The sequence below is a fragment of the Hermetia illucens genome, chromosome 1, assembly GCF_905115235.1.
Source record: "Hermetia illucens chromosome 1, iHerIll2.2.curated.20191125, whole genome shotgun sequence".
In the NCBI taxonomy this organism is placed as follows: Eukaryota; Metazoa; Arthropoda; class Insecta; order Diptera; family Stratiomyidae; genus Hermetia; species Hermetia illucens.
Genome location: NC_051849.1, coordinates 62,032,118 through 62,176,296, shown reverse-complemented (window position 1 = coordinate 62,176,296; position 144,179 = coordinate 62,032,118). Strand labels below are relative to the sequence as shown.

General features: G+C 40.3%; 2 protein-coding genes across 5 annotated transcripts; both read right to left on the bottom strand.

The window, feature by feature from the left end:
- Positions 1-24,253: 24,253 nt before the first annotated feature.
- LOC119646919 (serine proteinase stubble) lies at positions 24,254-88,685 on the bottom strand. 4 transcript variants are annotated; one of them, XM_038047594.1, is made up of 6 exons: positions 87,913-88,685; positions 41,226-41,405; positions 36,257-36,658; positions 35,862-36,039; positions 25,208-25,505; positions 24,254-25,111 (listed from the first exon to the last, which is right to left on the bottom strand). In XM_038047594.1, exons 1-6 carry the CDS (start codon positions 88,094-88,096, stop codon positions 24,818-24,820), a joined length of 1,536 nt encoding a protein of 511 aa, XP_037903522.1. In that variant the 5' UTR covers positions 88,097-88,685; the 3' UTR covers positions 24,254-24,817. The 4 variants fall into 4 exon arrangements, with proteins under 4 accessions (XP_037903522.1, XP_037903521.1, XP_037903524.1 ...); XM_038047593.1 differs by lacking the exon at positions 87,913-88,685 and adding an exon at positions 52,493-52,903 and having other exon boundaries at positions 24,261-25,111; XM_038047596.1 differs by lacking the exon at positions 36,257-36,658 and having other exon boundaries at positions 24,261-25,111; positions 87,913-88,677.
- A 13,515-nt stretch (positions 88,686-102,200) lies between these two features.
- On the bottom strand, positions 102,201-138,106 carry LOC119647031 (serine proteinase stubble). Its single transcript, XM_038047772.1, has 7 exons — positions 137,436-138,106; positions 123,637-123,828; positions 123,322-123,578; positions 122,649-123,025; positions 122,121-122,266; positions 121,943-122,050; positions 102,201-102,595 (listed from the first exon to the last, which is right to left on the bottom strand). Exons 2-7 carry the CDS (start codon positions 123,710-123,712, stop codon positions 102,435-102,437), a joined length of 1,125 nt encoding a protein of 374 aa, XP_037903700.1. The 5' UTR covers positions 123,713-123,828; positions 137,436-138,106; the 3' UTR covers positions 102,201-102,434.
- Between the last annotated feature and the right edge of the window lie 6,073 nt (positions 138,107-144,179).

Below are 144,179 nucleotides of genomic sequence, written 5' to 3'. Positions count from 1 at the left end.
TCCCCACCGACATCTTGGAGAATGAGGGTCGACACCTCATCATATGCAAATGGCAATTAGTACGAAGTGAATATATTTTGGAGTGGCGCTAAACTTAAAGGATTATTCCAGATTTCTCAAAACGGATTTAATGAAGGCACGGCGAGGATAGTTATGACCTAATTCAATTCCTAAGCGGACACGCATGGTACCGTGTATACCTTTACCCCTTTGGGAGTGACGATACGTGATGATGCAGACCATGTTGTTTTTAACCGCCGAAGGTTCGCCACGCCGGGCACGGTTGTCACCTAAGAATATCGTGAAGCACATGCTAAGCTCTTAAATATCTTGGAGGACGGTGGAAAAATTAATGAAGGCAATCCACAATCAGCTGAGGAAAGAAGAACTTCAAAGGGAAGTAGTAAATAACGACACGAGCCTGAGTTCGTAACTGACCCTGTCCCGCGACGTAATACCGAAATGGCCGTCCCGCGGGGCAAGCGAAGAAGCAGGAGGTTGTTTTAGTAAGTAAGTTTCACATAATCGTATGGCAGCAGCCATACCAGCCTTTCCAACTTCTAACGCAAAAAAAGGCAGACGGACAGACAGACAAACAGTAAACCGATTTGAATAAAGTTTTGTTTTACACAGAAGAATGAAAGAAGTTTTGTGTCTTGTGATTTTGCTTTAGGTGCAAGTTTTTCGGGGAGGATCTTCAGTCAGTTATATGATCACTTATGTAAGACTAGGGCCTCATGTATTACTTGTAATACTGCAGGCACACTGTGCGCCACGTTTCGCCAACGGAACTCTATATTTTTTTTATTATAACCTTGGGAGAGCTCTACTTTATACGCTCCTTTAAAAATTCAAAGGGGAACTTGGGTATTGTCACATGTGAATGTAAACAAATAGCTGCCATATTTGATAATTTCTAATTGCTGAAAAATGCACTGGCCAAGAAAACTATACACAGCAGGTTATAGTTGTTAAAAAAAGCAGGACAAAAAATGACTCATCTGGTTTGAGGCCGAGTCAAGTTCTGCGTAAATGTTAATGTATTGTGTGTCGTGTTTCTGTAGCACTTCTGTGGGTGCGAATCCATATAACTAAGCAACCAGCTATAAACAACCAATACATACATACATAAATACAATAGAAAATAGATAAAGTGTCATTGCAATATTATGCCGCCTTCTTCGATTGTTTTTGACACCAGGCAGAAAATTTCTATATCAAAAGCGGCCAGATGCACTAACACCATCCCACCAATAGGAATCAATACCAATGATGATGCGCAGAACGCAACTGCGTTCCTAACTGGACAGCCCCACCCATCGGCCACTATCTTTTTTGTCCCGCAAAACTTCAAGGCTTGCCTAGCAGTTTCACCTCCTAATCTTCTTGGCACTTGCGCATGCACCATAAACTACTTATAATCGGAGCTCTAATGTTGGCATACCCAATGACAGTTCACAATCAAAAAGCTTTTGACCGCTGTCTATCTGAAACTCATTCTTGTGTAGTGTGTTAGCATTCCTTATTGAAAATGATCAAGGCTCTAAGGAACTTTACTAGCTGTGTCTCCAGTGTGAAAACAATGTGAAAAATTATGTATTGATTTGTGATTGAGCGCACCGACTGTTAACGGTATTTATAATCTCGAGAATGTCATGTGAGTCAATCGGAGTAAAATTGACGAAGTTATGAGTATTTGGATGTGCCTTGCTCTAGGCCGAGTCCTTTAGTGTGCAAAACTGAAAATGGTTTTTTTGAAACTTCCTCTTTTTCAACTCAAAATCTACTGTCGTTCATGTAATTCTCCTGGTATTCATGGGAGTTTTTTTGTTTTTTTTTAATATTTAATAGTCTTAAATTTGTTTAAATTGGTTCAATTTTTGGCGATAACCAAGTTTTTGACTTCGAAGTACTGTGAAGAATTGAAAAATCGACCAAAAAAACGAGTGCATTTTGATTTTTGTGTTTCTGGTAATTCTATTGTGAGACATCGTGTACACAACAACTATTTCCCAAATGCCTGCGGATATTCACTCTCAATCGTTCAATTATAAAGACAGAAATTCCGGGAAAGGTTGTTTGACTATTTTATTATTATACGGAAATTGACTAAATAAATTCCGCGAAAAATCTTAAAAACAGCCTATTTTATTTTTTTGACAGAATTTCATTTTTTTCATGTACTCTTTGAGATTTTTTTTTAAGGGGAAGAATTGTTCGGAATTCAATCAAATTTGGACATTTCTGAACAACTTTTGAAAAGTTTAGATAGATAGATAGATAGAAGAGATAGTTAAACTCAAAAATTTTACAGATGTTCAAAGAAAATATTTCAATTTTTGCACTTTTTCAGTAATGCAAAAAAGCACTCTTTAAAATATGATATCATTCCCAATATTGGTTCATATTCCCCGTAATTTTGCAAAGAGTAATACCTCCAAATTTCATAATGATCGATTCATTCATTTTAAGCGCGACGTGAAAAACGTCATTTTGAAAAAAAACTGATTGTAAAATCCCCTTTTGGATATGAATACATTCATTACTCTTAATTACGAACAAAATACAGTTACAAGAAATACAAATGCATTCAAACAAGGGACTGACGCCATGTATTTATAAATACGATATTTGGATAACACTATCAGATTTCGCAAGGACATATTTTTTTTTTTTGGAGTAGGGTAGGTCAATGCGTCTACCCACAGAGTGTTGGACGCTGTCAGACTGCCAATTAAACACCTCCCTCTCATCAGAGAACTAGCCTGGAACCGTTTGACACATTACTTCGGGCTAGCCCTCCCGCTTTTCCAACTTTGGGAGCCTTCAAGTTAGGGAATTCCTTCCACCAAAGGAAGGGAGTTGTTGTTCAGGGAACCCCTTACTATCCCATCCCTCCGCCGGTCGAGTTCAGCGTACTTTGCAATAAGAAGAGCTCGAACATAATGTGCAACACGATTCCAGCTGCACAGCGCTCTTCAGCGTCTCTCTGGCAATGCTGTCTGGAGAGAGCTTCCCTGTGTCCGCATAAAGCTGCTGATGAAAGCCGTCTCACCTCTCGTAAGAGAGAAAGGTGTGTTCAGCATTGTCCGCCATTCCATTGCAGAACACATAATCAGGAGATTGCCCCTTCCCAATCCTGTGCAGGTAAGACTGAAAACCTCCATGCCCACTTAGAAGTTGGGTAAGTAATCAATCTCACCGTGCGTTCGGTTCAACCGCGAATCTAAATTGTCGATGAGCCGCGCAGTCCATCTGCCCTTTGGTTCATTTTGCCAAGATAGTTGCCACTCAGTAAGGGTGCGTTGACGTTTTTCACGGGCAACCACCTCTCTAAAGTTCTCGCCCTTACGGCGGTAAAAAGCTTTGCGCTCCTTGGCAAGGAGGGCAACGTGAATCACTCCCGAGATCACCATCACGGCCGGTTCAAAGGCAGTGCGGTAAACAGATGTCACTCGCAAAGCTCCCCGCCTCTGCACTTGAGCAAGGCGCTTACGATGCACCTCCTTGTCAAGCCCATACCTCCGCGCCGCAGAGCCGACGACATTTTTACCATAAGGAGACGCCTACTAGTAGATATAGAGCCCCAACATTCGCGACTCAAGCTGCTGTTTTGATTTGTTCAAAGAAGCTCTTCTTCAAGTCGAGCATTAAACCAAGGTATTTAACCGCTGGTTTTGACTCTATAGTTAACTCGCCGATCAATATGGGACGCAGGGTCGTGATTCTCCTTGTGGTCAAGATGACTACTTCGGTTTTTCCAGTGCAAGGCCAAGTGTACTTTGCGCCTGTTCAACAGTGCGTCCGGCAACAAGTGCCGCAACCTCGTCTGTCTGCATAACCGACCAGGCACGACTCTTCGCGTATATTGAGTCTGAGCAGACTATCATGGTAAGCGTTCCAGAGGTCCGGCCCTAGAATGGATCCCTGTGATACCCTCGAAGTGATTTCTCCTCTGGCCCTCTAGCCTCTCATTAGGTATGACTTAATATCCGCAAGAGATAGCTTGGCACGTGGAGTGAGTTTTCTAATGTGCTTAGCATAACTGTGCATCTTAGGGAATTAGGGATTTCTGACATCAAGGGTGATGAGAAGCACTATTCTTCGGGATCGGCGGGTGTACCTCGGCTCGATAAACCGCATCTACAACCTCTATAATAGCATCCACTGTGAATCTCCCTGTTCTGAACCCGAAATGCCTTGGAGAAAAGCCCCCGGCAGCGCTGATCGCTTCAGCGAATCTGCTCCCCCCCCCCTTTCCCGACCGTGTCAAGCATACACAGCGGTCGGTATGCAGACAGGAGCTCTGGGTATCCTTTACCCTTGCTGATCAGCGCGAGTTTGGCCACTTTCCAGCGACAAAGAAAAAATGCCTCAAGCAGCAATTCTGGTCGTGGCCGGAACACCAGTTTGTGAACTTCCGCTGGGATGCCATTAGGACCTGGCGCCTTTTTGTTTTTCATAGCGAGAACCGGTTTTCCGAGCTCTCTCACTGTGAAAAGGGGGCAATCCTCGACACTTTCCGCACTATTGACATCAACCCATCCATCCATCTGGTCGGTACTTAGTATGCAGGGCCTCCGCAGAACACCGATTTTCCTCGTGACAAGCTTATTACCAAGTTCCCATGGGTGCCCATTCAACTCATTGACAAGGTTCTGCCAGGCGCGAACTTTGCTTTTATTTATAGCGCTGCGGAGTCTCCTGTTTGCTTATCTACACCCTGCCTTTATGGCGCCTGCCTCCTAGTTGGCGTGCAAACCTTGCGCCAACCGGCGGAGTTTATGACACTCCATCCGTAGGTTGACAATTTCTGCCGTCCACCAGTACATAGAAGGCCTATCGCGGCTGGGACCTCTCCGGGGCATGGAAGCCTCACACGCCGCTGTTATCAGGTTCATCACTGAATTTACCATGGTGTCAGCTGCGACAGCACCCCGCGGAGCGCCGTAAAGAATAATACCTCCAAATTACATAATGATCGATTCATTCATTTTAAATCCGAATGTGAAACACGTCATTCGTAAATAAAAGTCCATCCAACCCTTTCAAGTTAATTGATTTCCACGTTAGTACATCTAACGTATAACCACGACACAATTTTTAAAGTGGTGCATTTCGAAAGCCCTCATTATCAATCAGGCAGTCTTGGCATTCCAAGATTTCCTGGAAAAGTTTCCTCTCTGCTATCTTACGGGAAGAATTTGTTATATTCTGGGTAAATAATTCTTACACAAGAGCCAAAGTATATCTATGGATTGCATAATCAACATAATCAATAATTTTTTAAGATGCTTGTCTCAGAATAATGTACATATTCCATTTGATACCAATCTGTGCACGCAAATATGTGTGAATGTACATATCATACATATATGCCCATGGAAATGTAGGTGCACTAAACTACTCAGTAACTGATAGGAATCCACTTTCTTACCCAGTTATCTTTGTAATTACTCCGATTGGAATGCTGGTACAAATTACAATAGTCAAAGGACGGAAGCTGCGTCAAAGTCACACGCAGTCAAGCCGTAGCACATCCCATGTGTGCGGCTAAGGTGTCATCAACTTCCCGTAAGAATTTCGGTCAATGGACCCATTAAGTGACTTAACTACGCCTCAATTAGTTCTTTTCAAAGGTGAAAACAGGTGAATTACATGACCTTCTCTCATTACACCTCTATTATGCCCAAGGAGATAAAATTACATTAGCGCTGCCTCGGTGTCCGCTCATGTACCAAATGCGCGTGAATTTTTTCTCAAAAAAGAAATGTGGAATTTCTCAAAACCAGAATTTACACTTAAACCCCCAACTCGTCTGCGCGGAGCACTCTTCGCCTCTTCTGCATTTTCCTCATTGTGTTACTTATTCTTTCGTCACACACGAAAGTAGACAATCGATACACCTTGCAGCGGGCCCGTATCAACTGTACAAATACGAGCGTGGCGGGAATGTAGTTTGGTTAAGTATAGTAATCAAGAATACGCGAATTGTATTGCTAATTCAAGACGTCGAATAACTGTTAAACATTTTCTCCTTCTCATCGTTTCGCTCTTTATCACCTTCTAACAGTTCGACTTCGTCAATATAAGTAAAATGAAAACAAATATTCCATGAGCAGTGAAGCATTCAAGATAAAATCGCGTAGGAAAGATTGCCAGATTGAATTTGTATCTTAGTTTTCTGGTTTGGACTTTATACGGAATCCACCTAATTTGGAAGGTTTTAGATGTTGACATAGTTACGAATTAGTTTTTTTTGCAGCTCCCTATTTGATCGGTTTTGAAAATAAAAGATTGAAATCGAACATAATTTGCTTCTTTCTGTATTTATCGATATTTTGGGAACCGGACATTCTCTTCTTCGGATTGTAAAATACAGTGACGGGCATCTGGTTCGATAGAATAAAACAAGTCGGCCTAGGAAGCTCGGCCCTTCAGGCATGGTTGGTTGGTTGTAACAATGTATGTAAAAAGCCCCACTTACAATGTATTGGGTTGGGGAATAAGTAATGTCGTATTGCAAATTCCGATATTTCGGGAACCACTTATTAACACTGATGAAGGGAACAAGTAGTTCCCGAAATATTGGTATTTGCAAGAATAAATATTCACACCAACGAAAAAGAAACAACAAGTTTTTATTATTTCAAATAATTAATCGTTGGAAACACCGCATAATTTCACTCAGAGCCCCCTCCTTATTTGCAAAAAACTCAGACAGCCAGTTTTCGCAAGCGTCTTTTGAGGCGAACTTTGTAGCACCAAGAGCGTTTTGCATGGACCGGAAGAGATGGTTATCACTTGGTGCCAGGTCCGGACTATACGGTGGGTGCGATAGGACATCCCATCCGAGCTCCCGTAGCTTCAAAAATGTGGGTCATCAAAAATGTGTAAGGCCGAGCGTTGTCCTGGTGGAACAGAACACCATTCCTATCGACCAATCCTAGCCGCTTCTGGGCAATCGCCTGTTTCAAACGGCCGAGTTGCTCACAGTAGAGGACCGAATTGAGGGTCTGGCCATAGTTGAGCAGCTCATAGTGGATGACTCCCTTCCAATCCGACGAAACACACAACAAAACCTTCCTGGCCGTCATTCCAGGCATGGCGATGGTTTGGGCCGGCTCGCCGCGCTTTGATGATCCACTTTTCATCACCAGTCACCATCCGCTTCAAAAATGGGTCGAATTCGTTCGGTTTCAGCAGTGCATCGCAGGCGTTGATTCGGTCCAAGTGATTTTTTTGCGTCAACTCGTGTGGCCTCCAAACATCCAGCTTTTTTGGAATCCAATCTTTTGCAAATGGTTCCAAACGGTTTTATGGTCCTTATGCAGTTCCTGGCCAATCGAGCGAATGCTCACATGCCGGTCTACTTGGGTGATTTCGACGATTTTATCGGTTTCTACGATGATTGGCCTACCAGTACGGGGTGTATCTTTGACATCCAATACACCAGAACGAAATCAACCGAACCAACGCTGTGTATCGGACCCATAAACTTCACAATTTTTTTCGTCCGCCTTCGTTGCATTTTTACCTCTCAGGTAGTAAAAATGTAAAATATGACGAATTTCTTCCTTGGTGGTCTCCATCTTTGACGCGCTATAACTTGTGATTGAAACATACGATCATAAAACTGTCAAAGAGACACCTGTAGCCCAGATTCGTCTTCAAATCGCCGTATAGTATGACCCGACGCGATGAGTACAACACAAGATATGTTTAAGTGTCGTCATCTATTGACAAAATACGACATTGCTTTTTCCCCAACCTAATATATAGCTAGTAGTGTACATATGTTGAGTACACGCTATATTCAATTTGACGGGGTACTGACATTTTATCTTTTTGCGAATAGTTGTTTGATGCGAAAGGAGCAACTTTGACCTACCTTTGACCTTTCTTAATAATAGTAGGATTTCCAGAAAACGTTCCTATTAAAATCTACCTTATTGCATTTCGGATCTATGGTGAACTTAAGGGGATTCTTGGTAAATTTTCAAAATATACTAATATAATATTATTATCTTTTATATCTTTATTTGAGCCGATATCGTAACGAAGAGAATTTTCAGGCCTAGATACCATATGCACGAACCACTATATTTTTCAAATTTTTCGGTTGGGTTGTTTCAGAGAACGGGTCCTTGAAATAATTGATCCTTTCAAACACCCACACTTCCCCTTTCCAAGTAATGCCAAAAATAATATCTGCTCGAAAAGAATTTCACATTTCACTAAATACCACGTGACTATATTCGGTGAAAAAAAATTGCATTTCTCTTTTAGGGGATACCTAAATTCAACGTGGAACAATATAATTCACTGCATGCATGGTTCACAACTCCCACCTTCCCACCAACCGCTACAATCGTTTCTGAAAAAAGTGCGTATGACAGACAGTGAACCGTTTTTAATTAGGTTTTGTTTTCAATAAAACCCCCAAAAATGATTGCGCCTGGCCAGAGATGGGAATGTATAATGAAAACGAATTCCATTGAGAACCAATAACTTTCTGTACACAAAATGTTTCGCACCTTCTATATGGCATTCCATCTTGGTGTGAAAATGAAATTTCTTTATTTGGAATTTGGGACGATTTTTAATGAAACATTATCCCACTAAAGGCAGTAGTGCAGTGTGGTAAGTTGAAAAAAATGACTTTTTTGTTCATATAATTCGAAAGTAAAACTTATTGAAAATGTACAGTCAAAATCTCAAATTCAAACTCTAAATATTTCTAAAGTCTTAACGCAAAGAATGGAGCAGCCACAGTAGCTATAAGATACTCTCGATGTAATATTATAATGGTCAACTGACTTAAGTCTACGCGTTATGTAAAAAAAGGAATTTGACACAGGAGTGGACAAATTTTGGAACACTTCATTTATAATTGTTGTGAAAACTCTGTTGTTAAAACTTTAAACGCCTTTTACCTCCAAACCACATTACCAAAGCTTTGGGGAAGCACTCACAAAAAACTATTTAACCAATCTTGTTGAAATTTGAATCCGTTATTATACACATTTATGATGAAATGCGGAAGGCTTCTACTATGGTACCACAATCAAATGGAGCCCCTCCACCGGCAATTTCTACTATATCTTCAACTGTTTCTACTTCTCCTTCTGCTAAGGATGACTTAGCCAAGCCCACCGATTCTGCACAATCACTGAATTCCCTGCAAAACGTGAGTCGCGACACTGGTGCAGGGCAAAAGTGTAACGATCTACTCAGTTGTCGCTATCTACGTGTTCCCGCGGCTTAGGAATTCGTTCGACGAGACTTTGGCTTTTCAACATCTTCTTAGGATTCTGTGCACCAAGCCTCTCAATCTGAGTTGATTTCAACTGGAATGCCTTCTTACATCAGGGTTGCTTCAACTGGCTCTGCGTCCCTGATTTAGCGGCCCCTATGGGATGAGTTACGATCCATCAAGCCTCCGATCCTGTCTCGCTCCATCGTGCCTTCAACGGGACAATATCCGCAGTCTCCTCAGCAGGTGACGAATCGGAACACAGCCGCTCCACTTTTTGACATCGTTCCCGTCGTCAACGAAGCTCCATTTCCGTCCATCAGGAGCTTAAGAACCAAGCTAGGGGGTTTCAATTCATCCATCTGCATCTCCAAAAGCTGGCTGCACAATGCCGTATTACACCCCGAGCTCCCCAAAAGGTACTCCATTTTCCACTGTGACAGGGACCCGGATGTATCTCGTAAGTCCACCGGCGATGGAGTCCTAATTGTAATGAAAGATACACTCCCCGCCGAAATCGTCTATTCCTCCTCTGGCTTTTCTTTTGAATGTGTTGTTCTTCGTGTCTCCCCACTTAACTCGCTCCTGTTCATTGTATCTTGTATATACGTCCCATGTGCTTGCCCTTTTCTCCTGTATAAAGAATTGCTTGGCAATTTGGATGAACTCCTTACGGTTAGATTCCCTTCCCTCCATTTCGTCCTTTGCAATGATTTTAACCTCTCCATGCTCCACTGGCCTAATTATCTAAGCCTTTCAATTCTTTCCAACAACCTCTCTCATTCTTCCCCTCTACTTTCTTCCTTTATGAACATTTGCTCTGCCTTGAATTTCAATACCAGCAAAAACTCCTTGGGCCGCACTCTAGACCTCTTCCATTCCAACCTCTCGAGCGCCACCTCTCTTAGTTTCCTTTCACACCCCCGTCAAAACTGACGCTGACCACCCTCTACTTCAATTTGAAGCGGAGCTCTCTCGTTCAAACTCCAAAACTGCCGGTAAATCTACTAAGTTCGACTTCCGCAAAGCCAACTTTGACGATCTCAACTCAGTTTTAGTGTCTATCAACTGGGTTTACATATTAAGCAACTCAATATGTGATCAAGCTTTTAGCTTTTACAATATCCTGCCCGATCTCTTCTCCTGTTATGTTCCTTCTTTTCCTGTTTGCCTGAGTTTGTACCCAACTTGGTTGACAACAAAGACCCTTAATAACATTCCTCTGATACATGCGTTGCGGAAGTTTTGGGATGGGGTTTGGGGCCGACCTTGCTCTGTTTAAGGCTATGCGCTCCACTGTGAAGTCGATGACTAAAAAAGTGCATAAAGGTATTTGTTGAGCCTCGAAGTCGCCCTTGCCCGCGGTAACTTGAAACCCTTTTGTTCCCACAATCGCAATTCTCGTAATCCCACTCAATCTCGCCCTTCTTCTATCAGTTTTACTGACACCACTGCCAAATCCCCACAACAATATTGTTCAGTGTTTTTTTCCTCGAGCCCTCCACCTCCACACCTCTCATAACTGCAGATTGCTCCGAATCTCTGGCCATTCTTCTCCTTACGCCTTCCTTGGTTGAGTTCCTCATTGGTAATCTTAACCCCAATGTCAGACCTGGCCCCGATGGGCTTCCTAACATCTTCCTCGTTAACTGTAGAAGATACAGTTCCCTCCCCCTGTGTATAATCTGCAACAAACAAAGTCTAGAAGGATGCTACTTCCCCCATCTCTGGAAAGAGGCCCTTATCATCCTTCTCCTCAAGAGCGTAGACCCTTCTGTCACTGTGAACTACCGCCCCATCTCTCTTCTCTCCACTTGCTCCAAAATCCTGGAAAGATACGTCAACGACTGGTTAACAGCCCACTTTGGTCACCTCATTGTCAAAGAGCATGGTTTCATGAAACATTGATCTACGGATTCAAACCTTCTGGTCTTTGCCAACTTCGTTGTACATGCTATTCATACTGATTTCACGAAGGCCTTTGATACTATTGACCTTAATATTTTCCTCTCTAAACTCTCATTGCTCCACTTCGCTGGGTCCCTGAGTCATTTCCTGGCTTTCCTTCTATCTCTTGTATCGCTTCTGCAAAGTTTCTTTTCAATGGTTACTCTTCTCGTTCCTTCTCTTCTTCCTCTGGCGTTCCCCAAGGCTGTGTACTTCGCACGCCACTCTTCCTGTTTTTTATCAATGACCTCGCTTCCATCCTCACCTGCCCATGTTTGCTTTACGCAGACGGCCTTAAATTATTTGCCTTTGTTCCGTCTTCGCTTGAGTGTGCTCTCTTGCAGCTCAACTTTGATAATCTGGTCCGTTAACAAGCTGGCACTAAATGTCAGCAAATGCCACTGGATGTGCTATTTGCTTAAACTCTGCTCAACATCTTTTTCCTATTCTTTTAGTGGACAACCCCTTTCATTACTGACTTCCTTGCAAGACCTTGATGACAAACTTTATTTCAATCCCCACTTCGTTGACACCATCAATTGAGCTTCCAACATGTCTGGTTTTATCCTACGTTCCTCTTCCGACTTCACCTCAGTTCAGCTTTCCTTAACACTCTTCAACTCCTTGTCAGAAATATCCTTAAATATTTCATCCGTGACTGTCGCGCTCTTGAAGCTGTACAACGCAAATTCACCCGGTGCTTCTTTTACAAAAAGCACCTGCTACGGGTTGACTTTCCGTCACGACTAATTTTATAATAACAAACAAAATTAAGAGCTGTCCAATAATTAGTTTATGTGATAGTGCATTTTGAGTGTAGCAACTTTTGTTAGTTTGAAAAAAAATGAATAAAAAGGAATTTCGTATGTTAATAAAAGCATGGCTCTTTGGCGAAAAAATACTGATTGATGAATCAACCAAAGCCAAACATTATCAACAACAAGAATTACAACGCTATCTGCGAAAGATGATTTTAAATATATCAGCCGATTATCCTATTTAGGAAGCCACCAAACGATTAGGGGGCCTGAATCGAATCAAATTAGGGTCCGAAATGACCGCAGAAAGTGGAAGAAGTGGCACTTGCGCAGCCACTCCAACAATATTCCAATATTATCACAATCAAAAATCTTTTTTACTTAAAATCGAACCACTTTGACCTCATAAGAAGTATAGAACAATCGAGCAGATTGACAGAATCATTTTAAGGTGAGAAGCGAATCGGAAACTATTGTTCAGCGGAAACGTTGGGCAAGGCTTCAAGGTATCAGGTCTTCAAAATAAGGAAACTGTATATATGTACGATATTCTAGAATTACTTTACTCGGAAGGCACAAATTAAGGCTGAAATATACAAGCTTTACGACAGCCACATAGCGGTTCTTCAAGGTAGCATCCATTCTCAACAACTCTGTCTTATTTACATTTACTAACTGAATCAAACTTAACAATTGCAACGTTTGCAAGGGCTTCCATCCGCAGCTTGCATCGAACAATTTGGAAAGCCATCTAGGAATATTTAGATATCGGATTTCAGAGAACCCGCATAAACAAACCCGAGTGTAATAATCTTACTTTCACGTTTAAGCAAAAAACTGCAGTATCGTTTCCTGTGAACGGAATAATCATCCCTGCACCGACCGCGGTGAAATATCTTAATATATTTAACGTGTATGCATTTCACCAGATGATGCGATCGTTGCGTTGGTTCAGTGTCATTCTCTAGCTCGCATTACCTCGGGATTGAATCCCGATCGATAAGGACGTTCGTCTTTATTCGGTTTAGTTACTGTAGGCTTATCACCTGTACATCATTAAATGTGAGGATAAAGAGACTGAAGCACAGTCTCATTGAAAATGAAGTCCGGGAAAGGGAAACATTGAGGAAAAGATTGGTTGAGTGCCTTATACTTCAAAGGATACAACAGTAAGTGAAGCTATAGGGAAAGCGTATGTTTTAGCTTTAAAATGAAAATTTCAAGCTACTTTGTTTATAACGCCACCATAATGTCAATTTGCACATACCAGGATGCTTTACATGCCATATATAAATGCTAAGAATATCTTCAAATATATATATTTGCCTTTCGACTCCCCCCGCGACTTCCCGAGACACTGGCAATACTCCTCTACTGTTCTGCGCCCAGTGCCCTTGGCCATCTCGGGAGAGTGGATTCTATTACATGGCATAGCCAGCAGTACAATTTTCGACCCTCCTTAATGAGTGCTTATCGACTGCCACTTTTGCCTCCCGATCACAGTGCATATGACCGCGTCCGTCGTTTGAGATAGTGTTAGGCCTGCGCACTCCGATCATACGATGGAAACAAGTGTTGACGAAGGTTTAGAGCTTTTGGTTAACAATAAAGTTGACTTTCCATGTATTACTCCCATGTAGCAACACAAAAAGAACACTACCACAGTCCACACAGGCCACGTTTCCAAGATATGTAAATTGATTAACGCCTTCGATGCTCTGTCTATTGGTTCATTTAGAGAGAGTGTAATAACCTGTCAGACTGATAACCTCGGTTACTTCCAGCCTAATTCTGCTTGCCTCTTTCCAAATGCAGATCAATTTGGCCAGGGTCCATGACCCTGTGAGATAGCAAACAGATGTCATCAGCGTAGTCGTGGTGTTTGAGGAAAGATGTCATAATCCATTGAATTCCTCCGCGTCCTTCGGACAAGACAGCATTAAAAACGTCACCGATAATAAGAAGAGATTATATCAGTGACGAAATGCAACCCTGGCAGACCTCGTTTTGGACCTTAAAATCCGCCGACATCTTACCTCAGTGTAGCGTATGTCATTTTACACTATCATATGTCGCCCTGATAATAGCTATTAGTTTCTTTGGAATGCCGAAAAGCATTTCAGATACACTCCCTGTTCTCACTATATAAAGCTTTCTCGAAATCGAAGAAGAGAAAATGCAGCGAAGATCTAAATTCCGCGCACTGTTACAAAATGATTCATCGATCAAGCTTTCATGATTTTCTTTGATGCGAGCATCATTTTAGCCATTATCTTTGCGATGGGAGCACGCAGGTACCCCTCGAATTGTCACTCTCATAACGGGTGCTCTTCTAGAATCTTAACGATCATTCCTTTCGTCCAATCCCTGGGAAAAGTCTCGAATCCGCGATAAATAAATCCATGGGGAGACCGTCAAGTCCAGCGGCTTTACTCCACGTGAGTGCATTGATGGCCGAAAGGATTTCTCTTTTGCTTGGAGGAACAATCTGTATTTCCATGCTAAGGTGACTTGCCGTTTTATCCACAAAGGATAATATTATATCAAAGGATGTGATACGGTTAAGAGCAGCGGTGAAATATTCTCTCCACCTTTTCAGTTGCACTTCATCGTGGGTGAGAAGTCGTAACGTCCTTCAAAAGGCCATCGAAAGGTTCGCGACTCTATTCGAACTTTTTCGTTATGCGCCATACACGTGGATACGCTGCCGCTTCCCTGACTTGCACAATAGGAATTTTTTTTTTATCACAGTGTGCTAAACTTCTTGGGATTTCGCTCGGTATCGGAGTTGGAGCACGTCAGCCCCACCATCACTCGCAGCGGTCAACAGAGCTTTCAAACCCTTCCATTCATGGATCCTCTTCCACGATTCCGCAGTCAGTTGGAGCTTATGACGGCCTTTTGGGACGACGATGACCTGTGTAGCATCAGAGAAAAGTGAATTTTTGATGGCGGCTTAATACTCATCAATGTTCTCTGGCTGATTACTCAGGACATGACTCCGAGCAAGGTGCCGTTAGATCCCACCTTGGCATTCGAATCGCCCATCTAAATCACAATATCACCTTTAAAAAGCGTCCCCCTAACTGCCTGTAACTGCTGGTAGACCCGTCAGATTCACATCTAATTTTGAACAATTACCAAAGCCTAGCAGCATATGCTGAGTCCGCGGAAAACCCCTACTTTGCTTTTCTTTAGGAGCAAGATGTATTCCAGAAATGAACATTGGCGGTGGGGTAGCAGTAAAGCATATACCCAACAGTTTTACAATGTCTCAAAATTTTATAATATCAAATTAGTAGCGTCTATCAGATAATTATGCTTAACTTTTCTTCCACCTATTCCTCCCGGGAAGGTTCTTGACGTTGCGGCAAATTTCGTGACTATTTGAAGTTTGATGAGAGCCTGTATTCATATTTTCATTACCTTTAGAGGATTAGTTGAGAATTTTTCCTGAAGCGTTACCATACTATAGTGGGGAGAGGAATAGTCACCAACCTCTATTTCTAGACCAGAATTAACTGTAACTGGAAGCGAGATTTGCTTAAATTATTGTGAAAAATAAAATTTATTTAAAACCATGGGTAAAAGCAAGGACAGTGCATTCATAACCTAACATATAGGCGTACAGTATATCAAGCAAATGCACGATTGTGTGTTGTTATGTATAAGTCATCACTTTAAACAATTCAGGTAAACCTATTTTACTGATGCATCAGTAAACGTTCAGTTTACTCGCCTGGTGCCTTCAATCCATTGCGTTACCACATTAGAAAGTATGCCAGGAAGTCATAAATATTTTTCCGTTTCTGGGAAATTATTCACAAATGGGCCTCCTACCAATTACCTTTAATAGAAAAACTATTGTCAATGAACATACGTACATATGTGGTAATGCTAAGTTATGATATATATGTAAATCTATAAAGATACTGTTTCCACTCAACAGTATCGCGGAAATCGAGGGCGGTTTTCCGAAAAGAGAAACTCTGGTAATAATTAAATATTTACAGTTCAAAGCACTAATCTTGTTCAATCAAAAATCTATGTAAATACTTAGCGGCATTTTTCTTTTCACTCAGCTCATCTTGTTTTTCAAATCGCGAAATCTTTGATCTCAACTCAGTTTTTTTCCTGGTCTTCCACTTTGGTCTGCTCTCGGTTACTCCAGATCAAGGTGATTAGCGATTTAATGAAGATAGAGCAAGAAATGAGTTTGCAAGTGCTGCGATGCATGCACTGATCTCGTTACACGAGCGAGCCAAGAAGCATTGAAACAAAGCAAAATGAAATTGAAAAAATATAACAAGCAAAAGTGAAAAAAGTTAAGCTGCAATGAGGGCCATGTGAAGAATGGTAAGCTAACCGATCACGCCGATTGAGAATATTGAGAAAAGAAGAAATGCGATTCAATGTCGATAGTGAACCAGATGCGCAACAATTTGTTCAACAGGTTGAGCAGCAAGAGAGCCACAGATAATCATATATCCAAGCAGTGCCCACCAACACTATGAAACTGGAATACTCTTCTCCACTCTCTAGTCCAGTTCAGTTGAATGACCTCGATCTTGGTGTTGTTTTCTTTCGTTTAACATGTGTCAACTCTTTCTTGAATGTTATCTTTGATAGCCACTTCAAACTACATGCATCTCCCCACACACGATTATTTTACTTTGATTGCAGTTATGATAATCTTACTCAACTAGGCAAGCTGAGATAAATTTTAACTTGGATATTTAAGAGAGTACTGAAGAGAGCACTTACCTGAAATATGGCCTTTATGCGACGACCGTTCAACACCTTTCAATGAATGACAATGAATGAATGAATTCGTTTCGTATACGCATACCCAGGAAAACGCCTTGAAGAATACTTGAATGGAATAAGGTTTTTCGTTTTTAACGTAGAAGAATCTTTCAAAACCCGTTGGTTTCACAATGAATTCGTCTGTGACTAAATGGATTAGATGGCATCAAAGCTTTAGTTTTACGCATGCTGGTAACCCTTTTTTATGTTAACTGCCTCCGTATATGCTTTTTTCAATTATTTAAATTCAGGGTATGTTTACAATATTAAGTTTGCTTTAACCTAGTGATGAATCTCCATAAAAATAGGAATAAACCTACCTACCTTTGTCAACATAGAAAACGAAAGACTTAAGCCAGAAACCCGAATAATAATGAAATTTTATAATTTCTACAATGTCTTCAATTACAATTGCACACAATTGCAGTTACAATGCCTCTGTGTGAACAACGTAATTCGCTTTTGTAGGTATTTATATTCATTACTCTTATGAAGCTATCAATTTTAGAATTGGCTGAGTTACATGCAAGCAACATGTTTAGTGAGTATCAACAGTGAACAATTGCACCTTAAGAAACGAATAGTGCCTCCTCAATAAAATGTGAAAGATGATTCATTCACAGCTGTTTTACTTTGCTAGGCTGACTCAACTCACCCCTGGCAATGTCAGCAGACGGGTGAAGAATAAAGTGCAGAACGTTTACAGGAACTATGTCATCCCCAGAGAGACACCCGTAATCGAAATTCTGGACACACTCAAGCAAAAACCTTCTGTCGTATGCAGTCGGTAACGATAGTATGGCGAAAGTCGCTCCAGACGTGTCCAAAATGCAACGTGCGCGAGAAACCAGCGGATCACTCAACGAATCCCAACAGATCATCCAGGCAGTACAGTTTTCAGTGACGGAAGCGAAAGAATATTGGAGTGGATTTTGGGGGTTAATCACTTAGCACGCTGAGCGGATTGCCCCCGAAGGCACCCGTCATGCCACTATGCCGGGCGTGAGGAAGTTCCACAAGCTATAAACAGGTCGAAGAACTGATGGGGCCCAGGTCTGGATCGGGTGCAAAATACCTGGTATAAGAAGTATATACACAATCGGTTGGCACACAGTATAAATAAGGTCATTAATCGGCCGGAGGAGGAGGATTACCTTCTTTATCCCTAAGAAGGACACCATGCAGAACCCCACAAACACAAGACCGACTGCTTGCTTACCAACCCTCTACAAATTCATAGCAGGTACAAGTATTGTACTTAAATCCCTCGCGGCTTCCCTGGATGTCCTGGAACTCGAACACAGTCTGATTCAAACCATTCAGAAGTACACCATTCTACATACGATATTATGGGGAGTTCTCGAAGGATTTTCTCACTAATCCACCACCGGCCACTAACACCAGCGCCCATTTAGTTTTTAAGTAGGTAGGATCATCCGAGCCTAAATGCTTGGCACTTAGTGCTAGTATAAGGTAAAATTTGGGATCTGTCGAGATTGTGACAACTCGATAAAAATAAAAATAATCGAAGCTATGATCGAGACAGACTTCTACAAGTACCTAGGAATTCTGTACGGAACCCATGCTCGAGTTGGTGATCTGAAGTATCCTCTGGTGTCCGAATTCCTGCGACCTGTAAAGCTGGTATAGAAATCACATTTCCCGGGGAAGAATAAGATAAGGGCATTGAATGTATTCGCTATCCCTTCACTGGCTTCTGCATTCGGAATATTGCCGTGGACGAAGATTGATCTGGAAAATGACCAGTGGCGGTTACGGACTACTATGTCCAAATTCCGAATGCACCATCCAAACTCTGCCCTGGAGCGGATGATCTTGCTTCGTGACATCGGATGTAGTCAGCTCGCTGCGCGCTTATTTTTACAGCATGCGGTTGTCTGTATGGCAGACTGCGGGTTGACTCCACTTAACTTGAAAGATCGATCTTTCAATCCTCTGATCTAACTAACATGGGGTGAAGTCGGACGGAAGTTGAAGGTAATGCACAGTAAAAACGTGAATAGTTTTTCGCAGCCAATTGCCGATTTGCATTTGTCGAACAAATGGCGGTGTGCCACCCACTGCAACCTATTAAACCGGATTTTATCCACAACCAGACAGTCGTGATATCGTCCCTAACCAACGCATTTCCTGCAATGCTGTTACATCAGTCCTATATTGGGATAGGGTATCGGCTAGCTGCTTGGAAGCTCTATGCTCTGTACAGGGAACGCACGTTCCATGAGGAAATGCGCATATCGTTATTCTGTTTTCGTTGCCGGGTTCGTCGTTATGTTATAAGTCCATTCCGAGGCTGCTGTTCGTAACAAGTAGTTTTCCATGTACGGGTATCAGTCCTACCCAACCCCCAAGCTGGAGGGTCAGTTGGTACAATTTGTCCCGTTTTTAGGCCCGGGAGACTCTCTTTACTTCTTTAAGAGAGCTTCAGCGGCCACCACGTGGAGGTGGAGATAGGGTTTGGTAGCAGTTGGTAGTTGGTGTTGGTTCAGCAGGCGTTTCCCAGGTTTTATGCTTCATCGTGGGTATCAATCCACATTTCGGCTTAGGAGCTATACTACCCTCTGACCACCGGACATAAAGTGCCGGAATTAATTTGTTAGTTGCTATGCTACGAAAATATGAAACGCGGTAGAATTTTTAAAGGAGTTCTTTCTTCACTAAAGTGTTAATCACGAACTTGCAATTAGGTCATTCCTGGGTTTGGTTACTAGTGGAACAACACCCTAAATCCACTGGGATCCCCCTATTGTGAGGATGGAATGCATTCGTCAAATCATTATGTCATTTACAAGAATTTTGATTTTGATAAACAAATGCAAGAATCGGAAATTTGAAAGACAAAGAATCTACTTTAAACGTAAGCAATTGAATAAATTCCACGATAAACTGCGAAATCTTGAAATGCCGCTATTTCTATTTTTTTATCCAAAATTCATTCGAGTTTCTTTTAAAAATAGTAATTAAATTGAAATATTTATATAATACGATATTTTGTGACACAACTTCTATTTATTTGAAAAAATATGCTTAAATCACTACAAATTTTTTCGAGCCACTAGTCCTCGGAAGACTCCTGCCATCCACCGCCTCGCTCGCGAAGTTCACCATTCACCGGCCGTTAATCAGCTATTCCCCACAAACACTTCCGGATGCTACTACAATCGCCTTGAACTTCGAGAGTTAATGTTGCCAGCAAAATATGTATGCACATGATCAATTCGCCTGAGTGCATTCAATAATGTGCAATATGCGGCGAAATTTAAGGTAATTGCACACTATAGAATGCATTATTTGAGCAAAACCACGGCTACTACACCCTACAGAGGGGGCTGTATAGTTGGAGGAGGATACCTTCTGCCAGGCAGAAGAGCGGGCCTTCGATACCAGTCCCAAGCATGATATCAAAATCATACTTGCAGATTTTAGTAACCAAATAGGGACGGAGCCTATATACAGGCGATACGTCTACTCCCACAGCTTACATAAAACTACCATGCAACGGACTGCGGATTATCCAACTAGCGGTATCACACGAAATGCTTGTTGGAAGCCTCTTCTTTCTGCGCAATCCGGTTTACAAACTAACGTGCCCCCCCCCCCCCCCCCCTTACGAGACCACTTTCAACTAAATTGACCACGTGTTGATTGAAGCCGCCATCTCTCACACTTGATGAATGTCAGAACATGTTGGGAGGCATTATAAACTCGAATCACTAACTCGTTGGCATGGTGCTTTGAGCTTGAATAACAACACCACGCAGAATCCCCTCTGACAATCAGGTGAGAGTTAACACTGAAGCCATCCGCAGCACATCCCTCCGTAACACCTACAAGGAGGAAATGGATGCCGCAATAACCGCAGTCAACAGAGATCCTGGAGATGAAGTATCACCAAATGATCTTCACAATCACCTTAAGAACGTTGTCATTTATACGGTCACAAACATACTTGGCCCCAGTCGTTGAAAAAGTTGACGATGACTGTGAGCTGGCAACGGAACGGTAAAGTGCGGCATGCCCCGTAATGTCAGCAGGATGAACCCTTGTACACCTCGATGCTCATCCTGCTGAAATGAATAGAAATTTGGTTCTCGTCAGAATGGGCATATTGGAACTATGGGTCGAATACTCTGATGAACAGCTCGAAAACCAAAATTTCGGCGAGTTGGAGGTCCGCCAACTGAAGACAACGGACAAAGAAAAAGTCCGTGCAATTCATCGGCTTAAAAATCATAAGTCGCTAGAAGCCGATGGAATTACAGTCGAATTGGTTAAATATAAAGGCAACTAACTGCGTCAAGCGGTTCATCAAAGTGTGGGACAGTGAATTAATATCTGACGACTGGCAAAGAGGCATTATCTGTCCCAATTACAGAGGTACCACGTGGCTAAGTGCCATCTATAAGATTTTCCCGGCTACCTTGATAGGTCGTATTGCCCTATACCGCCAAAACATTATCGGCCCATACCAAAGAGACCTCACACCATGCCTGGTGACAACGGATCAAATTTTCTTTCTACCACAAGCCATGGGAAAACAGTTGGAATATGGCATTCAGCTGCACCATTTTTTGATTGACTTCAAGGCCATCTATGACAGCATAGTCAGGGTAAAATTGTACATGGCCATGAGAGAATTCTATGTCCCAGCGACACGGATAAAACTGACTACACTAGCTCTGATCAATGTGCGAGGCCAGACAAAAGCGGCAGGATCACTCTCGAGACCATTCAATATCAACAATGGTTGAGAAGGGAATGACCGATTGTGCACCCTTTTTAGCCTGGCCCTGGAAAAAGTGATTCGTGATGCTGACATAAATGCGACAGGCACCATGCTCTATAAATTCATCCACCATTGCTATGTTGACAATATTGATACTAGGGAAAGGACAACGCGGGATGTTTAATCTACATCCATCCATATCGAGCGGACGGCAATAGTTGGACGGCAATGGAGTTGCACATCAATGTCTATAAAGGTAATATCTATGGGAGAAAAAGAGGACGTAGCAAACCCTACCTCAGATGCAGCGATGGCGTAGATTAGGACACCAGACAACTTTTAAGGATATCGAATTGGTGAACCTCGGCGCAAAACCGTTATTATTATATGCCGAGAAAGATCACCTGGTAGTCCATCTGGGTGAAGTGATTACTCACTCGCCAGATCATCACTCTCGCCAGCCTCTGAGGTAGTCTGACCGATGATTGAACCTAGTCCCCTTCCTCGAAAAGTGTGAAGCTTTTAAGGAGAATTTTGCTCATGGTGTTCGTCACTTGGCTTCCCCAATCTAAGGCCCTTGCATGGAAATCGCCTGTAATAATTTTGGAATTGTGGTCTAAAGTATTCAGCATAAATCTATCTAGCATCTTCTCATGTTGCGCTAATGTTTCACTCGAAGGAGCCCAACAGCGGTAGATATGCACGTCGTTGACGTTTCTAAACGAGTCTTTCATACAACCATTTATTTCTAGCTGCATAGATAATAGATTGGATTTTTATGTACGATAACGATCCAAAGCATGCAGCTAAATTAGTGAAAACATGTTTAACTCCTGAAAAAATTGAAGTTTTCCACTGGCCAGCCCAAAGTCCCCATCTTAATCTTATCGAAAATCTTTGGAAGGACCGGTTAAGGACCGCATCGGACAGAACAAATACCAAAACAGAAACGAAGTTTGGGCAGGTATTCAAGAAGCGTGATCCTCCATACCCATAGGCTGGTGCCAAAAATTGATGGAGAGCATTTGACGCCGATGTCAAGCAGTCATTGAAAATCGTGGCTAGCAAATACTAATATGGTATGTAATTTTAAGATGCGAGTTAGTAATAATTTCTAAAAATTTTATTCTTTCCTAACAGATATTTTCAGGTGTGTTATTTCTACACGCAACAACAATCGCACCAATATGCGCTAAAATCACCACAAGCAAATGTCATGGGGAATACCTATTTATGAATTGTTAACCTTTGAAGACAAAATGTGCGTTTTAATTTACAAAATAAAATATTTTCAAAAAAAATGTGAAATAAAGTTTTGTGTTATACTTAAAACTATAGACAGAGCTATAGTTGTATGTGTCCATTCCAGGAAATAATAATTATTTCCGTGCGAATTTAATTTTTCTCCTTTGACCGCTTTTTGATCCCCAGCTTTGCACATTGCTGGGTTTTACAAATTGCAGATACTTTCTCCTTTGTAAAAGTTTAAGCCATAATCGAAGGACTACCAACTTTCATTGAAACTTTTGCTGGCTCAGCAAAAAAGAATTGTGACGAGCATTTTTTTCTTCTTGGCCACTAGTTGGATACAGAGTGATTCTCTAATTCCGTCTCTCCTCCGTTTCCCCACGTTTAACTTGTCTTATGGTGAGGAGACGTCACCTGCCTTTGTCACGTGACTTTGGCACATGACGCTTGGGGGTTTTTCTCCTTCACGGTTCTAATATATGTAGAACAAGTTAATGGGCCGTATCAAAACTCTAATATATGGATATCCCGCCCGTTTTTAATAAAGTCATAAAGTTCATTTATGGGTTCTCCCAGTGAAAGATACGCTGCCTCCTAAGCTTATTTTTTGCAATAGCAGCATTCATGTCAATCCATATTTCTTTCCGAGTCCCGCGACGAGTCTCGTCTGCGAGTGGTAGCCTTGTAGTACCTTCCAAGCTTCGAGCTCTTACGGAAAGGATCCGGTGTGGACCTCACTTCCATTCCACGATTACTATTATTACTATTATTAGGCATGCCCATGCGCGCAAATATCGTGATGTGTTAATTAACACGCCCATAGCGCATCTACCGAGGGAAGAGGTTTGCATGGGGTCCTCAATCATGTGAACTCACTTTATTGTGGTGTTGATGTGTGGACGTATGCTGATGACGTCATACATAACTTAGAATGTAAAAATTTCCCATAAAATACAAAATTTCCACCTTCTAAAACGTCTCCTTCAAAGTTTCCAGAGTTATACCTTATATTTTGTATTATTCGGATAAAAGTAAGGTGGGTTTACGAGTAAATTTCTGAAATATGGTAACATACCGTAGCTTCACCTAAGCCATATTGGGACAGGATGTATTTTGGGGACTGGATTTTGAATAGACGTGCCAATCTGATTTGTTTGAAGATTTTTCGGCTGGAGACGTTCTGAAGGCAAGGTGTGTTTCACTTTTTGGGGGTACTTTTTGCGCCCTCACTCCCTATATTCCAACCAATGTCAGCAAATAGGTTAGTTTCAAAAAGTACTAAGTTCATTGCGCTCTTTCATTTGATACCCAACATGACCATATTCTCTGAAAAAAAATTGTTCCCAACCCTTTCGCCTATATGGGAAGTCTCGTTCCCTGTAGAAGATTTCACAGACCACATAAAATACCTTATAACGGCGAAAGAACTTTTAGTTTTAGTTTTATTATGGCAAGCCGCAGACGTGGTGGAAATGGTGGAAAATGTTTTATTTAATACCTGGCGTACATATGGTTTAAACTTTATTGGAGAATATATTTATTTTGCCTCCGAATTGTACTAATTGGGACTGTAGCAACGGAAGTAAGAGAATAAAATATAATGCTTATTATCTACTTGGAAAAAGTATAGGATATTGTATAATGTTACATAATTTATTTACATAAAAGACATATCTTAAGTATTTAAATTCGCAATAATATGCGCCTACTTATTCATTACCATTCGAAAATGATACATTCCTTAGGCTTCCAGGGTAAATCTTCACATTCAGTTTAGTTATGTTCGTATTGGATAGATATTTAGATAATCAATATCATTATATGTATTTTACAAAATAATATATTTAAATTCACTTTCGACCTTGCACTGTCAACTCAGATGAAAATTCTGTTTGGCCCAAATATTGACGTCATGGGGAACTTGAATGTGTAACTCGTTTTTATGAATGCTTAATGATAGGTCATACACTCATGAAATATAATAAAATAAATTAATAAACACTAGTTGTCAATACATGGTTTACATAGAAATTACTTTTAATATTATTTCTAGCGTTATGATTCCTTTCCTATTACTTTATCTATCCATGGTACAAACTTCTGAATGTTGGTGTAAACTCCTGGTAAATGTTCGCGCCCGCATCCAATGCCCCACGAAACTAAACCTATGAGGGTTTTGCGTCCATCTAATGTCAGTGTCAGTGGTCCACCTGAATCACCCTGGCATGAGTCCCGACCTCCCTCCTTATAACCCGCGCATAGAAAAACATCATGAATGACTTCGTGACGTCCTGCAGCGTGGAACCATCTCTGACAGCGATCGTTCGATATTACTTCGACGTCGACTTCCTGCAATAAAAGGGAAAGTCAATAATTTCATATTCATATGTCTATTCCATACAAAAGTAATAACTTTTGGCATGTTGAATAAAAGTAAAAAATTACCTGTAATACAGACGGTACTGTACTTTGTCCGTGGCGTGTCCTACCCCATCCGGCAACTGTTGCCTTTTTACCGACGAGTTTCGAAGACTTTGGTGGTAGACAGACGGGAAGAATGTGCTGTTTATATTTTACTGGGCGATCTAACTTGACGAGGGCTAAATCATTTTGGAAATCTGAAGGTGAATAATTGGGGTGGACCTCCTTTCTTTCAATATTATACTCTTCATGAGCAAGCCGTTCATCATGTCCTCTAACATCCCATTCACCAAGACGTATTTTCATGTTTGAATTTGGTGTGCTAAAAGAAAGAAAAAATATTCCAAGAATTAGTCATCACATTAGTCAGCATCTATGTAGAAGATAAAGGGCTGCTAATAATCAAATGCATATGATTATTGAGATAATTCATCCATAAAGCCTGTCTTAATAAGAAGCCTTAAAAAGTTGTCATAATACCTATTAGTGATCCTGCGGTTGTTTTTCATGGACTCTGGTGGAAATTAACTTCTTGATGGGTAAATCATATGCAAGATCACGAACCCGAGCACCAATAATGGAGCATTTGCAAATTTAAATTCAAAGATTTTTTTTAAAATCACATATGTATGCATAAAAGTTGATTAAGTAAATTAGCCCGTTAACATTTGATATTTCGGTCGCTTATGGTGCAGAGGGATGCCCCCCACCTGAAAACCGGGCAGGTAAGTGGTAAATCAAATAACACTCGCGGATCAAGCCTGGATACGCAAAAAGATGATAACGCTCCACCAGTATCATTCATCCAGAAGCTGGTAACGTCGTCGCGGATAGAAATGAAATGGAAAAAAACCTATGATTTTGAGCCTTCTATTATACGTATGGCGCGAATGAAATTTTTAGGTAGCAAAGTTAACCACACATGGCATACTACTTTCACCCATCAACTGCTGAAAATTTGAAGTGGGGTTTGTTGTCGAAGAACTGTTCAACTAGCTCGTCACATGATTTAAACCCATCGATGAAGGGTGGCGTGCAATTCAAGTTCAATTGAAGTCCTTTAATGTTTGGCTAATCAAGTGTCATGCCTTAGCAGAGGGGAAAGAAAATTGCCTCACAGACTTGTTCTACCCGCTCCTTAGAAAAACCTTCGATGACATACTATCTAATGACAACATTTCATTCGAAAACTTCGAAGTAAAAGATGAATATGAGGAGGATGCAATCTTAATGACAATTTTACCGACGCTTATCCACTTCGCCAACAATAAGAATCTAGTTGAAAGCTCAATCCATGAATTCACAAAATTATATGCGCATTTCCAGATGAAAAATTATTCCATCAAATTGGAAACGACCTTGCCGAGGGACACGCAGCATCAAGAATTATGGATGTCAGTCCCCATCGCCGCGCCAGTTGTCTTACTGGCGGGTATCATGGGCGAATTTGGCTACATTAAAAGGAGCTGGACACCTAAGTTTACTGTAGGAAATTGATAGTACAATGAGAAAAAAATACATATCCATCTTGAAACAAAAGTAAAATCAAAAGAAGCCTCCACACTAAAGCAAAAGCGTGACAGAAGGCTTCCCCTGAATGAATGTAACATGAAACCTCATCAGGGATACCACTGAAGAAGTCTGACGGCATTAATAATGGAGAAAACGAAATGAAACGAAATGAAAAATGAATATTACAAACTTTTCATTACTTAAGCTCCACGAACGATACGCTGTAGTCCACCAGGACTACATCGGAACCTACGGTAAAAGACCTGTAAGTCAAAACAATCTAAATTCAATAATGAACTTGATGAGGATTTGTGACAAAGATAGCAATAATATTAGGGACAATAAAAACGTAAAACAAGGGCAGGCACAATATTTCCAAAACCTTCTACACTTGGACTCAGAGTCGAAGCCCACAAATACACTCACAGTTATATAGTATAGCCCTTAAGTCTGTCAGTCAAAGGAATCTTTATTTCTCACAAAGTAATAAATCAAACGAATGGAAAAGTACACCATTAGAAAGGGAAAACATAGAGCTTTCAAATGAAAAAAAAAGCCGCTAGCAGCTATACAGGCCCGAATTCTGTGAGGCCACGCATCGATCGCTTCACGCACGATATGAAGCGGCATTTCTCGAGCTGCACGTAGGTTGCTGGCCTTCAAACTCTCCGAATCGGTGTAAGTTCGATCGCTGGCAGTCTCCTCTAACTTATCCTAAAGGCTGTAGTCCAGAGGATTCAAATCTGGGCTACTGAGGCCCATACATCCACGGTCATGAAGTCGGAAACATGCGCGACTAACCCCTGCTGAATTATCTTGGCTTTGTGAGCGTGTGTGAGCACCACGGTTTTCCAGTGAATAGAGATTGGTTGAATGGCTCGACTATATCCTGTAGCATCTTTTCGTACACACTCGCATCAGTTACTCGGTGATATGAGACGTTCCACTATACCATGACAGAAGTTGGATGGTGACGACTTTGGACTCGCGGAGCATTTTCTTTGGCTTCATAAAAATTGTGAGCATATACTCGATCATTTTGTCGGTTGATATTTTCCTCGATAGTTAACATTTTTTCATCAGCAAATAGAATTTTGCGATATTTTTTACCGGGAAATCGTTGCGGAAGAGCAGCAGACGGAATTCGCCGTATTTCCTTCAGTTTTGACATTAATATATGGCTAACACACCGTCGCGCCGGTACGCACCGAGACCGAGATCTTCTCGTAAAATACGACTCATACTTCGAGTTGAACGCCCATTTCCACATTGGTGCAACGCAATAATCGGGAATTTTTTTCGTAGTTATCGAACTTCATCGAGTTGTCGTTCCCGCGCTACTGACATTCGGAACCTGAAAGTCTGACGGAAGAGGGGTATGGTTAGGTATTCTTTGTGCACAGTTTGGGCCGCCTAATATTTCTCGCCATACGCATCGATTGACAGAACTTATGGCTATACTATGTATATGTAATTCGTGCCCCTGTTTGCTTACGATAACCGTGGTTTCTCAAGTGTTTTTTTTTTTTGCCAGTGGGGTATTCGTGCAATGCTGACCACATTGCCTCCTACAATGTACTGTAGTGTACCGTTACGGTCTTCAACAAAGTACTATAACACACTTCAAGGCAATGATTCAATACGGATTGTTACGCAACGATTATTATTCTATAATAAACGATTTTTTTTGCAAAACTTGGTTTTTTTTATTACCTCAAAGGTAGTTTTTAATGTACCGCGCATAAATTATCATCATCATCAACGGCGCAACAACCGGTATCCGGTCTAGGCCTGCCTTAATAAGGAACTCCAGACATCCCGGTTTTGCGCCGAGGTCCACCAATTCGATATCCCTAAAAGCTGTCTGGCGTCCTGACCTACGCCATCGCTCCATCTTAGGCAGGGTCTGCCTCGTCTTCTTTTTCTACCATACATATTGCCCTTATAGACTTTCCGGGCGGGATCATCCTCATCCATACGGATTAAGTGACCCGCCCACCGTAACCTATTGAACCGGATTTTATCCACAATCGGACGGTCATGGTATCGCTCATAAATTATGCTCTACATTTAAAAATTTCTGCAAATTGAAAGAAATAAAAGGCAGGTGGTCAATTGTGCCTATGAGTGTATAATCTCCTAATTACACGTGATATTAAATATTATCAAAGTAGAATCAGCCTTTTCTATATTGAAACTAAAAAATCCGTCTGACTTTCGCGGAATCGCTACCTTCATCAGGTAGGTGATTCAGACCTTTTCACCCGTACCTATAAAATAAAGCCTCCAGGGTCTAGACGGAAAGGAATCTTCACAAAAGGAGTATATTATTTACAACAAAAGGAAACAAATTCGGTTATGTTGCGTAATGATGAAGGAATATACACATTGTGTACGATCTGCAAGATCCGGAGAAGATCATTAAACGAAGGACGAAAGTGTACACTGAGTCAAGTTATTCAAGAACGTCAAGACAATTTTATAACTGGACGATCTACAATTGATGAGATATTTGCAATAAAGCAGATACAAGAAAAATTTTGGGAACAGTGCCAAGTTCATAGATTTCGTTGTTATATGGGTTACAGAATCGTCCATCCTATTGTAACCCGCTAGAAATTCTGCAGGAGATTCTACTCCCGAACGCAGCCAAAGGTTCGTAATTTTTTTTTGTTAAGAAACCAAGTGTCCAAGGAATACATGAGGACAAGCAAGATAATAGTCTTGTACAATAAGAGCTTTGATCCTACGGTGAGATGTTTCAAGCTGAACAGTGTGTGTTGTCATTTGCGACCCTAGACAGGAAAAATTACCAAAGCTGTAGTCTCCAATCTTGATTGTTCTTATTTGACCTTCACCGTCAAATGGCGCTACTAGACGTTGTTGCCTCTTTGGTTTGTGGTGCTGACGTTGCCACCATATATTTCTTCTTGGTTTCACCAAAGTAGAGTCATGTCGATTTCGTCAGCATAGGCCAGTCGTTGATATAATTTAAAGAGGATGGTGCCTCTCGCATTTATCTCTTCATCGCGGTGCACGATAGGGCGTTGTTGATGTCGAATAGTTTCGAGAGGGATTCTACTATAACAATTTATCTGACGTCGCACATTGTTTAGCGTTAGCCTAATGAATCTATCGATTTCGTCAGGATACCAAATTCTTCCATGGTCGTGTATAGTTTTACCCTGGCTATGCAGTCATGGGCGACTTTTAAGTTAATGATGGCCATATTCCAACAGTTTTTAAGGTTTTGTTTGCAGTTTTAAGTTTTAAGATGATGGCGGGGAGTGGGAGGGGTGGAAAGCAATGATTTCTTTAACGGACCCGTTCTCAGAAACTACCCAACCGAAAAATCTGAAAAAATTCATGAAGCTGTCTCTATATGGTGCCCAGGTCTCAAAATACTCTCCATATCGATATCTGTTTAAATTAAGTTAATAATAGTATATTACCATATTTTCGGCAAAATTCAGTAAAACCCCCTTAAGTTTATCTCAGAGGTATGAAGGTCGCAGACTTTAGTCCTACAGCACTAGAGCAGTCTTTAGGATTTCTGATATTGTTCCTGAATATTGTGCTTCCACGTTGGAGTCGAAATGTACTCCTAAGTACTTGACTTGACTTCCATACCCCATCGCTCCAATATGCCCATTCTGTCGGAAATGAGATTTCCCTCTTTGTCTCGGCAGGAGGGTCGGGGTATCGGCTATCTGCTTTATCTCTGTACAGAGAGCGCACGTTCCATGAGAAAATGTGCAAAACGCCGAGTTCGTTGTTGAGTAGTTAATTCACTTGGAGGCTCGTTTTGTGGCTTCGTAGCTTGTGTTTTCCGTGTAGGGTTGTCAGCCCTATCAAACGCCGTTGTTACGTTGCTTCTGCTGATGGTACCACAGAGCTCGGTTTATTAATGCCTGTTGGCTCCGCCTTTATTGTATTGTCTAAAATCTGAGAATGAAAATGCATCAACAGCAACATTAAGTTGAGTTTATTTTGCAACAGTGTTCTCTCTGTGAAACTATGTAATACTAATTGATGGTGCGAAAATCCAATTGCGTCCGGGTGTTGGAGCATTTTATTCATGGTCGTAAAGATAAACTACAAAAGAGCAATGTGGTAAACATTGCGCTCTCCTGTGGTTATTACCCTGACTTGACTCTGCTACTCATTCACAGCTGATCGAATGATATCCGACATCCAGTCATGATACAAATTACTTTGCCAACAATAAGATTTGAACCGCGACCGCTATGACAGACTAGCTTTATAACTTCTAAGCCATCCTAGCACTATACACATGGAAAGTTGCCGTCGCTAATTTTTGGTCTCATTAGGCTGGAACCAAGCCATTGATATTGTTTTTATTTATCTATTTTACTTTTCAATGCTAGCTGCAGCCATTTCGGTTCAGATTTCGACTACACAAAGTTGACCCCATTGTAAGTTCCTAATGTGATAGGTTTGAATTTCATGAAATGTTTTCCTTTTTACCCACTGCCCGTTTCTACAAAATATACACTGCGAACATTAATATTTTTTGCATTTTGTAGTAGCACCTAGTTCTCCACGTTCTTCGATTTGATGTTCTTATTCCGGCCTGTTGAGGGAACCATACAAGGCGAACTTACAAGAAATGGAAGGGTCGAGTGTACTCATAGACAGATATGAATCGATTTGAATAGAACAGAACAGAATTGTGTACACTTCACCAGGAAGAGCCTTAAGATCATAGTGGGAATACTCACCGGTCATTGCAAGTTAAATTACCACCTGGGAAAGCTACCGTTGATGCTACTCTATTTAAGAAATAATGAACTTAAATTCTGGGGAAGGTTACAGTGATCATTTGGATTGTCTATAGTCAACCACGGGAGCAAAGCTACTCGAAAACACAAAAGCGGTAAAAGTTTACGTAGGTTCAAACGACACTTAATTGCAGCTCTTTTCGGTGTCCTATATCCCATCGAAAGGAAATTCTAGTGCTAACCAGGCTCGGGAATCTAGATGGGTCCTTTTGGATACTTCAGCTTCCCGACATCATGTATAAAATTCACTTGTCTTCTGTGCGGTGTGTTGACATCGCACCCGGATCAGCAGTAATACATATATGGAAATAAAAACAAACTGAGCCGACCACGTGCTTGGGGGCGGAAAATTCGAGTCTCATGTGCTGTGCTCGAGATGAAAAGATACACAATAGATTGCATCCCCATCCGGTGCCTCTTATGCACTAGGTGTCGATGAAGTGCGGTCTATTAAACTCCCACACTACCTCAACATTTCCTACGACCTCGACATTTCCTATGACCAGGAAATGTCGAGGCATGGAAGCAAGGAAATGCCTCTTTAAAAAGATTAGTTGTAAGCCGTCAATTAGCCAAAATATGTGAATATTATATAAGGATAACAGAGCTCACATCACCACAACCCGTTACTGAAAGGGACAAAGACAAAAGAAAAAAAAATTATTAGAAATCGTTGGCGAAATAAGCTCTTGCTACCTTATTAATAAATCGATTTGAAAAATGCTCTGCGATGACAGTACCTAGGGTTCTCAGAATGATCGCTTTCTCTAACTTGAGCAGGAATTCCAGCGATATACGCTGGATATTCTGGGCCTAAGCGAAGTAAGATGGTGGAACTTTTCTCCCTATTGCTGCAATGTGTTTCTGGACTCTTGAAAGCCAAGTGGGTAGCAGACGTGAACCCGTCTTGATCTGGAAGCCGGTTTCTGACAGACTTCTAACTGCAAGATTCCGGTTCATGTTAAGGAGCGTCATAATTGCTACGTGCAATGCAGAGATTTCCGATATAGTGGAGAAGGATGATTTCTAAGGGCAATCAAACGCATTTCTGGAGAGGATTCCTAAAGATGACATTGTGATCGTAATGGGTGATCTGAATACCAAGGTGGAATTAGATAACACCTTGCTGTGATGGTGAAACACGGTCTTGACGCCCGTAACGGTAATGGTGGAGGATGGTGGGTTTCTGAAAGTTGCACCGCTTCGTCATTGGTGTCACCTTGTTCGAGCACAGAGTCCACCATAAAGTCAGCTGGGTATCAACTGACATCGGCCTCGAAAGGGATCACCATCTGATGGCCCCTTACATTCGTTTACCCCGTCCACCATAAAGTCAGTTGGGTATCAGCTGACATCGGCCTTGAAAGGGATCACTATCTGATGGCCCCTTACATTCGTCACCTCTCGCAGAGTTGCGACCTCCTAAGTTTACCATTGGCCGCCTGTACACCATTTTGCTGTTCAAATGGAAGATATACTGAGAAACGCGCCTTGATGAACATTCGGTCGTTATAAAAATTTCCCTTTTCCGGGTGCTATACAGGTCGCCGGCCACGATCCGAAGGACCGTCATAAGAACGGTTTAACTGCGCGATCGTGGAAGCGGATTGATGAACGGAAGGGGTTTGAGGCTCTATTGACCGCTGCGAGTGATAGCAGATGTAACTCGCTCAAACTCCGACACCGGCCGGAATCCAGAGAAGTTCAACGTAGTGTACACCGTGACAAAAGAGAATTTGTAATTGCGTTAGCGAAGGAAGCGGAAGATGCCGCAGATCGCAATGATTTAAAAAATGTACACCGCATCCCGAAAGAGCTTGCGATGCTTTCGATGGTTCTGTGAAGAATATTAAAGGCGGACCTCTCATTCACGATGACGAGAAACAGAAAAGTTGAAAAGAACACTTCACTACAGTTCTTAACCGTATTACATCTGGTGAGGTTTCTCCTCTTGCGATGAAATGGCTAGTTACCGTAGCATGCGGATGCGGACTTCCAAACAGAAGAGAAATTATTTTGGCCATCAAGGCATTGAAACGGAGTAAAGCCGGTAGGTTCGACCGTCTCCCCGCAGAGCTATTTATCGCTGCACCTGCACTTCTGCTACCGTTTGAGTGTGATAATTGTAGGGGTGTTTTCGTGATCCCTGTAGTTGTAAAAATAATTGGGAAAATAATTCTGGAACACATCAAAAAACATCTCGAAAGCTTGATCGACAGAGAGCTCCGGAGCCTCCTATATGAACCACATCAACACCCAACGGATCTTGTTGGACACTGTTTAGACTTTCGCTTCATCTGTTCGCCATCGATTTCGAGGAAATGTATCTGGAGGGCTCCCTTTCTCGAGAGAGTATGATTGCCAGAAAAAATCCCATCAAAGGTAAATGGCAACCATATATATACCATATTTGTACAAACGGCTAAAAACGCGGTGAAAAACGCCATCAAAGACTTTCTTGGGTTATTTGTTATATATAGGTAGGTATATATTTTTCCTCTTCACGCCTTTTTGTGGAGTCTCAAGTTTCAATGAGACTGTGCTTCAGTTTCATTGTATTCACATATGATGCTATGAAAGTGATAAGCTTACAACGGATTTAGTTACTTTGCTGCCAAAAACCCAACTTCTAAGCAAACAGGTAGAAGTTTGCAAAGTTCGGTCCATATGACACTTTATGCGCAAAAAAATCTGTTACATAACCCGAGATCAGATTGCGTAGGGAAATCCACAACAGATCGGATCCTCACACCACTGCGGCAGCCTAGTCCCCTAACAACTGGGCTCCTTTTTCAAAAGCCAGATAGCAAATCAAATCAAAACTAAGATAGGATAAAACATATAATCAAATGGTATCAAGAGGGAGTGGTACTGATAGTAGGTGTTAAGCCCTTTTAATTTCGTCTCAAATCTTATATACCACGTCTTACAATGTAAGAATTTCCACGGACTCCAATTTTAGACTCTTGGAACAAAATGCGTGGAAGTTTTGGATTTCATTTTGGCAACCTGCCACACATTTACGGATATATGTATATAAATTTTTTTAATTGCCACTGTTTCTCTATGTTAACAGCTCTTTATCAATATCTACTTCCTTGGGGACTGTCTGTATCTCCTAGTATATTGGAGACATTGCGAGAAAAAAATGAATGCAGTTAATCAGCTAGAGTGGGGGAGAAAGCTGCAAGGAGCCAGATCCCACTCGCCACAAACGTTTCTACATAGTTGTGCTCCGTAGATAATGTCACATTTACACTAGCTCGTTGCTAAAATTCCAGCATTAGGATGCCACCGAAATCTTATCCTTCAAATCGTTTGAATCCTAGATATTAATAGCGGTTAGGATGTTCGGAGAAAACTGTGGCAAATTACATATATAGCAGGGAAATAGAAAAGAACGAAATTTTCAGTGGTTTAGAAACTTATTTTTTTAAGACTATATATATATGAATATATCGTGAGTAAAGAACACTTCTTCATAAATTAGGATATACTATACGTTCCTAACGTACGAAACTAAATAGGGACGATTGATATAAAACAATTCAGGTTTACACAGAGAGGAATAAAAAAAAAGGGGGAAAATGGGGAGAAGGCAAGAAAGTGATCACTAGTGTAGAGGGAGCTCGCACTGACAGTGTATGGCAATACTCTGAAAGATGGGTATGATTTTTTAGAGATATGTGATCACGGTTAGACTGAAAGTATGGTGAGATTGATGAATAGAATATCTAGCCCATTTACCCAGTGAGTATTTAAGGAAACTCACATATTTACTACAGGAGCATCAGAGTGCGATTGTCAAGGTTTTTTTGTTAGTATTTCAGCACACTCTGGTATACAGTCAAGACTTTAGGTAGGAGGCAGCTGAATCCTTAAACCATAGCTTATGTACTCATAAACTGAATAGGGTCATCCCGATAAACTGTGTCAGAAGGTTCCAAGTATGCGGGTATTTTGTCTCATAACAGGAATTCAATATAATATACGTAAATAGTTTTCACATACTTACTCAAATAAAAACAAAATCAACCAGATTCAATCTATTAACAGGAGTAAAACTGGTCTTTGAAACAAAGATCGCTTCAATTTTGACATACAAAGCTCCTACAGTCTTAAGCCGCTATGTATACTGAATAAGTGAACTTTGACAGGAAACCACTCAAATTGTGGCACCTATGTGAACCGGGTATAAATAATGAAAGGCAATAATGGTGAGAATAGTCTTCAATAGTTTCCGTTGTTTTAGTCAATTGAAGTATATTATATGATATATGTACCTGTGCTATGTAGGGAGTATATACATATAATGTTAAGATGTCATATCAATAGAATTAATAACATAAACGTTAACTACATACGTGGCAACACAATGAGCAGCAGTAACCACCCATCGATCAGAAACCAATGCTCCCCCGCAACTCAACTTCCTCGTCAAGAATCCTGACTTGATAAGAGCCACTTGCCAAGGATGGGAAGCAAATCCTGTTGAATGTCCGCCAACGATTCGATTCGATCTGGTAAATACCTCTCCACAACCTGTAACAAAAGGAGGAATTCTCATTAGGACCTTTACAAATGCTTGATTGTATTGAAGAAGTATTTTACATGGTGAGAAATGGTACTACATCGGAAAGTTTCCTGTGAAAGGGTTAAAATTATTTATAAAGTATTAGGTGTCCTTGATTAATTGTTTGGTGCGTTTCTACTTTTAAACGTGGATTTAATTTGATCTGTGATTTTGAATAATCTGTACCGGGGACAGGACGATAAACGTCGCTTTCGTACGGTCTGTATGTTTCTTCGCTTGAGGATGACCCCATTGGAGGTAGAGGTGGGGGTGGTGGTCCGAAATGCGAAGGCGGTTCTGGTCTGGGACCGGTGTCGAAGAGTCCAAAATTGTTGTCAATATGATTAGTAACGCCATGTTGCGATGCTGTACTGATGCTATTCGTTTCATGCTCCCAAATCGGTCGTTGGTTCGGAGGCGAGTAGGAAAATGGCGGTCGATCGAGAGGTGGTAGAGCTGGCGTTTGGGGTAAACGATCAACACTGCTGTGTACATAAAAAGGATACTCTGTTGGTGGAGGATGATGATGATGATGCTGGTAGTACGGGGGAGTGTCTGGATAAATGTCATGCAAATGAATGATGTCGCCTGAAAACATGATTTTAAAGTAGGAATGCAAATATACTATACCTGATTCAACTTTCAATTATTTTTGGTGTTATATTCATGGTACCAAATATAATTCTTTAACTTTATTTGCTGCAATTACGGCTTGTACAATGTTATGATTATTTAAATTTAAATAGGAAGGATGTTGTCCTCAGTTTGTAGAAAAGAACTCAAGGGTTAACTGGAATATTATTTATTGATAATAACATCGAAAATTTCCAGAAGAGTCCTATTGCAGTTATACTGTAAGTAATCAATTCGGACATTCTTGGTCTTGCCCTTCAGAAAGTGGTTGAATTAACGTGCAAGAAAGTTTAGGAAATTCTTTCTAGCACAAAGCTTAATATTTCTCACTTAAACTATATTTTTCTGAACATTTTAAAGAAATTGCAGGGAAGTTTGTAGCTGATAATCCCCCTTCAATTCCTTAGAAGCACAATTAGCTTATTTGAAGGCACAGACTCATTGGCAAAGTGTTTTCCATTAAATGCTGAAAGTGGTCGATTATAATGTCCCCGCTCTGCTCTTCCTTGATTATAACATTGTGAATATTTTTTGAAGGAAAACAAATCACACCAAATAGCCACACGCTGGAATATACTAACGTGTTGTATATTCCAGCTTGTGGCTACCTCCTGCTCCACGTGGTGACCGCTGGGAGCTTTTTCTTAACGAAAAGCTCCAGACGGAGAATGAAGGCGCGCTAAAAACAGAATAAATTGTACGAATTGGCCCTCCAAGTTGGGGGTTGGGTAGGGCAGACAACCCAACACATAAAACCGAAGTTACGAAGTCACGGAAGGAGCCTCGGATTAGACTGATAATACAACGACTAACCTTGCAAAAACAACGAAATAACGATTTGCGTGTTTTCTCATGGAACGTGCGCTCCCTGTACAAAGATGAAGCAGCTAGCCGAAAGCCTGTCCCAATATAGGGCTGATGCAACAGCGTTGCAGGAAATGCGTTGGACAGGGACCGGTTTACTGGAGAAGAGCCACTACATCATATAATTTAGCGGCCATCTAGTAAACCATATGTTCGGAGCAGGTTTCTTAGTCCGCAAAAAAAATGAAACCTGCTGTTATTGGCTTTGAAAATGTAAGCGTAAGGGTAAGCATTCATTAATAAATATAGGCTTAATCAGCGTTCACGTCCCTACAGAGGAGATTCCAGAGTCGCAGAAGGATATCTTCTACGAGGCAGTTGAGCGGATCCTTGAAGCCTGTCCCAAGTATGATATCAAAATCATATTTGGAGATTTCAACAGTGAAGTAGGGATGGAGCCCATATTCAGGCGATACGTCGGCTCCCATAGCTTACATAAGGATACTAATGATAATGGACTGCGCATTATTCAGTACGCAATATCGAACGAAATGGTTATAGGAAGTGCTTGGTTTGCCCGGAAAGCAGTGAACGAACATACATGGGCATCTCCGGTTGGGACGACTTTCAATCAAACTGGCTACGTGTTGATCGAACGCTCACCTTTCGGCGTTAAGATGCCAGATGCCCTGGAGATGAAGCATCAACAAATGATCTTCACAACCACCTAAAGAGCGTTATCATTGATACGGCCTTGCGGCCGCAATGGTTGGTTTAACGATTAATGTAAGCTAGCAACGAAACGGAAGAATGCTGCACACCGAGGGAACTGCTCAATAACAAAATATCGGCGAGTTGGAGGTCCCGCTAACTGAAGACGACGGACAAATACTGCCACCACCAAGCCTAAAAGAAACAGTCCGTGCTATCCACTGGCCTAAAAACCAGAAGTCGCCAGGAGCCAATGGAATTACAGTCGAATTGGTTAAATATAGAGGCGACCAACTACACCAGGCTTCACTCCAAGTAAATCAGCAACAGATCATATTTTCTCTGTGCAGCAAGCGATGGAAAAACAGTTCGAATAAGACTGACTAGGCTGACCTCGACCAATGTGCGAGGCAGATAAAAGCAGCAGGATCACTTTCAAGATCATTCAACATTAACAATCGTCTAAGAGAAGGGGATGCCCTATCATACGTCCTCTTCAACCTGGCCCTCGAGAAAGTGAGTCGTAATGCCGACGTAAAAGCAAAGGACACCATCCTCTTTAAGTTTTGCTCCAAGCGTCTCACCATCGGGTCAAAGCTCTTACTGTACAAGACAATGATCTTGCCAGTCCTTATGTGTTCTTCGGAGACTTGGGTTCTTAGCAAAAAAACTGCGAACTCTTGGCCGCGTTCGAGAGAAGAATCCTCCAAAAAATGTTTGGCCCACTATTATTACATTATTTGCATATCAGTATCAATTACTCGAGGGAGACCTGCGTATGGATATACATATATCTGTAATAGAGCGTGTGGGTAGTAACCAATATAATAGACATGTATGCACCTGGTTTCCAGTGGATTTCGTTAACATATGTGCTTTTATGCAGTGGAAATGCGTTAGATCAATTTATCAATGCAATAATAGACAACCTTTTGTTTATTTAGGATGAATACATTATTCACATAAGGAGAACACAAAACCTTCATACCCAAAGCGTCAAGCTTAAATGGCTCTTTCAAAAATAAAGAGCAATTGAATTTTTGACACACGAAACCTTGTATACCTTTTTATACCAAGCTTCCTGTTTCCCGAGTTCTTTTGCATTATTTGAGAAAAAAGTAAGGAGAATTGAAATACCTTTTTTCAAAAGTTACACATTTTTTAATTTTTATTATTTTTGCACCTATTAAGATTCATATTATTAAAAAAATTAGTTAGCAATGTAAAATTAAAAGCGTTTTGTTTTACACTCTAATTATGACCGGACTAATGCCACGTAACTTTGTTGTTTGTGGCACAAATTATTGAAAAGAATTCTCAGAAGTGGTTTGAACTATGGCTAATATAATGCCTAAATTTGATTGAATTCCAATTAATTCTTCCCAATTAAAGAAATTCCTTTGGGATGTGAAACTATGACTTCTAATGGGGTTCCCCCTTGCCTATAGTAGAGGTAGTCTTTAACATGGGGCCCTCTGTTCTTTCATCTCTCAGGAGCACGTTTCAAAATGACTTTTAAAAAGATTTTATCGTGGAGTAGAAGCGCCAACGGCCCAAACCTAAGGGAACTCATACGAACCTACGGGTCATGGGGGTGTTCCTTTATTGGTCGCTTCAAAACGGTATGTTTTACATATACTGGCAAAACAAGGCACTTGATATTTCATATAATCTAAAGAAGCGCGAAGTGCCAGGAATCCCACGCATATTTCTAAACAGGTATCGCAGTGCAAGGAAGGGCTTTCGATAGGTTCTTTGCAGGGTCACACTTAAATGTGGCTCATCTTGCAGGCTTACTTTTTCTAATTTCTAAACGCGGAATGCAAATTTTCTCTTGCAATGACATACATTACTTTGCAGCAACAAATCACACTCCCATTTTAATAAAATGAATAATATTATGTCCTCATTGAGAATAAGGATTTCTTGTAAAGGATTTCTTCAATTTCATGCCGGAATACTTTTCGGGATTATTCCAATCTCAGTATCGGTTTTAAATTCAAATGTTGAAAGATGTTCATACATACGCATGCTCTCTTTTTATTTAGAAACTCTTTAAGATTTATGCAAAACGAAGAATTGACTTACATTTGTAGTTTGCGGAAAATAGCTAGGGGTAATGAGCATCAAAATATTGAATATTAAGTCAATTGAACTACGACATTCTAAACTATTTACCATCATTACCTTGATCTTCTCTGCCTGTTTCTCGAATAAATGATAATAAAAATTATAAACTTCCGTATCTATATAAACAATTTATGAATTGTCTGTGAGAACTGAAGGCAAAACTATAGAAAATTGCCATGGCGTTCCGTATGCAAATTGTCTGCATGCAATGTCGGTAAGTATGTTTTAGAGATTTCGCTCCGATTTTGATGATTTCGCGGAAAAGGCGGCTTTATGCCTGCCATATAAAAATATAAAATGAGTGTATACAACTCATGAATTTAAATAAAAAAACCTGAATGACCAGGTAGAAATGGCAATTCTAGTGCAAAAGTACAAAATGATTTCTGAAGTAATTTTTCAAAACAGCAAAAGTTTGCGTTTTGGGTTTTATGCAGACAAAAATTTGGTTAAATTCCCATGAAATTGCTTTGTTATTTTGAGTAGCTTTTCTTTACTGCGTCACCTCAAGTCGTTCGTTCACACTCAATTAATTGCTCACATGAAAGTGAAATTTTCATTGTATATCAGTAGAATAGTTTTTTTTTGGTAATTTCCGAAAGGTAACATCCGGCTGAGGGAGTGAAGGTATCACTCACACCCGCATATATTGGATATAGGAATTTTCCGAACGGAAAAAGTATTTTATCACAGCTTAAGCGCCAAGGGCATAAGACTATGGATTCATTACGCCAAGAGGCAACGAAGCATAGCCAAACTCTCAGAAAGTTGTCGTAAGTCAGTTAAAACAGTTCCGCAATGACAGATAATAGGCATATGTTGCCCAAGCGCTGCAGATTTGTTTTATGAGTGAAAGTCGAGTCACGTTTGTACTTACTTGCATTGTGCACAACACCAACGTTTGTATCGGCGTTTGTGGTTAACTCTTTTTCAACACAACATGACCAAATCATTCCTCCCGAACACAAATCCATGGGTTTACCTCCGCTAAGAACGCATGATATTGATAAGCCACACTCGTATTTCTGGCCCTTGTATCGACATGACTGCGGGATCACTGGAAGAATAGAAATATAATTAAAGATGTTATGTAATCAGAATAATAATTGATATGTTGTGAAAAATTATAAGCTGATTGTCTTGTAATAAATATTCTCCGTTGGATTTGGTCTATTATAGAGGAAGTTTTCGGGTATAAAAATCAACGATACGAATTTGGATGGTGCACGCCACTATCAAAGTGTGGCGTTTAGTAAAGAAATAGCTAAATATGTTCAGTTTTTGAAAAAAAAGCAGTAATATATTCTCTGGAGATTTCTAAACAACAAAGAGAGTTCACTATGGACTTCACATTTCATTAGCTTCAAAATCTTTAAATGTGATTTCCAAAAGTATTTTTTTATACGATGACCACGATTATATATTTCTAAATCTATATTAATAAATAACAAATTTCACTGTTTCTTTTCAAATGTTTGGCAGATCATCTATCGTTCAATCTTGTGTCTTTATTCGTTTCGTATTGTTTCGCTTGCGCAAGAGAGGTTTGAAGAAAATATGCAGTATGGGGGAGAACTCCCGGAGTATCTTTATAATTTTTAAGACCATTTTAAATAAAAATTTAAATTTTGAAGAACTGAACTGAATTATAGCTAGCATAACAACAATGAAGAAAATTTTACAGTTTTTCTTCCAGACAATCGTAAAATGAGGAATCGTCGTGGTCGTTTAATTTTCGTTGTTTGATGTGGTCAGAGTCATCCCCAGGTTAAGTCATGTTAAGAAATTCTCGTTACAAATTCAAGAATAGTTTGTTCAAAGAAAAAACAGAGCGAAAGACCCCTTTAAGAAAAAGCAACTGCCAATATGTAGATTACTGGTTTCGAGTCTGACTATAAAATGGAGTACAACATTTATATATTAAACAAACAAGCACAGATAGCATTTGCACAAAATGACGAAATAGCAAAGTACAGTATCCTCCCATTGAATTATCAACAATGAACTTTTTTAAAAAAAAATACTATACTCCTGGGTTTTTGATTGTGAAGGAAAATTAAAGTATGTTGTCTCCTTCATTTTTGTTTCCTAGAATGAGACGCCCTGGAATAAAATTTGAACCATTGTTTGTCAGTCACTCACATCGTTTTTTAAGCTGGCCTATGTTTCATATTCGATTTTTCAATATTTGTGTGCTTTTTGAATTTTTCCTCGGGAAAATCGGAAAGTTAAGCTTAGAATATTTCTTTGCGAGTCTTGTAGTATGTTTAGCGGTAAATGTGACCAGAAACATTGATTTTATTTTGCATAGATAAATCTGTTTTCCTATAACAGGAAATGGAGATATTAAGCTACAATAGAAGATGGAAGTTGTGCAACTTTTCAAAGAGGGACGGAGAAGCTTTGCAGCGATTACCTTAAATGTAGGTGTTTGTGATTCATTAGTGGCTCAAATAGCAAAAAAAAATTCAGTATTGTTCGAAAAAATTTCAAGGGAAAACGGAAGGCTACTCGAAGGGGGGCCGGCAATTTTTGCGAAAATTTCAAAAGGGTTGAACTGTATTTTGGATGACGTGAGAGACGTTGGCATATCCCATTTTACAATATGCATACGTCTGTATAAAAATGGGTTGAAATGCAGGGGGCCGGCTAAAAAGTCGAAATTGACAGAAACGATGCGGCGATCCCTCCCGCCATATATCCACAGCTAGCAAGAATTATCTAAATTCACTGAATCTGGATCTACTGCCTTGTCTGAGCAATTCTCCAGATTCTCGGAAGGGAATTCTTGGTCTTGTCTGAAACACAAGGTAGATCAACGCAGAAACACCACACTTGCAAATTGTATTGTATAAATTGTATTCGCAGTATACCTGATTGCATAAGAGATGCTATCAAAAATGGGGCGGGGTTACAAAGTACGGCGATGTTGGGCTTAAACAATATTACACATATATTTTACTCAAATAGTAAAGTTATGTTTTGTTAATCTAAAGTGAAACTTTGGTTTCTATTGCTGCTTGGAGTTGAAACTTTGCATCTTTTCCTAGCGCTTATAATTCAATGGGCAGGTATTGTATAACTAAGAACAAATACAAAAACTATTAATGATTTCTAACATATATATCGGAACTAGTACTGAAAACGAGAAACTTTAAAAGGAGAAACAAGCGAAAGTTCTACAAGGTGCGGCAGCATAACTTCCTTTTTTAAAATCGCGCCATTCAGTCGGTTGATGTTGTAGCGGGGTGATAGTGATCTCGTTTCAAGAGGCGGTACTATAAAGTTTTGTTTCAGTGGTCATCACGCATTGCAACAGTGGAGAGCGTGCTTTTTCCGTTGAGGACTCGATATTCTGTGATCGTACCCCAGCACCGTTGCTTCGTTAGCTCCGAATGTGGCGATCACCATGCCGTTCTGCGCGCAAACATGCGTTTCCTTTTGGGCTTTCCGATCATTCTGTGAGGAGAATTCTTCATAATGATCTTTAATTCCTTCCTTACAAAATGAGGATTGTGCAGGAACTTTTCGAACATGACTTCAATCCTCGGGCGGACGCTTGTGAGGTTCTTCTCGAAGTCCTTCTTGTTGGGCACTACTATTTTTATAGTGATAGAATCCGTTTTAATTTGTGAGCATCTACCAACAGACAAAACTTTCGCTACTGGGCTGGCACCAATACCCGAAAATTGCAACAAAGGCGACTACATTGCCCAAAGACCCAGTGTGCTGTGAAATATGTAGTAAATTCGGACCCCTATGTAAACATATTACAGGCATGTGTTCCTACAACTAGATAAGTTGGACTATGAGATATTTGATTGCAACTAGACCAGGTAACGGCACACAATTTAAGTGTATCGATGGATGGAATACTTCCCAGGGCGCCTCATTTCAATTAGGGGTGATTTGGAGTGGCTCGCCCGCTCTCCCGATTTGGTCCTTTGCGATTTTTTTCTATAGAGATTTTTGAAATCTCATGTTTGTGCGAACCGTCTAAGGACATTACAAGATTTGGGGACCAACATCCAGGAAAGAGACAAACGCCAGAATTTGGTTTACTGTATCGAAAATGGGAGATGTCACCCAGCTGAGTTGATCTTCAAAACTTTAGGCATGTGTCTATATTATAAAAAACAAATGAACATTTTCTGATCCATACAATGGGCTTTTAATAAGTTTTGAAAAAAGGACGTTACGGTGCAGAACCCCTGTATAATTATTTGGCGGATGGTTCTATTGAAGTAACATGAGAAACGCTACCCATATGGAATTACGACGAAGGCGAAGTGCATTTCACCACACTCGACAATACCTGTACACAGATGCGGGGAGAATACAGCGAAAATAGTACATTACCAATATTAAGCTAGTTAGGCAAAGAAATCGGCAATCAACCATGGAATGAATCTTGACCATCCCTTGCCCTGCCATTCTGCTTCTGGAGAAAGCAGGGTATAGACGGTAATGCACAAAAAAAAACAAGCTGGCTTCAAAAAAAGAAGGTTATGTCTACCATTCAAACACCCTCCGACAAATTTTAAAATGAAAATCACATATGACTTCCCCGGGGAAGGAACTAATTCAAGGACCCTACATAACGGCCTGGATGTATTACCCAATATCGACCAGATCAATCCCTTCCGACTAAACATGAGAGTTGAACTAATGTGCACGCTCTCGCTAATAATATGCAATATAAGGAAAACTAAATGCTTTTTGATTAATCCAGGAACAGTACTACAGTAGAAGAAAGATTTACCATAATTGATGGGATTGATATCAAACTAGACAAAAAGTTGATACGTTGTTAATAATTAAAAGTTCGGTTGTGCCCGTGGTTTCGGGGCATGCAGGTCATTTTGTTTGGACTTTGAGAGAAGATCCATTTGCTTGCTTGCGGCATTTTTTCTCTAATCTAGCATTCTTCAGCATGTCCATTATCCCCTTTTCAAATTCCAAAATTGCATCATTACCAAAGGATTAACTTATTTTAAATGATTATTTACAAATGATCATGTAAATTCCTCCTAGAAATTTTCATCTATTTGCCGAAACCTGTTAAAATGTTAAAGTAAATTGCTCTTTTACTTGATTTCCACTAACTTAGATAATCTTTTAGATATCATGAAATCTATTAAGCCATACTTCCTCGCAAGTAATAAAGAATACGGATAAGAGTAAAGGCAATCCTCCTTTACGATAGAGAAGTACGACTCACTAACATGATAAACAAGTTATATGTAAAAAATTGAGTTGAAACAGTTGAAAGTGAGGCACAATTACTGCGTGTATATCCTCGTGAGGATTCAGAACAAGTTCCGACAGAGGGGCATTATTGAGACCCCTCGCCCCAACTCGGACCGAAACAGAGAGAGCGTATTTCATTGTTCAATGTACGTAACTATAGATGAGAAATTTGTTTTCTCAATATACTACAAGTATCATATCTGACAGCCGTATTTTCTGAAAATATGTCGACATCTGTAAAATACTTTTGATGATATCGTTGGGAAGATAGATAACCCTGACCCGTAACACACTCCAAAGTTGTTAAAAATTAGATTGTGAGATCTTTGTAAAATTTTTATGTGATGTACATGTAAAACAATGTTCCAATTTTAGAATAAAATTAAAGAAGTAATTTAAAATTCATATGTCCCAGTGACAATCACCACTTACTTATAAGTGCGTGGTTACCACTTTCAAAGCACCATTCTTCGCACCCAGAAAATCGAACACTTCTGTTTCGTTAATAACAAGAACCCTACTTTGCCTCCTGATCGACCAGTTGTGATGAAGTAACAACTTTCAACCCAAGAATTTGTTTATCCATCGCTTTCAGAAGCACCGCCGACATTTGGAGCAATGTTACCAGCCAGCGCAACTATAATCGAGGAAGCAATAAAACGAATGAAATCCGGGAACGCAACAGGACCAGGCGCATCAACTTAATGCTCGACCGGACCAAATGGGAAGCAACTTACTCTCTCTTTTTTTGGTCCACGGACCCCTCGTTTAGGGGTTAGCACCGAAACTTTGAAAAAAAAAACTTCAGGCGATGATGGTTTTACGGTTTCTTACCAGAGTAGAGGCAAATCGTCAGACGGTGCCTCACCTCTGCCCTGGGAGTAGCGTGACCGAAGCGGCTCGCAGATGTTGAGTGCTCCTTTATATAATTCGCAGCACACAACATGACTACGGATTGCATTGAGCGCAAGTCCGCCTTATTGACAAGAGCTTGGCCATAGCTGAAAATATTTTTTTGAGAAGTGTGGGGTCCTAAGTCCTCATCAACTTAATGCTCCTCTTTGTTCTTGTTATGGACACTGGCACACGTCCAGCGCCCTATACACTGCTTAATGCGCATGATGTTTTCTTTGCGTCTCATAGCAAAACTGGAATGATTACCTCATACAACACGGTCTTAGATTGAGTCAGAATGAAACTGAATTTTTGACGACCGAGCCCCCTAAAACAGGCACTACCACTATCAAGGGCGGTGACATAACTAAAAGTGAGCGATCTAAATGTCTCTGATCAATGCTATCAGCTAATGGAGGACTTCGTTAAGAAATTGCTATTCGCATTATCGCAACCTGGATGAAGTGGCGTTCAACTACTGGCATTCTTTGAGAAATCCGTTGATGCTTTGAATATCAACGGATATCTCAAATCAACATTTTACCGCGGTGTCGGTCGCCCTCTCGCCCTTTATGTTTCTGCGTGTTGGCCAACTATAAAGGGCAATGAACGGCGATAATCAAAACTAGGATGATGTGTTGGACTAGTGGCGTAACACGCTATGATTCCATCTGTAAGGAGGATATCCGCGATCAATATGGGGTTGCACCTATGGTGAAAAAATTACGGGAGTCTTCTATAGTATGGTTTCATATTTCGCGCTAACGAAAATTCCCTTGCCAAGTTTAGGCTAGCTGGTGGTCTGATTCGCTGGATGGTGATTTGAAAGCCTTGGTATCGCATTCGGATTAGGCCTTTGGCAGCCCAAAATAGCCCAACCGATCACGACAAGCTGACCCGATTTCTGAACGGAACAAAGACTGCACAAGCAGGCAGGAAAAGGTTGACGCTCTCAAAGCATGGTATTCATTCTTATCAGTAACAACCTGGCAGAAATGTACTACTTTTAGTAGTTCGAATGTTTTTCACTGTGATCAGCGATTGGAGAACTAGAATAAAATTTTTTTCATATTTTTTAAAAAGATGCCATATTTGCAACAACATGTTTAAGTAGGTGCTATTCTATTCCAAAATACTTTTTTTCTTGACTTTTTTTAAGAGTTTTATCGACTCCAATGATCGAGTTAATTAAAAGTTATTTATGATGATTGATGGGATTTTTTTCAAAACCCTTGTTACTATGCAATAGGGCTCAATGTTAAAATTTATGGCACTGCATTACCTGTCTATTCAATTATTAGTGAACTTTCAACCTTATCTAGGATAATTTACACCCTAAATTTCCGTAAAAAGGAACCTTATACATAGGGTGAAGTATCGATTCCAGTGCAGCCATCTATGACTTAACCCAAAAAAGACTAAAAAGTAAGTGGTTGGATTTGGGGCAATGACTGGACCTAGGAAATATCTTGTTTTAATTGTTATTTCTACAATTATTTGACAAGATTTTTTTACGAGTAATAGTGCAAATGAATTCGGAAGTAAAACGCCACTAGGATGAAACGCCGCGGGTCCCTTCATCGGACCATGCTTAAAAAGGGGACTTATTGGCGAATAATAGTGGTTCGCGGCATGCGTGATGGTGGAAGAAAATTACAAATTGAAAAACAGAAGCCAAGGACATTAAGTATATAAGCTTTTGAGATGTAGAAATGGGACGTTTTTTGGGCGTAGATTACATATAAAGGCCTTTTTTGTTTTTTTTTTTTTTTCAAATTTTTGAGTTTTGTTGAGAATGAGAGTCTGTCAGGATTATTTCACTTTGAGTTAGCATTTTTCAACCTGGGATACTCTTGCTTCTAAGTAATGCCAAAAATCCAATCTGTTTTATGAATTACTGATTGGGGTTATGTTTGATCAAACTCCATATAAAATAGTGTCGTCCACCGTATAGTCCCACAAAAGTTTATTGATGAACAGGTGCAACCCTTACCGTAACTTGATTTTTTGAAATCATATTCAGCCCGCCACTAAACATTGTTTTCTGAATTAATTTCAGGCAATACGTGACATTGAAGAAAATAAATTGAGAAAAAATTGAGTGAACTATCGTGCTGCAAGGCTAAGCTAGGTTGATTTTTAACGTTTTTGGGAGAAAGAAAACCTTGTTAAAATCGGATTACTGATTGTCATGAAAACAGAAATACCCATTGGCATATGCGGACTATGAAATCGCACGCACACCGTGAATGACATAATTTCATGTGCAGTTCCCATACAAACGAACAGGACATTCTTCTTCTCTAATTGTCGCCATGCGGGATATCAAATGAAGGTTCTCGTTTGGTAGTTTACCTATTAATATCGATGACAAAGTAGAAGAGTGGATGGTCGAAAAGTACAAATTCGAAGTGGGGCAGTAACTATGCAACTGACAAATCTGGGAGAAATCCTGATGATGCTTCTATTTTATATATTTTAGCCGTCGAAATACCTTCGATATACATCTTTGTTTAAATATATTTAATAATAGGATATTATTATATTTATGCATTTTACTGAAAAGCAACCTCAACTTCATCCTAAAACTAAAAAGTATCCTTTTTACCATAATTCCTTCAGACCAGTTTGCCTGACACTTTTTTATACTCAAAACAATGGAGAAGGTCATAGACAACGATATTAGAACTTAAGCTCTAATGTGTAATACCCTACATCTATGTCAACGGCAAATAGGAGGACAACCTATATAATTAAATCCGAACAATTATTTGTACGTGATGCAGGAAGGCGAGGCAGCGCATCAATTCAGCCACTATTCACTAGGAAAATTAACAATGTGACAATCATTAGTTTACATGGTATTAAGGAAAAACGAGGAACTAAGGGGGAATTACACAAGACCAAAAACTAATCCGGAGGACAATGTCGCCGAAAAGTTACAAGGGCTCTGATGAGCGTAAGTATTGCCAGCATTTGGAACAATTCCACATGTCAGGGTGAATAAAGTCGGGGAGACAATAAAACGGATGAAATCTGAGGAAGCAACAGGGCCTGATTAAATTGCATCTGAGCTCTGGAAAATGCAGAACTGGGGCACAACACTATGGCTGAGTGAATTCTTCATTACAGCTATTCATGAAGTTAAAATACCATCTGACTGCCCAGAAAGCAAGACCGTTCCAATATGGGAAATGAATGGTAATCCAGCAAAGCGTCCAAGTTACCGTCCAACCGGCGGGATCGTTCAAATAACCGAGAATCAAGCGGGGTTTGTCAAGAACTGCGGAAATACTGACGCAATACACGCTGTGGGATTACTCATGGAGAAAGACCGTGAAAAGCATCCTTTTTACATTGCATTTCTGTAGTTAGAGAAGACGTCAGATAGTCGGCCACATGAACTAATCTGATATGCTCTGTGACAATACTTAGTTCCAGGAGAACTTGAGCACTGGGTTAAATTGCTCTACCACGATCCGAAAAATAAAGTCCGAAGTATGGCAGGTATATCAAAACCGTGTCTCTGTCGGTGTTCATCAAGGAAGCGCATCCTCACTATTTCTCCTTATTCTTGTTACGGACACTGTCATACGAAACATGCAACGTCCAGTCCCCTATACACTGTTTTGTGCCGATAATGATTTCCTAGCACCTCATAGCAAAGCCGATCTTGATCAACTTGTTTGAAAACGGAATGATCGCCTTATGCATCACGGTGTTATATAGAATCAAAATAAAACAGATTTTTTGCGACCCATCCCAGTGGTACGCGACAATCATTGTCAGTGAGTAATTTATGCCATCGGCGAGTGGAGGACTGCATTATGAGATTGCTTCACGCGTTTGTGCAGCCCGGATGAAGTGGCATTTCACAACTGGTGTTTTTTATGATCGACGTATCATCGAATATCTTAAATCCAAAATATGCCGTATCCGAACCGTGTCCCCTAGTATAAAAGCAAGATTGCAACTGCATTTTCAATTCAATCCGTATTAAATTCAGAACTAGCTAGCTAACTAAAGGTAATGAGGGCCAAGTACAAGAAACGTTTCCAAGGGGTATTTCTTATCAGCCATAAAGAGGGCCCAAAAATTATCGTAGCCCAGGTAGCTGTTCGCCTAAAAGTTTCGAAGGCATTTGTAGTGACATGGGTCAGAAGATTTAAAACTGATGGCAATGTCAATGCTCTACCTGGAACAGGCTCAACTTTGGGTATCACTAAAGCACAGAGCAAGGTCGTTATTAATTTGTTTACGAAGTTTCCAACATTCCATAATTGCCGGAAGGGAGCTTGGTTAAAAAAATGAGAAACAATTTTGCACTTTTCAATGGTGAAGCTAAATGGAATAAATATTCGGGGAAGCAAGTAGAACACTTTGAGGGTTCACTTTATTAGACACTTAACCTAGAAAAACGCAATCTAGGCGGATTCATAGGATCTCTCGTCGCCTAGTCGACCAAAGATTAAAACTTAGCCCGGAAAACAAGGTCTTTCGCTATAAAGCGTTAATCAAAGCGATTTGTATTTATCGCATTCAATTGTGGGATAGTGGCAAGATCTCGAACTTTTTATTGTACTTTTGGGAAGAGTGAAATCGAAGCTCCATTGAGTCTCAAACTTGCGGTTGCTGTTGGATAAAATACTCGGATCCAAAAAAAATATATTTAAAAAAAATAGAAAAATGTCGTCCTAACACATTAGAAACTAAACTGGTGGAAAAAAAATCGGTCGAAGACTGATAGCTTAGTGTTTCAGGTGTGAGAGGTTTTATATTTTTATATCTGAATCTATGGGGGACAGTCTATGCTTGACAACCAATTTTATTTATAAGTTTGAACGAGGTTCTTAGGTGATTACTAATTTACAGTAATAGTACAGTAATAGAATTGAAATATGCTATTATCAATTTTATTTGGGTATTTGCCTGGATGAAATGTAGTTTAAAAAGGAATTATTGGATCACAATGTGTTGTTCAATATTTACTCCTTTGTGGAATATAGGGCATCCCCACAGTTTGTTATTTTTCATCACATTTAATGGTGAAGTGGCACATGACAAACATCAATGATGAACTGGGGTTAGTATTGTGTGCCACGTCAACGAGCGAAAGCCGTGAAAGGTTCTATCAACGAAATGAAGAACATGAAGAAGAAATGGTGACAAATTCTAAGAGTTTCGCCTGGAAAAAGACTGAATAACTAATGGCAAAGTACTTACATATAACCTTACATGACAACCCTTTAATCAGATTTTGAGAAATTAAGGATATAGAACACTATACATTTACTCGCTTCTGTTAAGCTTGCGATAAGAACTGGCAATCTGAGTAGTGTCACTTAACTAATGGATGCGATTTTACCAAACCCAGATCTGCACACTGGACGATTAGCAGAAATAGGGCAAAAACAGGTTTCTAAAAGAAAGTCTCGTATGTCAGTCCAAAAGAAGTGAAGTAATCTGGGAGAATATTGAACTGCCCTAAGACCATGTCTCTTCATGAAATCGATAAATTGGCTTCGGAGCCCCTGAACCCTTCGGCCAGCATAGTATCGCTTCTGGAAAACTTTTCCTGATATGCATTCAATTATTCGTCCAAAACAGTGCATAGTGTACATTGATGCTTTTACCTCTATTATTATATTACTATTTGGTATATATCTAAATCGTGGGACCCTATTTTGAATATTTTGTCAGGATGAATTCTTCTAATTTTCAAGGAGTTTTGAACAGAAAAAGATAATGTCGAATGGCAAAAAAAATATTTATTAGAGCCGAAACTAGAATTGAGGAGCATACACAGAAAGGACTGCATACTAGATTCAAGGAAATATATTTTAGGTTTGTCAACGATTCTAAACTGCTAAATGATGATGAAAACCAAAGTAACTAATTGATAATTTCACAACATTCCAAGCTTATAATTTTTCAAAGCACATTAGTAATTTATGATTGGAAATGAAAAAACTGCTTTCAACAAGCTCGATTAAATAATACTTCGCCCTAGCATTTCCATAACAGTATCCTGAGATCCATGATAGCTGGCACTTTGGCGTCGCGATAAAGTTTCCAAAAGGAATAGGTCGTGCTCCTGTTGCTGGGTAGGAACACATAGAACACTAGTTCTATCCCATACAAACGCCGCGGATAGAAGGATACCCAATTGAACACGTTTCAAAATTTCCAACTTTCTCATTTTCTCACTTGCACTTTCAGATTTATTCACAAAGCACTTCTACGTCATGTCGGGAAAATCAATCGCAACACGATCCGTAGTCAAGAAAAAGGAAATTTTGTTTTTCGCGGTTCGGATCACACGACCTGCACGCCAGAAGCGAACTATAACATATAATCCAAAAACTGAACTAAAGTCTTCTGTGGAAGTTAGTAAGGTAACAAGTTAGTAAATGGCATTTCACTGCCTTTGCCTCTTTCACTACCCAAGACATTTTCTTTCTTTTGTCTACTTTTCTTTGACTTTATTAATATCAAAAAGGGGGGCTTAGGTCTCTAAGATCATCTGCGGATTGCTAGAGTAATGTATGCTTCGATGCATTCGAGCACATGTTGCGTTGAGTCAGTTCCCCAGAAATGCAACTCGCGGTCTGCTAGCGCTAGATTTTAATTGATCCCCCGTTTTGCTTATATTATAATTTACTGATTCTGGCGCCGACTCTCTATATGCAAGATTGGACTCGTATAACACTTTTCATTTAATGATGCATAGCTTCAAGGTTTTTTGAGCTGGAAAGATAGAAATTCATTGGGGGCAGTTTTTGGTATGTTTTCGTGGGCCTTTAGCAAAATAAATTAAGTCGCCCTTGCTGCATCCGGTGCATAATGTCTACGTACCTGACTGTTAGGAAGCACTGCATAAACCCATTTTTAGCTTAAAACTTGTCATTATGCGATCAAAATTGTACTAGGGAAATGTGAAATTTTCATTAGACAAGCTGAAGCGCCACAAACTTGCTTTGCGGATCACCATTTTTAATGAGCCACTTTTTTTTCTTTTGGAAATGTCTAACCTATCGATAAGGATCTACGGAGATTAGAGGCTATAATCTCATGACAAGTGAAATTATGGGACATTAAAAAGAAATTGAAAGTTTATCATCGTTCAAGATTCATGTGTAACGATTTTCCAAATTGAATTTCATCTGATAGTCAATCAGAGTAGTATAGTAATATATGCAGAAATTGCTGAAGATTCTGCTGGTTTGTCGTAATTAGTTCGCTGAAATAGAAGTATTAAAGGGAATCCCCGCATAATTTTGATTTAAGGCCGTTTTATCAATTTCTCTCATTATATTATTGTGATAAAAAACTACTTTAGAAAATTATATGCAAATCTAACAACAAAACAAAATTCGTGGTAATGAAAGTTAGGGATGATAAAAAATTATATAAAGGCAGGGAATATCTGGTCAGAATATTTTGTAACAGATGGTTGGAATGGCGGTAAGGAGTTCTACCATCAGGGTGGATTTCTGGCGAAGTATTCGTGAACCTTTCTGCAACACTCGGCGAGGTAAAAAAAGGACATGTCACCCGTTTTGACAGTCAATTCAGTGTGAACAAGGAAGTAATATGCGTTGGTTTTAAATAATATATAAATAATTTGTATAAAATAGTTTCTGTCAGGACGCTACGCATTCTAGTGATGTAGCCAAGTGTGTGCGATTACAAGAAAAGTTACGGAAGAACGGTTTTGCGTCAGTTTCGGAACTTTTGTGGTTACCGGCATCTACGTAAGATAGTTTTACGCAGATTCTTACCTGAAAACTGAAAACATCTTGAAATTAGAAGGAAGAGACATTCCTATAGAAAATTGATTCAATATATTATAATATTTACTTTATTTCAATTTGGTGCCAGCATATTTTTGAAACAAGTTCCTGGCGAAAATGTTAAATCGTGAAGATAATTTTTCTTTATATGTTGAAATAGGATCTCAGATTTTCTATCTAAATGTTTGGAAGAAATGCTCCTAATGCCCCTGCATATCTTCCTACTTTCGACAAGCTTTGTAGTATGTTGGTTTGATTCTGACGGGACAAATTTGATGTATCTAGCAGCATTCAGGCTCTGTCATTTGCGCTTATGTGAAAATTTCTTCCAGTTTTTGACAGTAGCGTTAGCCAACGCAATAGACAATCCGATGGCTAAAGTGCTAAAGTAATTGGTATTTCACTTCACTTTACACCATAATGACCAGGTACACAACGTGGCCCCTTCATATTGAATTTAGATATAGAATTTATACAATTCTTATAATTATGAATAATTTTTGAAATGATCAAACCACTGCTCAGTTCCCTCAGTGCAGCTTAGCTATCGCTGTAGATCGCTATCTCCCTGTCCTTCAAACGCTTGTAGATCACACAGTTTACAGCTCTTAGGATCCCACATATTTTAATCTCAAAGACCGTTACATATTAGTCCAATTAAAAAGGATATCCTGAAACGCTTTCTTCTGGTTTTCTACAGCCTTCTCTATGTTTGAGGACAACTTCATATCTTCTACTAAACAGATGGATGGGGATACGAGAATCAGAAGGCGTTGAGAAAACGGGATTTCATTCTCTCAATAACTCTACCAATGCTCTTAACTTCTCATGTCCGCTGTTTCCCTATAGACCTAAAAGAACAGTCTAGGCTCTCATTGTAGTCCTCCGAATGTAGTGTGGAAGTGCTGGAAATTGGGTAATGCATTGAGAGCTGTGCCAGACGTCGTGCTTATGGCACTGATAATAGCCAGACATGCAGCTCTCTCCAGCGAGAGTAGTTATACGATTCATAGGAGAACATCGACTTAATGATAGCAACATGCGTCTAAATTATCATATGAGACTTGAGCTTCTACATCGAGGCAAAGCTGTGTCTGCACCGCCCATAGGTTTAAGAGATTGCTTGCTTCCTATATAAAATAACTTACAGATGTTTCACTTCACCTGCAAGTTAAAGGGCTATTCCCTTCACCTTTGGAAAGCAAAGAATATTCAATTTCGACACTTGCATAAATAATATCAATTGACATAGTTGTAAGTAAAACAACATACCCCAGAACAGTGGCGACAATGCATCTCCATGTGAATAGCCTTTCGTTGTTTTTGGCATCAGCAGGAGATCAGTACTTGTTCCAGCTCGCAACAAGCGTTAGCATAAAATAAAAGCATAAAAGTATCACCCGTCAACACTATGCTCTAGTAGCATCGCAAAGTTCTTTGAAGGGCTCACACTCAACACCTCTTCAATGCCTACGAACACCCTTTTCGCGTACTCTCCTTTTAGAGTTATGTATTCCAACTTAAAACAAGTCGGAATACCGGAAGCTCGCGCTTCGGGTATAAAGGTTTTGTGTTCATCTTATGGAAGAAACTTCAACGCAAATTTTTCTGTCCGTATATAGCTACAAATCCAACATAATCCTTCATATTTTTCCAAACTACGAGACATACGTACATATTGCAGCCATAGATATCACGCTCACCCTAAACAAACAAACTGCCTATTATCGAATACTGTACACATATATGCACGTATATAAATTGATCGTACCCATATTTCCGATTTACTTCTTATATCTATCTGAATTAGGCACTACCCGCAAAGTTCATTAGCACGAATATACTGTATACCTACATACACACATGTCTCGTTGGTATATTTGATATTCACATACAAATGAATAAAAAACTAAAACAAAATAATCCTTTTCCACCCAATTCATAGGAACTTACTTTGTTGTGGTATTGACGAATTGATATGTGATGATGACGTCATGCAGGTTGTAGAGTGCACGAAATTCACAAAAAATTGTAAAGTTTTACCCTGTATAACTTTGTTAATAATAGTAGGATTTTCTTCAAACTTGACCGAATTGTGCACCATGCTCTTCATTACACCTGTGCTAATTTTTGTACTTCTGGGATGAACATAAGGGGGGTGCCGGGTAAATTTCTAAAATGTAGAAATATACTATTATTAACTTTATTTGTGCAGATATCGGAACCGGATATATTTTGAGGCCTAGATTTCGTAGAGATGCACCACTGTGATTTTTTTCAGATTTTTCGGTTGGATAGGTTCTGAGAACGAGACCTGTTACACTTTTTGTGGGTCATATTTTGAACCCTCACTCCCCTATGTTCTATCTAATATCAAATATTGAACCAGATTCGAAAAGTACTAATTGAGACCTTTCATTTGATACCCTACATGGCTACATTCTGTGAAAAAAAATTTGCACCCTCCATTCACATGTACGGGGAGCCCCCCCTTAAGCTTAACACAAGATGGCGCCACTTACTGCATGTAAAGGGATCACCAGATTACATTCTCTCACCAATTTTCGTGACAATCGGTCTAGCCGTTTCCGAATAAATCGAGTGTGACAGACAGACAGACAGACAGACAGACAGACAGACAGACAGACAGACAGACAGACGGACAGACGGACAGACAGACACCGTCTCGATTCTAATAAGGTTTTGTTTCACACAAAACCTTAAAAAGAAATGAAAAGCAGATTCGAAGGACTTTTCAAACACTTTAGCAAGAATGATATTGAGCTAATGTATCGCAAGTTCTTTGAGTTTGAATAATAGTCGTTCTCAGGCTTCGGCACGAGGACTATCTTAACATTATGCCCAAAGGTAGGCATTTAGCCTAGGGCAAGACATTTTAGAAAAATATCTCGTAGAAATGAGTTTTTTAGCTCCGTACCCGCCTTTGAATAGTTAGATAAATGCCATCCATGCCAGATGCTCTAAAATACTCAAGGCATGGTAAGCAGCTCTTATCTTTTCAGTAGTAATAGCCGCTCCTGTAGGGTTCCAGTTTCTTTTGCAAGACTTTGTGCTGGAAAGTTTGCAAAAACCACAAATTCTCTTCCTCCCACTTCATCTATTCTCTCGAACGGTGTACCATAAAAAAAGTCTGCACGGCCTTAACTCTGGAGTGTGAGAAAGTAATGTTCTATTTTCTAAGAAAGTTCAATTTGGCGTCTCATCCTGTTTAAAGACTGGGCACAGCCTTGAAATCTCCACTCCTTTTAGTTCTTCACAGTATATTCATTTAAAAAAGCAACTCCGAGTTCTATCGCCAAAGCAGTTGTTAGTCGCCTAGTGAGCAGCATTTTTCTACCAAAAAGTTGATTGAGTTTTGCATAATTTTTTTTTCGTAGAACTCCGTCTTTATATAATATTATCGTCTGTTCGCCTGCAACAACCAATACTCACCAATCTTCAATCAACTTTAATATTTTTTTAAGCACAAATTTTAATATCAATTTCTTCACTTTCCTTTTTCTCACCCCACGTTCGCAATCATGAGGCCAGCTGAAGCGATGAAACCAAATATAATAGTTTCTCTCCTATAGGATTGAATTTGCTAATTCGCTAAGAAATACATATGTTCTGCATTAGCATCATCACCTGTTGAGGGTTCGAGACAACTTGACTCTGCATATACTATACTATTAGATCCCGTAGTTCCTGATATATTGAGATGTCCGTAGCTAGGTTTTAAAAGCGGAATTTCCTCAAGAAGGGTGCTCCCAACAAAACTGATATCAGGGCACAGATTCTGGGTGTTATGGGTCTTTATTTGTTGAAAATCCTAACCCCCTTTATTGATCCAATACCAAAGACATTGTTAAGATACAAGAAAAGAGTATTTTTTAAAAATTTTCTTGAGAGTATCTTATTTATTAATGCTTTTTTAACTTGTGTAATCAGCATATTTGATTAATATCATTATTAATCAGCATATTGTGCAAAATGTTCGTAAAACAGTATTGAAAATTAAGCCCGCGGTAATAGTGGCATCCGAGCCACCTCGAAAAAAGTTTTTGTCTCATGGAACTCATGATTGTTTCATCCGAAATTAAAAAAAAACAAAAAGAGTTTTTCAGTACATAAGTTCATCTTGGATTTGAACGCAGGAATTAACAAAATGTTAATTTTTTAAAATTTGGCAGAAAAGACGCTTTTAATTAAAAAAGTTTAATTACAATTGGGAAAGACATACATTTTTCGTTAAGAGTTTTTACTATTTAAAATAAGTGCGCAAAATTTGAATGAAATCCGTCCAGAAGTTTGATCCATGGATCAATTTAAGAAACGATTTTTTTAATTACATTTGATGGTCGGTTCTCGTTCCCTAAAATAACTCGCCTGCAGCTAGCATGTTCCAAAGCATCCTTTTACTTCATCCTACAACGAATTCTTTCATTTTTGAGCGGCAGCCTGGGTTTTGGGTGCTGCTTTCCATATGCGATTTTCGGCCCTTTAATGACTGTGAAGGAGATTCATTTGAAAAGTTTAACTCCTAAGGACGTCAATTTTCTTACAATATTTCTTACAAGCCCCGGTATCAGAAAAAAAAAAAATTTTTCTCATTTACTAGCTTATAAGTACTTAATTATTATGAGGCGTAGATATCTGATTGTCACAGCATCTTCATTCTTCTAAAATTTTTAGGTTTGGGAGTGTTTGAGCCATTTGTGAACGATACAAATAATAATAATCGTTGGCGCAATAATCCATATTGAATCAGGGCCTTGAAGTGTGTTAGAGCACTTCTTTCAAGACCGTAACCGTATACTACAGTACACTGTAGGAGGCAATGTGGTCTGCATTGAGCTCGCCCGAGATTATTACCCCGATTTGACTCAGGTACTCATTCACAGCTGAGTCGACTGGTATCCGACGTCAAATCACAAATCCTACTGCCGCCACTGAGATTTGAATCGCGATCTTCCGCACGACAGCCTTATGCTCTAACCACTCAGCTATCCGCACACGATACAAATGCTAAAGCAAAAGAAAGAAGGACGTAGTCTTTGAGTAGTGGTCCAATGAAATGAGTAATGACTTTCTTACTAGATTTCTTATCATTCCCTTATCAATTGGTGTCAGATTACAGACAGTCTTTTGGTTTCCACACGACAGTCTTCCCAATAATGAGCCTAAAAATCATATGGTGCTCTTAGATCAGACATATCTAACGTGTACCAAACTATAAGGAGACACACGGCCGAGATTGTAACCTGGGTCCGTAGCGATAACCATTCTATGCGCATCATTGGCTGTAGTTCACTTTACCTTTAAATGAAGAGCGTTGGTGGCAAGGTACACTTATAAATATTTGAAAGTTTTGAGCTACTTGTAACTTCCCAGAACTGGTGGCACACACCAAGTGGATTTGGCCGAGGGGTAGTTGAAGACTCTTTCGATATCCATGAATACTCAAGTTAGAAGTAAACTTTATCGGATGTTCAAGCCTACCGCATTCATTTATATCTACATAGTGTTAAACTACTTTATTAAAGAATCATGGTCCATTTTTAACACTGTTTGGCAGAATGGAATTATGGTTTAAATCCTAAAGATTACTGATAGGATAGATGGTAGTTAACATAGTACTAATGTAAATGACAGGATATCTCCAGGCATGGTCAACAGAAACCAGATAAATTTCACTCCTCTACCTTAACTTCACAGACACAATTTATAGTTTTGGATCGGAAGAAAAAGCATAGTATTCTAAGTTGCCCGGATGGGTGTGTGGTTCGACCGCTTAGCTGTCGTAGGGAAAGGTCGTGGTTCGAATCTGACTGGTGACCCTGTATCTCGCATATCAATTGGTTCAGCAGTGAATGAGTGTCATTGTGAAATTGGGCTGAGAATCACGGCCGGGGACAGTGCTGACCACATTCTCTCCTACAGGGTACCGTAGACCTGTATGGCACCGCTACGGCCTTCAATGAATTGCTCAAACATACTTCTTCTTGGATGCCGCTATAGCCCAAAAAAGGCCTCGGCCTCCCAGATGCATCACCTCCAATTATCTTGATCCAAAGACTGCGTTCAGTTCCAGTTAGAAAGTTTAAGAATTGATCTGCATTCGTTTCGAAATCCTTCCCCCGTGCATTCGTTTGATGTGGCCAGTGCATTGCAATTCCGGATTTTGACTAATGTCGATGATGGTGGGTAGTCAAATAATTAATACAATTCACGATTGTATCTGTTTCGCCAGGTATCTCCTTCCATTAAGGTTCTGAAAATTTTTCGGATAGTTTTATCTCGATAATATTGATTTACTTTTTCCACATTTGCGTCTATGTCTGGAATCCGGCCCAATTACTATCTTGTAGTTTATTGTGTCTTTGTATTTTTTTCGATCTCATTACGGAGAGGATCGAATTAAATGCTTTATGAGTAGTAGCAATCCGCATTTGGATTTCATGCTTTTCGTTTCCGCCCTTCAAGAGTGAGGCCCCTGGGTAGACGAACCGGTCTACCTGTTCGAAATTTTTCCCCCCTCCTTTGCAATGTTCTGCATACAAGCAGCCACTTTTCGCACTTCCTTCGCCCGAAGTAACGATCGCGCAAGATCATCCATGTCGTCTGAGTGCGCCACCAATTGGCGGATTTTACGAGCAACGTACCTCTGTTATCAACTAAAGCCAGTTTCCTGACGGCATAGTCGAGCACCAAGTTAAATAGGGTGTAGATGAGACTATCTCCTTGTTTAAGTCCTGACGCAAAGTGTTGTGCCTGTTTATTTTTGGATTTTTATCTGGCCCTGGTTATTAACCATTATGGCTTGCATTAGCCGGACTAGCTCGGGAAAATTTTCAGTTCGTTCATTATTCTGGACAGAGAACTATGATTTACATATCCATTTCATATTCCCAGCAGTTTGAAAGCAACTGCGTAACTGCGAATACCTTGCATGTATCGCATATCGGTGTTTATAAAATAATGCAGCTCTCTGGATTCATGGAGGAGGGAAAAAATTTCCTAGGACATACCGGCGGCGTATTGAAAGGTCCAAAATGAAAGGGGTGCAAAATCGTGAAATAGAGACAAGAATACCCTAGAGAGAAGCTGAAAAAACGGTTGAATGTCTCAATCGGGTAACAAACTCCCAAAGACAAAGATAAGAAAACGCCGCAAGTAAAGCGGGCATTTGAAATTGTTCGCGAAGGGTAAATGGCGTCAGAGCTTGTGCAAGTGTAAATGAACTTCAATGGAAGAACATAGGAACTTTGAAAATATTATTTCCAAAACAAAGAAATGTAAGAGAAGCATACGATCGGTCTACAGTGTTATAGGCGTAGAAGAAAATACTCATGGACAATTTTGCTGCCTGACTCGTAAAGGCGACATATTGACGTGTACTAGGCTTTTGGTGCCGCAAAACTCGTTGAATATGAACAATCTGAAAATAGTTGCGAGAGGACATACCTCAAAAGTCATAGCCGACAATTTTAATGCTTTGAATTTGAATACTTGGAGCACTCGCGGAGAAGGATGAGTTGTTTGCGAATGTCGGCAGTACAAAAAAGAAGAGAACTGGGGTCTAAGGATGGCCTACCACATATGAGTCAGTTTCATTCCGGAAACTAAATAACAGCACTCCAAAAACTAAGCATAGGCAACTTCTTCAAATTAAGAAGAAATCGCCTACCAGAGTCGATCTAAAGAGTGGAGAAAACACTAAGGGGATGTGTTGACCTTGTCAAGAACATAGCCGTATTACGCATGCCTAATCCCTCTTTGCCTAGGTTCAGAATGCAACCCAAGATACATAAAAATGCTAACGAAACATGAGAAATTATCGGAGACATTAATTCCCCTACCTACAATGTTGCAACTATCGTAGCAAATATGCCATAAAAATAAGTTCCAGGTGGTTGAAAAGCTGAAGGATGATAAAATTAGGCAACATGAAACGCTAGTTTCGTTTGGTGTGAAAGCACTTTTTCCGAGTATACCCGCCAAACAGGCCCTACACAATTTCGAAACGTGGCTCAACAAACACCGCACCTCATCCAAGGAAAAGAGAGAGAATTGCCAATATACAAAGCTAGCGTCAATAGGTATTCATGAAAACTATTTCACCTTGAGGAATGAATACTACAAAACCACTGCAAACACGGCGATGAGTAACCCATTTTCCCCTGTACTAAGCGAAATGTTTATGGCAGGTCTAGAGAAACTAATGGAACAGCGTGGGATAATGTCCACTTTTTGGGTTATTATGTTGATGATGTACTAGCCATCGTGGACAAATCGCTGTTGAATGAATTACCAGAAAAAATCAGCTCCTTAAAAATATTATGTTTACTATGGAGACTGAACAAATGGGGGAAATACCATTCCTGCACATCAAAATAATTAGAAACGGGGAAGACTTCGAGTTCGATATATTCAGGAAGCCCACAACCACCCAACGAATCATTCTTAGCAGCTCTTTCCATTCCTATCAGCATAAATTCTTCTTCTACAGCAAGCTACATAGAATGCTAGACATCCTCCTAACCAGATCGAGATATACCAAAGAATTGGCTGATATAAAAGACACCGCGAAAAAGAACGGGTGTAGCACCTACTTTATAGACGCTATAATAAGGAGAAACAGGCTGTCTGCAAGAGGAAACAGTTGACGTCGTTGCCAGGCATCAATGAGAGGACAACATTGAGATCAAGCATTACATACAACTCTTTGTAGCCTAGAATTAGTAATGCGCTTAAAGGATTTAAAGTAGAGGCTGTCCCAACAAGCAGACTTAGCCACTTAGGAGCGTAAAAGACGCGAAATCCAAGCAGGAAGAGAGCGGGGCCTATAAAATCACATGCCCGAAATGCACCAGTATCTATATAAGGCATACTAAGCGATTAATAAAAACACGATTCGAGGAAGCGGAACTAGCGAAAAAAACCCAATAGTAGAGAGCGGCCATAACATTTCATGGGAGAAGGTGGATATTATACAAAAAATATAGAAAGTTCCCAAACTAGACGCCGCAAAAAGTCTGGAAATATTTAAACAAAGTAACCCCAGGCTGTTGAATACCGACATAAGTAATTAAGGGGGTATTACAATTTCGGAAAATTAATTAAATATGAGTTATCACGTTAATTGGCTATAGAGGCTATGGAATTAAGTAAAATAAATTATTACAAAACCAGCACTGAAAAAGGACACATGTTATGCCCGAAACACGTGTTTGCTATCTTTTTTTCAATAAATAAAATTCTATAGTTAAACTGGAAACTTTTCCTTTTAATAGTTTTATTCATATGTGAGTAGCACATTGGGGTGGGACAACCAAGCTGACCGACATATTAACAGTGAATCAGAAGGTGAAAAAAGTGCTTACAATACAGCCGGTGGGCTCTCTTGTCCAGCCGTGACGACTTTCGAAGAAAATATATTCACCGAAGCCCTTGCGACAACTGGATAGGACCACACTGTAAAGGAAAGCATTTAAATTACCCGGTAGGTCAGAAAAATATGTAACACTATTATTATTATAGTCTGCCGTGGCCGGTCCCAAGCCCGGTTGTGAAAGGAGGAGGAATGGATAGCTTCAGTCTGAATGGTAGCCAACACCGCAGCGTCTCAGGGTGTAGGTGAGGAAAAGAACTTTGCAGTCCTGCAGATTACTCACTGAGGCAGGTAGGAATAAAATGCAAACGCGGATAACCGGCGGAAGTGGTCTGGCTTGGTGATTGAGTTCGGGACGAATTCCAAAGAGCGTGTATAGAACCCTCCGAAATGGACCCTTCGCACGGACCGGTTATTCCCTGACCCTATGCATCTCCAGCAACTACGAGAATTCTATCTAAAATCAATGATGATATTGTGTGCTTATATGTTACTGCTGGAACTACAATAATTTGTGTCTTGTAGTGCAGTTACAGCTGTCAGATCGCACGATCAGAAGATGGGGAGATTTTTCCTGAAACCGAGCGATTCATGTGTGTCATTCAGGACGGCGTGGTCCCCAGTCGAGCTTATAAAAAGCTCATAATGAAAGAGCGGATGGAAAACGGCCAGTGCAGAACGTGTGGTTCGGCAGTAGAGACGTTGGACCATCTCATTTCTGGCTACACTGTTATGGCACCAGGCATAGCGCTGTATGTATGGTGATCCATCAAAACCTTGCATACAAGCATGGGCTGATCACGTGAACATGTCCAATTTACCGGTACGAGCTGCAACTGGTACTTGATCGCCACATTCCACAAAACAAGCCTGTCGTGCTGTTTGTTGACAAAACGGGTCGCTCCGCGTATATTATTGATGTTGCTATCATCCATAATAACAACATAGAACGGAAATACGTGCCGAAGGAGGCGAACTAAATGCTAGCTAGTATTAGGTGAAATCCCTCATCTGCCGAGATTGTGACAACTCGGCTTATAATAATAATGATAGAAGGCGCAGCAATCTATAATATATTGGATCAGGTCCTTGAAGTGTGTTAGAGTACTTCATGTGATCAAATTCCTTTGCCACCAGTTAGATTTGAATCGTGACCTTCCACTACTACAGCTCAGCACTCTAAGCACTTGAGTCATCCGAAACATCCAGAATATATTATTATTAACTCTATTTAAATCGGTGTCGGTATGAAAAGTATTTTGAGGCCTAGATACCAAGTGCATGGACCACCATATTTTTTCAGATAGCTGGTTTCCGTAGTTTCTGTGAATGGATCATTGAAGTAATTGACCACTTGCGGACCCCCTTTGCAACCAATGTCAATATCGACTCCATAAAGTACCAATCGATATTCGGTGCAAAAAATGTACACCCTCATTTTACATGTAGGAGGATTCTGCCGCAAGTCGAAGTTGAATTGTTACCTATACAAAACAGATTTAAGGTGACACGTAGTCTTAATTAGACGATGATGGACAAGTATTTACCCAAAATTGATTTTTTTCTTTTTATTTGTGTAAGTAGATTTGTAGATTGTAGCCGGCGCAAACGTTTTTATTCAAGCTCTTTCTTATTTAGCTAGCATAATTATTTTGAAGCTTTTTATTTTAACAATTTTTGTTGATGCTACCGGAAAAGCTTGCTGAAATATTGAAAGGGCAAACAAATTAGTTGGAGTTGAACCAAGATCTTTTACTCTCTAAAAAGATTTTACTCTGACAATCACCTTCACAAATAGTCAAAATAGTGGACCTAAAACTTTACTCCTTTGTCATAGTTCTGTGCCCTGGTATGCTCAAAGTTTTGCACACTTTCTTATAACAATAAAAGTTAGTAAAGACAAACAAATTGCTAATTGTTGTATGATTTTAAAATATATATATATATATCTTCCACTAGAAATAGAAATTCCTAAAATGAACATTAACTCCGTGCCGTAATCTCAAAGCATCAAATATCGAAGAAAGTTTGCTGCACTATCAAGGTTAGCGTGTATGTTAATATCAGGTATTCATAAACAAAACAGGGTGCCTGTAAAGAAGAAAGTTTAATTACAGTGTCTAGGTCTCAATACCAGATTGTAATCACTCAATCGAAACGGAAATAAAAGTTCAAGGTACGTACGAGTGTTCAGTTTATTGCGTTTTGCTTCAATCTCACGTCATGAATGTTCAACTCTTTTAGCTTAAGGGTGTTTGGCACTTTCGGTTTGAATACCACAATATGTACGTTTATTGTTTCGTTTCCAATTTCCCGCAAATATTTCTGGAGGGTTTTGAAATATTTTTGGAGACTTTATGTCACTACTCCTAATCAATTTGGAGGCGTGAAGACTATCGTAGTCTAATGAGAATAGCTTCAAACTTTCTGTTTCATGTTCATATAATATCTATGCTGAAAAACGTTGTTTTCTTTTGTAATTTGAAATTCATTTACTAAATGATTTCCTGGAATTTCATTTAACATTTTTATTTAAATAAGCACCCTTAAATTTTCTCCCAAACTATTTTGCTTATTTCAACCCAGGTGGGAAGCCTTCATGTAAATAATATTATTGGATATTTGAATGGCGACAACTCCATCCCAGCAAAACAACTTTTAATGCTACGTTTATTGCTCTTTCTTATATACAAAGCAGTACATTTCCACTACATTCATGGGCATTTACGTCGCTTGAAGTGAAAGTGAAAATTCAGTAAAAAGTAATGACTCCAAAGTAGTCGCGTTTGTAAGACTTTGAACTATATTCCTCTTTGCATCGAACGACTTGTCGCAATGTCGGCAATCTCTAATTCGTTCGTTTCCGAGTAAATTTTTACTTGAATTCGCAAAAAAAAATTTTTTTGTTCCAATAATTTCCTAGGTAATTACCTCCACAAATTGCAACGAGTTAAAGGTAACTGACGCTTTTCACTTCCTAAATATCTTTCCAGATAGATGTGCTTCGGTTTTTATTGCTCTTATGCTTAAGATAAAGTACTTCGTAGTGTTCTTAAGTTAAGCCTAAGTTGATGATGAAAAAACCTTGAATTTAGGTCAGTAAAGTGGAAATATCTGCCAGATAATCCAGGGAATGAAGCTGAAGTTGACCAAACGCTGAACGGGTTTAAAGAGCAACGTGCATCATATGGATGCTAGTGCATATGTTAAGTGCGACCGCTAAGACAAAGCAGGCATGTAAGATGACGTAAACGTGCGGCTCTAATGATGAAATTATTCACGTGATCTTGGGCTAACCCACTTTCATCAAAAGGTTTATTGTAACATGGTAAAAATTTAATTGAGAATGTCATCAGAGCATTCATATACAGTTGCTCTGTCATATGTCAAATATTTTATTTCTGAGAAGTTGTAGTTTTTTCAAGCTTCGAAATGATCAAAAAAACATTCGCATAAAAATAGCTTTTATAGAAATTATTTGTATGGTTAGATAGTGAATATTCGACGTAAGGGGTTATTGAAACATTCTAGCTTTTCATAAATAGTGGTGGTAGAGAAAGATAATCGACGAGATTCTCATGAATAAGGTCAACTGAAAATGAGGGATTATTTAGGTAGGAACTTGATATCACGTAGTACCGGCTTCCCGTTCTAAGGAAAATTAGCTAATAAAATACGCCCTGTTGATTCTAATACGGTAGCCTGGAACGCTTTGGAATGTTACATCAGGCTAGTCGTACTCAATTTTCAATCTACGGTTCAATATTTTCCATTTTAATAATGTCTTGACTACAATGTGCCACACATATCTTTTCCTTACAAGTTGGTTTTGAATAAGGGTATCCGGAAATACTCGGCTGTATCTAGCAAGAAAAAGGTTGGTTATTATGGACTCACCTCCTACAGAGCAGAGGTCACTGTCAACTACCCCGTTGCAGTAAATAAGTCGGGCGTCCGAGATTTCGAGATTTTGTGCAGTACAAAGTGAAATATAGAAAAGTACACAGTAGGCCCAACAAAGACACTGCAATGAAAATCAAAATAACTGAAAGCTTACTTTCTATAAGTCCTCATCCGTGATGATGTTCAACACATCAGCATAATGCAACCCAATCCAGGATGTTGGGATGATCGAGTTCAACATCATTTCTATACTAGTCTCCGCGAAATTATTCACAACACATCATCATCATCAACGGCGCAACAACCGGTATCCGGTCTAGGCCTGCCTTAATAAGGAACTCCAGACATCCCGGTTTTGCGCCGAGATCCACCATTTCGATATCCCTAAAAGCTGTCTGGCGTCCTGACCTACGCCATCGCTCCATCTTAGGCAGGGTCTGCCTCGTCTTCTTTTTCTACCATAGATATTGCCCTTATAGACTTTCCGGGCTGGACCATCCTCACCGGATTAAATGACCCGTCCATCGTAACCTATTGGGCCGGATTTTATCAACAAGCTGACGGTCATGGTATAGATTTCCTCCTTATATAGGCTACGGAATTGTCCATCCTCATGTAGGGGGTCAAAAATTCTTTGGAGGATTCTTCTCTCGAACACGGCCACGAGTTCGCAATTCTTCTTGCTAAGAACCCAAGTCTCCGAGGAATACATGAGGACTGGCAAGATCATTGTCTTGTACAGTAAGAGCTTTGACCCTATGGTGAGACGTTTCGAGTGGAATAGTTTTTGAAAGTTGAAATATGCTCTGTTGGCTGACAACAACCGTGCGCGGACTTCGTCATCGTAGCTGTTATCGGTTGTGATTCTTTACCCTAGATAGGAGAAATTATCATTCACAACACAACTCTCGCCAAAATCCTCAGAGTTTGCCATTGTCACGATCAAAACCACTTCCACCTTTGTGTGCATCGTGTGCCTCTACTGTCCAAACAACTCTTTAATCTGAACTACCTATCTACTATCAAATTCTGCTTTACTTGTAAATCGTGGCCCCTGATTTTACGGGGCGACTCATGTTGTGACTCCAGACATAACTCATGATTGGACTTCTGCATTGGTCGCAAACTACATCCATGACTGACCACGTACCTCGCTACTCGTCTCTACCTATAACAGTCGTTCATACCCTTACCATTTCCTGATAACCAGCAGCATCAACGTAATTCCGAGTCGAAACACTGTCCCATTCTTTGAATCTGTACTTGGCACCAGTTATCACGACACTATTATCCTTAAAATTTAACTCTCCGTTCGAATAATTTACCCTCAGCCTCTAACAGCGTCAGACTTCAAGAATACTAACTGGCGGCTCGTTAACCAAACCTCAAAGGCATACTGTTCTAGTTCCAAACACTACAGCAGAAAGCGGCAGCAGAAAGTTTCCAGAAAGTGTGATTCGACCATATACAGAGGCAATTGAGATTGTATGCGGAGAATTCATGGCAACAGGCTCCATCGACTTCCGTAACCTTATTCCTCTACTGTATTATATGCTACAAAAATCCACTGTAAGAGAACCTTCTCACGGAGACTGTCTGACTGTTGATTGATATTCTCCGCAATGTTTCTTCTTTAAGAACGAGATTCCTGATCTCGGTACCTTAATCCGTGAAAGAATCTTCACCCTGGATCTAACCGCCTCGATAACCATGGTTCGTCTGAATTCATATTTGTATGTCACTAAGTAGAAACTAGCTTTCAACACCGCACAATCGTCCTTAAGGGGGAAACCACATTAAAGGGCTTATTTTCCCGTATCCTTCTGGATTTTTTTAGTGGAAAAAATTAATTGGAATTCAGTTATATTTGGAAGTTATGCTAGTTATAGTCTAAGCGCCTTTTGAGAATTTTTTAAAATAATTTAAACAAAAAATAAAAAATGTTCGCGGCATTAGTCCGATGAAGGTCGTAACTAGAGTTCTCCAACTGCGGGACATGTAGCGACTCCAATTTTTCTCTGCAACCAAAAAGGCTTTAACTTTACATTACTAACTTATTTTCTAAGAATATGAATTCCATTGTAGGTGAAAATGATGAAAATTAAAAATTTTGCAGGTGATCCGAAAAAAAATCCAATTTTCACCATTTTTCCACCAATTACCCAGAAAATGATATCATCCTCATCCCCAATTTAGTTCATATTCTTGGTAATTTGATAAAGAATCAAAACGCAAAATTTTTTAATGATCGAGTCATTACTTTTTGAGTTAGAATTCCCGCAAATGTGAAAATGTCATTTTGAAGAAAACACGTTTGAAAAAACAAAATTATTTTAAAGTTACCTATCTTGGCGTCACTATAAAGTCAATTCTGTACACTATTCCTCTTATCAACAAGGTAGGTTAATGGGGCTTTCAGATAATTGTAAGCCAAATTCACTAAAAGTCATTTTTATGGTTTTGTGTTGAGGTGGAGGGGGGCCAATACGTGTAAAAGAGGGATGTAAATTTTTTTCATCAAATATAGTCATGTCGGGTTCCAAATGAAAGCTCTCGATTAGTACTTTTCGAAACCGGGCCTAGTTTTTACATTTTCTGTAAAGGAGGGGAGTCCGGGGGGTCAAAAGTTATTATTTCTTCAACGGACTCATTCTCAGAAACTACTCAACCAAAAAATCTGAAAAATTCAGGAGGCTGTCATTATGTGATGCCTAGGCTCTGAAATACCCTCCATACCGATATCTGTTCAAATAAAGTTAATAATAGTAATAGTGTATTACTGTAATTTTTATTAATTGACTCCGAAGCCCCCCTTGAATTCATCCTAGAATCACGAAATTTTGCAGCGATGTAAGCCAAGTTTGGCGAAAATCGCACTATTACTAATAAAGTTATAACAGGTCAAATTTGCCGTTTCTGTGCAAATTGAAGACTTTAAATATCAATTTCACGCGTGGATGGATATTCTCATATAATACATATATGCATATATTACGTACTAGCTTCTAACGGGCCAAATGCACACTCAAATACCTTTATAAAAGAAATACACAACACCTTTCATACCTGAAGCGTCCAATTTCCGGTTTCCCGACTTATTTTCTACTATAAGCAGTTAATCCGACCTCTAATCATTTTCAGTTTCATCCTCTGAAAGGACTTGATTCGGTCGGATGGAAAAGTTGAACTTCAAGAAGTTGTTGTTTTTTTAATTGTGCGACTGTGTGTGTTTTAAGTTAATCGAGATTGCTAATATTCATAAAAAAAAAATAACATGGGAAGCTGCTAAATATAACTATCAGTGTCAGTCAGTCACTCAGTCAGTCAGCAACTGTAACTTTGTCAGTTATGGCACGGTTCCCACCGAAATAGGTGACCTCAAGCCTTATATCATAGCCTATATTACTTCAAATATAATTTTAGGATAAACTTTGTTAATCAATTTTCGGAAAATATATCAATAGAACAAGTTGCTCATTTGAGATAGTGTCAGGCCAGTGTACTCCAATGATACTACGCAGACAGATATTGACGGAAGCTTGAAGCTCTTGAGTAACAGTGGAATTCACTTTTTATGTGCTATTCCCATATTGCAACACTAGCACAGAATAGTCTCAACTGGATATTAGTGTTGAGATAAGTGCATTTCCAGATTTTAGAGGAAAGCAAAGATGTCATCATCCATTGAATTCCCCCACGCCCTCCGGACAAGGCATTATGAAGAACGTTACCAATAACAAGAACAAAAAATAACATCGGTGACAAGATGCAACTCTAGCAGACTCCGCTTTGGACCCCAAAACCCTCCAAGATTTTACCTCAAAATAGATGAAGAGCAGGTGCGGCGAAGATCTAAATTCCGCGCGCTGTTCCAAAATGATTCGTAGGCTGTTGATGTGGTAAATGCAGAAGAATCCGTAGTAAAAGCCAGCCTGCTCTCTGCTCTGTTTCCGAGATGTTCTTTGATGCGTTTCCAATTATCACACTCAAAACGAGTCCGCTTCTTTGGGATCTTGACGATTATCCCCTTCTTCCTATTTCTGTGAAAGATCTCTGATTCACAAAATTTTCGTACGAGTGGAAGTAGCAAATCTGAAGTAACTGCAGGTACAGCGATAAACAACTTTGCGGGGAGACCATTAAACCCAGCAGCTTTACTCCATTTGAGTGTATGGCCGAAATTATGTCTCTTCTGCTTGGAGGAACAGTCGTATCCACATGTTGCGATGACTAGCCATTTCATCCACAAGAGGAACCTCACCGGATGTGATGCGGTTAAAAGCCATGATGAAGTGTTCTTTCGACCTCTTCAGTTGTTCATCATCGTAAATGAGAAGTCGACCGATGATGTCCTTCATCGAAAGATTTGCGACCACGTACCAGCTCTTTCGTGAAGTGGTATACAGTTCTGAAATCATTGCAATCGGCGGCATTTTCTACCTCCCTGACCAGCGCAATGGCAAATTCTCTATTGTCACGGCGTACACTACGCTGAACTCCCTCCCCTCCCGGAGTTCAAGCTTGTCACACCCGCCATCACCTGCAGCAGTAGAGTCTTCCACCAAAATGGCTATGAGAAGGATACCGAGGATATAAAACCAACATGAAAGATGAGAGAAAGAGTCAAATTGCGATAGCGACTCGGGACCGCAGCACCGGCGGCTTCTAGAAGCGAACAAGTAGGATCCCGTCATCGATATCCCATCCTCCCAGTGCCGCGGTGGTGACAACTTAGTCACAGTGACATCTAATGCTACAAGTGATTTAGATTGATGAAGTATGTGTGCAAACGAAGCTAAACTTTACCAATAACACCAATAATGAAAGCCCCCTTCGACATCCATACCGACCAAGACATCTCCCCTGAATGGCTCATCAAATTTGAGACTTCCTCCAAAGCCAAACACGGCAAACCAGATAACTCAGAGAAGCTCATTAAATGCTAAAGCTGAAGGAGTGTGTAGAAGGCGAAATCCGGCCAAGACTCACTGAGAGCAGAACCTTGATCCGGAAGAACTTCCTTTCATGTAGTTTATAGTTAAAATTGTCCGAGTTTATTAAAGACAAGCTCAAGGACTTACGACGAAATGAAAAGTACGTGACAAGGAAGGGGACCTCGGACATCCTGGCCCGTCCATTAAATCGAAATAAAAGTTCGGAAAGAGGCAAGCACCTAGCCCAAGCAAAGTAATAATAGAGGATTGTCCAAGGTCGTGAATAAAAAGGTGAAGAAGAAGTCAAAGGAGGAGGAGAACGCGGCGATCCTAAAATTGGCCAGAAATAACGCCAACGGAGGGACCTGGGAGGAAGTGTCAGTAAGATCGCTGCACCCAGAAAGTAAACCTCATGTTTGAGCTGAAAATATGCAGCGTGGGAAAAATTGACGACTTTCGTATTCAAGTTATAAACTCTGTTGGGGAGAATATCAGCTTTCATTCTCAAAAACATGAGATCTATTTACAACGCAGGGCTCTCCATAATGTGCCATTCAGATCAGACAACCACATTGACTTGAAACAACAATTTAAGTTGGAAAGATTCACAGGATACTCACATGACCACTATGCGACTGCCAATGGTAGTTATGAAAAGTTCGAAATGGATGGGTTGTTTGTTGTCTAGTAGAAGAGATCTCATTAAGTAAATGATCAAAATGTCTTATGTTTGTTCACTTTGCCTCACCAGCGAAGAAGGGGCGGGATTAGCCCCATATTGCCAAAAGTGATAAATGTCCGCAATTCGAGAAGATGCTAATTTTAATGAAAAATGAGATTAATTCAAACGAATCATTTGTCGCTCAGAATTTGATTGCACAGAACAGTTACAAATCCGAGATAGAGATTGCCATCATAAGTAAACCCTATGGAAACATCGACGTTGATGTCTGGATTACAGATTCGAATGTTGGAGCAGTTCATCAACTTACGCGCAATGTTTAGATGGTTTAGATCAACGCCTGTTGACTGGCAGCGAATATTATCTGCCCTATAGCAGATGTTGCAGTTATTTGCGACGATAGATAGAAATATATCAGTTAAATGACAGCTTCAAAATCGGCTTTTTGATAGTACACCAGGATCAAACTGTACGCGGCCATGAGAAACTTTGATATCCTGAAAAATTAACAAGATTGACTAGGCTGACTCTCACCAATATGCGGGCCATGAAAGTCCTGGGGGTTTTACGTGAGTACCTGCCGTGTAGGCATAATCCCACGGTCCTCTTCGGACACGGATTGAATTTGTGACCACAATCAGAGCCCCGCCATGCAAGCACAGCGGTCCTGGTTTATACTGAGTGCAGGCTCAGCATTCATACCAGTGGATGCGAGGCCTATCTAACACCTCTGCCGCAACTAAGGGGTACGGTACCCGAGTTGGACAGCGCAACTCCACGCTTGAGCTCCGAGGAGCTCTGCCCGCGATGTAGGCATAACCACAACCACCATGAACTCCCACTAGGGGGCCAACCGCAAATAACCGGGCCGAGAACACATCCTCCAGGAATTCTCCCGGAGCATATGTTCTCAGAGGGCCGTCCCGGTTCCCATGGTACCAGATAACCTCCAGTGAGGCTTCGTGGCCGAAGCCACTTCAGATGAGTCCCTTGCAGACTCGGGTCTGATCGCCCTCCTCGAGTACGTGGGGACGGAACACCCCAACGGGTTAACTGGAATATGCGGGCCAGATAAAAGGAGCAAGATCATTCTCGTAACATTGTGGAATTATTGCTTTTTTTCGTTAAGTAATCTGAATTTTATCCAGAATTTCCAGCTGAGATATATAAATTTTCTGGGCCTATCTGCAATCTGCAGTATAATTACAATATATTCGGATCGGCATTGTGCCTGGTCACCAGATGTGCCAGATGTATTTCTGTGCGTCGGGGAGGGCGTTCATAACGCCAGCGATGCAGTCGGTGGTTCACGTCTTCGCTGTCCTGCCACAACTTTTCACCATCAACAACTGTATATCATGTCTTCTCATTTACCAGGCCCCAGAAAACGTGATGCACGATGTTGCCGTAAATGTCAGATGTGCTATCCTATATAGGGTCATAAAACTACAGGCATATGTTGACTGTACTGACATAATGGGACTAATAGCCGTAGATTTATAAATTGCAAAATTCTCCTATATAGGGTCAAAAATCACAAACGATAACACCTATGAAGAAATCTATCCACGGTTGTGTGTAGCTTGCAAAAACTGTAGAGTCAAAGCTCTTACTATACAAGACGATGTTCTTAGCAGTCCTCACGTATTCCTCTGAGACTTGGGCTCTTATCACGAAAAGTTTCAAACTATTAGCCACGTTTAGGAAAAGAATCCTCCGAAGAATTTTTTGCCCCCAACAAGAGGTTAGACTTCTCCTTAGCCTATATAACTATACAATGGATAAACGGTACCGCAACCATTTGATTGTAGATTAAATTTAGACTTATTGGCTGCAGTTGGCGGGTCACCTGATCCACATGCGTGGAAATGATTCAGCCCGGAAAATCTATAAGCCCAATGTCTATGGTAGAAAAGAAGGCGTGGCAAACCCTTACTTAGATGGAGCGATGGTGTAGGCCAAGACGTCAGACAACTTCCTAGGATGTTAAATTGCCGAGCATCCTCGCAAAATTGGGATGTTTCGAGGTCTTTATTAAGGCAGAACTGAACCAACTACCCGTTGTTGCGTCGTCGATAATTAGAATATTAAAGCTGCTATCGCGACGTTTTGTATTTTGAGCCCTTTCATTTCATTCGGTTTGGAGGTATCGAAAACCTCCAATTAAACGAAATAAAAAATGATGCTGCGCGTTCCATACAAAGGACTTGACAAACAAACAGACAGACAGGCATTGAAGCAACCTTAATAAGGTTTTGTTTTACACAAGGTCCTAAAAAGAAAATCTGTGAAACATATTTTTTACGTAAGTTATCCTTTTCCATAAAACCGATTGAAAACCCGTCAGTGCTTCAGGTAAATTTGACAATTGACACGAGCATTATCGATTTTTCTTTTCAAAATTTTTCAGTTGCGTTATTGCTGAGAATGTGTTCTTGATATAAGTGGTTACTTTCTATTCTTCATGCCTTCTTCACCCTCACTATCTTCTCTCTCTGGTGATTCGCAATAAATGGCAAAGTTTTACCCCCAATAACTTTGTTAATAATAGATAGATTTTCTTCAAACTTGACCAAATTGTGTGTGTTGTCCTTTACACCCATGGCACTTCTACGATGGACATAAGGGGGGTTGCCGGGTAAATTTCTAAAATGTGGAAATATACAATTATTAACTTTATTTGTGCAGATATCTGAACCGGATGTATTTTGAGGCCTAGATTTCGTGAAGATGCATTACTATTTCTTCCAGATATTTCGGTTGGATAGGTTCTGAGAACGAAACCTATTAGAAGTTTTGGGGTTTTTTGTTTTACACAAAACCTTTAAAATGGAACTCCAAGGAAGTATTGCTACAGATCCCGGATATAAGAGTAGAGTGCACCACTGAAAGATCAATTCATTTTCAAACTTACGAAATTTGAAGCGAAAAAGGGAAAGTCCACAAAACGAAAAATATCCTGCTATGTAGCTAGCTAAGAGTAATAGCATATTGCAAAAGATTACTGTCGCAGTCTTTATATAGCAAAAAGGCTACAATTAACAAAAAACTACTCCTGTTTATGACAACACTAATATTATATCCTTTTAAGGTTTTTTGTAAAACCAAACCTCATTAAAATCGCTTCAACATCAATCTGTCTGTCTGTCTATTGCACCCAATTTAATCGAAAACGGCTGAACCGATTGCCACCAAATTTAGTAAGAAGTGACGCCAGTGACGCCATTATGTGTTGAGTTCGAGGGGGCTCCTCATATATGTTAAAGCGGGGGGTGTAAATTTTTTTCACCAAATATAATTATGTGGGGTATCATCATTTCCAATATTGACTAAAACATAGAGGATCGAGGGCTCAAAATGTGTGCCCCAAAAATTGAAGCAAGTCTCATTCTCACGAACTAAATCCGAAATATGAGTATGTACAGTATTCGGTAATAGGAAGTTAATTTGTTTAGGGTGAGGATAATATCTATCTCTGTAAAATGTATGTGTATCTTGTAGTGTGAAAAAATATGTTGGATTGGTAGCTACATACAGATAGAAAAATGTGCATAGAATTTTCTCACATAAGATGAACACAAAACCTTTATACCCGAAACGCGAGCTCCCGGTATTCCGACTTGTTCAATGAGCTACACTTAGAATGGAAATGAAAGAAAAAAATCTGCCCCGATCCAATCTTCGAAGTTAAATGCGGTTGAGGATAGATAATATTTAGATGGAGGTCCAGCTAAATTTTTCTTTATCTTTAACTTTTTAGCTTTTTCTATTTATTGTAACAAAGGAAGAATGTGTTGTTTCCAGCATTCTTTTGTGCTTACTTTGAATATGGTTCGCTAGGTAATGCTCATCTTTCGTTGTGAAGGGAGACTCTAAAGCAAGGGGACTTTGTATGCTCATATCATAATAACGTATTTTAAGTTCTAGTTACGTACCAATGGAGCAACAGAGCACCCACAATTTACTTACATTAAGAAAACTCAAAAGTGTTCATAAGTAAAGCTTTTACCATCCAGTTTTTGATCTGTTGAGTAATGCAACGATATCTTCACGTAAATGAAGGCCGAATAACATAAATGAAAGAAAAAAAATGTAACTTCCGAACCAACTTGAATCGCGTTATCCAATACTAAAATTTAAGAGATAAATGACTCACGGTTACATAATCACGCCAATCATAATTTTCGCGACCATAAAAATTTCTTTTTCACAATCAAAATACTCACGAAAATATGCAAATCATAGTTTCACCAAGACCGAATCGGACTTTCTTATGTTGTAATAGCAAAAGTGCGGTCTGAGTAAATTTGTCCAAGAAATTAAAGTTATATCATTCCTGCCTACTATTTTGCTCTCCCCTTTTGCGGTCATGCTGCAAAATTAATGGAATTAATAAATCAACGAGAGGGAGACTCACTGAAATTTGATGTATGCTGATTTCAACGCTCAACCAGTTTTTGTGGACCAATGGATCTGTCAGTGCTAATTATTTATTTACAAGCGGAACATGAAGGGAAGTCCATCTTGAAAAATACAATATTAATTGTGGGTGTCTGGCATAATGTTAGCGTTTGCAACATGGTCACGTTTTTTTGCAGAGGTTAGAGGTTAGGGAGCTTTGTCCGTCGTATAGAAGATGACTCATGAGACTTTGACTAGTGAAGTTATTGGCCGAAATGGATTTTGTTTAGGAATTTTGAATGTATCTTATGTGTATTAGTAAGTTCCGCATCTGAAGTTTGGCTATAGGTAAAATTTGGTATTTGGTTGGGTTTGGTATTTGGGGACATATCTGCAAACACCAAAGATGACAATTGAGTAGCCTTCATAATTGGCCTCAAAGGTTGATTACGACATCAGTTCATAGAGCATATACAAGTGAAAAGCTGATAAATAGAAAATTGCAGTGGGTCAAACTTGCATCCTGAAGACCTTCACAATAGAAAACTTTAGTGGCCTATTAAAGCTACCGCGGCCCAACCGCTTGTCGACATCCCGATGTAAGAGCTAGTATTCTTTTATCTTCTTAGCTCATCATTAAATGTATTGCTATCTACAAGAACTGCAGTAGAACTAAGTCAACTAACTACTAAGTCGAACCATATATCCATACTTTCACGCTATCAAGCAGATTATATCATACTCAATATTGTAGCAACATGAGAAAATTGAATTGAAAATGGACCATCCTTTTGAGACAAGAGCACTTGGAGCAACTTGTAAAAAATGTTTTTCGGGGTCGTCTTGCTCTGCCTTTCACACAAACCAACTTATCATCACTTCCGCTCAAACGTGCGGAGAGACTGATTGAGCGTTAAATTCGCGACAAGGCGCTTAGGTCCCCTAGTAAATGAAAACAAGCACTCTTACCAACGTATAGAGTCCTGTAAATCTGCTCTTCATTCCACAGTTTGAAAGGTGGAGGATGCAATTTTGAAGGGGTGTTTGCCTGGGAATCTTTCCAAAAGCTCTGTGATGCCGCCAGGGAGTATGGTGTTTGAAGCTTTATTTAAATAAGCCTATACTACGTTAATGTGTCCGGATAACCAAGTGGTTAGAGCACAAGGCTCTCGTACGGAAGATCGCGGTTCAAATCTCACTGGTGGCAGTGACGTCGGACACCAGTCGACTCAACTGTGAATGAGTACCTGAATAAAATCAGGGCGTGGCGCAGCGGGGTTGACAGCCTTCGAAATTTATTTCGAAATGTATTTCGAATGTTGTTAATTCGATTGACAGTTGCCACCACCGGTGTTCTCCGTGGCGGATTAATTAATGTCAATTAAGAAAAGAGTTGATAAAAAGTTGTGTAGTTTCTCGTCAACTTTATGTAATAAAGTTATGATTTTATTTATTATTATTTAATTTAATTTAATTTATTATTATTTAATTATGAAATTAAATAAAGTTTTTATGATTGACTTTCCTCTGCGGTTTTAACTCATAAACAACAAGTTTGTAGCCTTTATAGAAGGGCTTTTCAAAATCTAGAAGCGTGGTACAATCGAAGGCATATTTATCGCTACCAGCTGTACTCATGAGGAAACGGTTTGACGAATCGCGTTTCATTAAAGACTTACGAAAAGCTCAAGATTAACTCAAAATTGGTGACCACGAAGAACTCGCCCGATTGGAACAAGGAAAAGTGCGACCACGGCCCGAGCTGTCAAAGTGCCACCGGCGGATATTTTCGTTGCCCTTTCTTCGAATTCGAGGCCCTACCTAACGGCTTTGCACGCTATTGTGTCTGCAATTTTGCAGAAGTCTACTACCTTCTCGGTGATATTTGGATATTTTCACCCAATTCGTGCTTCAAATCTTGTGTGTCGTCAGCGGCGATGAGAACACGAACTAGGTGCGACTGCAGCCAGTTCGGCGAGACAAACTCAACAACCAGCTTACTTTAACGACGACGCCGCACCGAGCCTGAGCCGCCGCCAAGGATCAATCACACGCTTAGGAGCCCCAAACTCAAGAAAGAAAAAGCTGCCACCGCAAGCTACCGAAGGAAAAATTTAAGTTTTGGTTGTTATTATTAATAATAATAATAATCGTTGGCGCAACAATCCATATTGGATCAGGGCCTTGAAGTGTGTTAGAGCACTTCATTCAAGACCGTAACGGTACACTAGGAGGCAATGTGGTCAGCATTGCGCTCGCCCGAGATTATTACCCTGATTTGACATAGGTACTCATTCACAGCTGAATCAACTGGTATCCGACGTCAAATCACGATGCAAATTCCACTGCCACCAGTGAGATTTGAACCGCGACCTTCCGTATGACTGCCTAGTGCTCTAACCACTGAGCTATTATTATTATCCGAGTTATTAGTATTACTTCATTTTTTTATACAAATAATTTTAAACCGGCGCATGATACGCTTTTAGAAATTCATCGGTGAAGTACAATTATTACTTCAAAAATTACGGCCTACTCCGCCACGGAGAACATCGGTGGTGGCAATCAAAATCAATTTCGAATGTTGTCAACCCCGCTACGCCACAAGGGTAATCATCTCGGGCGAGCACAATGCTACCCACATGGCCTCCTACAAGCTATCCTGTAGTGTACCGTTACGGTCTTGAATGAAGTGCTCTAACACGCTTGGATTGTTGCGCCAACGATTATTATTGTTATACTACGCTAATACAGAGATTCCTCTGTGATGAAGTGAGTGTACATCGCTATCCAACAACAGAAGAGACGAAGGGCTGCCCCAAGGAGGTGTCCTATTGCCGGTTCCGTGGAGTACGTTAATCAACTATGCGGACTGCAAAATCTGCAATTCACACCCAACCGTACGTGGCGTAGTGTGTAGTGCGCAGTTGATTGCTATCAAAACTGAGAACAAGCTTCCCATAATGACAGGTGGCAAAGCCTTAATACTGATAAACACACTAAACCTTTTCTATCAGAACCAAATAAGCAGGCAAACTTGCGAGAGAATTGTGTCCATTTTGGCTGGAATTAATTCCCGAGTTGAGAATCCAAAGCAGGGTCCAAGGAAAATTTTCCATATGAGTGCCCAACACTAACGGAAATCCTGCGATAATAATAATAATAATAATAATCGTCGACGCAACCATCCAATTGTATCAGGGCCTCGAAGTGTGTTAGAGCACTTCATTCAAGACCGTGGTGTACCGTACACTACAGGATTATATACGCTCAAGGTGGCAATCTGGTAGGTATTGCGCTTGCCCGAGATAATTACCTTGACTTGACTCAGGTGCTCATCCACAACTGAGTTGACTGGTATCCGACGTCAAATTATAATACAAATCCCATTGCCATCAGTGAGATTTGAACCACGACCTTCCGTTTGATAGCCTTGTGCTCTAACCACTCAGCTATGCGGACACTCCTGCGATACATAAATGAACATTCCAAAAACGGGGAAATCTAGTACAATGGACTACTAGAGTCTGAGTGCTCAAAGGTTTTGCCTCTCTCCCACTTTATACACAGCCACACGCATTAAGATATTTATAATCACTAAGAGACTATATTCGAAGGCAATAATGCATAAAAGTGAAAGGTCATTACCGTTAGAATAGTGAGTGTCTTCTGGTAGCCAACTTTTAAGGCTAAAATTATGACTAAAAAAATATATTGCCTTCTTCAGCTGACTAATAATATTTACTTTTGCCGGAAATACTTCTTTAATGATCTTCCGGAAGATCCGCTACTGAAGAAGAGCACAACTGGTTGTTGGAATGTATTATGTGGAAATAAAAAATCCTCAATAAATCTCAACGCGTGCGGAGAGACTGAATTCGAACTCTGATGAGCGGAGAAGCGACATGGTAGACCGAAAAAGGAAGCCAGGAAGAACCAACAGGTAAGAGAACTCGAGAGGAACCATCAGAGTAACCTACCATACCGGCCATATTTTGCAAACTGTTCAACAACCAGCATATCGACGAATCGGAGATCCCACCAAACATGGAAGAAAGAGTCCGTGCACTTCATCGGCTTAAAAATCGTAAGTTGCCAGAAACCGATGGAATTTCAACCGCACTGGTTAAACATGGAGGCGACTAACTACAGTAACCACTTCAAAAACTTATGCTCAACAGTTGAGGCAGTGAATCAATGCCTGATGATTGGCAACGAAGCATTATATGCCCCACACATGAAACAATTAGAAAACCGAAAGTTTGACGCTTCGAGTACGAAAGATTTTTTGCATTTCTTCTTTAAGAATATTTGAGTGCAAAACTGCTACATTTGCAGGTAGCTTATAATCTATATGCGTTTAATATGTTAGACTACTCACATGGTGCAATATTGACATTCAATGTTTTGGGTTGGAGTAAATTTACACAGAAGAGGCAATTTTGAGATTCAATAACTTTGCCAGTAGTAGTACGATTTTTACCAAACTTAGGTATATCATACTCTATATTATAGCCTATATTACGGCATGATTCTATGATCAATTTTCAATTTCCGAAAATATAGTAATATCTATCAATTATCTTGAATTCAGCAGATATCGATATTTTGGAGCTTGAATGCCATATTATTATAGGACAGCTTCATGATTTTTTTCAGATTTTCGAGCTGGGTAGTTACTAGATGTGTGAAGTAAATGATCACTTTATAGCCCCGACTCTTCGCGCTCTCAGAATACTAGCGCATAGCACAAAGGCTTGACCCTAGCCAAGTTAGCAAGAGGTTTTGTTTCCACGGCATACGATGGAAAAATTGTCGGAATGTGTCTATGATAGGCTAACCAGAATAAAAATGTATATGGCCATGAAAGAATTGTGAGCCCCAACGCGCCCCAACGTAGAGCGTCAGCCTTTCAATCACGACACACATGACAACGATTATTATTATGTATTAAACTGTGTTAGGACATGAAATTATATGATAAGACAAAAGCAGCTGGCGACTTCGATACAACATATCTTAAAGTGGATTCAAAAGAAAAACTCATGGAAACTGACCTTATAAACAAAGCCTGCTGCGCCATGAACTGCGGAACTACTAACGAACTACATTCCCTACGTTGCATGGTCTGCGAAAAAAGACAATTTAAATAAACAAGAGTTTATGTCTACCACACCCAAACAACAGATAAACTGCTATGAAATTATTTTATCTCTTCGCCCTGTAAACATCTACACTTTCCATTGCTGGCCAACGACTAAGAGCAATGAAAGCCTCCTCACGGTAATGGAGGCAAAGATGTTCCACTGGATCTTTGGTGCAATACGTTACGATCACTGCCAAAATGAGGACACCGTAATAGATATGGAGTTGCACCATCGTGGAAAAATCGCGGGAGATACGTCTTTGAAGGTATGGGCATATAATTCGCAGAAACTTACTTGCAAAAATTGGTACGAACATAGAAGGGGATGAAGACTTAAACCTAGCTTCACATGTTTCTCAAAATGATTGTCAGGGTACTAATGGGATCAGTACAAAAAAATCTTGATCGCGAACCAACCTGTTCTGGATCATGCTTCGGAAATGCTGAAGTATCAGCAAGTATGCCAACACTTCTCCATTTATCGTGTTCAAAACTAGTGCCCTTCTTCCGGATCTCAATGATCACTTCCTTCTGCCACAGTCTCAGTTTCCCAGTAAAAGCATAAGTTACAGCTCCGCCAAAACTGCAAAGGCTGTTGTAAAAAGATCTCTATTTACGATAGATATTCGTAATGATATGCCATTCATCGCTTAGCTGCTCACTAACTTAGATAAGGAACCTACTCTTAACGGCCTTCGCTAGAACATTGGAAGATCTACTAGTACCTGCAAGGTCTTTCAAAATGCTTCTAAATTCTTTGTTATTTCCGGTAGTTTCTGCTGCCTCGACCAGGGTAACAATAAACTTCCTTTTGTCATGGCGCCCACTAAGCTCCACTGAAGGGGATTTATTACAGAGTTAGATTTTGAATATATCATGTTCATCACTGGAGTCTTCAATCCTTTACATTCATTGATTCCAACTAGATTTTACAGCGCCGCTTTGGGACATGGGCGTTAACTTGGGTCGTGCTTGATAAAAATGTCATCAAAGGTGACAAATGCTTACTAGTAACTGATGTGACGACCCCTATTGTTATGCATATCCAGAAAATAACTAGCAAATATACTGCTGACCGCAATGCTTTCGATCTGATTGACAACCTAAGGAGACCCAATTGGCCTTGTGGTACGCTCTGTGTTTAAGCATTTTTCTGAAAATGATGAAGTAGCAGACGGCGCCGAACACCATGCTTCTAAATCATATGTCCGAACAAGGGGTAATTAAAGCCGCTTTGGCATTTAGATGACCAATCGCAATCTCAAAATCACTCTAAGGACTGGCGTTGGCATTCAGTTGCTTATACATAGAAAACCGTCTTCTTTTCTGTATCGGAAGGCTCCGTTGAGGCGTAGAGCTCTACTATTAAATAACCCGTTTGTTGTTATTATGTCTTCGATGAGTGAAACTATATTTATGTAATCGTAAAATGCGAATAAGACAATATACAAATAGTCCCATTTGAAATAGTAAAAACTTGTTTTTCCTATTGGGTGATGTTGATTTATTGAACTTGCAAATACCTATATTTCGGAAACCACTTGTTCCCTTCATCAGTACTAACAAGTCTACTCCTGTTCCTGTAATTAATCAACACTAGCGAATAGGAAAAACAAGTTATTATTATTTCAAATAATTTAATCGCTAGAAATACCGCGTAATTACACTCAGATAAATAGTCGCAGTTTATTTTAATAACAAGTACAATGTATAGTTCTCCAAATAAGAGTTTCTAAGCAAATTTTTCGCTTTCTGACTTTTTCTCTTACCTGAAGTGGCGACAGAATGCACGCTAAAACTTACAACAGACTATCTAGTGGAGACAGACGTGTCAATAAAACAATTGCGGACGTAACGGAGTAAAGACAATTACGGAGGAGGTCGTAGGATTTGCCAATAGACGACGAAATGAGAAGGAAGCATTCTAAATAACCTGACAAGGAAGCATTCTAAATAACCGGGATGAAATCAAGACTAAATGGATTAAATACTTCGAAAAGTTGCTGAGTTCGACTCCATCGGCTGGCTTCGCTCAAACGATAATCCTAGGAACGTCTGAAAATGGGGAAGGTATTTTGCGATCCCCATCATTAAGTGGGGTTTAAGCAGCCCTACACGATCAGAAGCACTACAGTTGATGGGATACTGACGCAAATAAGAAATAAACCAAAGCATATTTAACAATTCCCTTAGAAAAGTTGATTGTCATGATACAGCCTCATAAAGGGTTGCTTGGGGATTGGTACAAAAACATTTTATGGCAGTTAAACTCTCCCCTAAAATTTCAGCGACGGTTGACTGTTTTTTATGCATTACAACTCTGAAATGATTTACTGGGATTGGGAGACGACCAGAATGCCATCCTGTGGGGTTTAAACTGACATAGAACCAGTAATTTATCCAAAAATATAAAAAAGTGATTGAAGGTCCGTCTGCTTATACTTAAGTTTCATTCAAGTGCCCCGCCGATACGCGCTTGCACGCCTCTGTGCTAGCTAGACTTGGAAATTTGGGGGAAGAGGTTCCTTCTATATCCATAAGTCTCTCACGTATTATTCACTACGTGTCCGTTTGACCGATGCATGGGACAATTCTGGAACGAGAAATATAAAAGGCCTATTGAAAAATACTTGCGAAGCTAAACTGTAAATGGAAAAAATACTTCCTCGAAACCCATATAGAGCCGTAAAACTCGAGACTCGAGTATCGCGCCTGGTGCTCCACCCTCTCTTAGTATCCTTAGGCCGCAAAAATGGAGGGTCCCCATAATTATTGTGAGTTCGCGATGCAATATTTAGACTAGACGTATGAAAAATTACGGAGAAAGGGCTTGATAGATTTCAGAATCAGAGTCAAAAGGTGTCCTGTTATAGCGGGCGCATCCGAAACGCTTCTGGACCACTGCAACCTCAGTATCTTATTTAAAGGCTTGACTATAGCAAAGGCTAAGTCTATTCGTAGAGGTGGCCCTAAATGAAAAAACAACAGCTGTTCACCCTCAAGAAATAACCCCCGCTCCTTTTTTGGTTTAGGCCTATTCCGTAACGCTCCCAACTAGCAGCACGTTCCAGAGGCCCTATGGCAAGATTACTCATATTTTGAATTGTTTTTATCTAAAATATAATCTATGCAAGGGATCGGTTGTTAGGGGGATGGGTGGATAAATTCACCAACCGACAAAACTGATTAGTTGCTCATAAATTCTCAGAGTCCAAAACGTCATTTCTCGGAACTGGGCACCGATGGTAGGTTTCAAGAAAAAGCCGCCATGATAGTTTCTGCCCAATCCCAATAAGTCATTACAAATCCCAACGAAAATTATTGAAAAAGACTAAGACGATATACGCAACCGATCATTGATGTATGCCGAGATAGCTTCAAAATTGGACGGTCTACAACTAATCAGTTGTTTGTAGATTTCGAGCCAAGTTACGAGAGTGCATAATAATAACATGTATAAAATAATACTTTGGAATCCGGCCGACCCCAGCATAGACGATTTGGTTCCCCAATTTTGCTATCAAAAAACTACAGAATTAAAACAAATTCCACTTACCAAACCAATGTTAATATTTGATTGTGAAATTTTAAGCAAATGGTCCTGCGTCGTATTTTTGGTGCGATACAAAGGGGATCAGCCCGAATAATCAAGCAAAATGCCAAGTTATGTAAAATCTTTGACAATGGAGCCGTATACATTCTAATAGACTTCACAAGCTGCATTCTGCCGGCATGTGAAGCATTTGTACTACACAAGAACTCCCAAGTGCACGTTAGAAAGTGAAGTTCAGACGGTATATTATCGAGGCCGAGGCTAAACTTAAACCTTCATTTCGTAAACGCTGGGAGTCAAGCCAAACTTCGCAAAGATAAATAGAATACACACAATACTTCCGGTTTTATTTGAAAAGAAGAATTCGTATGCACTTTGTTCAATCGCGAGGACTCCAAAGAAACATTTCCAAAGCAAAAGAGTTTTGCTGGGATGCACCGTAGTTTTCTGCACTGTGAAATGTAATCAATTGTTTTGAAACCTTGGACTAAATGCCGAATCGGTTTCATTGAAACTTCCTACATAATTCGTGTTTAATATGGTTGACCGCAATAAAGGCATTATTTCAGCATCGACATCTCTTTTAAAGTGTTATTTCGATAGTCCAGTTCAATTAAAAATCTCCTCCTCTTACCCTCGGCTGAGAGAAAACATATGCTAATTTAATGGCAATAAGATGACACTTGTAATACAAAACAATTTTTTTAAGTTATTAAATTAGTGAGTTGACTGCCTCACAAACAGAAATCACGACACAAAATTTCTCTGCATATTATTTATATTATTTGGTATAAAAGAATCCAGGAGTGCACTCCGAACATTATTCCTGCAAAATTGCCTACTATGCAGATGTTATCACAATGCTTATCTATGATCGGGGGGAAATCTGGGCCAGGGATTGCGAATTTTGATAATTAATCCAATTTTGTTAAAGACTATATGACCGGGCCCCTAGAAAGTCCCCGCTCTGGGAGAAATTCCCCCTCCCTTGATGAACGTGTTGGTGCCGCTAAGAAAATTCTGCGCAGTTGTAATTTGGGCATCGTCGAATAATCTGAAAAGGCTTTTTGAGTAGACACGTTAAATATCCAAGTTCATAATTACTTATTACTCTTTTCGCCATTAAACGCAGTGCACACGCTCCTAAAGCCAAACATCACATATAATAGAAACAAAGCAAAACAATATATACTCAAAAACCTGTCTAGAATGAGATCTACCAGTCACGGAAAATCCAACAATTATCCACGATAAATCTTCGTGTCCTTGCAAATAATTCTGAAATCATTCATACCATGTAAAAATCATGTGTCCATAAGAATATATTGACTAATTTAATGGGTAAAATGATCTGCGACAACGGTTCTAACCGAGGCCGGCGATGAATACGAGTATTACTAGCCATTTTCTGGAAAATTTAATTGCTACCGATGTCATTGTACAAAGTGGTGTCTTTTATATTAAAAGTCCACTTCAAATTTGCTCCCAAAGAATAGAGCATACAAACAAGTAATTATTTGAAGTAGGTTTTCATGCCGTACAATCATTGCATGTTTCTTTTGCTATAATGTGACAAAACAAAAGATTTAAGCGAGCAACTCGCAGTGAACTTACAGTCAAAGTCGTCGAAAAATTTTGATTCCTTTGGTAGATCTTTTACTATTGCTGATTTTAATTCAGGCTTGATTGCTTCATTATATACAGAATTATAGTTTGCATCGTTTGCGAGGTTATTGCAAGTGCACAGTAGTAAATATAACACTATTAACAGCAGGTAATTCAGATGTGACTTCAGCATGATTAAGCTGACTAGAAAGTGATTGTGCAATAACTATCGCCTGTCCGTATGCACTTTGTTGAATTTCTCTTTCAATATTGCGCTTTTTCAAGTATTTAGTATCCACAATAATAATAATAAACATTCGCGGTCACTGCACTGATCATATCTCTGCGACCCGGGTTTAAACTCCACATGCATTTACCATGTTTACATTATCGCTGTTAATGGAAATTGTCCGATTTTAAACTATTGCACCTTTTCACTTTCATTTCGTTTAATTGCTTTCGATCAATCGTTGTTTTCGCTTTTCTGCCACCGTATTCGCGTTAATTTCAGATGTCTTTGACACGACAAACTCTTGAATTCACTTTTACCACTTCACAAAGAGCGAAAACATTATGTTGTTATTGCAATTCCGCAGACGACGTCGAGTGCCATTCAGATGGATTTATTCTACGATTAGTATTCTTCAGAATCCTTGATAGCCGTCATCAAGTACGAAATTAAACCGCCAAAGCTCTCAGTGTCCCGAACCAGTCATGCGGCAAATTACCGCACTTTGGATCATCGAAACTCGACTGTAGACCACGGCGAACCTCCAGTGTACCACAGACACTCCAAACTTTTGGATTTGCTGTCGGTCGCCTTCAGCTGATTGGAAAGTAAAGTGTTTAAAAAAATTATGCTGGTTGTTGTTGCTACATTTCCTATGCCCGCATACAGTTTGTGAGATAACAGCTTTTGTCATGGATACAATTATTTAACCTTGTTATTAACTACACCAAATATGACTAAACTCTAATAAATGGTGGAAAAGTGTAAACGCAAGTTACAATGTTTTTCCGCGAATTTATATATTTACTCCAAAGTGCAGTCACAAATATCGTTAAAACTACTGGGGTGAATATAGCATGTGCAATGCCAATCTCATCTTAAATTTTGCCCTTGGATTTCTCTCACGGAGGCAAAAGACTCCAAAAACCCCATCACTGCCTTTCTTCGTGCAAACATTGTGGTTGCATTTTCGATATAAACACTTTGCTGTTGGTGCCCCCAACTTTCGGCGATTTGACACACTCAACTACTGCTCGCGTTTTTGTATGCATTATGAATTTTTAGCGACTGTTACATATGAGCCTCTGGCCTGAGGTTGTTACGTGATGCAGTAGTTGCCTTTTAAGCGCTGGCAATATTTTTTGAAAAACGTTCAATTTCCAATTTTCTTTCGTAACTCACTGACGACTCAATTGGCCAGATAATATGGTGAATATATTCCTTGGAGTATTCATTTATTCAACTTTCCAAGATCATGGTCACGGCTAAGTTCGATTCGAAAGTAATAGGTCCATTTTTTACGGCAAGCTGGGCTTCAGATGGGTTTAAAAAGTTTTATGTAACGCACAAATTTATGATTATTTCCAAATTGCAGAAACTCTCTTTTCGCCTGCCGAGCGGAATGTATTCATTTTAATTGTTTTTTAAGAACTAATTATTGCACTTACAGACAAAAAGCTTATAAACACTTGTATGTGCTTCATTAGAGTGCATATTCATAAAATGTAATGATTACCTTTTCGTTTTCAAGTGGCGCTGATGATTTCGAAATAAGAGACTTTCCAAAGCGGATACATCGTTGCAAAATGCTGGAGATTCGCTTGGTACTTTCCGCTGAGCAATGTGTTCGGTGCGCAATGTTTCGTTTAGTGTTTTGTGACTAAGACAAATGTTGAAATATTCCTCCCGGATTGGAATGACTTATTAAATTTCATGAAGGGACTATGCAAGTAATAACATCCGTGGCCTAAATTTTTTTATTACTATCAAGCTTATATTTAATTTTGCCAAACGGTTCAACAAAAATGTTGCCCCAGACCAGCGAGTATGAAAAATCCCCACTTGGAACAATTTACCGGAAATTGGTAGTTCGCTAGATATCACAACATTTGTCTATTGCATCGGATGTCTAACTCTTTTTGATAAGGTAAACAGGAAAGGAAGGAAAGGAAGAATAAATAGAGTCTCCATTCTGAATAAAAAGGAGAAGAACACAAATGGAAATAAGTTCAAAACGGGAAGCTTAGTATTTCAGGTATGAAAGGCTTTGTTGATTTTTATGTAAGAATGTTTGACCACACGAAGGTTTCTCGTTTATATAGCCCGTAGTGTATATTCGTTGAATATACACGATATTGAATCTTGTGGGGAGTAGTAATTTGTCCCAAAATGAAATAAAATAGAAAATTTCCACCAAGCTTTCCATTTGACGGATCTAGGATGAACCTAAGGGGTTCGCAAAAAGTGTTCAAAATATAATAATATGCTGCTATTAACTTAATTTGATCAGATATCGCATCGGAGAGTATTCCGAAGCCTAGATGGTCATGGGCCATCATATCTTTTACAAATTTTTCGGTTGGATAGTTCCTGAGTGAAGCAATTTGCTCTTTTTTGTTGAGGATGCTGGGAGTCCTGAGTCCGCAACCACTTGGTGACGGACCGGACCACTTGGGAAGCAACTTAGTTCCTCTTTTGTAGTCCACGGACTGCTCTTTTTTTAGATAAACCCAACTTTTCAAAAAAGAACGAAAAAGCTGACTGACGATTTGGTTCATTTGCTCTTTTCAGACCCCGCATTCCTCCCCTTTGCAACCAATGCCAAAACTAATACCTGCTTCGAAAGTACTTCCCATTTGATACCTCACATGCCTATATTTGGTGAAACAAAATGTTGCCCCTCCTTTATTTATTTGTTTGTTTTCCAAACTTTCCAGCAAATTTGAACTGCTTCAACAACAACTTTCTGAGAACGCCCTGATGATTGGGGCTGTTCTCCGGAACTCGACACTTTGGGCTCACGGGATTAGGTGTGTTTGGGAGCGGCAGCCCTAGCAGAAGACTTTGGGATCCTCCCAACGGTCACCGTACAAAAGTCCAACCCGACAATTCCAGCAGGCCAAATCTAAACCACAAACTTGCTCATCTGGCTGAGGATTCCCCGAGGTGCACTCATTCTCATTTCCTCTCCAGATTCAGCAGAATAACTGTGCAATTGGTTAGGAAGCCTGATTGAGGGTCGCTCTGCTCTGCCGTACTAACTTACAAAGCCCGCCAACCGTACTAGATGGAAAGTAGAGAAGTTGTCTCAGAATGACGGCTCTCAGCCCACAACATAGAAACTAGAAATCTGTCCTCTGTTAAGGAATGTTCTAGCCTATTGGCTAGCAAACACAAAGCTTTATAGTAGCTGTAGAAACCCTCGCATGGTCCTTGGGTGTGATCTCACATCAGCCTAAGGTATCCCAGTCATATAGAAAGGCCTTAAACTGCTGGTGAAGAGCCTCACGTATTAATCTGCCAGTACCAATCTCCAGCTCTATCTCTAAACAGGATGTGTTCATAAGCACATAGCATTCGAAATACGTCTGTTGGCTAATTCCACCTGAAAGAGGAACTCGTTGATTGCCAAAGACGTTTAAGTGCCATAAAAAACCAGCTCCCAGAATGCTATTGTGACGAAAATCACTTTGGGAAAAATATATGTGACGTCAATTAGACTCGTAGTAATGACAATTAGCCAGGACACCCAAATTGTATAACAGTAGAACGAATATTTAGTTAGGGTAATTTTTAACAGATGGCTCTAGTGCTAGTAAGGAGATCTTGTCATAGGCGCAAAGTAGTTCTCTAGTAAAGTAAATGCACGCCTTTCTGGAATGTTCCGCAGGTATAAAAAAGCCGAAGGTCGGACCACGGATTCAGTCTAGTTCTAGAGTAAGAATAGATCGTGTCAATTGTGAATACGCCACAAATTGTACCAATTGTTCTATAATTAATTGTGCAGTATGGTTGTATAATTTGGTACAAAATAAACGCTTATATTAAATTTATAGAACGGGTTTTTACCTAGTGCTACGCAATCCATATTAGCTACGTGAAGCAAGCAACGTAACGCTATAATTGTGTATAGACACGATTGTCAAGTCTGTAAAAAATATTCGTATTAAGTCCACCGCCACGAGTATTAACATCATGTCCGTGGTCACGTCTGTCACTAAAATATACTACACAAGTTTAGGCAGACTGTTATTGAAGTGCCCGATGCACTAAGTGCCTGTTCGAATTCGAGCCTCGAAGCGCAGCCATTCGCTCTTGAACCAATCCTTCAACTCCTGGCGCGACATAGTTGTCCACCTCCCAAACATTGGGATGCATGAAATGAAAAACCCAACCTACAAGATCTCTCCTCGTGTGTTCGTGCCAAGTTTAACTGAGCTCCTGGCGGTAATGTCGAGGGAATAATTGCTATTTAAAAATAAAAAACGGCCAAAGAAAAATGAAAAACTAATTCCCCACTCGAGATAATTCAAACAAAATCTTCAAGCCAAAAAGAAAGAAATGAAAATCAAAATAAAGTTATAAAGCAAAAAGAAATAGTCAACTCAGAACAAGTAACTAAAAGCAAAATAAATATACCAAAAGAAAAATCCACATTCAAATAACCAAAAAGCTTAAGCGAAAATAATGTAAATCGTAAATAAATTAAATTAAGAATAAAATAATGAAGAAAGAAAATCTGGAACGTCGACGGGACTTACTAAGGTAGAACATTGCTAGGCTGATTCAAATCAGCTCTGGCAATGGCAGCAGACGGGTAAAGAATAAAATGCAGAGGGTTTACAGGAATTAGGCCATTCCCAGAGGGACACCCGTAGTTGGAAATCTGGACACACTAAAGCAGAAACTTTCTGTCGTATGCAGTCGGTTACGACGATATGGCGAAAGTCACTCTAGACGTGTCCAGAATACAACGTACCCGATGAATCAGCGGAGTTTTTTCAGATGACTCAACGAACCCCGATAGAGCGTCCAGATAGTGTAGTTTTCGGTGGTGGAATCGAAAAGGTATTGGCGTGGACTTTAGGGGCTACCCACCCAGCATGCTGAGTAGATCACCACCGAAGGCACCCGCCATGGCAATACGCCTGGCATGAATTTTGCGGATTTTACCGAAGAGTAAGTTTGATAAGCCATAAACAACTCGAAGAACTGGAGGGGCCCATGTCTAGATCGGGTGCAGAGCTTCTGGTACAAAAAGCTCACCAGTATACATGGTCGGTAGGCTCACAGCATAAATCAGGTCATGAGTCGGCCGGAGGAATTTCCACCATTCCTCACTGCGGGGATTACCTACCTTATCCCTAAGAAGGATCCGGCGCAGGACCCCGCAGACACGACACCGATTACTTGCTCACCAACCCTCTATAAATTCATAACGTCCATCATTAGTGGCACGGTAATGCGTACCTTGCGGTCAACAAAATTCTGTCCGGGAAGCAGAAGGGCAGTCGAGTTGGGTCAAGAGGTTGCAAAGAGCAACTCATTATTGACTCTTTAGTTGCTATATCGATTATGCCAAGGCTTTTGACAGCAACCTATGCAAGGAACCAGCGGAGTGCCTAGAAGAAGGGTTCTTCCCCATATAATGGAATTACAAAAGCTTTTATTGATCCTGAAACCAGGTAGGCTGATAAGTGAACCAACATCCAATTTTATGATTCGGAGGAAGGGTCGAAGATGTCTGTTCTGGGTCGTCTGTTATTAAACATGTATTATGGCATTCTACGGCTGTCAGTGCCTAAGCAAGTCGTTGTTTCCAAATTCACAGATTACTTTGGAGTGGTCGTAAAATCTAATCCCCCCAATGAAGTAGAGTTCTATGCGAGGGAGACTGGATGACAAAGTCTTGGCTTGAATACTTCGGGCTGAAACTTGCAAAACGGAAAACGAAATCAGTACTTTTCACCAAGCGGCGGAAACAGACAACTGATATACATGTTATTCGCTCTCAGCCATCGCTAAAATACTTGTGAGTAATTTTCGACTGCTCATCACTGTCAAGGATGCTTCCAGATATAGTCGGTCCGAAATATAGCAAAAGATTACTTTAATCGCGAGCCGTCAAGTCTATTTATACGCGGCCCACACACACACATCAGCGATAAAAATCGTAGAAAATTGCACCTACCGGATCGTATCTTATGAGGCAGAATGCGTAATTGGGGGGATAATCCTAGTGAATATTTTAGTCGATGAGCAAGTAAAGTTGGCGAATGAGGTAATTAATGTTAGTTGTGTGGCGAGTACCACCAAACATAAGTTTGTGGACTAAACGAAACCACGAACCATGAATTACGATAAGGCGCCCGATCGTCCTACGTACGTATGAAGGTCCAGCTAAAAATATAGGTCACGTTTTCTTCACCTACCCAAGATTTGAAAACTCAAGTAGATACCTTGAAATTGAGCTAACTACCATTTAATGGTGAAAAATCTGGTGATGCAATCGAATTCAGCATAAAACGTGGTGGTTACAATTGTGAAATGGGTGCACCAGCGAATAAAAGATACAAAAGTCGAGCGGAGGTATATAAGGGAAGCTACCGCAATTAACACAACGCAAAGCGGTAACAGTGAACAGTCAAAAACTGAACATATGGGAATATTTAGTCGGTATGAGCCCGACATTCGCGCCTTCGATTTCAAATAAGGATCCACGACGGCTTCCACACTTCACTGTGCATAACCAATTACCTTATTTATTGCTAATAGCATTGTACAGAGCCCGCAAAAGATTTTACGTCATCAGTCTTAGCTGTCTTGTCTTGCAAGCACTAGAGCAGATCGTAGATATTCATTTAGTGACAATTATGGAAAAATCGTACCTCTTGAACTTTCAACACGCCTACATACATAGAAAGAGTATTCCACCATGTCTGTACCAACGCTATTTAGGGGTCTCTACAAAGGACAACCAGGACAGAGTGGACACAGTTTGACACTGTATTTTTCATCGAAGAATCAAGAATGGGGTGTGGAGTTGAAGTGTGAGTATTTGGGGACTAAACAACACATCTGAATCCCCTAGCCTTACTTTGTGTGCGAGCATCTTTCAGGTGGAGATTCTGCTAATATAGGGGATTTCCGCCGAATCTGGTGTACTCTAACATATGTGAACTGTACTGTCTTCGTGACTTTAAAGCGGATGAGATGTAATCCATCCATTTTCATGATTTTTGAAGTCGAACCATCAGCAAAGGTTTACAGTTAGCGGGAGTTCAATACAAGGTCGAACTGAACAGTTTGGGTAGTTCTTTCAAGGTCTGTCTTACCCGGATTCCCGCAATATGAGAGAGATATATAGTGAAATGGTCCAGCCGGCAAATTGGTCATAAGGAATTCTACACTTAGCGGCCTCCCGGTTGGCGCAGTCAGCGTCTCACTGGTTTATTCGCTACGTCGCTACGAACGATATGCTATACTTCTGATCCTTTGTCTACGCAACGAAGCTCTGGTGCATGACACTCCCCTACTCGTAGCGATCAACGTCACCTCCTTACGTTCAGCGATCTGCCTTTACGTTTCCACACTCAGCCAGGTTTTGCGACGTCTTTTTGGGACATAACCAACAACTTCATTTCAGCTAGAGAGAGTTTATCAATATCACGAAAAGATGGACGAATGTCTGTCGATTGCATAGCAAGAAAGTTCTTTCTCCACTGAATGATACTCGAATTGCAGGACGCCCGGGAAGCGATTTTTCTCCATCCAAAACAAACAATCTCTGAAGATAGGCAAAAAGATACAAAGACGGGATTGGATGAGAAGCCCCAAACACCCAATAATTTAAACAGGCTTCATTATTAGTTATATTTGGTTGCCGCATCTAAAGCACGGAATCCTATCATTAGGAATTATAGTAGCATAAGGAATAAACCACGTATTTATCGACCCGTCGTGTATCTCGCATCCGCAATGTCTTTCCGAAAGGTAACTCTCTACTGAGCTAAATAATCAAGCGAACCCAGTTTAACTGAAAGATGATTGCTTCAACCCCAGTGGACCAAATTAAAGGAATTGGTCACATGTAACGTCACTACTACGCAGCACTTACCAACGGCCACTGCTTTTCGAATCAGATTCGTTACACACATTGACCCAAGGAATAGCCTTGTTGAACAGTTGTCCATTTTCATCTTTTTACCCACGTTACATACTTATTACAATTTTGTAGACAATGTCCCACTGGGTCGTATTTTTGTCCAAGCATAATTTTCTGTCGCAGTTTCGTTCGCTTCTCCGCATAACCTGCTACGAGTGTCTCGGCATAACCTGCAACGAATGTCTCGGCATCCCTCTTTCATGCTCCTAATGTTCGGGCTTCTCCTCTGCCTTTTGTGAAAGTCTCTGGCGCTGACAGTCAACTTTGAAATTTTTCAATTCAACTCGTCTAATTTCCTACTGTTGTGCAAATAACTTCCCGGTATTGTAGCTTTGCATGCCTCATCATCATCATCAAAGGTACAATAACCAGTGTCCAGTATAAACCAGCTTTAGTTTCGGACCCGAGACATCTCGGTTGCGCACCAAGGTTCACCAATTCAATATTTCTAAAATCTGTCTAGCATCCTGGCATACGTCAACTTTCCATTCGAGGCAGAATTTCCATCGTCCTCACCCATACGGATTAAGTGACCCGCCCACCGCAGCCAATTAAGCTCGATTTGATCCACAGCCAAATGATCGTGGTTTCGTCCATACATTTCGTTATTATATAGGCTACGGAATCGTGCATCTTTCAGTAGTAGGCGAAAAAATTTTCTCCTGAGAACCTTATCATTAGTGCGGCCACAAACATGTTTGATCCCAATCACAGGAAAGGTTGCAGGTGCTGATGGTGGGTAGCAGCGGGGCGAAAGAATGCCACATACCGGACAATGCAACAATCTGAAAGAATACAGGCACACGCAGTCACGTACTTCACTCATCAAGCGGAGAGTCGACTTAACAGAAGGATAGATAAAACCAACCAACCAGCCAACCGGTCCATGAACGCATGAAATGCAGGTGGCAGTCGAACCAGACCCAAAAACTTTATGAACAAGACTGTAAGATGCAGCCTTATATATCCCGACGCTCATTCCGTCCCGACAAAGAAGGAAAATTGAAATTTGATGTTCGACCTGATCGGCATATGTTATAGTGATGGGATGCTCAACAAACTAAATATCGCTGAGCTGGAGGTCCTGCTACATCACCAAGAATAGAAAAAACAGTCCGCGCATTTCATCGGCTTAAGAATCATTAGTCACCAGAATTGGTTAAATATAGAGGGTACGAACTAGAAAGCATTTCGGTACGTACCCAACGTTGGCCTGTATAATGTGAAACTCCGTAAAGATCGCAAACAGAATATAGTGTTCGTCACTTCCCATTATAAGGCCCACGCATTGAATTCTGCGGCAATTATCTTATGATTAATCTTCTAGCGCAAACATCTTACAGTTTAGTATCTCGTCATTTTGTGCTATTTTGGTTCCATGTTGAAGCTTTAGATACGACCACCGTTGATTCTTTTCGTTTCAAAGTAGGCTTTTGAGAATGTTAGCGGTTTCAATACGACTTGCCTTCCCTATTCCATATTGCAGTGCTGTAAGACGCTTGTTCAATCACATATATGGTGGGGTGAAACGCGTCAACCATTTGTCGGCTATATTGATGGAGAACTGCCCAGCATACTATGATGGTACAACGCAGAAAGAGGCCCCCGAAGGATTGAAGCTTTTCATTGACAGTGGAATCATCGGTGATGCAAGATCAGATTGACGCGACATTTCAGGCATCATATCTTGCTCTGATAATAGCAACCTAACCCTAAATTGTGATGTCGATCAAGATCTTTGGAATCTTCACAATTATCCCCTCTCTCCTCTTCTTAGGAAACTATTGGATTCCAAAGATTTTCGCACTAGGGGAAGTATCATAGCTGCAGTAACTATAGGCACACCTATAAGTAACTCCGCGGGAAGACCGTCATGCCCTCAGGTTTTATAGCAATTAAGTTCATTAATGTCCTAGATGACTTCTCTTCTGCTTGGAGGAAAAGTCCGTATCCGAATGTTACGGTGACTAGCCCTCTCATCCACAAGAGCCGGAACTTCATCGGATATGATACGATTAAGAATCGTAGTGAAGTGTTCTTTACACATCTCCAGTTGTTCGTCATCGTGAATGAAAAGTCGACCGTTTACATTTTTCACAGGACCGGGAGGAGATTTGGCGGTTCTTGCAATCCACTGCCAAAGCAGTTGTTACCAATGGAAAGGTGAGAGCTGCCACAACACTTTAAAGCACCTGGCATGGATGGCATATATATAGCAATGCTAAAGAAAGCAATTCAGAGCGACTGCTAAAACATATTTTTTTTAGCATGTCTTGCTTTGGGCTATGTGTCTACCACTTGACATAAGATTAAGGCAGCCTTCATGGCGAAACCTGTGGGAGATGACTAATTGAATCTAAACAACTTCTGACAGATCAGCTTGGCATCATTCTTGCTGAAATATCTGGAAAGACTGGTTCAGAGTCACATTCGTAGGAAGGCGCTTGGACAACCCACTAAATGGAAACTAACATGCTTACCAGCATGGAAAGTCACTTCATTCTTTGGTTTGAATCATAAACGATGCAAGTCTGAAGAGTGAGTATGGAGATGGAGGTGTTCGTGGACATTGAAAGGGCGTTTCACTGCGAGCCTTTCCAAAACCTTTGCGGTGCTGGCAGCGCGCATAGTGTTGGTGATACTTTAATTAGGTGGATATATGCTATGCCAACGAAGAGATTGCTGTTTGCGAAAGTGGGTGTCGATCGCTACCTAACAACAGAAGCAACGAAAAGCTGCCTCCAAGGAGGTGTAATTTGATTTGATCGGGATTTCGGAACGGTGTCTACAAATATACAACGTGCCGTCGATTTGATTCACAGTTGGTAGCTCTGGCATGAACTTTCAGTTAATCCAGAAAAAAACACAATGAACGGTTTTTGTGGTTACCTTAGCGACAAGTACCCATGTTGGGATCCTAAGAAAAACCTTGATAGTAAGGATTTTCTGGTTGGGGGGTATAGCCTTCCCTCCTCCTCTCTTCCGCCCTGGTAAATCACTGGTAAAATCACTTATCAATATGTACGCTGGTTGGCGCCGGAAACATTCTCTGTACTGCTACAGGAGCTTAACCTCATCTCCTGCAGGTTGAGTCCTCCTGAGGACTGGTCTATTATTCGGGTGGTACCTATCCCAAAAACATGTAAGGACCCAGAACTTTTCACCAGTTAACGCCCTGTTGCTCACATTAATGAGTTTGCCAAACTGATTAACTCTATGATCAAGGTTCGTATGAATAAGTTCATTGATTCATACAAAGTCCTGCATGCTAACTGCTATGCCTATTCGCTAGGTAAATATACGTCTGCTTGCATCAACGATATCCTTTTACAAATTTCGATACCAAAAGGCAAAGGTCAGCAGGTGTTGGCGGTGGTGCCGGATGTGAAGAACGCCTATGAGAAGGTTGATCTGGCTACCTTTAGCGACATAATGTCACATTTCTGCTTTCCTGCTGAGATTGTTTTATAGGTGTCAAGGATAATGTCTAATCGACGACTACAACTAGGGTAGGAGGCAGCATTCAAGTTGAAGTGGCATTCCCCAAGGATGCGTTTTAAGTTCAATGTTATTTAATATTTATACAACATCCCTGCATTGAAATCTTCCAATATGCGGTTTTTGCTTTTTGACCGCTGGAGTCGATTGGTTGTCGACTTCCAAATGTTTGAAAAGACAGGTAAATGTGTTTTTTGATTAATTCCGAAGATTGGTCTTCTAAACAATATAACCAATCTATATCCTTCAAGAGAAGCAGGGTAACGCCCCTGCTCATTAAAATTAATAATCTTACCCTTGCCCATAACGAGGACGAGGCCACTTGAACTTCATTTTTCCTAAAACCGTAAAGGCAGACAGGTTGATTAATTTTTCAACTGGTTTTTCTTGGGATGTCATACCCCGTAAGGCCATCAACCTCTATAGATTTGTAGTAAGGTTAATCATAGAGTATGCCAATGCATCTCGTGTTTTTCCTTGGATATCAGTTAGATTTTGGAAGTTGAGCATTGGAAGAGTCACTGGAAAAACTAAGCCAGTTCTTACAATACTTTCTGATTCTCCCTATACATCTGTTTGATGGAAGATATGAAGCTACCCTGAAACGTAGAGAGAACTGGGAAGTCCCAGAGGCAACCGTGGCAGGAAATCTTCTACACCGATGCCTCAGAATAGAGTTCTGGCGCCGGAGTTTACCTCTCGAATAAAAACGGAAAGTACTTTTTTTTCTTTCGGATAATATGGTACTGTTTCTCTATCTGAAGAATGTGTGATCCTAAGCGCCAAAACTGGGTGACGACAGGGCGGCAGCAATTGACGAGCGATTGAAAGACAGGCGCATCGCAATCTACAGTGATAGCCAGGAAGCATTGAGTATTCTTTTGATCAGCTCGAAAGTCATTCGGGAATGCAGAAACCATTTGAGCTCTATCTCTAAATTCAATTCGGTGGAACTACTCCGGCCGCCTGGCCACTGTGGGGTAGAATTGCAAACGGAGCAAAAAAGTTCATTTTCAAAGGTAATCAATTTAGTCACTGATTCCGTCAGTAAACTAATAATACCCTAAGCAGATGCTTAGTTTAATCACTTTTATACGGTTTGCATTTCTAAACGTCTCTGGAAAAGTGTTGAGAAAAATCCTACGAACAATGCATTAGGGAGATAGTAGTAATAAGACCGTATTCAATGATCAAAAAGCCCTCAATATGGCTAAAATCTTCTAGCCCTGCCAAGGGGAGATGAAATAACAACTCGCAATTTTCGGAAAAGGTATTTAGCACAAAATTGATGATTCCTAAACTGATTAGGATGCTAGGAGCATATGCAATGCATTTAGTGGTTTTATTTCCCTCACGGCAAGTGCACCCAAAATATTCATTCATGCTTTTTCCGAAAGAATCAATTGCCTTCTGTAAAAGATTTTGCTTTTTCGGTTATGTAAACACCGGGTTATTTCACCATCTTGCAATAATTCACAAATCCAATGTGTGAATCCGATTACAATAAAGCTATTATCTCACGTTACATGAAAAGAAAGTGATGGTTATTACCAGAATTACTTAATTCTTTTGAATGCTACTAACACAGCAAGTCGCTCATTAGCGAGATTTCCGCAGGAAGCGGTTGTCACTTTTTTGCATACAAACATCAAAAATAATACAAAAATAAGATAGCACAAGACATAATGGGAATATTATAACCAAAATAAATTTCACTTTCCTTTCATTGCTACGCATGGTTGGTTGCTTACTGGTGAGTGCAGAAGCGCCAAAGAAAGCATACATATTTAAACTGTAAAGAGGGGTTATCACGAACTTTTTTTTATTATAGTGTGCAGTGCAAATATCTACGCGACTATCTATCTTTCGTAAATGCTTCGCTGAATAAGCTCACCTTGCAACGATTTCGTAATAAAATCGTATTCCAATCTACACTACCAATCATCATTGTGACTGGCATTACTGTGTTGAGGTAACTACAGTCCATGCAGTGCAGTCTAATTTATCTTGACCACGAGAGTATCACATTTCGTTCATCTGTTCCGAAATATTGGGGGAAATGGCGAGGTTGTTTTAGAAGAAAGTGAAAGCATTTCTTTTCCCTTGAAAATAATTGGTTTAAAGTTGAAAAGATACTTATTCGTATCATAGCAGACATTGTTTCAATTTAGGTTGTGTAGGTTGACCATCCCGGTTCATGCTAAATGTTTACTTTAAATCGACAAATTTTTCCATCTTAATTTCAAAATATAAGTTTCAAAATGGTACAGTTAAGAATGATAAGAATGATATTTGTTTGTCATCATATACCTAACTATCATACTATATTTTCCGATAGTTCCAAATATTGAAAAGATTTAATGAATAGTAAGGAAATAGTAATCTACGAGATACTTTGTTAAAAAAAAAGTTTCGCAGCACTACTAACTTCATCGATAGGTTACAGTTCGCATTATCATATATTCACCGTGGCCAGTAATTGTTCAAACATTTCATGATGCTCCTTCATAGCATACGCAACAATCAGAGTAAACTCATTTACTTTCTTTTCTCAGCAGCCATAGATTACGACTCCCATCAGAGCTGAAATCTAACATTAAAGCCAAAACTGCAATTATTTTTTTTTCAGTTTTTATTGCATTTTTTTTTCTAATTTTTTGTTACATAAATATCTTCACATATAAATATCCAATTATTACTAAATTACGCTAGAAAAATAACAATGGAGAGTATCGCGCTACATTCATTCATGCCAAAAGTTGTCCTACCAGTCACCGTTTTCTTTCAAAAAAATTCTTTTTATTGTCTAACACAGGATTAAGGAGCTTGTGAAGTGTATCAATGATGAAGTAAAACATGTTAGGTTTGTAGAACTGTCTCTTGTATCCATTTCGAAGTTTTCTGTACGTTGTGGTAGATACCGGGCTGATGATCAACCCCACAGCCAAAACCAGCACTTGTTATCCCGACTAAGGTGAAGCGGCCTCGATCTTTGATAATAAGCGGTCCACCTGAGTCACCTAGAAAGAAAATAGATACTTTCAATTTCTCAACACATAAACTAATATAGATGCGGGTTATCTGCATCAATTTATGTATTGACATGCCACTTGGTATATCTTCAAAATGAACACGTTAAATAATGTCTCACAGGCACAACAAAAATATTCAATTCTGATGAGATTTTTGACAGAAACGCTTGAAATGACAAAAGCGTATTGCGATAGTCGAACGACCATCATGAGTGGAGGTAGACGACCTAGAGGGAAGAGCTATCCCAAAACCAAAAAAAAACAAGTCGGGAAACCGGAAGCTAGACGCTTCATGAAAGGTTTTGTGTATTTCTTTTATAAAGAGATTTGGGTGTGCATTTGTCCCATTAGAATGTAGCACGTAAAATATGCGTATATTATGTGAAAATAGCCACTTTCAAGTGATATTGACATTCATAGTCTCGAATTTGCAGAGAAGCGACAGCTTTGACCTAGTATTACTTTGTTAGTAATAGTGCGATTTGCACCAAATTTGGCAGGATCATGCTCTATGCTATAGCCTATATTGTTGTAAAATTTTGTGATTCTAGGGTGAACTTAAGGGGGGTTTTCCTGTCAATTACTAAAAATTATAGTAATGTACTATTATTAACTTTATTTAAACAGGTATCGGTATGGAGGGTATTTCGAAGCCTAGGCACCATATAGTGAGGGCCCCCTGATTTTTTTCAAATTTTTCGGTTGGGTAGTTTCTGAGAATGGGTTCGTTAAAAAAATGACCACTTTCAACCCCCCGCATTCCCCACCTTTTCAACAAATGTCAAAACTAAGACCGGCTTCAAAAATTACTAATCAAGACCTTTAATTTAATACCCCACATGACTATATTTGATGAAAAAAAAATGTACACCCTCCCTTTGCATGTATGGGAACCCCCCCCCTTAAATTGGACGTAAAAGGATGTAACTCACTATATGCGTGAGCGTTCACAGTTCCCACCTTTCTACCAAATTTGGTGCCAATCGCTATAGTCGTCTCCGAGAAAAATGCGTGTGACGGACAGACAGACAGACAGACAGTAAACCGATTTTAATAAGGTTTTGTTTTACAAACAAAACCTTAAAAATGGCTAAGTTAACCATTAAGGTCTGCCCGCAAATACTGAAGCTTCATCCAAGCGATCTATCGACACGTGCTTGCACGCTTCAGTGGTAGTCACATCCGGAAATGGAGAGGGGGGTCTGCACCACCGCTTTGGTGAGGGAAACGGCTGCAAATAACATGAATTTAACCAACATATACAGCATCACGAATTTACTTATGGTCGCAAATGTGTCAACGGTCCCGTGAAGAATGATAGGGTTCTTATTCAAGATAATGAGCAGCTGAAAAGGAAGAAGAAGCACTTCACCATGATTCTTCATCGCGCAACCTTTAGAACAATTCCATCTCTGGCGGAAGATATTGCAAGTCAGCGTAAAGTGCTGATATAAACTTCCCTTTCACACGGATGCGAAATTAGCTTTGCCGTCAACACACTCAAATGGAGTAACGAGGCTGGCTTTGACGGCCTCCCTGCGCAGCTTTCCCATGTTGCTCCTGCAGTGTCCGTAGAATTGCTTGTAACACTCATTCATAAATCCTGGGAATCTGAGAACTCTCCAAGTCAGTGGACTATTATAACAGCAGTAGGGTATTTGCATGCTTCCTAGTGCCACGGAGATAATAACCCCCGGCACAAATCAAAGAACAATTCGAAAGCTTGACTTACAGAGAGCAGGTTGGTTTTTGTTCTGGGTCCTCCTGTACCGACCAAACTAATACACTTGGGATCATTGTGCAGTGTGCGATATGTGATTTCGGGAAAGCTGTCGACAGCGTTAGTAGGTAATGCATATGAATGCTCTCTGCAGGCTTCTAATGTACTATGTACATTACAAGACTCAAGGTTAGAAAGCGTAATGATAATGTCAACAAATATATGACAAAGTTGTTATTGGCAAAATACCAGTGAAAGAGAAAAGAAACGAATTGATTCTAATGGACAATAAGTCCTGAATGTTAAGATGCATTATCAGCATCGAATACTATCTTAATCAGAGAATTATATGAACCAAGAGTTATTTTATTCAAGAAACCATTCAAAGTGTATTACCTGACTAAATCCCCAAAAAGGACCATAATAAATAATCACAAGGTGGGAGATTACCATGACAACGCAGAAAAAGGCTAACGTTAACCGTCAAGTTATTAAAACGCTGAGGCGAGCTAGAGGTATTTTGTCAGAGAATAATGTGGAGGTACTGTTGAAGGCAGTAAGGTATCGACTTCTTGAAAGGAAAATTGTCTGTATATGAACACTAGGTAAAAATTTACTCTCGGAAAAGCAAATGCCAGAAAGCCTACAATATATATATATAGTTGTCCTTCTCCCCTTGGTAGGATATAGCACGTCAACCACACCTATACGCCATAGCTCGCGGTTACGTGAAATGGCCTTCAGCACCCCCACGACTTCCATAGACGCACGCACTCGTCTCCTACCGCTTTGCATCAAGCGCCCTTGGGCCCACTCGTCAGCCACCTTGAAAAAGTGGATTCCACTGCATGGCGTAGCCAGCAATGTAATTATCACCACTCCTTAATGTGCCTCTGCCACTTCCGTCTTCCAATCACATTGCGTACGAGTGCCTGGCCAGTGCGGGGACTAAGTTTGAAATAGTGTCAGGTCACCGTACTCCGATGAGACAAATAGGTGTCGACGAAAGCTTCGAGCTTTTAGGTAATAGCGGAGTTTGCTCGCCATGGGCTAGTCCCATATAGCAACATATAGCGCTATTATAGAATAATCTTAACTTAATCTTGGTGTTGAAATAACTGCATTTCCAGATTTTAGATAGGGAAGTGAAACGGATCTAGCGCTGATAATGCGTGAGCCATCATCTAGTTCAATGCCATCGCCGGCAGAAACCGCGCTTTCTAGATATACAAATTGATCGATGCTTTCGACGCTCTGGCTATTAATGCAGATGGGGAGAGTGCAATGACCAGTCAGACTGAGAATCTTGGTTTTGTTGGTGTTTATCTTCAGTCCAGCTCAACTTGACTCTCTTTACAAATCGAGAGCTATGTGGCCAAGGTCTATGACCCGGTGAGAGAGCAAACAGGTTTTATGAGTGTGCTCGAGGTGTTCGAGGAAGGATTTCATCGCGCAGTGAATTCCTCCACGTCCACCGGACAAGGCAGCATGAAAAACGTCACCAATAACAAGTAGAAATAATATTGGACCCCGCTTTGGACTTCAAAATCCTCAGAAATTTTAGTTCGGTGCAGCACGTGACATTTTGCGCAATCATATGTAACTCTGATAATAGCTATTAATTTCTACAGAATATCCCTCCTGCGTAGAGCACTCCACATAACTTTTTGTTTACGCTATCGAAAGCTTTCTCGAAATCGATTGAGGGCAGCTGCAGGGAAGATCCAAAATCGTGAAATGGATCAAAATAATCCGCAAGATGTGTGGTCAATGCAGGGGGATCCAGAGCGGAAACCTGCCTACTCTCGGTCAATCAAGCTTTCGAGATGTTCTTTGATGTTTTTCAGGACTATTTCAGATATTATTTTTGAGAAGGCTGACACCCCTCCAGTTGTCATACTCAAAACTTTACAATATTAGCTTTACAATTACTCAAAACTTTACAATATTATTACAATTAGCGCTTCTTACATTCTCTGGGAAAGGTTTCGGATTCACAGGATTTAGGATTTCCGTACAAGTGAAAGTAACAAATCTGCAGAAACTGCAGGCACAGCGATAAATAAATAATAACTCTGCCGGGGAACCATCAAGCTCAGCGGCTTTACTCCGTTTGAGTGCATTGATAGCCGAAATGACTTCTCTTCTGCTTGGAGGAATAGTCAATATCCGCAAGTTACGGTGACTAGCCATTTCATCAACAAGAGGACCAACCTCACCGGGTGTGATACGGTTAAGAATCATGGTGAAGTGTTCTTTTCACGTCTTTAGTTGTTTGTCATCGTGGAGTCGACCGTTAACGACCACATGCATATTGATTCGATATGGTAAGTACATCCTTCAACCACTTCGGTTCATCGATTCGCTTCCACGATTTCGCAGCCAGCTAGATCTTCCTACGCCTACGACCGAGACAGAAGCACATTAATGGTGGCCCAATGGAATGGATCTAATAAAAATATCAATCATCAACTAGACCAAAGACACAGTCGAAACTAGGTTCTTAAATAAGGCAGTGATTCCCAATATCGGAGACGTATTAGCATGTAACTGCAAGAAGAAAATGCAATAGAAAGAGGTGGAATATTGTGGAGTGGTTGTAATGCTTGTCCGATTATCCAACGCTTTGGATGTTGAATTTAAAAGGTTTGTGTAGAAAGCGAACATTTTATTTAAACGAATGATGGCAAGGTTAATTGAAGGTATGTCGGCTTTGGATGGGAGTATCATGCTCAACAGTGAAGAATCGAATTGCGAATTAACTATAATCAACTTCAGGATGCTTTAGGTATCACAGTACAGTCCCTACTGAGCTGTGGTGTACATAATGACAAGCTTCCAAAAGATACCGATAATTTGAAGCATAATTCAAAACAAAAATCTAAAGGCCACGCAATTTAATTATTTTTTTTGGCTACATTTGTCAGGTTCGCTTCCTGAAATTCTGAACAAATGACAAGCTGGTCTAAGCCATTCTTTCCATTAATTTTTGTCTGTATGCGACGCTTATAAATTGAAATTCACTGGGAAAATTCAAATTCTTCTGAAATGCGAAAAAGATAATTAACATTATTGCTTCCGCCTTATCTGATTTTTGGTGCACCGAATGGAGAAAAAGCATTGCTACAGTTTGAACAGCACTAAACAATAAAACATTCGCCGAAAGATAGGCAATCCCAGGCTCGAAAGTGACACCACAAATTTATTATACACTACAAGAGATGTAGCGTGAAAAAGGAATAACGATGACACCAAAAATGGTTTCCAACAGCAAAAACTTATTCTCGAAATTGCTATCCGCACCCTAGAGCAGGTCTTCTTCATAGGCATCACTATTCCTTCCAAACTATCCAACGTGTCCAATATTTACAATATGGTAAGTCATGTTAACGACAAACATACTCCCCACTAGTTTAGTTGGTGGATGGTGATAGTTCGAAATCTCATTGATGGCAGAAAGATTTGCATCATGACTGGACGTCGGACACCAGTGAGTCAGCAGTTGCGACACTATTGCCAAAATAGTTTCGGAAATAGAAGCCGAAAGCACTGTAGAAGGAAACATCACTATCTAGAGAATTCGGGCACGAGGAAACGGAACTTTCAGTGAAAAGTGCAAACAAGCTGATAATCCCAGTAGGACTTCCAATGGACGTACCAGATTCTTCGGTTAATGGCAATACGCGCAAAAAGCATAAGGCCAACGAACATGTCATGGCCAGCATTTAAGCTGCTCCACCTTTCCACGGGTGCCTACCATAGGAGAACTAACACGAAGGCGGGAAAGAACAGACCGTACGCGCAAGCCGCAGTCTCGTTTCCAACCGCCTTTGGAAGAGTTTCCGCTAGGTTAATGTCGGAGGGATAATTTACTATCCTGTGGAGAAAAGTGTTGAAGCCTGAACCCAAAGCCAATGTTTAATAATTAAGGCTTTCACCATGGGTTCCTCCATTTGGAATGCATTCATAAGGGTACCGTCACTTAACCTCAGCAAGCAATCTCGTTTCTGTTTCAAATACATCGTCTCGAACACCAGGCTGGGTAGCGTAAAGCACGCCAAGTGCTTATCATCCGGCACTCGGTGGAAGCTAGGAAACATGATCTGCACAAAACTCAGACATTAATCTTGGGCATTGAAGGATAAGTGCCGAGAATGATAAATCTACAAATGTAGACGGTTTCAGCTTTATAGTAGAACTGGACCAAAAGCGTGGGAAAGTGGTCACAGACGATCCAGTTTTCCAGGAGAAGATCGGGATGCAACCATATGAGGAAAGCGTAGAGCGAGGAGTGATAGATTGTTAGCTGTTCAAACAAACGAAATTGAGAAAATTGCAATATTTTCAGTGCTTTCTTCTAAAATGGATTTACGCGCGGAGTATAAAGTATACGGTGTCATAGCCCCCGTATTGAGGATCGCACTGATGAAGGATAATAAGCTAAATCCAACTTTCCACAATCTCCTCTTAGACGTAAATGGGAGAATTAGAAGTAAGGAAAACTAGTAACCTGAACAAAACAGCTTGTGGAATCAGATCCATGCTAACCCGCATTGTGAGTTGGGGTTTAAGAATATACCTCCCCTCTTGTAAAATGTCACAAAAAGGATAGAAATTGAGAGAATTGTGAACTATCAACCTACAAATTTCGAACTTTTCTGCCACCGAAACACCAATACTGCGTCCACAAATGATCGACAAAATCACTTAAAGAACACTATGATTGGAATGGCCAAAAATTCACTTGGCGAAGGACCGTCTAAACTACCCGTTCGACGATAAATGTAAGCTAGCAACAAAACTGAGGAATAATGCATCCCGGCAATGTTGCTATCTCAACGAACGTAGGCATGCGACGGGACCTATCACGAACTCCATCAAGCAAAGAACAGAGAGGGAGAGATAAAGCATGGGATAAAAAAAATTCATGAACTCGAGAATTAAACGAAGCAATCACACCAGACGCGGCATTATCTGTCTCATACATAAAAAGGGAGATATCATTCAATGCAACAATTATAGAGGTATCACGTTGCTAAGTACCATCTATAAAATCTTGTTAGGCCCCGTACGTTCAGAACATCATCGCCCTGATCAAAGAGGCTGAACTTGAGGCAAATCAGCAATGGATGAGATTTTGTCACAGCGGCAAGCAAGGGAAGACTGTTATAATATGGTCATCAGCTACAGCAGCGTAGCCAGCGTAAAACTGTACCCAATATGAGAGAATTCGGTATCCTGGCGAAATTTATAAAACTGATTATGTTAAGAAATATATAAGACTGGGTTGTCACCAATGTGTGAGACCAGATAAAAGTAGTAGGAGCACTCTCGAGATCATCTGCCGTCAACAACGATCTAAGACATGGGGAAAATCATTGCTGGCGATTTCAACGCTTGGACAATAGAGTGGAGAAGCCGGAAATCAAATGAAGAGGAACGAACCCCACTCGAGGTGTTCTTTTAGCTGATCTTCTGTGTGTCTTTGTTTTGTTTGTGTTACAGTTTTTAAATACAATTTAAATTCTGTTGTATTCTTCCAATATCGATCGCCTATTTTTTTACTTTACCTTTTAACCACCTAGTCTTTGTCTTTAAAATAAATTATAAACCGTTTTCTTCTTATTTACAAAAGCATTTATCTAAAAACAATGCACCACACTTTGTTACTATTTCACACTGCCTATTTCTCCTATTTTTTTCTCTAGCAATACAAGTAGTTTATTACTTTAGGTGTTTACGCCGCCGCGGTTGGAAACAGAAGAGACCGGCTTATTTCCATGCGGTCCTTACTGTCCCAACCAACGGCATTTTTCCACCGCTAATTCTCCATTCCCCTGGTGCGTTCCGAAAATGAGTGAGTGGAGAGTTCCGCGCCATCTACCCGTCCGCATCCGCAACATCCGAAATAAATTTCGAATGCTGCAGATCCTGCCGCGCCACATTCTCCTGCTTAAACGTCACTCTGGCCAATATCGTAAGCATAAACACGTTTAGGCGTGGAGAACTAGACTCCGACGTGAATCTTACTGTCGCAAGTGACTCGCTAGTGGAACATCTACACAGCTATGTTAGCGAGGAATATACGCATAGCGACCACCAGGCGATATATATCACTGTTGACCCAGAAAAATAAAACGTCACCTGAAGAAACCAGAAACAGGTTGGTCATCGAGAGTACTTGAGAATACATTTCTAAGGTATTGCAGTGGAACATCAAGTTCACACGAACGGCCGTAGAAATAGTTACGTCGCAGCAGCCTCAACAGATATATCGAGCATGTGATGCTTTCATGCCAAGTTGTGCACGCTCTCGAAAGCGCAAAGCTAACTGCCTGAAGACAAGAAGGCGGAGTCAACGCCGAAGAAACACGCTAAACTATGAGCAAAGGTTGCTCGAATATAAACACGCACACAAAAAGTTGCAGTGGGCCATCACGAATATGAAAAATTATTGCTTCAAGCAACTTTGTGATGAGTCAAACTCTAATGCGTGAGGAGGTGCGTTCTCTTCATATTTTGTGCCCTACAGTGCTGTGGAAGTTGTTGTCGGCATTGTTTTCCCGACATCCGCAAACTACCTTACCAATGATACTTATGAGGGTGGAAGACATCCTTCCAGTAACCCCAGACGAAGTTCTTGACGGGGTAGCACTGCTGGTGGTACCAGATAGAACAGTATCATCGAAGCGCTAATCGCGCCACAAACGCCAAACTATATATTATTCAACTGCTCTCCAGAGCAGAAGTTACTTTACGATTCGGACGAAGGGTCATTGACGTACGATATAACGGCAGGAGTTCCGCATGGGTCTGTTCTGGGTCCTCTGGTATGTAACTTAATGTATGATGGGGTGCTATGGCTCCCAGTAGCTAAGCAAGCCGTTGTCGTCGGATTGACAATCGACGTTCGATAGTCATAATATCCAATCACCCCGACAAAGTAGAGATTTATGAGAACGAGACTACACCTGTGATAAAGTCAAGACATGATCATGCGAGGGCGTCGTGAAAATTCAATGATCCGCGAATTGAACACCCTAACAGCAGCAAGCTTTGGTGGTTTGTGTATCGGTGCGCTATTCGTATTAGCTGATTTCTTAGGAGCTATTGGCTCAAGAACTGGTATCCTGTTGGCCATCACTTATCAATACTTTGAAATGTTTGTGAAAGAACAATTAACAAGTCGGGAAACCGGAAGCTCAGCGCTCCAGGTATGAAAGGTTTTGTGTATTTCCTTTATAAAGAGATTTGAGTGTGCATTTGTCGATTATGCATATATTATGTCAAAATTTCCACTTTCAAGTACTATTTACATTCATAGTCTTGAATTTGCAGAGAAGCGACAGTTTTGACCTAGTATAACTTTGTTAGTAATAGTGTGATTTTCACCAAATTTGGCAGGATCATGCTCTATGCTGTAACCTATATTACTGTAAAATTTTGTGATTCTAGAGTGAACTTGAGGGGGGTTTTCCTGTCAATTACTAAAAATTCTAGTTATGTACTATTATTAACTTTATTTAAACAGGTATCGGTATGGAGGGTATTTCGGAGCCTAGCCACCATATAGTGGCAGCCTCCTGATTTTTTTCAGATTTTTCGGTTGGGTAGTTTCTGAGAATGGGTTCGTTAAAAAATGACCACTTTCAACCCCCCGCACTCCCCACCTTTTCAACAAATTTCAAACCTAAGACCGGATTCGAAAAGTACTAACCGAGACCTTTAATTTGATATCCCACATGACTATATTTGATGAAAAAAAAATTTACACCCCCCTTTTGCATGTATGGGGACCCCCCTTAAATTCGACGTGAAAGGATGTAACTCACGATATGCGTGAGCGACCATAGTTCCCACCTTTCTACCAAATTTGGTGCCAATCGCTATAGTCGTCTCCGAGAAAAATGCGTGTGACGGACAGACAGACAGACAGTAAACCGATTTTAATAAGGTTTTGTGTTTACACAAAACCTTAAAAATGGGTGGCATGGACACGTTATTGTTTTAAAAGCTCACTGCATATAGGGAGAGCGGGACAGAAAAAATTGAAACTTCAAGAACAAGCCACAGCAGCAGAAACCATCCGCAATGTCGACATCGCCGCGGTTTTCGTGGGCCACGTTGTATTCAACGGAAAATTGTCCGGATCAAGAATTAGTTTAAGCATAATTTAAAGTGTTTTAATTTATTATGGTAATTTAAAATTGTTTATTAATTTGATAAAGCTGAAACTCGTCAGGCCACAACAGTTGGCGCTACCTTTTCTCTTTAACAAAATATAAATGAGAAGAACGGCGCAGGACCATTTTCTTCTTCGCTTTTTCTTTCTGCTCGTTTAGCTACTCATTCCACTTGCGTGGTTTTTTTTTCTCTTGTGGGTTGATCACTTCCGCTAAAGATTTCCTCCGAAATAGAAGTAAGTCCCTCGGTAACTATCGGACGCTGCCATTTTGATGTAGGAGTGTGGCAGTATGGTTCCCCCAGCTCGAGGACCAATTCGCTTTGGCCAGCGTCAAAGAGGATGCCGTTTGATTTAATCACGCGCGACAAATGAGTTTGTCTCCGACGTTCTCGAGGACTACTCTTATAAGCGACTAAATGAGCAGCTCAGAAACCGACTGTCAGGAAGTGAGACGGCTAAACTTAACCACTTACTGACTAAGCTAACGCTAGGTACAGGTGCGCAAGCCTGCTGTAAAATGAAGCAGTTGGCTGGTTTTTTCGGTTGTTTTTGTCGTTTTTTCGGCTTATTTTATAATGAAAAAAGGTCAAATTTTATTTTTTACATGCCGAATAGTGAGTTTTATTCCTCATATACCGGCATTTCGTGGACCAGTTGTCATCTTCCCCAGTGAGTTTTTGTCTGATAGACTCACTATTCAGCATTTAAAAAATAAAATTTGTATTTTTTTCATTATATGTTGGGTGGTGTCAATGTCGCACCGAGCTGCTACAGCCTTTGTGGCTGCGGAAGCTCCGGGAGAGGACCATCCTGGCACATGCGGATTCGGGATCTCTGGAAACTTTAGCCCTCACCGTAGACAAAATTCATGAGGCCCACGTGCAACCCATGGTGTCTTGGGACAATTCAAGCCAGGTGGCTCAGCTGCAGCAGATCGTGACAGCATTAACAGCTACCGACTTTGAGTTAGCAGAGGCCGTCGTTGCTTTGCGTTCGGGAAGTAGGGCTAAATCAAAGTCTAGATTCGCCTCCCGAAATGGGTGATCGGCCGTCGGGATCTTTGGTAAATACCGAGGCATGCTGGTACCATCGTATGCTCACTGGAAAGACTACAAAGCGTACCAGCCCCTGCAATTTTGCACCCAAGAAACCAGTCTTGCTGGGACTTCTAGCGACTGCTACCCGAAATGCAGCACCACTTCGCCTCATAATCTACAAACCCTGGAGCTGGAACCACTTCCTCTCAAATCTAAAATTTGGTCGCTACAGGCGCTAAAGTTTCGGTTCTTTTCGTATCCCGGCATCATAATTTAAAACCGCAATAGCTAAAACTTGCAGCGGTGAATTCTTCCTCCATCCGTACATATAGTTAGAGGCAAGTAGATTTAAGTTTAGGACATCGACGAACGTTTTCTTAGCCCTTCATTATCGGGGACCTCAGCGTACTCATTTCAGGCGCGGATTTCCCGTGGTTTGCTAGTAGATTTACATAACAAGCTCATCGTTGATCCCACAAAATAATCTCGTCCTGCGCACCCAACACTCTTTCCATCGTTTTTGAAGACGTTGCCGACGCAAGTATTTGCGCACTTCTTCAAAAATACAACAACATCACTACCGAATGTAGTCTCTCTGAACTCGTTAAACATGATGTTCCGCCCCAAATCAACACTACTGGCTCCCCGTTCTTTTGTAAAGTGCGACCATTACCACCGCAGAAGTTCGCAGTTGCGCGGGAAGGGTTCGAACAACCTCTTAAGCAGGGTGTTTGCACACCTTCAGAGAACTGTTGTTCCTTGCTACTTCACATGGTTCCTAAATCCAATGACGAATGGAAACCTTGTGGTGACAACAGACGTCTATGTGCTCAGAAGGTTCCAGACGGACATCAGATCCCACTCATCCACGATTTTGCGCACTCTATCGTAAACTGCCGCACTTTCTCGTACTTCGACTTAGTTAAGGCATACCATCCCTGTAGCTCCCGAAGACATTCCGAAAACGGCAATATGCTCACCTTTCCGACTCTTCGAGTTCACTAGGATGATTTTTGGACTGTGCAATCCGGCGCAAACCTTTTAGACAGTCATCCATTCTATTCTGCGAAACATCCACTTCACTTTCGTATATGTAGATGATGTTCTTATCGGCTCTTTCTCTGGCTTCGACCCTTTAGCGCACCTCGAATACATTTTTCAATGTCTCCTTCAGGCCGATCTAGTATATGTACATAACGTTGAAAAGTGAAAATTTCTACAATGGCAGGCGAGGTTCCTCGGTCACCTAATTATCCCTGAGGGTATCCAACCGGACCCAGTCAAGGTGCAAACAATTTCAAGCTTCTGATTACCAAAACCTATCTGAGGAGGCTTTTGCGCATGTTAAACTTCAATTGTCGTTTCTTGTCAATCAATCCTTAATACCTTCTTGTCTGGGTCGAAAACCAAAGACTACTGTGAATCCCAGAGGTTGTGTTTGAGATCACCAAACAACAGCTGGTGGATACTGAACTTCTGGCATTCTATCAGCAAGATGCATTCCTAGCCTTATTCGCCGCTACCTAACACATTGCCGTAGGTGCTGCCCTTGACCAAAAAAATGAGCCAAATCTGGCAACCGGTGAGCTCCTTCTCCAAATATCTGAATACTGATCAACGGCACTACAGTACCTATGATCGTCAGTTACTAGCCGCCTTACACACAGTTAAATACTCCCGATATTTCCTTGAAGGCAGGCCGTTCACATTGTTCACGGACCATAAGCTCCTCACTTTGGCTTTGAAACAAAACCCGACAAAGCGTCCCTTCACCAACTTTGGCACTTGAGTTTTATCAGCCAGTTCACTTCCAACATTCAACACATGTCTGAAACAGATAACAAGGTTGCTGACACCTTGTCCCGAGTTGCAGAAGTCAAAATCCGCCACCGTTGATTTTCCAATCGCCGAGGTGCAGAAAGACGAACTCCAAATATACATTTCTTATCTTCGGAGGACATTAATGTTTAGGCCAGACAGTGCAGCACATCCTAGAAGTACAAGACTACAAAGCAGAGAAAAGAGGTAGGAATGTTCCCCCCCACCAATCGTTTCCACACATCCACCTCGACATGATTGGTTCTTTGCGAAATTGCCACGGTTTCAGGTATTGCCTCGCAATCATCGATAAATTTACTCGATCACCTGAGGCGATACCTCTGAAAAACTTTGCAGCACAATCTTAAGCAGAGACCCTCTGCCGAGAATGGATTCATGAATGGAATGCAGTTTGAGTCCTCCCTTTTCTCAGAGTTGGGCAAAGTCATCGGCTTTAAACACCACCGAACAACCGCGTACTAGTCGTAGTCCAATGGGATATTTGAAAGGTCACATAGGACGCTGAAGGCTGCTATAATGGTCCAAGACGACCCTTCTTGGTCGCTGGGCCTGCCACTCGATCTACATGGCCTCCGAACAGCTAATCGAGAAGAATTTGCTGCAAGTCCCGCGGTATATGAGGAGAAACTGAGACTCCCCAGCGACTCTGTTCTCAACATCAGTTGGGGAATCAACGCTACTAGTCTGTTGCGTCTGCTCAAGGACGCAATGCCAAAACTGAAGCCGCTACCACACACTAACCACACGAAAACCATGGCTGACGTGCCCAGCGATCTCAAATCCTGTATGCATAATTAGGACGGACGCCTCTTAGAAGCCGTGCCACCTTACCAGGGCTCCTTCAAAGTCCTCGAGCGAGGCCGACATCATTATAGCCCCAACGACAGTTGCACAGTAAAACGGATCCCTTTGGCTCAACTAAAGCCAGGAAGAAGGCACAATTAGGAGCAGGGCGTGCGACGCCTCCATATTAATTTGCGGCAGCCGAATTGAGGGTGCCGGACGTCTGGTTCCTCGCTGAGACCACCTTTGGTTTCAGCTGAAGCTGAAATTCTGTGGCGGAGCAAGCAACTTACGTTTCAGACGCACGCATCTGTGAATCTTGGCGGCAATGACATCGGAAAACAATTTTTTGGCGGCGAAAATTGAGAGTACAGATTCGAGCAATACTCATCTCTGATCATTCTACATTGAAAATTGTAAATATTTTAATCAAAGAATAAAATATTGTGTTTTAATAATTACTCTATAGTGCCATCAGGGTGGGTATCGGCAATGAAAATCATACAAAATCGCAGACAGAGTCAAGCTGCGTATCGACTAAACGCTCTCCGAAGCGGACAACATCTTATGAGGCAGCATGAGTGATTGCCGGGATGAGCGAAGTAGATATTTTAGTCGATGACGCAAGCCGCTATTCCGCGAATCAGTTAACGATTCTAAACAAGCAAAGTGAGCGAATGAGGTCCTTACTGCAGGGCAAACAGCATGAGACTAGGCGGAGAATGCCCGGTGGAATAAGCCTGTCCACCGGCCAAACATAAGTATATAGACAATGCCGAGCCACGGTGAGGCGAAATATGATCTAACTCAGTTCTTTACCGGACACAGTGGGTACAGGAAATACCTCTATAGGTTCGGTTTCGATGAATCGCACAATTATGCTACGTGTGAAGGTACAGCCAAAGATGCAGAACGCGTTTTCTTCACCTGTCCAAGATTTGAAAGCTAAATACATGTTTAATTGTGGCTAGTAAGGTATATGGTACAATCAAATACAGCCTGGGATGTGGTAACTGCAGTGGTGAAAAGGGTCTACCAGCAGCTAAAAGAAGCAGAAGCTCAGCGAGGGCATAGAAGGGAAGCTACCGCTATTAACACCATGCAGACCGGTAGTAGCCCATTTAGAGTGAACATTTAAGAAATAAACAGACATACGGAGCCCAGAAGGGTGGTCCCGTGGGGAGAATATTAAGAAAATATGGAAGTTTTAGTCGGTAAGAGCCCGACATGCATGTCCTAGATTGCAGGTGTGCATACATAATGGACTTCCCAGTAAAAAAAAAACAAGTCGGAAAACCGGAAGCTTAACACTTCAGGTATAAAAGGTTTTGTGTTTCCCTATGTGGGAAGCATAACGCAGTTCTCCATTGGCTGTCAGCATTGACTCCAGATATTTAAATTGCTCAGTGCTGTCAGCTTCAGTAACCTGCCCAGAACTGAGCGCATTAAATATCTCGGGTCAATACTATCAGCCAATGGAGAACTGCGTAATGAATTTGCTTCTCGTATTAATGCGACCTGGGTGAATTGGCATTCCACAACTGGTGTTCCTTATGATCGACGTATCAGCAAACGTCTCAAATCTAAAATTTACCGCAATATCGTCCGTCCGCTCTCTATAGTTCAGAATGTTGACTGATTATAAAAGACAATGAACGACGTCTTGCGGTAATGGAGACGAAGATGTTGCATTGGACTGGCGTGACACGTTTTGATAACATCTGAAATGAGGATATCCGCGATCGATATGGGTTTGTACTGATCCTGGAAAAACTGCGTGAGAGACTTTTTCGATGGTGTGGTCACGTAATTAACGCAAACGAGAATGCACTTACCAATAATGGTCTGAACATCGAAGTCAATGGTAAGCAACCAAAAAACCGCACGAAATAACGGTAGCTTGACACGCTGGATGGGGATTTAAAGGGGGTCATCCCGTGTGTCGGCTTTGAAGAATCGAATTTTTTTTTATGGCATCAATTGTATCTAGATATAGTGTAGAATATATGGGCAAAGTGATTTTTTGATATTCGGAGTCATTCGGAAATTATAGTGTTGAACACGTGATAAGTCACATGCTGGATTTATGTCGATCGCCGTAATAAAGCTCGTATTTATCGGTCCGAATGACGTTCGAATGAGTTCCTTAAAAGGACAAGAATTGAAGCCAAGGCCATACATGTGTTTCTTGAAGAAACCTAAGGTTTATGAACTAGGTATAGCAGATTAATGGTCAGTTAAGGTTTTATGGCTAAAAATCACATTCTACTTTTTAAATGCGTTTTTCTCGAAACCGCATGTTAAAAATCGGCTGTCACCATAGCCCAAAACCTATCCAACCAAATTCTTTGAAATTTTCACGACTTATTCAGAACATATTTCTACGGTCCGCAAACTAGGATAATTACGATTCATTCAGTAGTTTTTTTTATTCATTGAAGAAGCCGTAAAAAAACGCCAAAATTCAAAAAAAAAGTTTAACAAGGCACCAAAAATTTAGTTTTTAATATTTTTTAATAATCCTAGTTTGCAGACTGCAGTTAAGTCTGTACATTAAAATGGCGTTTACTTTTTTTCTCTAAGTAGATCGTAGCCCCCTCTAGCGTGGCAGCAGAAAAACACCTTTTTTTGGAGATGGGTGTATAAATTGCTCTGTATTTCAATAACGAATTATTCATATTAATTTTTCGAACCCGATCACATAGGGGTTCGAAAAATTAATATGAATGCTCAAGATGTAATTAAATCTATGGTGAAAAATTCGTATTTGTATCTTTCTCCAGTTCTTCACAAAAAATTTCTAAAAAAAAGCCAAAAAAAACGGCCTTCACACGGGATGACCCACTTAAAGGCCTCGCGATTACATCTTAATCAGGCATTTGATAAAATAAAATGACGAAACCGATCACGACCAGCTGACCCCGCTTGTCAACGGGAAAAACGCTGAAGAAAAAGAAAAAGATGCGAGGAGCGACGAGTGCACGATAGCTCCTTGTAATATAGCTAAAAATCCCATTGCCCTCTATTTTTTAGAACGCGATTTAAATAAATCATTTGATGGAAAGCCCTGGATTGATGCTTCACACTCTGAGTTTAATATTATTGGCAAATGCCAAAAATATAACCTACATCAAATATAAAGAAGTCGGGAAACCGGAAGCTAGACGCTTCAGGTATGAAAGGTTTTGTGTATTTCTTTCACAAAGAGGTTTGAGTGTGCATTTGTCCCATTAGCATGTAGCACGTAAAATATGCATATATTATGTGAAAATAGCCACTTTCAAGTGATATCGACATTCATAGTCTTGAATTTGCAGAGGAGCGACAGTTTTCACCTAGTATAACTTTGTTGGTAATAATGCGATTTTCACCAAATTTGGCAAGATTCTGCTCCATACCGTAGCCTACATTGCTGCAATTTTGTGTGTTTTGTGGGCTTTCCTGTCAATTATTAAAAATTATAGTAATATACTATTATTAACTTTATTTGAACAGGTATCGGTATGGAGGGTATTTCGGAGCCTAGGCACCGTATAGTGGCAGCCCCATGATTTTTTTCAGGTTTTTGGGTTGGGCAGTTTCTGAGAATGGGTTCGTTAAAAAAATGACCACTTTCAACCCCCCGCACTCCCCACCTTTTCAACAAAAGTCAAAACTAAGACCGGCTTCGGAAAGTACTAACCGAAACCTTTAATTTGATACCCCACATGACTATATTTGATGAAAAAGAAATTTACACCCCCCTTTTGCATGTATGGGGACCCCCCCTTAAATTCGTCGTAAAAGGATGTAACTCACTATAGGCGTGAGCGTTCACCTTTCTACCAAATTTGGTGTCAATCGCTATAACCGTCTCCGAGAAAAATGCGTGTGACGGACAGACAGACAGACAGACAGACAGTAAATCGATTTTAATAAGGTTTTGTGTTTACACAAAACCTTAAAAAAGGCTGCCGATAATTAGATTCTTCTTGAATGGAATTTTAATCTTTCACTCGAATGTCTATTATTCTCGTTAATTATGACGTCAGCATTTTATTTGCATGGCTTTGGAAGCAGTTAATTCGTACGAAATTGCTAAGTTTGCGCTGCTATAACTTTGGCGTTAATGGCCAGATTTCCATTATTTGCATGTATATACGAAATATTGTTCTCTATGCTGGCGCAAAATTCAGAAATTCTAGGATGAATTTAAGGGGGTTTTTCAGTAAATTTCTAAAAGTTGGTAATATACTATTAGTGAGTTTATTTGAGCAGATATCGGAATGGGACATATTTTAAGGCCTAGATTTCATCTAAGCGCAACACCCTGATTTTTTTTTGGATTTTTGGATTGGGTAGTTTCCGATAATGAGTCCTGTCTCACTTCAAGTGCCTACATTTTGACTTCTTACTCGCGCACTTTGCAATTTATGCCAAAACTAATCCCAGTTTCGGAAAGTGCAAATCGTGACCTTTCATTTGATTCCCTACACGACTATATCCGGTGAAAAATCTTTTTGAATCCCCCTTTGTATGTATGGGGGCCCCCTTTAAACTCCACCTAAATTTATGCAACTCACTGTATGGGTGGGATTTTATAGTTCCCATCTGTCCACCAAATTTCGTTCGGATCGGTTTAGCCGTTTTTGAGAAAAGTACGTGTGACAGACAGACATTGAATCGATTTAAATAAGATTTTGTTTTACACAAAACCTTAAAAACAGGTATCAAATGAAAAATTTTAATTTGTGATACTTTGAGAAGGTCTTAATTTGAAAGTTGATTAAGTTACCATTGAATAAAGAATCAAAAAGTACACATCTAAAGTTTTCAAGAACTCTGCAATTGTAAAAAGCGCTTCAAATACAGCTGACGTGGTCCACTTTTTTCACCCGAATTCATTCTGGTCTAAATGATAAAAGTAAACTGTTTAGTGCAAATGTAGCCGCTGTGGACAAAGTGAAAATTGATCGAGAATTTTAATCTGAAATCTTATAGAACCATATTATTACTTGAAAATGACAAGCCAAATCGCATTTCTGATTATGTAGGTATGAGTATGTAAATGAAAGAGCGATAAGAATCACAGAAATTGATGGCTGACAGAAGACAGTCCAATACACGATATTGAAACGTACGATATTCAAATTAAAAGCTCCTTCGAAAAAAAAGGAACACATCGTTGCCAATTTTGTCCAATTCACTGAATCCCACAAACCATCAACTGTTAAGGCAAATAGACCGGGAGTAATAGAGTTAAAATTCTTAGCCTAAAGCAAGTTTAGCTGTAATCTGCAACGGTGCAATATTGCGTTACTAATCCACATTGCTTGAAGTATCTTTAGAATTTTGAGCCAAAAATTTTCTAGACTTTGTTTCGCACTTATTGGCCAAACACTTGGAAAATTTTGTGGACTTGTTAAAGCGCATGAGTTAGCCTGAGCTGGGTTGGTGTCAAATAAATATTTGAAACGAAGAACCATACCAAAGCTTGCGTCAGGCAAAACAAAATAACCATAAACTTAACGAAAATGTCTGCAGAAATCCGAAGGTTATTCAACTTGCCTATAACGTCTGAATTTCAATAGTCTGCTGTACTCCCCTTTTGGGTTGAAAACAAACAGAAATATTTACATTTCTACTACAACTGTTCATTTCACGAAGCTTTGAACAAATGAATTACCATAAATGAATATTGGCAGCCCAAAAAAGGTAAAAACAATGGAATCAATAAATCTTGAGTCAATCTTCTTCAGAGAGAACATTTCATGAATCTTTTTATAAGTTACCTAGGCAAGCGTCCTGATGTCCATCCGAATGTCCAGCACAAAACATTTCTCCGAACAGCTCGACATTTATCTGTTTGCTTTCATGCCATTGTATACAGTCAGATGCACCTGAGAAAGAACGGAGAAAAAATTAGCGGAACATGCAAGAAAGATACTTCGGAGAATTTGTGTGACACACTTATTATTGGCACAGATGCCGTCTGCAGAATGTTTGTTCCAGAATGTCCCATATTCGCTTCCATCTTTCCCCAGCCCGCAATGATTCCTTTCTTGCCCACCAGATCGATTGGCTGGGAAGGCAGACATATGGGAAGAATGTGGCTCCTGCAAAACGAAACATGTTTCAGATGTGCAAAACAGTAACATAGAGTATGAATGGAAAAATGTGTGCACATGTTCTGGAGATTGCAAGAATTGTTCCATGAAACAAGTGGGGTGGAAAGCAAATGGAATATTTCGATTGCTCTCTTCATCTTGACTCATTCCATTAGTCAGATCCATCATATTCATCGAGTTCTTGGTATACACTTTCATTTGAATAAAAGCATGAAGGAAACACTTGTGTGCCAGAAACTTCCACCGAAATTCAACAATAAACGCAACTCGAGATAATCCAATAATCTCCACATTACTGTGACAGCACCTCCCCCAGTTTTATTACATTACGAATGCACTTGCGAATTAATGCAATAGAGGAGATACCTACATGTAGCCTGCCGGGCGAGCAAGCTTCAGCAAGGCCAGGTCATATCGATCCGGCTGGGTCACGCGGAACTGGAACCTGGGATGAATAATTTTCTGCAGGACGCGATGTTTCTCCGACGGGATGGGTTCGAAAATAGCTCCCGTATTTTGAGTGTCCAGCTCGCCCAGGTAAACAATTATGTCCTGCAGCCGGGCTTGTTGGATGCAGTGGGCGGCTGTGGCTACATAATTCCGGGATACCAGCACACCTCCGCACTGGTACTCTGCAATTCGAATATGCGCTTGCCATGGGTACTCGCCGAACCGTGCCGGTCTTCCTCCGATAATACGTTTTTGTAGGGTATTTTGGGACGTTCTGGGTATACCACATTCGAATGGCTGAAAAAATGTTTTTACATTTCAAATTTGTGTGTGCACATATTCATATAGATGTGTTGTTTTTCCTTATTTCTCTACATATTCCAAATGAACAAAACAGTGGACATTTTACAAACAAACACAAAAACAAATTTAATTACATAGAAACAAAGAATTAATACATATATAATGGGCGAATCCGTCAGCATACTTATCAGATATTTAAATTACTATCTTACTTTTGATGATAATCAGATAATTTCATGATTGTGGATTATTAAGGCACCGATTATCCCCAAGTCATCACCCCAACTCACCTGTTGCAATACTTCATTATCGTCTCGCCGTCTTAATATGCTCCTTTTCGGTAGAGCAGGAGCTTTCTTCACAACCTTCAACGCTGTCTGATTTATCTCGTTCTCGGATACACAGCAAGAGAACAGCCATTTACTTCCACCACATCCTTGGGCATGCTTCCCACCTTGGAGCCAACACGAAAAGGATAGCTTGCAGGGTCGAACGACATTTTGATGCACACATTCTGAAGGAAGCCCAAGCACAGACTGCAGAAATCCTTCGGGTAATGAAAATGGATTAACCAATGTCAATTGACCACAAACGGATGACCTTACCGGCGTCAACAATAGATATAAGTGAGAGTTGTATTAAAAATTGCAAGATAAGAAAAAGGAATTGCCATGACAGCATGATTTGGCGACACTAGATTGAAGGAATATAATCATTCTCACAAAGTGGAGAAAGTTAGCAGATTGCTTTCATTTCCATGACAAAAGGGGTTAAAGGTTTTTGGTAAAGTATTCCATCTGAAATGAAAATTAATATATTATTAACTAAAAGATTTAAAATATTTAAAAAAAAACGTTCACATAAGTAGAGCATTAGTTTGTTCTGAGGAAGAAGATTCATGGTCTCTTATATACAAATGGAGCTTGTCGATCTGCCATACTTCAGTATCTCATAGGTGAAAGGAGTGGTCTGGTGGATTAGTGAGCCCTAGATGCAAAACGACCACCAAAAAATCCTTCTCGACATGGAAAATGGAAGAGGCGACAACCGAAAGTTCATAAGAACAAATTGAAAAAGTCAGCCCCGTCACTTTGGACTTAATAATACACGCAAAGTTTTTCCTGCTTATCGTAAAAGAGGCTAACGGGATAAAAATTCGTGGCCTAGCAACCAGCAGACTTGAAAAATTTGTTGCTACCGGTACGACAGCAACACCTCGGATAGAGACTCAGCTCACGGCTACGACCATTCGTTATCGACGGAAGACTATAATTGGTTTCTGAAATGTGTACACGTTTTTCGACAATGACAGCGAGGGTCCGCTTTCTCCAGCTAGAAGGGGAATTCCAACGATATAAGCGGACATTCTGGGCGTAAAGTAAGTTAGATGGTAGGACTTTGAAGAGAACCTTTTGCCACATTCATGGCAATGCGCTTTTGCACTCTCGAAAGCCGAAGTATACCAGACGCGAATCCGGTGTCGGGTTGTCTGCTTCGACAACGCCTTGCTCAGACATATAATGGGGAAGCTTGGTCATGGCGTCACGTGTGGATTTTCGCAACTTTCACTCTCTCCCCACCGGTGGCACATTGTTCCAGTGAAGATTAACCACTTTGCGATCAGTAATAGTTTCATGACTTGTCTCTTGGATGTGCGTAACAAGACAGGCGCTAATATCGGCGCTAATCGCACGACATGTGCACTGAGTAACCCGCCTGAGGATATAAATGAGCAGTGGTCCGCCATTAAAAAGGTTCTTTTATAGGTCGCCGGTCACGTTCCGAAGGGGTGTCATAAGACTTGTTTGTCTGCGGAATCGTGGAAGCGAATCCGGGACGGAACCGATTAAAGCTCTGGTGACCGCTGCGAGTAATGGTGAGCGTGACATGCCCAATCTGCGATACCGGACGAAATCGAGAGAAGTCCAGTAGAGTGTGCGCCATGACAAATGATTTCAGTACTTTATTCCGCATGACCAAAGAGCTTACATGTCGTCGCAAATCTGTCAATGGTCCTGTAAAAGACGTTAATGTTCGCCTCCTCATCCCCGATGACGTTCTGCTGAAAAGGAGGAAAGTACGATTTTCAACCATATCACATCCAGAGAAGTTCCGCCTTTCGTGGATAAAATGACTAGTCACCTCAACGTCGGTGTACCGATTGTTGCTAAAAGCAAAAGAAATAATAAGAATAATAATTCGTCAAGATTTCGAAGAAGGGCAGCCACTTTGAATGTAACAATTGGAGCGATATCTGCATACTCCCGGCCTCACAAAGATATTAGCTTAAGTTAACTTGGAACGCATCAAAGAACATCTCAGAAGCTTGACCGATAGAGACCAGGCTGGTTTCTGCTACGGATCCTCTTGCATTCTTCTTATCATTACCCTATAGATCACTTTGGAACAGTGCGCGGAGTGTAAATCTTTGCTTCACCTGCTCTTCATTGATTTCCAAAAAGCTCTCGACAGCGGGAACGGGGAATGTATCTAGAGTGTTGTTCGCAGAAGATGTACTTCAAAGAAACTAATAGCATTTATCAGAACGACATATCATACGCAAAATACCACCTGTTCCACCAGGGTAAAATTTCAGACGATTTTGCATCTTATCACCAATATTATTTTTCGTCGTAATCGGTGATGTTCTAGACGCTGCTTTGTTCGGAGGATGTACAGGAGATCAGTGGACCACGACATCTTCCTTCAAACATCTCAACTACGCGCATGGCATCTGTTTTGCTATCTAACTGGGTTATGGACCTACAACAATTGGCTCTGGATTTGGAAAGAGAAGCAAGTAGCAACAAAACCGAAGTTCTCAGTCTGACGGGTCATCGAGTCTGACGAGTTATAATAAATAAAATACGAGCGGAACAATCTTCCGAAGTGACGTGCCTGCGGTTCTTGTTGAAAATAAGTAAGTTGAACCATAGATGAAGAGATCAAGTGGTTCCCGAAATATCGACATATGCACATTAAAATAAAATACTTGCAAACAAAAACTTCCAATAATTTCAACAAAGTAGAACGCAGCAGCAGGATAGTAGACCAAGCCCTACGGCCTGTAGATATCTGAGTTTCCTAAGGAATCGCAAGGGATCTCCAAGCGTACTGGAGATAAGAAAGCAATCCCGCTGAGATCAGGCCAGAGTGAATTATGCATGGTGGAAGCAGTGTTTTCAAACCAATGGAAGGGTCAGAAGTTGTTTTAACTGCCAAAGCCCTAAAGACCATACGCTGCTCCCGTTGATCAAGCTTCTGTGTGGTCTATCGACGCGATATGGAGCGTGACACAATATAGTTGCTGGTTTAATATCACAGAATTGGTGAAATGCTAAAACCCATTCCGCTATATGTGGTTCTTATTTTCGTCATGTTATGTAAATAGGATGCTGCTTCCAAGCCCAGGTAAAGGAGGTAATTCGTAGTAAAGGGAAAAAAGGAAAAGTTGGGATAACTCCTGCATATTGCATCCTAGCTAATCACGTCATAAGGTCACACACAATCTTCAAAAATGGGATACTATCAGGAAAACTTGAGTTTTGACTCACTTTCATTGTGGAATGTTATTGATTTCAAAGCTATACACGAAAGATTGTCTGTGCTTCGCCTTAAAACAAAGTTTCTTAATATATAGCTTGTCAACATAAACGCTTCAACTGAAGGAAAAGGTAGCGACGTCAAAGAGCAACTTTAGGATTGTCTGGAAAGCCCAGTGCTTCCCGATGACATCAAGATATCGCTCGGTGATTACACCATTTTCACGCTTGGTACAAACCAAAATTATTCGATATTTTTTCTTTAAGAAGAACTTTCATAGTGTTAATATGCTACATGCTTCCAATTCCCTAATCTCCCTTTACTGCAAGAATGCAGAACTTTCCTCGATGTCTCTATCTTTCATGGCCTGGCCTGTTACGCATAATTCAGTCTTCACACGACCTCTTCGCGGTGGCCACTGAAGGCCATCTTCGGACGGGGCAAGAGTGTGAAGAGCCGAGATAGGAGAAAGCTCGTCCAACTAATGAGGATGTGTTTGTGTGCCGATCATATGTTAGATGCAAGCGGATTTAGCAGAGAGATGAGCCGAGATAGTAGCTCGGGGATCGTCCTGCCTACAATTGAAAAGGTACAGGACCCCAAGCTAAAATGGAACATCATACAACGACCGGTGCGTGCTCAATGTGGAGCTTAGTCCTTAGTAAGCGAACTCTGAATGCCTTCAGCCGTAGCCCCGCTGTGCTGAAGCCGGAAGGCAGACTAGTAAATCCACAGTGGATGCCATCCAAGTGCTGAAAAGAAAGTTTATCACCAGAAACCGGCAAGAACACGAAGGTTCACTGGAATTTTGCTCAAGAACCAGTACCAAGAGGCAATATATATTCAAGGAGGCCAGTACAAACGACGACTAAATACCAGGCAATTGTAAAAGAATATAATAGTAAATGCATCGAGCATCTCCTGAAAGGTAAAGGTGAACAGAGGGGATTCATTTCTTCCTTCAATTGCTCTCAGGTGGCACATGGATTCCACGTTATAAGATGCGAGAACGAATTCTCCAGGGCATTTGTCGGTTCGTGCGTTGCTAAGATCATTTCATTCAAGACCGTAACTGTACACTACAGGATTACAGAGCTCTGTAGCAAACGTTGTGATCAGCATTACGCTCTCTTATGAGTATTGCCCTGATTTGACTCGGGTACTCATTCAAAGTTTAGTCGACCGGTACCGGACGTCAAGTGGCGATAAAAAACCCACTGCGACCAGTGAGATATGTAAGAACCGTGTCTTTCCGTACGACAGCTTATCGCTCTAACTACTGCGCTATTTGGACAAGCTCACATTTGGTCCCCGAAGACCCGAATGGATAAAGACAAGTTCGTTCAATACCTACCTCTCCTAAACTCAAGGACTCCCATGGACAACAAGTTGGTTATCAAGGAGGAGGAACCCTAGGTGAACAGCCAACCGGGGGTTGGGGGTCCCCTTACATACAAAAGGGGGTGTACGTTTTCTTTACCGAATATGGTCATGTGGGATATCAAACTAAAGGGTTCAATTAACGGTTTTTGAAGCAGATATTAGTTTTGTCATTGGTTGCAAAGGGGAAAAGTGCGACAGTTCGAAAAGAGTCAATTATTGCAAGGACCCGTTCTCAGAAGCTACCCAACCGGAAATTCCGAAAGAAAGCATGGTAATCTGTGCACGTGGTGTCCAGGCCTCAAAATGCTACCCGTTACGAGTCCAGGTCTCAAAATACTGCCCGTTACGATATCAGCTCAAATAAAGTTGATAATAGTATATTATTATATTTTGAAAATTTGCTGTGAATTACCCTTAAATTCATGCTAGATCAAAAAATATTTGTGGTAAGATAGTCTTTAATGGAAAGCATCATAATAGTAGTTTGGCGGAAATCCTATTATTATTAACAAAGTGATAGTGGGTTAAAGTTGCCCCTTTCGTGAGCATGAGATTAAATATAAATACTATATCAAAATATTATATGGAATCACTGTGTAGCCAAATATTTCTGCATAAAAAATGTACAAACCCTTTAATACCTGAAGCGTTTGATTTCAGTATTAACGCAAGTCTATCGGTATGTAACAAAAGTAGTGCACCATCCTTCCATTTCCCCAGCTCCAAGAACTCTGTAGGAAGGAGGTCCTTAATATCAATTTACTAACCGACAATGGGATTTTTAGGAAGGAGAGCTGGAGGGTGTCTGGCCAGAGATCTTTTTTAGATCACAATTGGATACTTTTCAGTCAAGATCTCGCCGCAGAGGTCTCCAACGTTTTCCACGACCCTATGAGGATCGAATGGAGGAAGTTTGGTCAAGCTATCAAGAACAGACTTTCCGGGCGCAATTTGGTAAGATTGACACGACTCACAAACTGGATTCAAAGGTCGGGCTCTTGAAAAGTCATTCGAGACCGCCTCGTGCCCTGCTAAATACAGCAAGAACCCATGGTCATCGTAGTGGAATAAAGATTTGTCCAGCCTCAGCAAGCTGACCAGGAAGATCTTCAACATCTGCAAGAAACACAAACACACAAGGGCTGAGTGAAGAAGTTCAAGCCAGGCATCAAGGCCCCCAAGAGGCACTAACTTTGTTAAAATAAGGACCAAATTGTTACTTTGTACAATTATAACTTAAGACGTACATTAACCTGGACTGAATGAATTTTTTAAGGTTTTGTGTAGTGGCAAGCAAGGAGCAAAAAGTACAATGGAACGAAAGATTCGCAGGACCCCGTGTGCAGGTGCTACCAGGGCTTTGCACTCCTACTCGACAGACGCTCTAAATGTACTCTGCCATCTTTTCCTCCTAGTGGAAAGATACAATAAATACCCTGGAGTCCATGCCGGAGTTTTCTCGGATACACACAGTCAAGGCGCTGAAGAGTCTTGGCGGCAAGCTTAAGGTCACCCTCCTCTGGGGTTTCTATCATAGGAATGAGCGGACTGACGGATTGGCTAAGTGAGGTCCGCTCTTGGCAGTCTGTCGGTGGGGTCAGCCCATGTTCCGCTGGTGACGGTTAAGAGTGGAATCTACTCACACTATTTAGTAGCCAAAGCAAGGAGGATTTGGATGGATTTGGCCCGTTTTTCTACACCCCAAGGACTAAGCTTACTTCCAAACCCGAAATCCTAGAGTAGGTCGCTCTGCAACTTGGTCCTCTTGTCTTATATTACAGGTTGCAGTTTGAGCATTTAATTTATTATCTTCAGTAAATAATAGAGATCGATAGGCTAATTAACTGCCTCGCTAACTTCATAATAATTGTGTTGCTCTAAAACTTGCGTCCCAGATCTATTTCAAGAATAAATAAACATGGTCCAGTAAGTAACCCCAAATTATGTTACTGCAAATTTACTGATTGAATTGATGCTGCCATCAATATCCAGTCTTCATGTTCATTACTCCCATCAAAAGCTTCTTAATTATTGCAAACAAATTGCGATTCGTTTGAACATTAAGCACTATCTATACTAATTTTAGTTTCTGGGTCAAATTCACACCTCTTCCTAAAACTGATGGCTTAATAATAATTTTGATAATTTTTTTATAAACTCAAGCCTAATTGCTTGAAATTGCTTGGATAATTTTCTTCGTCTCTATCATGTGGGCAAACTTTTTTCGGATTATATTCTATCTAGTTAAGCTAGAGCTAAGACTTGCATTCAAATGCACTTTAGATACTTTCAGTTGTCCCATATTCACTGCCGAATAAGGCGCAAAGCTTAAACCGAAGGAAACGCAAAAAAAACAACAACACCTTCTGAAGATGATGCAGAAGATCGCGAAGATACAAAATCGACAATAAGACAGACAAGCATTTATCAACGTATCCATCAAAATTTCCGAAATATGTGTTCAGTCATTAACTGAAGAAATTGAGGACCCATGAAAGTGAAATGAAAGATTTATCTTCCGACTCAATCTAAGAGATCATCATTCCTGATTATTTTGCCGTCAGTACTTTGTTCGTTTTTTGCAGAACTTACCAATTGTGAATCGGATGGAACCAAAGTGGATTCCACCTACTCTCTGCGGAGATTAGAAACTTTCGCGTGCATGCTATTGTAACAGTGGCGTATTTCACACTGTCTGCATTGGCAAATTGATTCGATGCACAGAAAAGAAAGGCAGCGAAGAATTTTCTTGGAACCATCTTCATCGATGCTTTTGGAGATATTCCATTTTGGGCAAAGGAGTGCCATGCAAAATTGGTTAATTTTTTCCAAATATAAAAGATGTAATTGTGAGATGAAAGTAAACCGCCATTGATTGGGATATACCCACTTTTTAAAAAAATGCTGATTTACAAAGCTTCACAGGAAGTAGAAAAGGCATCTAGAAGTACGGGACGCCGTAACTGAAATAATCTTTAACGATTGGACTAAATGGCGGCATTTAAGCTCATTTAAAAAGCTAATTCTCTACATTAGTGTTCTGCATCTTTATTTTTAAGTATTCAACCCAGAAAATAAAACGTTTAACATATATGTACATATGTAGTAACAGTTCTGAATGTACATAGCGTACGAATTGGCACGTGATAGAATGAACATTTACACTTTTAGTTGAAAATTGGAAATGGAATATTATCTGAAAGTCAGACCAGAAGCTGAAAGTTTACGATAAGAAAGATTCTGCGGTTTTCCTTCGCAAACTTAATAAAGAACATTTTTGTATACGAGCGTAACAAAGTACGCCGTTGATATATTATCTCACCTATTGGAATGTTAGTTGAAATTATGTTCGGACAAAGAATGAAGGGGTGTTAATTAGAATTAAAAAAGTCGAAACTGTTGCACTCTTCAATCAAAGGACGAAGAAAATATTATAGCGAACGGTTTCGAACTGGTGTTTGTATTAAGATAATTGTAATGAAGGTAATTTTTGACAGTGGATTCAACGTCATTACGTAGGTACGTAGATATATAACAGCTCGCCGAGAATCGTTTAAATTTGACCAATTAGGTTTTCCTGTATATACCTAAATGCAGTTCCACAAGAGTAAACATTTTCGTACTGTAATTCTTTGCAAATCCTAAAAGCATCCTTCTGACCGAAATCCTTAAATAATCAGTCTGGCCATATAACTGCTTGAATGCAATGCTTCAAGGATGAAATGGATTTGTTACTCGATCACATATTTGTCAGCAAACAACTTTTGGATTTTGCACCATGTAAGAAGGATTTATCATAAGGATCCTATTATAAGGGAAAATTTTAATTTTCCTTCTAATCGTTTCGTATAGTTTCAACCATTACGCGCAATAAAATGAGAAGGCCCTGGTGCGGTGAATATAAATAAACTATGACCGGTGTAAATCTGCACTGGATTCTGTTCATTTTGACATAAACAAGTTTTAGGGAATTAATTGTCTACGCCTGAACCATAAAGCAAACCACAAATTCAAATTTTTGTGAACTCAGTTCCTGCAGTGTCCGCTGGTCACATGGTTGAAAAAGGATCTCCATCGGTAAATCCATTTCATTGTTTATACCCTCTCTGTATCGCCTCCATCTCATATTCCTAGCTTCCTTACCGCTTACTGAAAATTTGCGTTTTTCAACATTTTTAAAAATTGTTATAAAAAGATTATTTTTAATTCTAAAATCGTTTCCCCAACCTCAAAACCATTAATATCCGAATCGCCTTCATCAAAAACATTGAACGGGATTTTTTATCTCTACCCTGCTATGTACTGTTGGTTCTGCGAACACTTAGATGGACAGTGCTTAAGTCAACTCGATGGTTGCAGTAGAAAAGTGACTAAATCAATACCTGGTGAGATATTACTGAAGTTTTCGACTGTATTAATTCTGTCAAATCAACATAGAATCCTTATTAATCTTCGACATCGTTTGTATACTTCACGTAAGAAGTTTTCGTCCAAATGTATGGCCAAACTTAATTCAATAAGAACTCTTAAGGAATATTTAGGTCTTTAATCAGTATTGCATAATCAGATAAAAAAATCATTTTGAATAGCATTGAATGATGTAAACATTTCTATTTAATTTTCAATTTGTTTGACTGATTGAATGGCTAAAAAAATAAATAGTAAATTCAAAACCAGTTTCCAATTTATTAAATTTTTATTTTTTAGGAAATATTGGATTTGAGTGCGGAAAAAAATTCCAAATTGTTTTATTCCCGCTACTAGATATGGAGGAGGGAAGGTTATTAAACCCTCATTCACTCTTTCCTCCCAATTGCGATGAATCTTGCGAATCTCACCGATGGAACGAATATTATAATCAATTTAAAAAGCCAGAAGTATCCGTTATTTTGATCCCAACCTATTGAGAAGTGCGTCTTTCGGAGTTCCAGAAATTTCCAGAATTTTGGCCACATCTAACTTCTTAACTTTACTTCACTAATCTTTCATTTTCCCTGGAAACGATGTATTTTTTAGGATGATGTGCGATTTATTTCTTAAATCATACAATTTCAAGCAATGCGCCGGGAGACGAAATTCCTTTATATAGTCTTGGTGTAAATTATGGCCCACATGATTAGATTTTTCAAAATCTCGGATAAAGGGGGTTTCAGTGAATTTACGAAATATGGTAATATACCGATCAGATATCGTGATGGGGCAATTTTTAAGCTTAGCTGTTATACAAGGATGTCATTACAATCGGTTCTCGATTTTTTTGGTGGGTAGTCTCTAAGGATGTGTAACTTCCTTAACTCTACGCTTTTTGATCTTTCACTTTATTAATTCCTTATTGAAATAAAAACTAACACCTTTTTCAGAAAAGTGCCAATGGAAAACCTTCATTCCATAGCGTACATGGCTCTACATTTCCATTTGCATGCTAGAAGACCGCCCCGACCACCCCACTTCTAAAAAGCAGAGTAGAATGGAATTAATAAACTTCATGCATGGGAATTTATAGTTAAAATGTTCTCACCATTTAAAGGGTCAATAGGAACAGCCATTATCATTTTGTAGCTAGCATACTGGTGGATAAAGGGTAGTATGTCTCTGGGAGGGAGGTCGCAGATTCGGGACCGTAATCCATAACAAATACCTGAATAATTCACGCTGATTTAGCATCTGCAGCCCTATTACCAAATCTGACTCCATTAGTTACCGCTGGACAATGGAAAGCAGCAGACAAGAGAACATGATCAGAAAGCCCCCATCACAGTAAAACAGAAATAAGCTATAGACTGCCAACCGGTTCACAGTATAATATTGTCTAAGAAACCAAAATTGGTACCCGGATCGGATCAGAAGTGCAACAATGACAATAATAATAATAATCGTTGGCACAACAATCCATATTGGATCAGGGCCTTGAAGTGTGTTAGAGCACTTCATTCAAGACCGTAACGGTACACTACAATAGACTGTAGGAGACAATGTGGTCAGCATTGCGCTCGCCCGAGATTATTACCCTGATTTGACTCAGGTACTCATTCACAGCTGAGTCGACTGGTATCCGACGTTAAATCACGATACAAATCCCTCTGCTACCAGCGAGATTTGAACCGCGACCTTCCGTACGACAGCCTTGTGCTCTAACCACTCAGCTATCCGGACACAACAATGACAATGGCAAGGTAAAAAGGACTACGTGTTCGGAAGTTGTGCCCTTCATTCCCTGTTCAGAAATGGAGCTCTAAGAGAACTCATTGCACACATCAAAAAACACGAAATTGGTGTCCTGCCGGTGCAGTAAACAAAATTATTAGGCAAGAAGTTATGTAACTTTCCAACGCACACTATTTCCAAAAGTTGAAAAAAACTTGGAACGGAAGAATGCGGCCCAGGATTTGTCATCCATAGGAACTGCACCTGCAGTAACGCAAAACTTCAAACCAATCAACGAAAGAATTGGTGCACTTCAAGGGAAAACTAAATTTTTCAATATTTAAATAAGTACCTGCTCTTTAAAAAAAAATGGACGACTTAGTAAAATATGAAATCTACAGTTGCCTTGAATCAGTACTTGATTCGTTGCACTCGAACGACGTGAAGATAGCCTCCATGATATAACTAAGGCGACAGCAAGTAGGCTAAAAGAATTCCGTTTCCGTTTCAGTAGAAATATGGCAATCTCATCAACTCGTTCCTCCCGCCGAAGGATACACAAAATAGCATGGGTCTCGCCACATTAGTCGCCGTTTAACCAGAAGACGGGAAACCAGAAGCTGGACGTTTCAGGTATGAAAGGTTTTGTGTATTCCTTATAGAATGGATGTTTGTCCAATTAATACCTAGCACGTAATGTTATATACATATACATATAATGCCAGAATATTCATTTTCGCCTGTTACTGACTGAAGCGACCACTTTGACCTATTATAGCTTTTTATTAACAGCGCGATTTCCGCCAAACTTGGTAGAATCATAATTTATATTGTAGCCTATATTACTGCATTCTAGGATGGACTTAAGGGAGGTTTTGCACTCAATTACTAAACTTTATAATAATATGCTATCATTCACTTTATTTGAACAGATATCGGCATGGAAGGTATTTCGTAGCCTAGACACCATATAGTGGCAGCTACGTGATTTTTTCTCAGATTTTTCGGTAGAGTAGATTCTAAAGATGGGTCCGTGACAGAAATTACCATTTTTTAGCTGTCCGCCTTCTGCATTCAATATCAGAACTGAGACCAGAGTTGAAGAAATCCTATCCGACACCTTTACTTTAATACCCCACACGACTATATTCAGTGAAAAAAAATGCACTCCCCCTTTGCATGTATGGAATTGGGGGATCTCGGCGCAAAACCAAGGTGTCTGGAGTTTCTTATTAAAGCAGGCCTAGACTGGATACCGGTTGTTTCGCGCCGTTGATGATGATAATGAAAAGTCTGCCTGCAACTTGTCGAAAAGAATGACAGTAGGATTCTAGCCGGAAACATAGAGCAGATAAAAAAATCCTTGGGCGCAATATTTCCATACATCCTTTGGAACCGGAGCCGTACAAGTACTTGCAACTGATATGCTCGGCGGCAACATCTAATGCCAGAAGAGCTCGTGTACTGGATTAAATTATTTTACCATGATACGAAAAGTAAAGTTTGAAATGTGCGGTTGAATCAAAACGTTCTGTATCTCTGTCGGTATTCGTCAGGGAAGCCCCCCATCACCATTTCTTTTTGTTCTTGTTATGGCCACTGTTACAAAGGGTACTGTCACAAAGGACACCCAACGTCTACTGCAGACGATTTTGCAGATGATTTTGTCTTGGCGTTTCATAGGGGCGCTGATCTAGAGCAACTTGTTCAAAAATGGAATTATCGCCACATGCAACAGGATATCAAATTGAATCTGAATAAAACAGAAATTGTGTCGATCGATGAAACAGGCACCATCAGTGTTAGTGGTAGTGAGCTGCCCAGAACTGAGCGATTTGAATATCAATGGAAAACTGCATTGGAATTGCTTCACGAATTGGCAAAAACCTGAGAGAAATGGCCATAAGTGGCGTTTTTGTAATCAACATATCAACGGACGTCTCAAATCCCAAGATTATCGTCTGCTCTGTCGCCCTCTATGACTCTGAGTGTTGGCCGACTATAAAAGACAATGGACCGCGTCTGGCGGTAATAGAGACGAAGATGTCACGTTGGACTAGTGGTGTGACACGCCTTGATCACGTGTGAACTGTACAAAGACTAAAGATATAGGAGTCCTACAGAGACGGTGGGGAGAAAAGGGGGTGGAAATTCCACATAGCCGGAGCCAGCAGTAGCTCTTGAAACGTTCCACCTATCAACTAAGAAAATAGAAAAAGGGTAAACATACGGAGAGGCACATACATAAACTTTGTTAGTTACGGTTATTTGTTTAAACAATGAAAAAACTAAAAGAGCGGAAAAATGTTGGATAAACATAACAATTTCTACCATAGCAAACTCTATTTCAAAAGTCTATAAACATTCATCAATTCTAACTGTTTTTGGTCGTTAAAAGCCTAAACGATTCCGCTAGTATAAACACTTCCGTTCTAATATACCTACATATATATGTACATATCAGAAGTACTTATTGATAATCACACGTTTGTGAGTGATTTCAAGCTCCCCCAACCACTTAAACGCATCTTTTCTATAATTCCGCTTCAAAGTCAAAAACCATACCAACTGTTACTAATTCACTTTCATCTTCAAAATTGGCCTTGCTCCAATGGATGGAGTAATTACCACTCAGCAGAACGCAGGTAAGTACCTAGCAAAGTAGCTCGATAGATGTCTAACCTAAAGATAACAAAATAAATTGACGGTAAGGGAAGCTGGGAGTGAAAAGCAAGAAGATGATTTAATGTGAAAGTTCCAAGTACGGAGTTATTTTTGACAACTTCAGAATGCAATTTTGGGGTTCTTCAAATGTTGCCGGAGAAAGATGCTACTCCAAAGGGAAGGATATTAATAAGTACCACGAAAGAAATTCATATGTGGTAATTTATTGAGCGATAAAAGATAACCAACATCCCTCGTAAGTCCATACCCGGTACAATTTTGGGAAATGAAATTTGTTTAAGTGTTTGATGTAGCTCATAACAAAAAGATAAGATTGTGGTATAAGATACACAGAAATTTATACGATCGAAATTTAGCTTCTTATGAGAACAGGGTTTTTTTCCGAATGCCACTATATCTTCGATCTAGGGTCAAGCCTTGAACAATAGGCTTAACAGAAAATTCTTATTCTGACGTTTTTACGTTAAATGATTTGATGACTCTGCCAAAATTCAGATATTTATTTTTATAAATCATTGGAATGATCTTGCGCTGCCTGGATTGCTGAACTGTAAAACTAAAAAGCTGAATTGTTGCTTGCATATATAATAATGTAAATAATATTGGATAGACCTTTCCAGCGCTAATAAAATCAAGAAAGAAAACTTACATGCCGCTCTATAAATTTCTTCTATTACTCCGCGATATTTTGCAGTTTTTAAGTGAGTTCCGATTTCGAATATGAGAATTGATTGTAGCAATAAAAGATTGCGACTCGTGCTCCAGTATTCGACGGTACTTTTGCTTGGTATCTAGTACCGCATCCGCTGCACAAAACGCAGCGTAATGGTCAAGTGCCGCTGGTCGGGTGGATAGTAAAAAAGCTTTCTTCACAAACAAGTTACGGACGAAGATTTTCGACGCTGAATTCTTCAATATACTTTCAAGGTGACGAATGTTTTCTTCGCGACTTGGCCTTGGTGGTTGCGCTGGACACTTCAAGTGAATTTCTTTCTGTTTTTGTTTATTACTAACGCAAATAGCTACAAAACTTGAAAAAATGCACGCGTCCGTCGTTCTCACTCAATTCCCGCACTGACACAGATTCGACCTCCTCAATTATTTTATTAACCGTAACTTTACTAACGAGTTTCAGTTTAGGTCATTATATTGTGTATCTAAAAATTACACTGATCGCTACAAATAATTTCGCGGATAATCCGATCGCAATGGAGCACAAGATCTAACTGCCGCACTTTACAGATTCGAACACCATTCTTAGGTGATAGCACATGAGATTCAGACCAAATGCTAACTATATGGCGGCGGCTAGAGGAATGGATGGTCGGGTCTTTCTTGGAGCTCTCCTACATGGCTGGAGTCGTACTCCGCGATGATGCTTCATAAGGGGTACATGAATCTAAATGTTAGAAAATGCTGCGGGCATTTCTTCGCCTCCTCTGCTTCTTTTGGTGGAAATGCTGCCGGTAATTCCATGCCTGAATGTTGCATACTATAGAAGACACGGGAAACCAACAAGTCACAATCTAGGTGCTTCAGAAGCTTAGGTGATGTTGATGTTGCGCCGCTGTTGATTTGGTCTTCGGACTAAAATTAACTGTATCTCCCATTTCTTTACTTTTATTTATATAATTATTTGATACATTTCAACGAGAGAAGCCGAGTTTTTAGCAGAAATATCAATGGAGTTAGGAATGAAAAATTGAAAATTGCAAAGGTCATTAGTAAGCGACCAAATTTTATGATAATATTTAAGAAATGATACCGTTCTAGAATGACTGTTTCTAATGTAATAAAAACCTTTCGAAGCTTTTCTTCGCGAGGTCATTATGCTGAGACAAACAACGCATATGGCAAATATTGGCAAAATTGAAGCAACAAATTTTAAAAATTGGAAGAAAATTCTCGTCTGTACATATATCCCATGTAGGAGGGAAGAGAAATTTTTTACCATGAAATCGATCCGTCGAAATATTAGTGCATTAACATATTCCCAGAGGAAGCATCCTCCATATTTCATGTTTACGACTGCTGTGACTTTTTATTTATATACATCTTTTCAATAAATTGTAGGCATTATAATTAGTTAAACTTACTCGGAAGCCAATAATTAAGCGTATTTTTTAGATCCTCTGATCTTGAAAACGGTCACGATTAACATGATGTCTATCTTTTCGAAGAAATGTAGTATAATGTAGAATGACACATGCGTTGAAGTCATCATCGCCAAGCTGCTATAAAAAAATCAACTTCATATTTTAATGAATCAGTTCGAAAAGGAGTCATAAATAACTGATCAAATTCTGCAAGAGAGGGAAAAAAATTATTCAACTTTTCGCCTTAAAAAAATTTTTAATCTGAAATGGTGTTTGGTTCCGACATTTTCTTTTTTTTGCTGTTGTTGGTCCATTTGGAAAAGGGATTATCTCAAAAAATTCTCCTGCGAAACCAAAAAGTATTTTATAATTAAAGGACAATTCATTGGAAAAGTTTATGATGAAAGGACCTGGAAAAGTATAAATGTGAAAGTCAGCTTCCGGTTTTCCGACTAGTTTATATTTTCAGTTGTCAGGTTTTACCTCACATTTTGGTTACGGGAATCTCTATGTTTGTGTGATTATTTTCAAGATCCCGTGTGCACCCGGATGCGCTCCCCCGCGAAATCTCGAGCCTGGCTAACACAGAAGCGGGTAAGCACGTGTCGATAGAGCGTTTTGATGGAGCTACAGTATTTGCGTACACACCTTCACGATCAACTCAAGTCAATTTCTTTTAGATTTTGTGATAATTCTCACCTCTTGGAAACTCAAGATGGTCGTTTGATGATCGCAACCCCCATTGCTAATAGAGTTATAATGGGCCAAAGTTGTCACTTTTGGGCAAATTCGTTGCATTCTAAGATATTGAATGTCAGTATTGTACTAAAGTGAACTCCGCCATGCTATTAACATAGTATGCTGGTCCCAAGCCCAGGTAAAGGTGGAGGGTTTGAGGCAACGTACTCTGTACTATCCTCAGTAAAACAAAAATAAAAATGCTGAGATCAGGGAAAGAGATAAATAGAGTATAGTTGGAGTTATTCTACTATGCTAAATCCTACCTGATCTCTCTTGGTGACAGGCCCCGCGACAGGTCGACCAAGAAAATGCATAGAATGTCGTTACAAACATGATGATCGGATTAAGTCACAGGCCTCGGAGAAATGCTAGGGCGTCCACCTCAGTCGTCAGGACGTAAGCAAGTTAGTCCGCACACAACGAACAAAACAAATACGTGTCTGCACGCTAAATGTTGGTACCCTAACTGGAAAGACGGAGGAACTCGCAAGAGCCCTTCGGAAAAGGTGCATTGACATCTGCGCTCTGCAAGAAACCCGATGGTTTGGTTCCAAAAGCTGCGAATGCGGTAAAAATGGCTACAAACTTCTCTATTTTGGTAACCCACACACTCAATATGGTGTTGGCATTGCCATCTCAGAGGGCTTCCGTGATGCCATTAAAGAAGTCGAACGATTTGATGATCGGCTGATGAAGGTCACCATTATATCAGCTGACCGCACTATTCACTTCTTCACCGCGTATGCACCACAGACAGGCCGACCTGATGCCGAGAAAGATGCTTTCTGGCAACTTCTCGATGAAAAGACTTGTCACGTGCCTGTTGACGATTACATAATCATTGCCGGCGACCTCAATGGTCATGTGGGTGAAAAGGCAGACGGTAACAGGTGCCATGGGGGAAAGGGGTTCGGAGCGAGCAATGAAGGTGGCGAACGTATAATCGATTTTGCGGACACCCATGACCTTGTACTTATGAATACATGGTTCATCAAACGATTGTCTCATCTTCCCACATTTTATAGTGGGAACAATAAAACGCAAATCGACTATATTCTCATAAGACACCAACATTTTACCACTGTCAATGATTGCAAAGTCGTTCCCTATGAGACCATCGCACCTCAACATCGGCCGTTGATTGCTGTCCTGCGATTTAAGCCACCGATAAAACGGCGTGAGGAACCGGGAACCGGGCCGCGCATTAAATGGTGGCGATTTGGTGAGAAGAAAGAAGAAACGGTCTCACTCATATGATTGCCAACCATTACGAATGTGGAAGAATCATGGAACCAAATGAAAGACACGATCCACAAAGCGGCCTCTGCAACCCTCGGGGTCACCAAGCCGGGTAAGCGGTACATCAACCGAGGTACTTGGCTTTGGAATGATGATGTTGAAATGAAGGTCCGTGAAAAGAAACGCCTCTACCACAAATTTCTCGACGATAAAACGCCTGCAAATTGGCAAATTTATAAGAATGCCAACCGGGAAGCAAAGAAAGCGGTCGCTGTCACCCGAGCGAACCATTTCAAAAATCTTTACGATAAACTGGACACTCGGAATGGCGAGAGAGATCTGTATCGACTTGCTAAAAGCCGTGATGAACGCACACAGGATATCGAACACTTCTGTTGTGTTAATGACAAGAACAGTACTTTGCTTACCAACCGTCTAGCCGCAACGGATAGATGGCGAGAATACTTCGAGCAGATTTCAACTGAAGACTTTGCTCATCCTCCACTTCCACAATCATTTCCATCATTTAGAGCAGTTCCACCAGTCAGCGCAACTGAAGTCGAGGAGGCAATAAAACAAATGAAATCGGGGAAAGCAACAGGACCTGACGACATCGCATCTGAGCTCTGGAAAGCGAAGAGCTGGGACCCAACACTGCGGCTGAGTGAATTCTTTAACCGGGTTATTCAGGAAGGAAGAACACCATCTGGCTGGCAAGAAAGTCCACTGTTCCAATATGGAAAAAGAAAGGTAGTCCAGCAGAATGTTAAAATTACCGTCCGATTCGGTTACTTTCCCATACCATGAAGATTTTTGAACGCATTCTTGACAACCGTTGAAATAACCGTGAATCAAGCCGGATTTGTCAAGAACTGCGGAACTACTGACGCAATACACGCTACGCGGTTACTCATGGGGAAACACCGTCAGAAGCATCGCCCTCTTTACATTGCCTTTCTGGATCTAGAGAAAGCGTGTAACACACGAACTCATCTGGTATGCTTTGTGACAACACTTCGTGCCAGAAGAACTAGTGCGCTGGGTTCAATTGCTCTACCACGATCCGAAAAGTAAAGTTCGAAGTATGGCGGGTGCATCAAAACCGCTTCGTGTCTCTGTTGAAGTTCATCAAGGAAGTGCCCTCTCACCACTCCTCTTTGTCCTTGTTATGAACACCGTCACACGGGATATGCAACGTCCAGCGCCCTACACACTGCTTTATGCAGATGATGTTTTCCTAGCATATGATAGCAAAAATTATCTCGAGCAACTTGTTCAAAAATGGAATGATCGCCTCATGCAACACGGTCTTAGATTGAATTTAAACAAAACTGAATTTTTGACGACCGATCCCCATGAAACCGGCACAATCACTGTCAGGGGCAGTGATCTGCCCAGAACTGAGCGATTTAAATACCGCGGGTCAACGCTATCAGCCAATGGAGAGCTGCGTTATGAAATTGCTTCACGCATTAACGCAACCTGGATGAAGTGGCGTTCCACAACTGGTGTCCTTTGTGATCGACGTATCAACGAACGTCTCAAATCTAAAACTTACCGCAATGTCGTCCGTCCAGTCGCTCTCTATGGTTCTGAGTGTTGGCCGACCATAAAAGACAATGAACGGCGTCTTGCGGTAATGGAGACGAAGATGCTACGTTGGACTAGTGGCGTCACACGTTTAGATCACATCCGAAATGAGGATATCCGCGATCGTTATGGGGTTGCACCGATCGTGGAAAAGTCGCGAGAGAGGCGTCTTCGATGGTATGGTCACGCAATTCGTGCAAACGAGAATTCACTTGCAAAGATTGGTCTGAACATCGAAGTCGATGGTAAACGACCAAAAGGCAGACCTAAGCAACGGTGGCTTGATACGCTTGATGGGGATTTGAAAGCCTCGAGATTGCACCCAGATTAGGCATTCGATAGAGCCAAATGGCGAAGCCGATCACGATGAGCCGACCCCGCTTGTGAACGGGACAAAGGCTGAAGAAAAAGAAGAGTATTGTACTAAAGTGAATTTTTTGACGAACTAAATGCAAAAACATTGGTTCAAATGGAACAAATGCCCACTCCAATATGCGTATACTATACTACTATACTAAGCAATATACAAGACCTTTCATACCTGAAAAGTTTAGCTTTAGCTTTAATGTTTGAAGTAACGCAGAATTCTGGAACTGAGGGCTTCATGTTTACAGTAGTACAGCTGGTAGAGGAGATGAATAGCGCGAATTAAGCCTTTACACTTATTACATATCATAAAAAAAATTCGGTGCAATTTGGCGTAGTTCCTTTATTTGAAAACTGCCACAATATTGCTGTTTAAGATTATACTAGTCTAAGAGAACTATGTCTGATGACAGAACTCAAGTAACAGCAATCGCGTCCGTTTCGTATTCAGTGCAATTATACTCTTCGTTTATCTTATGCCTGCCTAAATGGCAAGCTTATCCGAAATTGTTTTATTATTCTTTTGCTTTGGGATTCTTCTTATCTCCGTTGGTCATTTACGGTAAGTATCCCGTACATCCCGGTTTTGCGCCAAGGTCCACCAATTCGATATTCCTAAAAGCTGCATGGCGCTTGACCTACGCCATCACTCCATCCGAGGCAGGGTCTGCCTCGTCTTCTTTTTCTACCATAGATATTGCACCACTGCACATGCTCGCCCTTATTATTATTCTTTAGAAAAGAAAGCCAGAATACCGTCAAAATATTGATTTAAAACTACCCACCGTAATTTTAAAATTATCTAAAGAAAAAAAAAGTGATCCCTTTGTCAGGTTACTAGTCGAAATATTACCAGTCTAAAAATATTTAACCTCAGGTACCGTACCAAAGCCATTCTATCCGCTTCTACTAATCCCAGAGTATTACTTGTTCATCTTTGGATATTTGTCCAATTGGCGTTATTGCAATATAATAAATCTCATCACAAAAATAAGTTCAAGGATAATGGTGTAAAAATCTGAACACTTTTTTATATGTCTTCAGTATTTCATTGCCAATTTTCAACCCAAATAATATATAGCCTTTAACCTTCACATAATCTCCACTCAAGTTATTTCAACCGATCTTTCTGAGTGAATAAAAAGTTTCCCAGTCGCATTTCATCATAAGATGTCCGGTTAATTTGCTTTTGTAATTAATTAGCAGACCCAATGTTTTCCAAATATACCTTAAGTTAGTTTTTCATTTTTCCAAAAAGCTGCTAATTCAAAAAAAGTAGTCTTCCAGAATTCAAAGTCAAATCTAAATGCAAAGTGATTAAGACATCGGAAGGACCTATAGTAATTATATAGTGCAAAGGT

Bases quoted from the DNA above. Each gene is read 5' to 3' on its own strand.
- LOC119646919 (XM_038047593.1), bottom strand. From the start codon at position 52,691: ATGAGAAAGTTGGAAATTTTGAAACGTGTTCAATTGGGTATCCTTCTA. The intron at 25,506-35,861 runs GTATGTAGTTAA...TCTTTCTTTTAG, and splicing joins GCTGCTCATTGTGTTGCCAC to CACACCAAATTCAAACATGA. The intron at 25,112-25,207 runs GTAATTTTTTAC...CTTTTATTGCAG, and splicing joins CAGTACCGTCTGTATTACAG to GAAGTCGACGTCGAAGTAAT.
- LOC119647031 (XM_038047772.1), bottom strand. From the start codon at position 123,712: ATGCTGTCATGGCAATTCCTTTTTCTTATCTTGCAATTTTTAATACAA. The intron at 122,267-122,648 runs GTAGGTATCTCC...TTCGTTTTGCAG, and splicing joins GCTCGCCCGGCAGGCTACAT to GAGCCACATTCTTCCCATAT. The intron at 122,051-122,120 runs GTGTGTCACACA...GTTCTTTCTCAG, and splicing joins GGCATCTGTGCCAATAATAA to GTGCATCTGACTGTATACAA.